This window comes from Spinacia oleracea, chromosome 5 (genome assembly GCF_020520425.1).
Source record: "Spinacia oleracea cultivar Varoflay chromosome 5, BTI_SOV_V1, whole genome shotgun sequence".
Classification (NCBI taxonomy): domain Eukaryota; kingdom Viridiplantae; phylum Streptophyta; class Magnoliopsida; order Caryophyllales; family Amaranthaceae; genus Spinacia; species Spinacia oleracea.
In genome coordinates this window covers 20,510,554-20,652,391 of record NC_079491.1, presented here as the reverse complement: position 1 = coordinate 20,652,391, position 141,838 = coordinate 20,510,554, and the positions used below count along the sequence as shown (strand labels likewise).

Genomic DNA, 141,838 nt, shown 5'->3' with positions numbered 1-141,838 from the left:
ACAATAAATTTATTGTACACCAAGATAACTTTTATGCAGTTTTTCGTAACTTTAACCTATTTTTCTGTAACTTTTATATTATAAAATTAAAAAGTTGATAGATAAACATTTTAAAGGGTTAAATGATTAATTTATACATTATTAGTGATTTTGAAGAAATAATTTTTTATTCAAATGAAAAATTTATCATTAAAAAATAGATAACTTTTACATATATAAATGTAACTTTAAAGCATTTTAAGTCAACTTTTACTTCGGTGTACAATATTTATTGTACACCCATTGTAAATAAGAATTTGTGATTATAAAAATAAGCACGACATTTATAGACACCCAAAATAAAAAGCAGGCCCTATGAACGGAGGGAGTATCTGTAGGACCGTATGACAGTAGTGTTCTTTGGATTTTTTTTTGGTTGAAGGTTGGTTTTTAAGAATCTAAGCTGACATGAATTAGGAATTTTCCAGTACTATGTTATGAAACCCTAGCCGTCTTCTCCTATTGTTTCCTCACTCTCATCAATACAACCGTTTCACCAATTGTTCGAGATCCAGTAAATAAAAAATCCAGCAGGTCAATTTCTTGCCTTCATTTGTTGCTCAAACTTAATTCCCTTATTTAAACTTAAAATCTAATATTCTTATTTGCTAAAAAAAATTGTTCGACTTAGAACCAATTTTTTTCAGTTTAGTCTTGTTTTGTTGGGGTTAGGTTGAGCTCGTAGTTTGACGGGGTTTTGTGAATTATGTTAAATTTATTCTGTTTGAAATTGTTTTGGGTTTTCAATTTTCTTTCATGCTCTGCTAAGTGCTAACTGCTTTTTGACGAATTTCAGCTGTCATTGTGTGTGCTATTTGATTTTTGGCTATCCCCAGAACCGTCAAAGGGTTATGGCCAATTGTTAAGGAATATTATTGTTATTAGGAAATACGGAGTATATGTTTATGGTAACTTTTGTGTAAGACCGCCTTACCGAAAATACCACTTCGATTGTTTAATTAATTGGTTTCATTTCTTAACTAATTAGTTTTAGGTCTTAACTTATTAATTTTATTGTTTAACTAATTGATTTTAGTGTTTAACTAATTGATTTTATTCTTTAACTGATATGACACCAGTGGTCTTTTGTGTAAAGCCCTACTTAAAAGTTTGTAATATGTTTATGGTAGTATTTCATTAGGATAGTTTAGTTCTAGATTTTCTATTCCTAGCTAATTTCGTATGTTGGTTGTAGAGGTTGCCTAATATGCAACTTTACGGTATGTGTTATTCTGGACTAGGGTTATCTGTTTTGGGCCTATTTTCTGGGCTTTTCCGCATCTGTCTGGAGAGTACTATATAAACTCTCTAGGTCATAACCTATCTTCCTGTGGACGTACGTTAAATTCTGTGTGTTCTTTATTACGTTCTTTATTCTTTCTTTGCATCCGTTATAACAGCTATATATTCTGGTCGATCAATAAGAATAACTCAAGATTTGCATATTCAATATAGTTTACATGGTATCGGAGCAAGCAAATTTCATTAATCATGACTGGCGAAGAAACGCCTCCACCAACCCCACGAAAAATTCAGCCAGATTCACCTTTTTTTCTTGGCTCGCAAGACCGTCCCGGAGATTTTATAACACCAAACCGCCTTCGTAATGACAATTACAATGACTGGTCTGTTGATATACAGACGGCACTTGAAGCACGCCGCAAGTTTGAGTTTCTTGACGGCACAATCACCGGGCCAACACCCCCTTTCACTCAGTCCGACTGGACTACCATCAACACAATGCTTGTTTCGTGGATCACAAACACCATTCATCCAGAGGTAAAATCTAATCTGTCTAAATTTCGTGATGCTAAACAATTGTGGGATCACCTTAAGCAACGTTTTGCCCAAACTAATGGCCCAAGAATACAACAATTGAAATCTTCTATTGCCAAGTGTGAACAAACCAAGACAATGTCAGTATCTACCTACTATGGAAAATTACACACTTTGTGGGAAGAACTTGACAATTATGAGCCCATTATTTCTTGTTCATGTTGTAAATCATGTACTGCTGGTAGTATACACGAAGCTAGGCGAGAGCAATCAAAGCTTCATCAATTTTTAATGGGATTATATTCTGATTATTATGCTACTCTGTGCACTAACATTCTTTCACAAGACCCATTGCCTACTCTTGACCGTGCTTACCAACTGGTGACTCAAGATGAGCAAGTTCGCAAAGCTAAGCAGGAGTCCGAAGAAAAGCCAATCGAGGCTCTTGGCTTTCACGTCCGAAGAAGCCAACCATCGGAGGCGAAGAGGAGGATTTTATTTCGAGTAGTGCTCAACTATACGAATAAGAAGCATTCAGTTGATATTTCTGGTTGTTCTCACAGTGAGTTGCTGAGTTTGGATATAAACACTGGTGAACTATCAAAAACTCCCTCTACATTGTTAGACGATGGTGGAATTGGTTCTATTTTATCAATCGGATCAGTAATTTATATTATTGGCAAGCCACAAAGCGGAATTGATCCCTCAGATTACTCCGACTATATCCCTGCCGAGAACGAGGTAGTTCAGATTCACGAGGGTTTGTCTTATTTTGATTTGACCAAGACTGATATAGGTTGGAAGAAAGCCCCTCCTCTTTTTAACGATGGTATATATCCTTATAATTGTGTTACAATTTGTGGTAAGATTTATGTTTTTAGAAGTTCTAAATGGCCGTGTTTCGCCGAGGTTTTTGATCCTAAGCTCAACACATGGGAACCTTTGTCAAAACCACCATCGTTTACTGGCAAATATGAACTTTGCCCTCCGATCTTAACTGATCATGTCAATGGTCGTATCCTTATTCAGTACGACCAAGCTGACGCTTCTTCAATTTATTCATACACTCCAGCTGATGCTAGTTGGGAGTGCCTTGTTGATGATTTTGATGGGGACTGGTTTGGCCCCATGGTTTTTGTTGATGGGGTTATCTATTCTTATGACCGTAAATCCAGGCCTATGATCCAGGCCTATGATTTAGACCGGAAACAAGTGTTGAATGTTGTCTTGACCCCAGAGTTGGATGACTACTCAGTGTATCATTTTCATGTTTTTCACGATTTGGGTGATGGCTTCATGTGCCTCACTAGCTACTTCCACAATCTTGCTGATCCTCCAGATGTTAAATCTCATACCGTTGTTGTTGCTGTCCAATTCAAAGTCCAGCGCAACACAGGCAGTGGTCAGGTGTTTGTCACTCCAGTTTCTTTCCAGAGTACTCCTTTGGATTCATGCTACCTAATTTTTGGCCAGCTTGCAGTCTAGCCTGTATAGGTAATTATTTACTGTTTTCTTCTATAAATCTCCTTTGCTCAACTAATATAATCTGTTTGCCCCTGTTTCAAATTGAGCTGATAGCACTTTTTAATGGTTAGTGCTAAAATTGATTGTTTAATTGCTGATAAATTGGTTCCCTTTAAGGAATTTAATTTTCCACTAGTTTAACGCGCAAATCCTCCGTTGTCCTGTTTTACAAAAAAAATCTGGTCATGCTTGGTTACGGGTTTGGTCGGTTCAGGTCGGATTTTCGGATCGGGTCAGTTTTTGACATTGGTAGACGCAAACATGTAGCCTTTTCGCCAAAATCAGTTTCCATAACACGTCCTTGTTTTATAACAATCATTTATCCAGCTCCCTCCAAAATGAAATTATTAAATAAAGGCAATCAATCAACCTCTTATCCTCAAACCAAAAGCATAATCTTACAAACCAAATGGACAAACTCCAACCATTACTTTTGAAACAATTGATATACTTATAAGTGGGGGGCCGTGGGGCACTTGGCATCTTGTCTATTGCTGCAGCAAATAGCCAATCTCTAAAACATGGTCAAGCACTATAGTCAGTTTGGCACATAACAATGACCAAATTCCTACAATTAAATTTACAGTTGAGAGAAATATTGAAGATGTATGATCAAGAGTACTTGGATTTTGTACTAGTTCCTTCTGGATTAGTAATCCTTGTGATATATCATGTATGGCTTGTGTTTGCCATTATTCGCCGTCCTCTTAAAACTGTTGTTGGCCTTAATGCGGTTATCCGACACCAATGGGTTCACCATATGATGAAGGTTTGTTCCTTTCTCTTCTTCCTTCAATTATTTGTTAGTCTGGTTTATTTTCTAATTTTATCCATTTATTTTATGATAACCCCATTGAAATCTTGCAAAATTGGACTATGTTGAGTTATCTTGCTTAAAATATAGCATACTGTTTGTTTTTTTGATGCAAAAAAGCTAGCCTCTGTAGATTTTGTGTCATTTTTAATTCTGTTTTACAAGTTTCTTCGATTTGGCTAGCCGGAGGGGGTTCGTACCTGTGACCTATTAAACACAGTCACTTAGACTTAACCATTAGGCCAAAAACTCCTTGACTGAAAGTGTTGAATATACTTGATACTAGTCCAACTTTTCAAGTGTGATACCCAGGCATGCACTCAGGCAGATTTAGGAAAATTTTGCATGTTTTGGTCGAACATGAAGTTCATAGATGTCACCGCAACACTGTGTCATACCCTTGTCCAAGTATCGAGTACACGATACAAGTACTTAAAATGAAATGTAGAGTCAGAGTAACTATACAAGTAGGCTAACCTAAAAACATTTGTGTTTAGGATCCAGGGAAGAATGGTGTTTTGGCTATACAAACAATACGGAACAACCTAATGGCGGCAACACTATTAGCAACAATAGCAATAACTCTGAGTTCCCTGATAAGTGCTATTGTGAGCAGCTCAAGTAATCTGATATTTACAATACACACAACCAAGTATTTATCAGTTCTAATATGCTTCCTTGTAGCATTCTTCTGCAATGTGCAGACTATCAGATACTTTGCCCATGTTAGTTTCCTTATTAATGTACGACCATCATGCGACGAGCTAGGGAGAGAAGAGTTTATTGAATATGTCTCCCAACAGTTGAACCGTGGCAGCTTGTTTTGGTCACTGGGATTGAGAGCTTTCTACTTTTCTTTCCCCCTTCTGCTCTGGATATTCGGCGCTATTACAATGTTGGCTTGTAGCTGCTTGTTGGTAATTTTGCTCTATTTCTTGGATACTGCTACCTCTTCTCCAAGTTATCTTCACAGTTGCAAGGTCAACAATGACACCAACAACACTGATATTGAATCAACATGTCACTCAATGTAAGTACTACTGTAACCATCTGATTATAGTATCAGCATCTTACCCCAGTCCTCGCGATGATAAAATATAATACACGGGAAATGAATGAGATATCGAGTACATAGTGGTGGGATTTACATATGTTGTTTACTTTCTGTATTCGAATTCAACTCTGTAGCGATCTGAATCACATAATTAGGGTCTTAAACAACTACCAATACAATATATGCAGTTAGCTGATGCTAATGGAACTGTTTCTGAATGTCACGTTTATGAAATTCTCTTTAATATTGATCATTTTTTATTATGTTTTTGGCAAAAAATTTAGGCTTTTGTTTACTCCATGTGTACATTTAATACTTCAAAGACAAACCTTAGGTTGTATTTTTCTACAATCGGCTGAATAATTTCAGTGAAAAACTCAAGGTTAATACTATAAATTCTTGACTGTAACTTATTTATATATGGTTTCAGGGGAAATGGCGAGTCAGGGGACTCGAGCCTACATCGTCCTCTACTGTAAAACGTGCAGAAGCACCAAGCTTCATTCTACTTCTGCATGCTATTAGTGAATCAGTTATGATCTGAATTCAAGCTCATAGAAGTTAAGGGCTTACCAACCTTGTGAAGCAGAGACTTTAAAGGAGTAGAACACGTAATTCGCCGGTTTAACTAAGTAGTTTTCACGATTTTCCCACACTAATTGTGTTATGTCAACTTGTTTACATGCTCCATAGATGTAATCAAGTCAATTACGTATGAAAATCATGACTTCTCATGAATAATGATCAGCACATAATTAGGTCATAATGTCATATCGATGTTTAATTTCTCCTTAATCTTGCTTTAGGAATTGAACAAAACTCATTTTATTTACCATTAGCTGCTTCATCTTTTCTTAGTTTGATTGTTCAACAATGCAAATAGATCCTAAATTTTGAAGGAAAAATATTTATCTCATCCAAAGTCCAACTTAACTTGGTTAATGTAATGATACGGGGTTCTATACACGTCGTTGAAATGCCTAACTCCTGTATCATTATATTTATAATTAACCTAAACAAACCAAAATGACTAGTACAAATGTACTATGGCAATCAAGGGCCAAAGCACAAGGATTAAGGGAACACCGGTACACACCAATTAAATTTGTCAAAGCTGTCTAGATGAGGGTCAAGTATTGGCAATGATCGAATCACAAAAAACATGCATAAAACCACTTCACATTGATACAATTCTAATTTCCTAAACTAACTAGAACCCTCAACCCTCGATATACCATAACTTTAACCCAAGTTTTAACCAAAGATGATCGATAATCAATTGAAGGCCCTTTGATCACACCTTATTATCATCAATCTAATTCAACCCCTACACATTTAACCCCTCTAATCCCCCCATGATTACATGCTTTCACAAAATCCCAAATTTTTAACTACTTACTAATCATGGAAATAGGCATAATGTAGAAATTAATAACTAAAAAACCATGATTAAAAAAGCATGATAAGAAAGCAATTAAAGCAGCCTGATTATATCGCTATTAAATAGGATGAGAGAAGAGGGAGAAGAGAGTAAGAAATATTGGACCACCAAAACACAGCTCAGCGAAGCCCATGGGGCGCTCGCTCCGTCAATTCGGAACTTTCTTGCCCAAAATTACGAGAATTCGGAGCTTTCGCTTCAAATGCTAGGTGAATTCAACCCTAAATTGCGATTTAATCGCCCAATTTCTTGTGAATTCAGCCCTAAATTGGGGTTTTGATAGCCCAATTTCTTGTGAATTTCGACCCAATTTTCCAAGCAGTCGGTTCGCCCGCTCTAATTTCCCCTGCTTTCTCTGTTTAGTGCGTGGAAGTGCAGGGAACTGCTATGGTGGCTTCGCTGTGTGAAATAGTGAGATGCAATGGAGTTCAGAGTTTCTGATGGCTGCTGTTGTGATTTTCTTCGACATGCAAAGCTTTGTGGTGTTAATGAGAAGGTGCGTAGTTGGCGGGGAAGCGGCGCTGCTAGCCTGCTAGGCAGCGCGCGTTTGTCACGCGTGGGGGATGAGACGAAATGAGTGGCTGTTCGCAGTCATCGCAGGCTCGCAGCTGCTTGTTGCAGTGGTGTGGTGTGGGGAAATGTTGACAATTATAAAGTCAAAGTCAACTTTTCATATTGACTTTCCTTGACCAAGAATTTTAACTTGAGTTTAACATTAAACGCATGTCTAGCTTCTCAAACAAGAACCTACAGGGCTACAAGAACACAATAAAAAACGGAGGGAGGGTTGAAATAAGACGAGAACAATATATGAGAATTTATTGATTATAGAATGCTATAAACTACTCCGTATTAATATAAAGGTAAAAGTGTAGAAAATTTAATACGTAGTAGAAAATGAAGTTCATTAAAGTATAAATTGGCATAAGAGCAATGCAAATAGTGTTAAAGAATGCCCAAGTAGAACCCTAAAAAGACGTTCCAAAAAATCTATGATCATGTAACCAAATTTTTACTTTGATGCTAAAAAACCAAATCCTAAAAATATATTTGCATTATTCTCATACATCTCAAACTAGCTTTTGAACTTGGACGATATTCCAACGTAATATTTTCAAAATGAGCTAGTCTTGGGTTACTAACTTTATTTTAAAATTTAAAGGAACATGATGTTTTCATACTCCCTTTTCATTATTTTTCCTTAGTTCACTGTGCTAAATAAACTGTACGAAACTTCTATAATGAGAATTTTTTATTAATTTTTTTGTACAATGACGGACCTCCATTTTATTATCTCACTTCAACCTTTAAAATCAGTTCCTGTACATATTTATTTCGTAAATTCTTTTTCTCTTGTTATGCAATTGATATAAAATTCTTTTCCGCTTTCTCTATCCTTCTCATTCACAATCACAACATATAAGTACAATACAAAAATAGGAAAGCGTGTCCTAATAATAATCTCCTAACAATAATCTGCTAATTTCTCCTTAAATATCTCCTAAAATAATGTACATAATATATCACAAAATCTCCTAATTATGGTAAAATATATATCTCGTAACACCCTACTCAATTTGGAGCGTGTAAATTCCGAACGCCCAACTTGTCCAAAAAAAAACTCGAACTTCGACTTTCCCAACGCCTTTGTAAATATGTCTGCCAACTGATCCTTCGTAGACACATATGATGTGTCAATTAAACCCTCTACGATCGCATCTCTAATAAAATGACAATCGACTTCTATTTGTTTAGTTCGCTCATGAAAAACAGGATTTTGTGCAATATACAAAGTCGACTGACTGTCACAATATAGTCTCATCCCCTTTTGGTGCTGACATCCTAAATCCCCAAGCAATTTCTTTAACCACTTCAACTCACAAGTAATAGACGCCATCGAACGATATTCTGCTTCCGTCCACGATCGTGACACTGTTCGTTGCTTCTTGGTTTCCAGGATATAGGGTATAACCAAGTAGCACAAACCATCCACTCAGCGACCTTCGTATCAACGGGCAACTAGCCAAATCCAAGTCACACCACCCCTCCAAACTCAACTCACTATCTGCTCTCAACAATATACCTTGACCCGGATTCTTCTTCAAATATCGAACAAGTCGTAATGCATCCTCCCAATGTTCTTCCTGTGGATTTTGCATAAACTGAGACAAAATGTGAACTGAATAAGCCAAATCTGGTCAAGTCACACCAAGATGGATAAGACGACCCACTAACCGCCTACAAATCTCTGCATTCTCGAGCAATTTTCCACTATCCAATGCCAATTTGTGATTTTGCTCCATGGAAGTTCCGCAGGCGTTAACCCCAACAATCTCGTCTCAGATATTACATCCAACGCATACTTTCGTTGGCACATAAAAATTCCCTCCTTACTTCGCGCCACCTCCAGCCCAAGGAAGTACCTTAATGTTCCTAGGTCCTTCATCTTAAAGAATTTTCCAAGAAAATCCTTAAATATTTCCAAAGCCACTTTATCATTTCCGACAATAACATATCGTCCACATAAACAAGAACATTGATCTGGATTTTACCCTAAGATAATGTAAACAAAGAATAATCAAAATATGACTGTTTGAAGCAATAACTCTTCAATGTCGTCGTCCGTTTACCAAACCAACACCTAGGGGCTTGCTTCAAGCCGTATAACGAATTTTTCATTCTGCACACCATATTTTTGTGGGCTATTTTTGTCAAAACCTAGAGGTGTCCTCATGTAAACTTCCTCTTCCAGATAGCTGTGCAAAAATGCATTGTCAACATCCATTTGATGAACTTCCCAATTCCTGATTGCTGCAACTGCGAAGAATGTTCGAACTGTCACCATCTTAGTCACGGAAGCAAAAGTCTCATTATAGTCAATAGTTCAATACCCTCTATCTGATTATTTCCAAATATCACAAGTCTCGCTTTCAGTCTCTTTAAATTCTCTTTCTCATCTCTTTTCTCCGTATATATCCACAGGCTGCCTAGAACTTTCTTCTCGGGAGGCAACTCTTGCAATACCCAAGTTCCTTGATCTTCTAATGCTCGAATTTCTTCTGCCATGGCTTTTCTCCAGCCTTCATGTTTTACTGCTTCTCTAAAAGTTTTAGGTGGATTTCCTGCACTATTAGCTGCTATATATTTTTTTCTCACTTCTCTAAAGGTATTTCACATAAGGAACACCAAAATGACAAATATCTCAATATTAAGGGGTCAGTTTGGTTGATTGTGGGAAGTAGCTAAAGCTTCGTAGGAAGAAATTTTCCTTATGTATAAGCATTTTCTAAGAAGTGGATGATATTGTTTGGTTAAACATGGGAAGTATACTTCCCATATTTTTTCATATCAACCAAACATCACCTAAACCAATAAACTACAGTGTCCTCATTTTCGACTGACGAAAAGGTTGTATCCGACTATCCGTTTTATTTATTTATTTCCAAAGTCCTTGAACGAAAAGGTTGAATTCATTGTTTAGTTATTAAACTTATATAGTACGTACCCATGTGATGCATAATTTACAATCTAAATATAAAATTATATGAATTTTAATTTATAGTGATAGACATTTTATCATCAAAATAGAGCTTATAGATATTCTTCTAATTAAAATTAATGATGGATAAATTATATTTGTTATTTCCACATCCGGCGTCTTATTTATTTAAAAGAAAAATAAATAAAAATAAGCGTAAATAGACAAAATTATTTTCATCCCGTTTCACCATCTGTGTCAAGCATAAAATTAATATTGTGTACATATGTATATAGATAGACAAAGATATATTAAAGCAATAAACTATTCGATCCGTAATTTAGTCAAATCATAGACTCACTGATCCAAACTTGTCCCAAACCTGAGACTTATCCGATCCGAACATGACTCGTACCCGCAGTATACCAGTTCAAACTGTACATGAATAATTACCAAACTCTACCCGGACCAAATTAAATCGGTACAAGACCCTTTAAAACTCAAACTAGTTCAAACCAGGGGCGGACCCCAGAGGGGTCCAAAGGGACCCCATGATAAAATATTGAGGTAATTAGTTACACTTGAAATAGTTAATTAACACATATAAAATTAACTTACAATAATGATAATGAAATACCTTTGGTATAAAGGTTGCTTGATTAATATTTTACAATTAAATATAATTTTTTTTAATCTTTTACTTGTCATTTGTTGATCCTCTAAAATCTTCATTTTGTTTTGTTTTTTCCTTTCCCTTTGTAAGTCATTTTAATTATCACTTTTTATTTTGTTGTTTCTATAATAATTCATGATTTTACTTTACAAAAACACAAAAAATAGTAGTCATATTTTTTCTTCAAAAAGAATTTATAATTTCCATAAGATATTCTTATGTTAATGTATTCTTATACTCCACTTTTATAGCCTTATAGTTGGATTTTACTTTGAACTTTTTTGAGGTCTAATTAATTATTTCGTATATAGATTTATAATAATGCCCCACAAGCGTTTGAGAATGATGTTCCCATTTTTTTGTTTTTAATTAGTGTCCTTGTGCTATTTGTTCAGTGACAATTATTGTAATAAAGTCAATCTCCTTCAAAGTATAAAAAAACTGGTTTTTTTCCATTTTATATTGAAATCGCACCAGGTTATTGTTGTAATTTGGACTATTGTTATGAAATCCAAAATTAAAGTTTATAAAGTCTCCACATATTTTATTATGGCTTTTATAATATTTTGACTATTTACCTTTCAACTTTATCCCACCTAAAGAAAAGCAAATTATAATTTTTTTTGAACTCCCATATATAAATTCCTAGATCTGCCCCTGGTTCAAACCAAACTCGAGATTATCCAAGCTGAAATTATTCAAACCAAAATCGACTCGAATTCGATACAGTAAATAACCCGACTTCATGCAAAATCAAAGTTACCTGAACAGATCTGAATCTACCCACGTAAAAACACTGAACCGATGTTATCAGATTTTGACCATAATCCGAACCATTTAAAACCAACCAAAATACGAAAAACCCACAGTTACCCTCTGGGTAACTCTAGTAATGTTACCCTGGGCTGTGGTTGGCTATTAAAATCCTAGTCATATCACAGTCAGCTTACTCCTATCCAACTCAGCACCAAATTTTTGAAACCCCATTTTGAATTTGAAATTCAAAGTATTGAATTAACTTTTACCTTTTTATTTTCTGTGGTAAATTTCGTTATTTCCAATGTTCACCATTTTCATTGAAAGTTTGCAGATGAGAATGAAAAGCACTGCTGTTCTTGCTTATGGTTTTTGATTATTTTTCAATCCTCGTTTCTGTGCGGCTATTTTTGTTTTTGCAGTTCTTGGAATTTCTTTCAGATGTAGTTTTTTTTTGTTATTTATGAAATTTCGATGATATCGAAGTTATTAAAAAAAAAATGTATATAATTCATATATTTTCTGGAACGAAAGATTGTAAGCAATCGATTAATTTGTTTGTTTTATGGAATTAATAAAAAAAAGACTAAATTTTTTTTGAAGACGATGAACTGTTTTGGAACAGATCAAAAAAAAGGGGGGGGGGGGGAGGAGGGTTGAACTTCTGCTGTTTACAAGAATCGAACCCGCGTCTATCGTGATAGCAATGCTTTATTATAGGTGTAAGTGTGTAACCAGTGTGACAAGAGGGCGAACCCATTGCTATGTAGTTGTCAAAAATTTATTTGACCTGTATATCTGTATATAATTCATATATTTTCTGGAATGAAAGATGGTTAATAATCGATTAATTTGTTTGGTGTATGGAATTAATAAAAAAAAAAGACTAAATGTTTTTTGAAGACGTTGAATTGTTTTGGAACAGATCCAAAAAAAGAGGTTGGGGGGGGGGGGAGTGTTTTACTTTTGCTGTTTACAAGAATCGAACCCGCGTCTATCGTGATATCAATGCTTTAGTATAGGTGTAAGTGTGTAACCAGTGTGACATGAGGGCGAACCCATTGCTATGTAGTTGTCAAAAATGTATTTGACCTTTATATCTATAGTATAATAGCAATAATACAAGTCCAAATATGTTATAATTAATGTTTATACATTTATGAATTTAATTTCATCCAAAGTTAAATATTTTTGTTACACTTGAAGTGTGTTATTTAATTCTGCAATACAACTCCAATTATGTTGTAAATAAAGTATATGTAGGTATAAAATAAACTTCATCCAGAATTTAATAAATTTTCTGGGCTAATATTTAAGCACCAAATGTGTAACACAAAATGAAGTATGTCACCAAAAGACCAATTTCCCATAGAACAACAGACTACATCTACCTGTACCTTTGCCCAACAAACTAAAGGCAGCCATATGATCAAAAAGTTATACATTGGCTACAAGCCATACTTGTGTGTAGCACCAATACACCAAAATACAAAATAATGTTCAACTAGCACCAATACAAAATAATGTTCAAGTACCACCAATACACCAAAAGTTGTACTCTAGTTAGTATTAGTAGAGAAACTAATACAATTAGTAGTTAATTTTGTACCTTTAGACATATATACCTTGGTGAAGTTCTTCATAGTTTCCCAAAATCCAAATCAAGAAATTCATCAAGAGTAATATCCGGACCACCAAAAAGTTCTTGAATCGTGAAACTAGGTTCTACCATCGCATCGATCCAAGTTGTGTCATCTTGGTTTGGATCACCCATTAGATCATCTATATCACTTACCATTTGAACTAGACTTGAGGTGTTGTTGTTGTTGTCGTTTTGCCTACCCTGGACTAGTTCTTCAATCGTGAATGCATCCTCCATTTGCACATCTGCCGTAGTGGTTTGTTCTTGGTTTGTGAAACCCTTTAGCAGTTCTTCGATGTTGAAAGTAGGCACTAGTAGAAAAAACCCCTGTTGCAGCCCCCTTGTTGCAGCGTACATGTATAAATACGCTTCAACAACCAGTCGGTCAACGCGGGTCAAACCCTTTAAAGGGTTATCGCAGCGTACATTTTAGTTGTTCGCAGCAAATGTGTTTGTTGCAGCGTACAAAATAAAAGCCCGCAGCAACAACCCGACTTTATTGCAGCGTACATGTTATTGCCCGCTGCAACAAGTCCGCGTTTCAAAATTTTTTACTTTCCTAGGTTGCAACAAACCGCGCTCAAACCAGCGGGCTCAAACGTACGTTGTTCCTTCTCTTCTAGCTCCAAGCTTTTTCCCTTAAACAAATATCCAAGAAGCCGTCGAACTCAGCCCTGCGTCGCCGTCGAACCCAAGCGTTGCTCAGCCCTGCGTCGCTGTCTTCGCCGGTGTGTGGTGTTCTCGCCTCATCTCCCCCATCCCGTTCAATTCTCGCGCGGCCTGTCACTGAAAGATATATTCTTGGTCGGCCGGGGGTTCAGCATCTCCCCGTCGCGTCGTGGTTCCGGTGGTTGCTCGGCATCGTGGTTCCGGCGGTTTCGGTATGGTGTGTTCAATTTCTATTTTCGTTTTTTATTTTCGTTTTCAGATTAGGGTTCAATTTTAGTTTTTGATTTTCGTTTTCAGATTAGGGTTCAATTTTAGGTTTATGATTGAAAAAATCACATAGTTTTGAGTTCGATGATTTATGGGTTTCTTAGGGTTTGTTCAAATGATGTTTATGGGTTTTTAATCATTCATTACTTCATACAAAATCTTGATTTGTGCGAAATGTTGGATATTTAGGGTTTAGTTTAAGAATAGTATTGGAATTTTGGATGTTTTTGTTGTTTACGCTTGTGAAATGATGGAGAAGTTTTGAGTGGTCAAATGAGGGCTCTACAAGATTATAAGAAGGTGATTGTGTTTGAGTATAGTTTGTGTGAGTTGTTGACTTCTTTGTATGTTGCTATATTGGTATATAATTAACAAGTTTAATGTTCCGACTCTTCTGAGTATCTTAACATGCTTTTGAAGTCCTTGAGCTCGGGTAAATATTAATCATCTGCCATTTAGTTGTATGAACTGAGAATGGTTTGTTTTTAATTTATGTATATCCATATGCCCTGTACCAGTTTCACTTTCAATTAGGAGATGAGATGTTCCAACCTCTTTGCCTGCAGAATTTTGAATGAAATAGTTTCACTCATCTTTGTGCATCCATTGAATAGGAAACTGTTATACCACAATCGACAAATTCAGGAGCTAGGCTCCTCTTTTCTGATGTATTAAAGCATCATTGTCAGAACGCGGTTACACACTCTCCTAAAAGACGGAGAACAAGGATGCCAAAGAAGGATTTAGAAACCGGAAATTTCGAGAATCTGATAGTGGAAGTGACTCAAGGGTTAAGTCCAAACATTGGAGAAAACACAAGCTTCATTCAGAACAATTTACAAGGCAAATATCTTTCTGGTTCAGATGCCGCTCAACCTGATATCCCGTTGTCTGCTGTACAGGTATGATTCAGGTGTTTAAGAAGATTTCCTACACTAGCAGAATAATTTGAATTCCCTCGCCTTATTTGCTGCATTTTTCTAGGTTTGCAGCAAGTTACATTTTAATTGCCGCATTTAAGCAGTAATGTCTATGTCTATGTTGCTGTTACTTTACCCTGAATATGAAATATGGAGAATACATTAAATAATTTCCTGTATGAACTTTTGTTGCTAATATGGAACTTGTATCCCTTATATTTCAGCATTCAGAAGCAGTGAAGCTGAAAATGCAGTCTGCTGTAGAAAGAGAAGGAACTCCTGGTGATGCTGTCAATTTGCAAACTGTCGAGAATATATCACAGGGAGATGCTGATATAGATATGGAAATAGATGATACCAACAGCATAGAAGATACAATCTTTGCAATGAACAATCATAAAGACCAATCATCCACAAAGACCACAAGCTTAACTCTGACGGAGCTGGCTCAACAGATGGCTGTTGATGATGATGATGATGACATTGTGAACTCTGTATGTGATAGCAGTCATGTCTTCGTTGGGGGTTATAAGGTAAAATCTGAAGACTCGGGCCTCCTCGGCTCTATTCTTTCCAAGCATGGGGATATTGCTGATAACTGCAATTTCAAAACACCATCAGTTCGTTCTCTGTTCATACAACATGTATGTGACATTGTTCAAACTTTGAAGAAGACTAGTATTGCATTCATCACTACGAGTGAGCTTGAAAAGATGGTAGCTGGCCTTAGTGATATTGAAGGAGCATGTATAGAAGTTGGATGGCTCAAAGAGAGGCTCGTTGAGATTTACGAAGCAAAGAAAGCTATCCCTATGCTTGGGCCATCATCCGAATTGAGAAAGACTCAAACTGAACGGAAATTCAAGATTCAGTGTACAAAAGCACTTGTGGAAGAGTACAAGAGAGAGATTGTTATTAGAGAGGAAGAACTTCGCAATTTAGAGGAAAAGTTGCGCATGGCTGAGAGTGTACTTTCTGTTGACGAAGAGGAGGCTACGACAGCAGAAATGGTGATTGGTGAGTACAAGGACAAGTTGAGGCGCATTGTGGAGTTAGGCTCCTTGCATTGTGGTCTAGTATGATTGTTACTTTCGACAAACAGTCACATTCGGGGTGAGTGACTTCTCTTAAAGTTTTATTTTTCTATTTTCCTTCTTCCTCTCTGAAATTTGGGTGGTTGCTCCTATTTGAACGTGTCATTGGTGATTTATTTGTATTATCTGGTGCTTGGAAACGTACGGTTATGTTTGTGTTTCTATTGTTGCCATTCAGAATCTTGGTTGCATTAAATTCTGTTCCTGTTTGTTAATGGCTTCAATAGGAACTATCTGCCATATGTTTGTGATAAAAAGATTATTACCGGATCAAAATGTCCATATGTTTGTTCTGTTTCCAGTGGATTTGAAGTGTCAGTGGATTTTAGGATAAAATAAGGCATTTTCGATCCCAACTTTAAAATATGCTTTATATGCTTAGTTTTGACTTTCTAGAACTCATTCCAATCCATTTATGCATATTTAAGGCTCATTGTGTCGTTATAGGTCATATTTAGGCTAAAGTGCCATTTTCGCTCCCAACTTTGAACTTAAGAACCTAATGACTCATTTTAAACTTATTATATGATTAATATGTTTATTTTTAAGTTTCTAAGACTTATTCTAATCTGTTTATGCACATTTAATGCTTGTTTGATAGTTATAGGTCATATTTAGGCTAAAATGAGGCATTTTCGCTCCTAACTTTAAAATAAAGAACCTAAACACTCATTTTAAACTTAATACATGTTTAATATGCATAATTTTAACTTTATAAGACTCGTTCCAATCTATTTATGCACCTTTAAGGCTCATTAGGTCGTTGTAGGTCATATTTAGGCTAAAATGACATTTTCGCTCCCAACTATGAACTAAAGAACCTAAGGACTCATTTTAAACCTACTAAATGTTTTATATTCTAGTTTTAACTTTCTAGGACTTATTCCAATCCATTTATGCACATTTAAGGCTCATTGTGTCGTTATAGGTCATATTTAGGCTAAAATGACATTTTCGCTCCCAACTTTGAACTTAAGAACCTAATGACTCATTTTAAACTTATTATATGATAAATATGCTTAGTTTAAGTTTCTAAGACTTATTCTAATCTATTTATGCACATTTAATGTTTGTTTTATCGTTATAGGTCATATTTAGGCTAAAATGAGGCATTTGCGCTCCTAACTTTGAACTAAAGAACCTAAGGACTCATTTTAAACTTATTACATGATTAATATGCTTAGTTTTAAGTTTCTAAGACTTATTCTAACTACTTATACACATTTAAGGCTTGTTTGGTCGTTATAGGTCATATTTAGGCTAAAATGACATTTTCGCTCCCAACTATGAACCAAAGAACCTAAGGACTCATTTTAAACTTACTAAATGTTTTATATGCTTATTTTTAACTTTCTAGTACTCATTCCTATCCATTTATGCACATTTAAGGCTCATTGTGTCGTTATAGGTCATATTTAGGCTAAAATGACATTTTCGCTCCCAACTTTGAACTTAAGAACCTAATGACTCATTTTAAACTTATTATATGATAAATATGCTTAGTTTAAGTTTCTAAGACTTATTCTAATCTGTTTATGCACATTTAATGCTTGTTTGATAGTTATAGGTCATATTTAGGCTAAAATGAGGCATTTTCGCTCCTAACTTTAAAATAAAGAACCTAAGCACGCATTTTAAACTTAATACATGTTTAATATGCATAATTTTAACTTTATAAGACTCGTTCCAATCCATTTATGCATATTTAAGGCTCATTGTGTCGTTTTAGGTCATATTTAGGCTAAAATGACATTTTCGCTCCCAACTTTGAACTTAAGAACCTAAGGACTCATTTTTAAATTATTATATGATTAATAAGCTTAGTTTTGAGTTTCTAGGACTTATTCTAATCTACTTATACCCATTTAATGCTTGTTTGATCGTTATAGGTCATATCTAGGCTAAAATAAGGCATTTTCGCTCCCAACTTTAAAATAAAGAACCTAAGGACTCATTTAAAACTTATTACATGTTTAATATGCATAATTTTAACGATCTAAGACTCGTTCCAATCTATTTATGCACCTATAGGCTCATTGGGTCGTTATAGGTCATATTTAGGCTAAAATGACATTTTCGCTCCCAACTTTGAACTAAAGAACCTAAGGACTCATTTTAGACTATTAGGACATTGTCATTAGTTTCTTGAATGTTAAAATGTGATATTTAATTTGTATTTAATCTAATGTTTAATTTAAATTTCTGTTTTTGTAAAGGTCTACACTCCGAGGATTGCGCCTTATGCGAGGAATTTGATGTGGTTCGTGAGCAATGGGCTAAGTTTTTTACCAACAAGTATTTATTATTGGCTTTAGCGCGCTTGATCGAGTTGGTTTAGTTGTTATAGAATAAATTTTATATTAAAATGTATGTTTATGTTGAAATTGGAACATACATTTAAATGTAATATGTGCACTTTGGTTTTGGGATATATAGTATACAAAACTCCAGTTGTTGTTTTTATATTTGTTATACAGGTTGCGTTATTCTATTATTGTTTTGACAGGTTTCTATATTTGGTGCAAGGCACTCTAGGTATCCCTAAACAAAATTAGAATTTTCCCGCCAAAAGTGCTTTTTTGCAGCGTACATATATGTTGTACGCTGCAACAAGGGAAAAAATTTTCGCAAAAATTCAGACTTGTTGCAGCGTACAAATAAATGTACGCTGCAAAAAATTGAGTAATTCAGACTTGTTGCAGCGTACAAATAAATGTACGCTGCAAAAAGTTGAGTCTTTTGCAGCGTACATATATATGTACGCTGCAACAAGTCCAAAATTTTGCCAATTTTTTGGCACTTGTTGCAGCGTACATCTAAAAGCCCGCTGCAACAAATCACTTTTTGCAGCGAACATTGTACGCTGCAACAAGTTCAGACTTGTTGCAGGCCCCCCAGTTGCAGCATACGATGTACGCTGCAACAGGGGTCTAAAAGCCCGCTGCAATAAGGGTTTTTTCTACTAGTGAGGGTCGATGCCTGCAAAGTTTGTTGCATTGGTTTCACTAGCATTGATGTTCTGACCACAATTCGAGTTGCTAGGATCACTTCCTTGTACTTGGTTAACATACACACTAGGACAGTTGTGTGTGTTTTGGTTATCAAACTTGTTGTCCCATTCACTCTTGTCATATGGAGCCCCGTATTCTGCTCCATTTTTTGGCCCCGGACCACTTTTTTCATACACTTTGCAAAGCACGTATGAGTTATCTACCACACACATTTCTTGTATCATGTATTCGGTTAAGTTGAATTCTTTCATAACCCAATTAGTACGTTCTCCTTTTGGTGCCACCCCTATGTGGTAGATGAACGTTTTAAGATCACCAACATGATATTGCTTATGAGTAAGTGTGGTTACCCTGCCCGTTTCTTTCCAATACCCGTTTTTTAGAGTCTTCCTAGGGGTCTTACCATTATCTTGCATTACTCTCGGGCAAAAGAAATACCAAATACGGTCTTTAGAATGTAGGTATGACAATGATGGTAATTCCCAAGGCGAGTGATCATAAATGTTTACGTCATTTATGCATTTCGGACCCATGTTTTGGCCCAAACATTTCTTCGGTAAATAGAACATAATTAACTCTTCTTTCGTCGGGTTAAATCGGAAACCCGGTGGCAGCTGTCAATGAAAATATTTGACAAATCATTGTTTAGTTAATATCACTACTACATCTAAAATATCACCATATTGTTTACTTCTCCCCCACTTTAAATGTGAACCAAAAGTAGTATGTTTTTTTTGTTTTACCCCTTTCCCCTTTTGTGTGCATGCTTAGGTTGGTAAACTAGCAAATTCCTCAAAGAATTTAATGTTATTATTATGACTTGTACATTGTCATCCAATTAATTTATAAAACAAACTAAGGAAGAATACCAAATTGTATTAAGATTATGATCTCAATTATCTCAATTAAAACCCTCATATTTGTACTGTTTGTCGATTAATTTTATCAACCACACTATATAATCAACTAATCAAAGGTCATTACATGGTAAAATCAAACCCCCAATTTGAATTAAGTACCTAATTCAGCTGAATTCCCAAAATATTTTAGATTTATGAATGTTACATCTAAGAATAAACCTACCCAAACAAAATTCAGTCGAAAAATCCATGGAAAATACTTCGAATTACGCAAAAATAAGGGCATAGAACTTGGAAACTCAACATCAATTCAAAAGAAACATACAATTAACCCCAAGAGTGTAACTTACAAAGGTAGATCAGTTATGTCAAAGTGAATTGAGCTAGTTTCATACCTTTTCCAACAAAGAAATTGGGTCTACCTCCACCGTGCCGTCGTCTTTTCCGTTCTTCCCCTGATCTTCAACATTGTGAACCTCGTATCCCAAGTCAGACTCCATTTTTTTTTCAAATTTTGAAGGTTTTTTTTGGTTTTGGGTGGAGTAATGTGGAAGATTGTGAAGGGATGGAGTGTTTTTGTAGAGGAGAGATTTGGGGGAAGTGATTTGACACGCTGAACTTGGGAAGTGTTTAGGTTGTAGTGTTGGTTGTGTAAGAGTCTTTTTTGACTTTTTGGGACCTCTTTCCTCTATTCCAACCTTCATTAATATATCTTATATGTTCTTTAATTATAATGTTTTAATTTTATTATTATACGATGTTGTCGTTAATTCAAGTTGTATTTTAAATAATCAACATGCGTGTATTTATGTAAAACGTAACAAATCTAGTAAAGGTATTTTGTGACATTGAAAAGCGCAAATGGTAAAGGTAATTATTATGTCTCCTAGGCATATGTAATGAAAGGTAAAAAAAAATAAAGGATAAAAAGAAATTATTAAAATGAAAACTCAATTGAACTTTGAAATTAAACATTTAAAATTCGTACATGGTACGTACATTAGTCAAAACTTAGTCGAGATAATGAGTAACAAAATGGAGAACATGAAACAAATGGTATAAAATAATTTCTCCTTTTTTGCTTCAACAATTTGATTCACCATGTTCATATTATTCCCTTCAAAGCTTGTGACCGTACACTTCAGCAACCTATTCTCCATTTTTTGGTTTTCGTTTTCTATTGTAAGGCGCATGATCTCTTCCCGGAGGTTGTAGTTGTCATCTTGTAACATTTGCACTATGTTATTGTTTATTTCATTTTCCCAATAGAAGAAACCGCAAGTATCATCCTGATTCAAATAAATAAATTACAAATGTGCGTTATTTTGAAACTATACACTGAATCACTAATTACGTACCTTCCAAGTCGGGCACGAGTAAAATCTTTGTCCCGCATTTTTAGTGTGTTTGCACACTTGCAGTTTTGCTGGATAACCGTGATGGCATCTAACTTGAGACCGAGTTTTACAAGGACTACTTCTAATTGAACTTGATGATTTTGGTGCTCCATCCTCAACAACCATGACTTGTAATTTTTGTTGGAATAGTGTATTGTGTTTTTGTTAAAAATGGGCTGAAATGATTCCAATTTATAGTGCTCTTATTCAAAATATATTACCGTTGTGTTTTTGAGTATTCTTGGACTTTTTGTTTTAAATTCATATACTCCCTTAATTGTCACACATAATTTCCACACAAAAAAAAAAAAACGAGTATGTAATTGGCATACAATATTTGTCCCAAAAATAAAACGAAACAAATAAGAAGTAAACACGATTATTACACTTGTACAACTATAAAAATGTAGAACCAGTGAATTAAATGAAGTCTCATTACTAAATGAAATAAAGATTAAGTGACCAACTTGTTGCGCTATGATCACACATCTCCGTAGGTGAATTGTTCATCCACTTCACCAAAACCATATTCACCATTTGGTCCTTGGTCGTATTTCAGGAGTCTGTTGACATTGTGTTGGTCCCACATCCGTAGGCGACACGCAGTTGGTATTATATTGAGGTTTACGCTTGAGCATGCCAATCTATCGATGTATATTATCTGAAAAATGTTACACAGATTAGTAATTTAGATTGAAAATATTTGCAAGGAAAAAGTTGGTTAATAATCACTTACAAGTAGCAGTAGGGTGCATCCCCCGTAACCCTCTTCCGGTGTATTTAGGTGCTGGCCACAAGTCACTAGCCAATCTAACAAGTACTTTGCCCAATTACAATGACTCGCCTTTGTCGCATATTCTAAAACGTTTGCATGAAGCGGGCTAATCCAACCACATTCCCTCATGGGACACAGAATTGTTCCTAGTGCATATAGCAGGAATTGGGTTTTGAATTTTTGTTCGTTTGGGTCACCTTGAATAATCTGTGAATACACCTCCGACTCCTTGATTGCACCATAATATTTATTTTTCTTCTCCTGCCTTTTGTTGTGGTAATCAACACACATTTCCGATCTTGTAGGATTGATCAGATGTTCACCGGATTTCAAACCTAGTACCCAACAAACCATTTCCTCATCTAATTTAACCTTGTAATTGTCCCTTATCTTTAGTTCTAATGTTTCAGGATCAAACTTTGAAGTAATCCAAAAACCGAACTTTGGTTCAATGTTAATTACCCTCATGTGTAGTAATTCCTCGAAACCCATATCCACAACCCACTCTCTTTGGTAAGTTGTTAACTTTGCTACGAGTTTTGCAAATTGATTAACACCACAACTCATTCCAAGCTTCTGTTAGAATATAAAATCATGTACTTAGATCTCCATAACCCAAATTTATTTGTGTACTAAAAAAAAAAAAAAAAAAAAAAACGATTCCTCAGTTTGCCACTAAATTAAAATTAAACATTGTAGGTAACCAAAATTAATTCTGCATAACATTTTATGAAATACTAAACATTGCAGATAACCAAGAATAAAATTGCATAACAAATTTTTGTGCACAAAATAAAAAAGGAAACAAAAAAATTACCTTTTTTTTTGGGCTGGTATGAACAACAGGAACCAACATCTTCCTCTTGGCCATTGTTAGATCTTGTCCTAAGTCATCTGTGGGCTGGATAATTACTTGGACCATCCCAATACCCTGTATCAGTTCGTCGAAATGCTCTGCGTCTGCTACCACAGTTCCTTCCTTTTTAAATTTTTTTAGATCTGGAACAACCCAGATCTTGAATCGTTCGTATCCCAGTGCGTTAACTAAAAAAATCAAATAATTGTATTCAAGTTTAGATTTAGGAATGATATACATCTCATTATGGCCTTTTTCGTAACTTCGGATTGGATGGAAAACGAATTTGCCCCGATGCCAGATGCTGAGGAAAACGTAGTTATACTTCCGTTGTTTGCTGCAATTTTTCGGAGATTTTAGTGAACAAGAAATCAATTTAATTGAGCAACCAACAAAAAATGACAATGAAATAAAACTGAAGATCTTACCTCAAATTTGCAGCGACTTTTTCCATTTTTTTGGGTTTAGATTGCGAAAGTTAGGGTTTTCTATGAAAAAAATTGGGGGAAAAGTGCTACCGGTTTTTCTGGAAATTTCTTTGTTGATGGTGATGTTTTCAAAGACAAATTGAGTAACTCACAAAAGTAGATAATAGTAAAAATAATTTTTTGTACAAAAGATTCCCAAAACAGACAGGGGCTGTGATTCGAATCGATGCTCGGGTTCACCTGGAACCGGTTTGAAAGGTTTAACCAAGTGAGTAATTCATCACTCTGAGTGAGATACGTATAATGATACAAATTAAAGAAACTTTTAACAATAAACATTCCATTAATTAATAAAAGTACAATACAGTAACTGCTGTAGAACAATTAAAAAACAACACTGGATTTTAAATAATATCCAACATTAATTATTTAAAAAACAACATTCAGATCAACTAATCAGTTTCATCAGTTAAATCGATCACAACAATTTTTTTCTGTTTCCCTGCTCTTAATGCGTACGTATCTTCCGTTATCGGCTCACGTTTAATAAGTCTGTCGTCCGCCTTCGCCACAGCAACGACTCGTTCGCCTTTTGTGTTTGGCTCGATATCTTGCCACGAAAAATTCTCTAAAAGATATGAATCCCGTTCCTCCATAAAGACTTCGCTAACATTTGGTGCGTAGTATAGTTCGCTAAGCATTTTGGAAATCTCCGAAGGACCTAAACGTTTCACCAACAGGCGCATAAACCTCCTCCAATCAATTCTAAATTGTTCTTGTTTTAGTTCAACTTCCATATATTTGGACCATTTCCGTGTTGGTGGTACATCTGATACACAACAAAAATGAGCAATGAGATCCAATGTTACGTAAGTTTTTTTGTAAACGAACTTCAAGTCATGTAAGTGAACTTGAACAGTGATTAATTTACCTTTACCGCAAACCTTAATCGGGTTGTTTGCACCTTGTGCGGATGCCTTCATTCCCTTTGATGCTTGTTTCCTTGTGCTCACCATATTGCGAAATAGTGTGGATAGATGAGTTGTTTAACTGTATGAGTTATGGATGTATTTGATGAATGGAAACCATGGTAGTTGTAATTAGTATATATAGCATTGATGTTGGCGGGAAAGTATGTCAATGTATAGTTACACAACAATTTATTTTTGCTTGTACAATGTTTTGTTAATCTGGTTTTAATTATTAATGGTATTTAAAAAATAATATCGAAATATATTATTTGCATGTATTGGATTTGTCGTTAATGTTTTTGTTTTATCTCAGAATTTCTAATACTCTATATTGTGTTTCCCGCCAAGTACATTGTTGGGCGGTGGGACTGACCAATACAGTGACAACTTAGGTGGAATAGGCTTTTATTACTAGTGTTAAAAGTGATATTAGGTGGAGTTTCTGATTCATTAAATTACAACGGATATTGTCTGTATAAAGTATAATTTTGTGGTTGTATCTATATTTATTTCGTTATTATAAATAATTCCACGTGTTATTTATGTTATAACGTTAAATTATAAGTTCTTATAGTTTAATACAAGGTTGGATTTGGCCACATACTACGCTATTGCGTGAATATCCAAGTTTCTTATCTGTTATAACTGTATGTCCATGATAATTTAAACACAATTACTAGACGATACGATAATAGTATGTTCTGGCTAACAAATTAGTGACCTCGTACACAATAATTAGCTATGTAATAGAGTCCAGTGATCCATGAATTGTTTTAGTTGCTAACAAATTGGTGAGCACGTTGACACATAACGCAAAACCCTAGTGGAATTATCGTGGGAAGTTATGTATGCGGGTTGCTAACTCCGCCAGTTAAGCGTTACTTTGTGACCTCGTACACAATAATTTGTGACCTCGTACACAATAATTAGCTAAGTTCTAGTGATATTGTGGTTTATAGTTACACATCATACGTTGAAAGTATTTAATAGCGATATATGCGGGTTGCTAACTCCGCCAGTTAAGCGTTACGTCATGCGTTGAAAGTATGTAATAGAATCCAGTGATCCGTGAATTGTTTTAGTTGCTAACAAATTGGTGAGCACGTTGACACATAACGCAAAACCATTGTGGAATGTTACCCGTGGGAAGTTACGTATGCGGGTAACTAACTCCGCCAGTTAAGCGTTACTTCATGCGTTGAAAGTATGTAGTAGAATCCAATGATCCGTGAATTGTTTTAGTTGCTATCAAAATGGTGAGCACGTTGACACATAACGCAAAACCCATGTGTCACATAATTTGTTAAAGCTGTTAACTAATTGGTGTGCACGTGGACGCCTAACGAATACCGTAGGGTCCTAATTTTCGTGCTTTATGTTTGTGTTAACAAATTTGCGACTTATTTCATTCAATCACAAACCATATTAGATTTCTAGGTTGACCATGCTACTTTGTTGGTGACTAGTGTTCGTTTTTCCTTGGCCCGTATTGCAATTTAATTTGATCTGTATGTGCAAAGCTGTATCCATAACTAAATAGTGGTAAAAACACACCTTTATTAGATAACTTCCCATAACTCCCTTTATAATAAATGGTCTTAATTAATAAATGTTGTATAATAATTTTTTATTTCGGTTGCCTTGAAGAACAAGGTCAACGTTTTTTAATTTTAATTTGGGTCGCCTTGAAGAACAAGGCTAACTATCTTTTAACTTTTTTTATTTCCGGTGTTAAATAATAAACAATAGGGGTACTATAAAAACTGATTTTTTTTTTGTCTCTTTTTTTCCCTTTTCTCTCTCTTCTACATGAACTGAATTTCTCTGCTTCAAACCCCAAACTACTATCAATCTACTCAATCAGGTAACATTTTCGAATTGTTTTTACAACCAATTAATTATAGTTATTTAATTTGGTTTTTAATTGTTTCGGATCTGTATAAAATCTTCACATTTCATTATACCCAAAATTATAATTTAAGATGTTTTAATTCCAAAAATAATGTTCATTGTTAGTTAATGTGTAGGGAAGAAGATCCTGGAACATCAAATTTTGAGTCTGTACTTGAAACTTGCGTTGATATTCTGTCTAGTTTGTCCGACATGGAGGAGTCCCCGGTTACCGCCGGTACGAATGTGTCCGAGTTGGTGGGGTCAGACCCAACAACCGAAGCTGGTACAACAACTGGACCAGACCCAACAGCCCAGCCAAACCCAACAACCCAAGCTGTTACAAACCAAGACGATGCATCTCAACTTGACCCTAAAATTCCAGAAGTCGGCATCACCCAAGGTAGCCGGAAAACTAGAGAAGAAGGCACCACCCAGCATCGCCGGAAAACCCGTTCCGATTCGGTGAAACAGACGAATAAGACAAACGTAGAGCAAACAGGCGAACGGTCGGAAAAGTCAAATGAGGTATTGCACATTTCCTGATAATCTTTATACATTATTGTGCAATGAAGGTAGTTTTTTTACTGTGAATTAGAAAAATTGTTAACAAATAATGTATGAATCTATATTAGGATATATCTCCATTACTTAGTGGAATTGAGGACAATCAGGGTACAAGTGGGTCTACTATTTTTGAAATCCCACCCCCCCAAGCTCAAATGGTATGCTTTAACTTTAATATGTTGTTAGTTATAACCCCCCAAGCTCAAATGGCATGCTTTAAATTTTATATAGCTGGTAATTAATTCAAATTTCTACAATATAGGACGAAATTTGGGACACTCTAAACCGAACGACCGATATCCCCCAGGTTGCACAACTTGTACATGTTAATTGAATTTTTTGTCTTACCAATTCATTTGTACTAAAATCAATTTAAGTAATTTAAGCCCCAACGAGGGAGTCGTCGTAATGGACTACCTAGAAGCCGCAAGCGAGGGAGGCCACCAATGACCGATGAACAAAGGGCTGCTAAACCCAAACCAATCGGGAGATGGATTGAAGGTGGGCCTGGTAGGCCTCCTAGGGGGAAGGGGGAGAGCAAAGCTAAGCCACAGGTAAGTTCACATATATCAATTAGAGTGCTTTGATTTTGTGTATGTATTAGATGTAGAGAAAATTGACATTAGTCCGGCGTAATTATTTGTTTCACAGCACACCGCATTGAGAGCGTATCCGGGTCTGGTGTTTGATTTGGTCAGTAACTGTTGTGATATTAGGAAAAATTGGATTGAAGCTGCTGGTTTTGGGTCCGTGTTAGACTTGAAAATTACGAAGGTAGATAGGTATTTCATGACTTGGTTAGAAAGTAAGTGGGATTGGAAAGCACAAACGTTGCATATTAGAGATGATTATCACATTGTCATAGACGAGGAGATGATAGGTTGGATTACTGGGCTACCTATGGGCCATTTAGAATTTGATAAAATGAGATTCGATGACCCTGAGCTAATTCAGTTAGAGGACATGTACGACCAAAACTTTGGGATTGATTACACTGAGCTATTCAACAGGGCAGTACTGGAAGTCGATAATCAACACGTCTTTTTAAGGCATTTTATACTACTGACTTTCGGTAGTCTCTTCTGCATGAATAGATACAACTTTGTTACGCCAAAGTTGTTGCACATTCTTAAGGACGAATGTATAAAAAACCCTCATGATTGGAATTGGTGTGGCTTCGTATACGATTGGATGGTTGGTCGTGGGAAGGAGACTGGAAGAGCTTCTCCCTTTGTTTTGTTGGTAAGGGTTTTATTATTAGTCCGCTTTGAATGTTGAATTTTTTAAATAATACATAATATACCCAACTCACATGTCAATTATCAGATTGCATATCTAGATAGAATAAATTACCCGAAAACAATCAAAGGATGGAAGATGGATTCACCCAGACTCGGTGCTTGGCAGACCAAAGAGGTAAATGCCTTAATATCAAGAGACACCGGACCAGATGGATCTTACGGTCACGCACCGGTAACACACTTCTTCTACAAACTTATACCTTTATAAATTACTCCAAAATGAAGGAGTTACTTAACATTGATGTGTGTGTGTTTAAGGTTGTTCGTGATGTCGTGTACGGGAAACCTTACCCAATTGGAAATTTGTCCGAGCTACCACCATGGCTAAAAAGAAGAGTTGAAGTGAAGGGAGGTCCAGCAGCCCGACCACCAACAGAGGTTCTGAAAACAAATTTACGTCCAAAACGACGGAGGCAGCCTTCCCGGATGGAGGTCAGTGCACAAACATTTGTTATGCGTCACGTAATATATAACATGTGTCCTATATTTGGAAATATACTGACGCTAATAAAATTGTAGGGTGGCAAGTCGACAGATGGTGGTGTGGACAAGGGAGATGACGGAGAGCCCGATGAAAACAATGGAGATGACAGAGAATCCGATGAGGAGAAGAGGAACGATGGAGAGTCCGATGAAGACAGTGATGAACACACACAGTCCGATGATGATCTAAGACACAAAGGGCATAAGAAAGTTTTGACAAGGATTGACCCAACACAACAAAAGGTGTCAGAACAATTACTCGCTGCGAACAAATTTAGGGACCAGGTTCTGTATCGAGACGGTGTAATTGAGCTCACTAGAGGAATGCTTTACGACGCTTTCAAAAGGAAAGGAAGAATAACAATGGAGGTACATGAATTTTTAATTTTTTTTTCTAGTACTAAACTTATTATCATACTAATTGAGTTGTATATCAATACTTTAGATTATGTCTGCATGGTGTTCTTTTCTCAACGGCGAAATAATTCAAATGCATGGCCTTAACAATTACGTGCTACATCCAGACTACTTGGTAACTCTAGTAATTGTTGTTCCATAATACAAACTGGTGTCTAGAGCTTCAGTTGTAGCTAACAATTTTTTATTTGCAGAGTCACTTGATGGAGTCAGAAGACATGTCGGCAGACTACGTGGAAACACTATCAATGATGGGAAATAGGATCAAATATGACATGAACAAGGGCATTGATTTGGATGTAGTGAGAAAGGTAAATCTTACGATAGTATTCAGGATCCGATGAGTATAATTGTTAATCTTTTGTAAACTAATTTTAGAGGGGTTCACCTGCGCAGACATATGCTCCTATCGCGTTTAAAGGTCGGTGGATGGTGATTAGGATAACTAGGGAAATTCCTAAACTGAGCCCTGCTCGTACAGACATGTGTTTTTTGCACACCGTTGTGAACAAAATTGTAAGTGATTTCCAAACTAAATAATCTTACACATTAACACGTAGATAATATTATACTGAATCAAGCGTTATTGCAGGGCCCGATTTTTAGCGACCTGGAACCAATTCATGGATCAAATGTCTTGACCTTTGATAAAGCGTTTAAGAGTAGTGTCTTATATGAAAAGGATCCAATAACTGAAAAATGTTCAGAAGATCGAGGGTTATTGTGTATGATTTTTTTGTTGTTGTCGTGTGAAGATGCTTGGAAATGGATGGAGGTATGTTAATTTGTCTTCAATTTTTTTAAGGTTATTATGTAAACATCTTGTTATTCAAAAACATCCTCTGAGGATAATAACAATATCATAATCTGCGTGTAGTGTTATCAAAAGAATGAGATGGACGCCCGGAAATACATCCTCGGACGACTAATCGGCAGCTCCGTCAACGACATAGGCATGGATGAGGTCCTGAACACAATCACCCAAAACGTTGGTTCATTATGAATAAGACCACTTTTTGTATACTTGTTTGAGTGTATTTTGGAATTATGTTTACTTATTTTGGATGGTTTATTTGTGGTATTTTTATTAACGACCGATCATTTTCAACGTATGTATTTATTTATAACAACGTCAGCACTCCTACAATGAATACATTTCGAACATTTTTTGACTAACGCAGCAGGAATATTCATGGATACACTTTAAAATTACATAATTTACTCATCTCGGACTCCCTTCTCTGTTATTTTAAACCTACAAGCATCTAACTCGAGCGTAGGAGATAACAAAACACTACACAATCTATCAGACGTTTGAGTGACGGGATTAAGTGCTTTGGATAAAAACAACCTTGTTGCAATATTTCGAGTCCATCCTTTCCCCAAAGCGGGCCGAACCTTCCGACCAGATGACATCATAAAGTTTGTAGACGAATCACGGTCGCTTGGAAACACATCAACAACATTATTAACAACGATAACAGCAACATTGTATGTAGAGGCGATGGAATGTAAGCCGTATCCAATGGCACGTAATAATTGTGTTCGTGAGTCTAACCCCTCAACCGTGTTCTCAAAATGGCTAGCACAAATACTAGCGATTGAGTCTATAACAACTAAACGGATATGCCTGCATGTGTTATGTGAATACTTAATCAGTTTTACAACCCAATCAAGAACATCAGGTAATTCATGCGGGGATTCCACTTGCTTGGTTGTTATATGATCACAAGGGTTATCAATTTGATTTATGGGAGATTGTAAAATGTGGGGCATTATACCTGTTAAACGACGAATAGGAAATGGACCAATTGAGTGGATATAAATGGAAGCTCCAAACATTCCACCCAAAGACGGAGGTAATTGACATACAATACTGGTTTGCAGGCAAAGTTAAGTTTTACCGGTTGCATTCTCCCCACACAACTCAGTCACTTCTCCAACACTTACACCGCCTTGCATAATTCTGTCAATGGCGTTGCACCTAGTTGCAATTTTCTGTACAATTGTTTTTTCATTTGAAACTGCTTTTGACATTTCTCTGCTTTAATTTGATTTACTTGAGTAATATTATGTTTATAAAAACCTATATATACAAATAAGGTGTAAACAGAATAAAATGTAGAGTCCACGAGATAATTAATTACTTGTAGAAATCATGTCCCCAATTCAACATAGGTGCACAACACCATGACCATGAATTTCAAAATTATCTATAATTACTTAGTATGAACCAATGTGTTACATACTTTAGTTCAACTAACGTGTGAACGAAATAAATGAATTAATATTCTAACTGCATTAATTTTGTTACATTTAATTATATAAAACATATATATATTATTGTTTGTATTCAAAGGGGAATTTCATTAATTAACGTTGTATAAACAGGTGAGGATATTAAGCAGACCACAATATATGTACATTAAACCACCAGTAAGAGCAATGGCTTCGGCCTCACGTCACAATGGTTACTGCATTATTATAGAGCAACGCTACCCCTTTGGTCTGAGGTTCGACACTTGATACGCGCAATATGAACATATTATTCAACAGCTCCCATTCCCCCCGTTTTTTTTTGGTTTTTGAAATGGACCAACATTAATTTTGGACAGAAAATTAGATAAACAACACTGGATTTTTCAACACAATATACCACTTCTGGAAATATTTTGTTAATACAAGTCTTACACGCTAATGACAAAAAGTTTGATTTCCTTAAATTACATCCATGCATGCAACATTTTGGATTAACTTGAATATGTAAAAGTAGACTGCCCGAGTTTAATGCAAAGCAAACATCAATGAATATATTCCCACATCCCACAAAATCTAAAGCAAATACAACATAAGAACAACTACATTGTAAGTCGACCGCCGAGTCGTGTACGCCATTCATATGTATTGTAATCGAAAGTCTGAGATATATCTTCACATAAATTTATTTGCGAACTTTCGGGAATGTCGTCAAACACAGGTCCATTGTAGTAAGGATGTACGCGTTCATCGTTGACGTTGTTTGCATGTTCTTGCCTAGCCCGGTAGCTAGGAATATGCCCATACATGGAGCCGATAAGTTCCTACAATGAGAGTAAACCTTATTAAATTTTAATAGTTCAAATAATAACCTAATAAAATAATTATAAAACAACTTAAAAGTACCTCATTGGCTGCAATCTCGGCGTGCGTACATGCTTGTTTCTTCTTAGATTTGTCGTAAATTGAACAAGGTCCTTTCTTTTCCCTACCAACATGCCTCTTATCAACAGGGGTTTTAATCACATCATCTTGAACGGGTTGAACTGTCCTTTTTAAAGCACGCTCATTACACTCTCTTGGCCTTAACCTACGACGACCAAACACATTACGTGCTTCAGGATCCCACCACACAATAGACGTATCTCCTTGGTCACCCGTTTTACGTATCCCCACCGCATCCTCCATTTTTAGCCTAACAATATTAGTAGCTTCCGTATACAGCTTGTATGCAACGTCATTATGCATGGCCAATTCTTTCAAATAATTGTGCCTTAAAGATAGCTCTTTAGCTTTTGCTAGCCGTCTTGATTCCTCCGGATCATAGTATGAAACCCTCAAGCTCTCATAAGACCTAACTTGCTTCCTCCATCTATCTAGTATATATTTCTCAGGTATAAATTGAAAATCCTCCACATCCATGGCTTTGAGTATATGCCTACATAGAATACCTCTAAATTCAAACAACTGACATGAACAACTTACCTCTCCTATAACCTTATCTACTTTAACGGTGTAGCTTTTGAACCGTTTCCTCCAATGAGGGGAGGTCAGTTTCTCATCAGCTCTATACAACATAAGTGATCCTATTGCATCAATTTTGGTAACATTTGTGTGGGTTAAACCTTTACGCTCACGCACGATATCAGCAAACATTTCGTTGGTGTAAACCTTATGGAAAACGTACTCAGCTAACACACTCTTGTCAACATCAATTTGAGGAGGCTTATCTACACAATCAAAATTATCCTCCTTTTCTTCCTCTGCCTTTATATTCATACAAAACTCATAGTTTTTAATGAACTGCAGCAATCCACATTCTAGGTCTACTTGAGTTTTGAAGTAACGATTCATACCTTCACTTCGCTGTGTTGATGACATTCCGGCCCAAAATCTACCTCTATTGTAGGCTGGAGCCCATTGTTGACGGTTATCGTAAGCATCCAGCATCCAGCCCTTACGTTGATTATATGTGTCCATCACAAGACACCAAGCCTCATCAAACTCCTCAGGATCGAGCATATCATGAACGGCCGTTCTAATAAGTGTATCAATGCTTTTCCATTCAGCAAGTTTGCCAAGGTTCCGAGAGGCATTCTGTAGCATGTGCCACAAACAAAGACGGTGTGGAACACCTGGGAAAACTAGGCTAATTGCCTTACCTATTGCCTTGTCTTGGTCGGTTAAAATGCCCTTTGGAGGCTTTCCCATGCACTTCAACCATTCCTCAAAAACCCAAACAAAAGTTTCAGTATCTTCATGTGATATTAAAGCGGCGGCGAATACAATTGATTTCCCGTGGTGGTTGACGCCAACAAAAGGGGCAAACGGCATACGATACCTGCTTGATTGAAATTATTTAATAATATTACATATAATCATCATGAACTGTGTACTACCACGTAACCAATTATCTACGACATGCTAATACAAATGAACAAATTTTTAATTAACGTTAGTGATGATCAGCATGCAAACCAACATGCATAAATATATTAAAATAAAATACACTAAACACATACATATATAACCCTAATAAGTAACAACAACTAAACCAACACAATAACCATTATGACATCCTAATATATTTCAAAAAATAATAATAATTGACTTAATTAATAAAAGTACGATATACATTTACGTACCTATTGCTAGAGAAGGTGGTGTCGAAACTAATCACATCCCCGAAGTATTTGCAAGTTCCTCTGCTACGCGCATCAGACCAGAATGCGTTCTTTAAAATACCGTCTTCATCTCGTTGCATAGAACTATAAAAATCGCTATTCAATTCTCGTTGTGATTTGAAATACTTTTCAAGACTAGCAGCATCTCCTTCCTCAAACATTGTTTTACGACGTTCAACAGCTATGGCATTTCTAACATCCCTTTTGTTGAACGTAATATTATCAAAACCACCTTTTTCAATCAGTTGAGTGCCAAAGTTTCTACTAACGCTCACACCCCCCCTTTCATTTATCATTATCCTATCGAAGGTAGCTCCATCAATGCTACGGTAATTAACCATCATTCGACTACATTCGGGGCTTAGAGGGTGATTATGCACCAAATGACAATTAACAACTATAAACTCTCCATTTTTACATGAACCATAAACAAAGACTTTGCAACCTGTAACATTAGACCCCTCGCTTTTTTTAACACCTCCCTTCTTGCATTTTAATCTTATTCGTTGCATCATATGCGCCTTAGCCTCAAGTTCTCCTATACCTTTCTTACTTACACCCTTATCCTTATACTCTTTCTTTATCTCATCACTACTCACAAACATCTCAAAACCTTCGTTGTAAGCATAGCGGTGACAAAATTCACTAAATTCAAAACCGGAGTCAAAACGCATTCCTTCTTTAGGGGGGTTCGGCGTAGTAAAATTGACAACAGTACCATCGTCGGCCTCTGGTTCACCATTTAGGTCTATACTAACCATTTCACTGTAAAATACATAAATAATTAACACTAGTTCAAGATTATTTAATATTCATACATATTAAATTAAATCATCGGCCATTTAATTTATAAAAAAGTATTGCAAATTTAATGATTATTAAACCTACATACACATTAAATAAAGTACACTTGTATTACATACAAAATTTAATAAAATAATTAATTGTTGCACATATTAACAGTCACATTGTTTTCTCCGCCATTCCAAATCAAACGCATTAAACCAGATTTATAGGATATACAGACAATCTGATAAACTATAAATAAACATAATCGATAATAAAGTATTTCATAAACTACAAGAAAAAACACAAAAAGACATACCAAAGAATCGATTTTAATTGTTCTATTTTAAAGAATTATATCACAGTGAAAATTGATAAGGTATTAGAAATCAAATGGAGTTTCAACAAAATTTACCTCTTTCCAGAAATGTCAGGTTGAATTCTTATTTTTTTTTTTTTTTTTAAGGAATAGGTTACAAAATTTGGGCGGGATTTTTTTTGGGAGAGAATTGGGCGGTAACTTGCGCGCTGCTGAGTGCAAGAATGGCGGAAAGCCTTAAAAATTTTCCCCCTTAAAACAGAAGTTTCCCCCCTAAAACCTAATATTTCAAGCTGACATGTCCTTACCTGATTGCAGGGTAAGTCCAGTCAGGTTACCCCCAGGGTAACTGTATCATCTCCCACCAAAATACGAACCGATGAGCCAATTTAACAACTCTACTTGAGTCTAGCCTGCTTAAGCCCAGGTATATATCACCGAGTTGAGCATCAATCAACGAGCAATCTTGTCCCGTCTGACTAGGTTGTTGTTTTACGCGTTTACACTATTGCATGAATAGCGCCACTGGATCCATTTGATAGCTCACGTGGAGATTACGTTCAGGCATTGGCCAGTAAAAGTCCAGCTCGTAGTAGTAGTAGTAGTACATGCATTCGCGTTGATCTAGTATTGATATTTGCGCTTTACATGTCATCATCTGACTTCTCAATCTATGATCCATCGAATGAATTATATACACAGCCATTTATTTATACTTTTTTATTTCTTAAAAAAACTCGCTATTCGTACTATCACTTCTCAAATCTCTATATCACGCTTTCCCTGGCTTTTGCTTTCAGGATTTCACAATATTTACTTTATAACTTCTATGCATTTCATGTTTTAAATTTAAAAGAGAGTGCAGATTCAATTAGTAGAACGTAACCATCTCATTTTCAATCATCATTTACATTACTAATTAGCAGCTATGGAGTATGAACCATTTCTTTTGGGATATAATGCTAACATGACTAGCTATGACTGTTGTTTAACATTCAAATTGCTCTGAAATATTACTCCCTCTGTATTTTAAAAGAGATACACTTTCCTTTTTTTGACATGTTTTGATCTTCATTTCCAATTATATTAACATTAATCTCTCGTCTTCAGGAGGTAAAATTTCGATTAATTAATATAACAGTCAAAAAAACTTTCTCTCTCATGGGGTGTAGCGCACGATAAGGTACTGTGCTTATCCTGCACCACGTCCACCGATGGGAAGGAGGAAGAAGACTACACGAGCTGTTTCGCCGGGAACGACGGGAACTACGGGAACCTCTTCGTCGGTAATCGCCAGTCAGACTGATGATACGCCGGAAAACTTAGAGAACACGCAAGATCTAACTTACGCAATGGTGGAGGAATTGCTGGTTGAACCTGAATCAATTGCTGACCCAAAATTGGTGCATCCTAGTGCTGGACCAGTATCAATTCGTCTTCAGGAGGTAATTCGTGAATACCAATCTTTACATTCTGCTGGAAAATCGAGTGGTGTGCTTGTTGTGGCTGAAAAGGATGGGGGTCAGTCATCATCTGCTCGTATTGTTAGTAGACGATTGCAGATGGGGGGAGGGGGTGAGAATGGGACTCCTAAACCAACTGAAACTTGGGCTAATAAGGTGAAGGGTAGCTCTATTGCCTCAAAAGGGAAAGCACTATCGTTTGTCGCCCCTGTATGTACTGATGGGAAAGTAATTGCTTGCTTGCAACAGTCTGAACTTAATAGATGCAATGCCCTGTGGTCTAATGCTGTAGTGATGTTTGTTATTGGTGAGACACCCACAATTGCTTCTGTAATGAGGTTTATCACAAAAGAATGGAATCATGTAGCTATGCCTAAGGTTTTTCTACATGTTGAAGGATATTTTGTGCTGAAATTTGGATCTGTAGAGGATAGGGATGCTGTGTTGTTTGCAGGGCCACACTTCTTCTATGGGAAGCCTACTATTCTCAAGCAGTGGTCTCCCAGTTTTCGTTTTCATGAGGAAGTGTTGAAAGTCATTCCTCTGTGGATTAAGTTCCCAAACACGCCTTTGAACTGTTGGGGAGAAGACTCTCTCAGTAGATTGAGTAGTGTGGTTGGGGTGCCTTTGTATGCAGATGAGTGCACCTCTCAGCAGCTTAGAATTTCCTTTGCTAGAGTGCTTGTTGAGGTAGATGTAACTAGACCATTGCCTACCAGTATTACTGTAGCAGATCCCTCAGGACAAGAATTTGAACAAGCAATAGATTATGAGTGGAAACCAGAATATTGTAAGAAGTGTTGTATGGTGGGGCATAACTGCAACGTGAAAGTGTTCAAAGCAGCTGCTCCTGTTAAAAAGGTGATTAAGAAATGGGTACCAAAACCGGTACAAAAGCCACAGGTTGTTGAAGATCACCTTACTCCTGTGGGTAACAATGTGGAAGATCATGAAACAACAGAATGGAGAGTGGATGCTAGGAGAACTAAACATAGGGAGGAGAGACCTGTGTTAAAGGGTACTCCAGTGCAGAACTCTTTTAGTCTGCTATCTATGGAGCAACAGGATGAGAACATAACTGGAGTTGAGGAGGAGAATGAAGGGGGGGTATCTGATTTTACCAACCACCCAGGATGATTGTCTGTGCTTGGAATATAAGGGGTCTTAATGATCCTAATAAAACAAGAACTTTGAAGCAGTTCTTAAGTAAGAATAATGTAGATGTGATAGTAGTTTTGGAGACTAGAGTAAAGGATAAGAATAAAGACAAAGTTCAGCAAAAAATAGGGAAGGCTTGGACTTGGCATTGTAACTCTGCTTGTAACCCTAGAGGCAGAATTTGGGTGGGCTGGAACATGGTGAATGGGTCAGTATTGGTTCATACTACTCATGAGCAGTTCATCCATGGGGAGATCATGGATAGTAAGGGAGTGTTTGTGTGTTTTTTTTACAGCTGTTTATGGCTTACATACAGTAGAAACAAGGAGAGGTTTGTGGGCTTCCTTAACAGGGATTGCTGCAAGTGTTAGTAATGCCCCCTGGTTGATTATAGGTGACTTTAATGCTGTGTTGAATACCCAGGATAGGATTGGTGGTGCTGCTGTTAGTAGATATGAAACTCATGATTTTGAAGAATTCATAGCTAATACAGGTGTGAGTGAACTTAGGAGTTCTGGACATTTTTTCTCATGGAGCAACAAGGGGTTAGGTGATGCTAGGGTGGCCAGTAGGATTGACAGAGCACTAGGGAATGGATGTTGGATGCTTCAATTTGGTCACATTGCAGTGGAATATGGTAATACTTCAATTTCATATCACTCTCCTCTGTTGGTACAGTTTGGGAATGATCACACAGGGGGAGGTAGACCATTCAAGTTCTTTGATTTCTTGGCTAATCATTCTTAATTTCAGACTGTTGTCACTCTTGATTGGAATAGACCTATACAGGGCAATCCACTTAGTTGCATCTGGTTCAAGTTAAAAAGGCTTAAAAGTAAGCTAAAGCAATTGCACAAAGAGGAATTTGCTGGGATTGATATGAGAATTCAGCAAGCTCAGGTATCTCTTGATAGTGTTCAGGCACAATCGGTGGATGATCCATCAGATATCTTGTTGCAAGTTGAAGAGAAAAGGTGCACAAAGGACCTCATCAAGTGGCTCTCTGTTGAGGAGTCATCTCTTAAGCAAAAATCTAGAATTAACTGGTTGTCTAATGGTGATTCTAACTCTAGATTCTTCTTTGCTTCTGTGAAACAAAGAAGAAATACCAACAGAATTTCATTGCTGTATAATGATCAAGGGCTTAAGTTGACTGATCCTGATGATATCACTAGAGAAATACAAAATTTCTATAATAAGCTGTTAGGGAATGCTGCCAGTAGTATCCATACAGCTAATATTCCTATTTTGAGATCAGGTCCTAGGCTGTCTACTGAAGCTGCAATGTCTTTGGTTAGACCAGTCACCCATGGTGAAATTGATGATGCTTTAAATATCATTGATGATAGCAAGGCTCCAGGCCTTGATGGTTTTAATGCTGTGTTCTTTAAAAAGGCTTGGCATATTATCAAAACAGATGTGTATAGAGCTGTTCAGTTCTTTTTTCAAAGCAAGCAGATGTATTTGGGTGTGAACTGCACCTCAATCACCTTAGTTCCTAAAGTGATTAATGCTTCTCATGTGAAGGATTTTCGCCCAATTGCATGCTGCACTTTGGTGTACAAAATCATCTCAAAGGTGCTTACTGCTAGATTGCAAAGGGTAGTGGCTGAAGTGGTTAGTGAATGCCAATCTGGTTTCATTCCTGGAAGGTATATTGCTGACAACATTTTACTTGCTACTGAACTTATTAAAGGGTATGGCAGAGCTCATATATCACCAAGGTGTGTGCTTAAAATAGATTTGAAAAAAGCATATGATTCAATAGAATGGGGGTTTCTGGAAACTGTGTTACATGAGTTGGGATTCCCTTCTCTTTTTGTCCAGTGGGTAATGGCTTGCATTACTACTGTTTCATATTCAGTTTTGATAAATGAATTCCCTAGTAAACCCTTTCCTGCTAAGAAAGGGTTAAGACAAGGAGACCCTTTGTCTCCTTTTCTATTTGCCATTGGAATGGAATACTTAACTAGGTGTATGACTCAATTGAAGGCTGTGCCAGATTTTAATTTTCACCCCAGATGTGAGAAATTGAACATTTCTCACATGATGTTTGCTGATGATCTGTTGTTATTTGCAAGGGCTGACAAAATTTCAGTTCAGTTGTTGTTGGAAGCTTTTCAGAAATTCTCTTCTGTGTCTGGTTTGGAGGCCAACATGGGAAAGAGTAATATATATTTTGGAGGTGTTACTGCTGCTGAGAAAGCTCACATTTTGGAACAGGTTCACAATCCTGAAGGAGTTCTTCCTTTTAGATACCTGGGGGTCCCCCTCTCCTCCAAGAAATTGAATTATCATTAGTGCAAGCCTCTTGTGGAGAAGATTCTGGCTAGAGCTAAAGTGTGGTCTGCTAAGTTTCTTTCTTATGCAGGAAGATTGCTTCTCATAAAAACAATACTTTTTGGGATGCAAACCTTCTGGTGCCAGATATTTATACTTCTAAAGAAAATAGTGAAGGAAGTTGAGGCTTATTGCAGGGTTTTCTTGTGGACTGGTGATACAAGTTGTTCCAAAAAAGCTCTGGTAGCTTGGGAGAGGATGTATTTGCCTAAGTCTGCTGGAGGGTGGAATATAAAGAACATTGCCATGTGGAACAAAGTAGCCATTGGGAAGCTGTTGTGGGCTCTTGCTCATAAAAAAGACAAGCTGTGGGTTCGATGGGTGGACTGTTACTATATGAAAGGGAGGGATCCTTTAGTATGCCCTATCCCTAACTCCTGTTCTTGGTCAATGAAGAAGATCCTGGGTGCAAGAGAACTGATTCAGCAAATTGGTGGGTGGAATAATGTTAATGCGAAAGGGAAGTACTCAATTGGGCTAGTGTATAGGAAGCTGCAGGGGGATCACCCTAAAATTTCATGGAAAAGGGTCTTGTGCAATAACAGGGCCAGTCCTAGAAGCATATTTATAACTTGGCTGGCTGGATTGAATAGGCTATACACTGCAGATAGAATTCAAGTTTGGGGGATCCCATGTGCTGATTTGTGTGTGTTATGCAAAGCAAAGAAGGAAACAGTTGAGCATCTGTTTTTTGATTGCAGCTTCTCTGCTGCAATTTGGCAAGCAATTTTGAGGCATTTAGGTCTTAATGGAGGTGGTTATGGTTTCTCTAGGGAGTTGGTGATTGCTGCAAAGAAGGGTAGGAAAACTGGGAACATTGCAAAGTTGTATGTGATGTGCTTTGCTGAAACTGTATACAACATCTGGCTTGCTAGAAATGCTGTCATTTTCAAGAAAGCAGTCAAGTCTAGTTCTTGTATTATAAGAGAAATCCTGTTTAGAGTGTCATGTAGATGCTCAGAAGAGCTTAGAGATAAGCTAGTGCAGTTGTAGGGCTGGTTTAGGCCTTCTGTGTTTTCTGTTGGTGCTGGTGTTTTGGAGGTCTGGTCCTCTTTGTAACATTTGAGCTTTTGCTCTCTGCTTTGGTTATTAATATACTGTTAATTGCCAAAAAAAAAAAAAAAAACATTAATCTCTTCCTTGTGGTCCCCATACTTACTCACATCATCTTTTTACTACTCCCTCCGTCCCAAAATTATAGTCTTGTTTTCTAAGTCTGGCGTCCCAAAATTATAGTCATATTTCTAATTTTGGCTATTAAGGCCCCCACTTTTTCATGTACTATATTAATTAAAAATGTATTGAAAACCCCACCCATGTACTATATTTCACTTTCCTATATACTCCCTCCGTATTTATTTAAGGGATACACTTACCTTTTCCGGCCGTATTTATTTAAGAGATACACTTGCCATATTTAGTAACTTATCAACCCCACCATCTAATTAAATAATACTTCTAATTTACCTTATGACCCACCATCCTATTAAACAAATAATTTTTGAAACCCACCCCCACCTCCCACCCCTCAAAATGACATGGTCCCCACTTAATTACTTATTAAAATATCTACCCAATCCCACTTGCTTTATTATTTTATTTCATTCAATTTTTCTTCTTAATACCCGTGCCCTACCAAGTGTATCTCTTAAATAAATACGGAGGGAGTACTATATTCTCTCTCACATGTACTTTATTCCATTTTTTCATATAACTCAATTATATATCATTTGTACTTTATTTCACTTTTTCATGTACTATATTTCATTTTTCTTAAAATTCGTGTTTTTGGTCAAACGAGACTATGATTATGGGACGGAGGGAGTATAATAACTAATTTACCCACTACCCTACTTTCATCTTATTTTAATAAATTCAACTCACCCTCCTAAAACTATGTGCTGGTCAAGGTGTATTTTTTTTTTAAAATATGGGGGGAGTAGTATAAATAAAATTTTAGAAAATCATCTAAAATGTTGTAATACTTTGTCGTTCTCTTCCACTTGTAATGTTTTGTCTTTCACACTTGTTAATGCATATCTTTGACCATTAATATTTTCTAATTGTGTACGTAGTAAAAGTTACAAAAAGTTGAATTGTGAAAATATAAATCGAGATGAATCTAACAAGAACTCACATGTTTTATGCTTTAGTTTACGTATAAATCATCATCGCCGGTCAGGGAGAACATATGAATAGTGCAAAAGTCAAAACGTTGCAACTGAAAGAGAACGAAGAACTATAATCTATACCTAGTATTTAAAAAGGATAACCATTGATTATTATATGACAAGTGTTACCTCCATCTTATTGATTATTATATGACAAGTGTCACCTCCATCTTTCATCCATAATTTTTTTATTTTTCAATTTTCCCTTTTGTGGTTGTTATAAGAAGTACTTATTTTACAGCTTCAACACTTCTTTCACTCTATCTTGCTCATTAAACATCAATTCACCATTTAATTTATACATTCGATCATTCAACCTCTTCCACTCTGTTCTCCGCTTTAACACTCATAATTCACCATCTAATTTATACGGAATACATTTTTTCAACTTTCAAATTTCACCTCTATATAAATCATATATTCGCACTAAAATCGCAAACCCTCAATAAAATTAGCACTTAAAAGACGGCTTAATAACCACTATATAAGTACCCGTTCATTGAACGGGCTCAAATGCTAGTTGGTAATAATAAGTTAATTAGATCGAGTTCTTTTAATATGCCCTTCTCCCTTCCTTCTTCTACCTCTTTTTCTATAATGTTTTAAACTTTTTTTAGTCTTGTTTAGTAGAACTTAGATCTAATGTGAACTTAAACGAAAAATTATGTAAACTTATTGGTCCTGAGCTATCTGATCTACTTATTATCCACTAAGATATATGTTTTTGAATTTACGAACCATAAAATTATTTTATTTGAACTTATTAGTAGCTATGTAGTAGCTTTTAACTTGTGTTATATGAACTTATTTATTAGTCTTAAAATAAGTAAACATAAGACAAGGAGACTTGAGTATTACTAATTCGCCATAAACTTTTACTTTCTGAACGTACTAGACACAAAATAAATGAAAAATAAGGGGTGTATAACAACCTGTATATAAATTCGTCTGTTCGATAAAAGATGTTGCAATTTTCTTAATATCCAATTTCAATGTACAACTTTGATCAATAATAAGTTTAGTTCCATACAGGTAACATAATGAAACATTTATATTATTAAAACACACATTAAAGCAAACTCAACAAGATCCATCATGTAACTTAACAAAATTTCTTGTATGTTCAAGGTGTACAATAAATTTACTGTACACCAACCTAACTTTTATCCAGTTTTCTCTAACTTTTATCCAGTTTTCTCCAACTTTTATATTATTAAAAGAAAAAGTTGATAGATAAACATTTTAAAGTGTTAAATGATTAATTTTATACATTATTAGTAATTTTGAAGAAATATTTTTTATTAAATTGAAAATTTTTATCATTAAAAATTAGATAACTTTTACATATATAAGGGTAACTTTTAATCATCTTACGTTAACTTTAACTTCGGTGTACAATATTTATCGTACACCCCATGTAAATAAGAATTTGTGATAACTTAAATAGTAAACATAAACATTTTTATGAAATGGAAGGAATATATGAGTATACAAAACTGTTTAATTTTTGAATATGTATTTGTAGACGCTCACCAACATAGAGTTAGGTCAAGTGGTAAGCAACATTATTCCACTTAAGGAAGACCTCGGATTTGAGCATACGAGGATTTGAGCACCGTCGTATGCTTAGCTCCTATGAACCAAGTGTGCTATATGCGTACTTGTAGAAGCTCTAAATTGAATGTAACAATTTAAAGATTCGATATTCAAATTAGCATACAATTACTTTTAATTGAGTGTATGTAGAATTAACGGTCTACCCCTGATGCCTCCCTTCTCAAAACACCACTTGTTTATTCCCTCTACCACACAACTTAAAAGGTGAACCCGGTTGTATCTAGTTCTACGTAACACATTTTTACGGTTTAAAAGTATATATTTCTGATTTAAAATCACATTTTGCAGTTTAATAGGACAATTTTACAATGTAAAAGCACATACATTTGATTTTCACAAAAAATCTTTTTATTTTAGCACATTCATTAGAAACTTATTACTATATTATTTTAAAAAGGATGTGTTTTTGTTTTGTTTTTGTAAACGTGCTTTTAATTAATAAGTATGCGCTTTTTAACAATAAAAATGTGTTTTTTAAATGATTAAAAATATAAAATGATCCGGTTGGATATAAAACTACATATAACCGGGTGTACTTTCTACCAATTGGACCATTGCCATATGTATTAGACTATTAGTGTATTACATAACCGATCCACTTTTAAAAAAATTGGTGGCACAAGCCGAGCATGATTATAAGAGCAAGATCCATTGAACTTTGCTTCATTATTACTTCCGTATCAACACCGGGTTTACCATTACTTAACCCAAACACGATAAAAGAAAAAATTTACACCATTAAGACAGCTCTTTCTTCAACTTGTAAGCAACAAACATTTTTTCCTATAAACAAAAAAAGTCTCGACTATTAAGGACTTAATTTAATGTCCTAAAAAGTAGTCCGTAGTCTAGTTTTCTTGGTATTTTCCCCAGGCCATCTATATTCTATACCACATTGGCACATTCTAATCAATATATATAGTCAAACTAGTTATTAATCAAATTAAGTCGATAAATATTAGCTCACAAGGGAAGGGAAACATCTTCTAAGTTCTAAGCTAAAATTAACAAGCACAAGAATGGAGCCACCATTGGCAAACATGGTGGGCTTTCAGTCCCAACCTAGCGCAAACTATGCGGAATCAGTGGAATCCTCTCCTAAGTCGTCCACCCAACAAGCAGATTGGGATGAGCCGCTACCACCAGTACCCGGGGCGAAACTTCGACTAATGTGCAGCTATGGAGGCCACATTATCCCCCGCCCACACGATAAGAATCTATTTTACGTAGGAGGAGAGACTCGAATCGTAGTAGCCGAAAGAAACTCATCCCTCTCTGATCTTACGAGTCGTCTTTCTCATACTCTACTCGACGGTAGAAAGTTCACCCTAAAGTATCAACTCCCGAATGAGGAGTTAGATTCATTGATTTCTGTAAGCAGTGATGAAGATCTGGATAACATGGTGGAAGAGTATGATCGTATTGCTGCTAATAATGATTCATTTTTGAAGCCGGCTTCAAGCAGGGTTCGTTTGTTCTTGTTTTTGGCTAAGCCGGAAACGGCTCAGACCATGGGAGCCTTGATGGATGAAGCGCAGTCTGAAACTTGGTTTGTGGATGCTCTCAATGGAGCTGATTTGTTGTCTAGAGGGTTATCTGATTCAGCTGCCGCTGTTGGTGATTTGTTAAGACTTGATAGTGATCCTGGTATGCAACAACTTCCACCTGGGTGCACTCATATTCCTGCACAACCAAAAGTCTTTGCCCAAGTAAGATCCTCTATTTGCGCTGCTACAACTTTATCTTATTATTACATAATCTAATCAACTACTATTACCAGCATAAATATCAAAGGGAATTAATTGACTTCTTTATTCACATTTGTTTTCTGTTACTTCTTCTATTCCTTTACATATTTCTTTATTAGTAACTAAGGTTATATGTGTTGGGAATTGAAGCACAATAATACACTTGTTAGCAATGGCAGATGTTTACCGGAGTACTTTGAGTACTCTTTTCAATATTCATGATTTATGATATAAGGGATGCTGGTGAGTTTTGTTCACTACTCCGTATAATTAGTTGGATGTGGATTTGAAACGAACAAAAAAGAAGAATAAAAAAATAATTGGTTCATGGAAACAAAGGTAAATGTGTCAAATAAATAGAGATAGCTAAATCATGCGAGTCAACTAGTCAAGTACTCATCAATGGCAATTTAGATTATGCACTCGGTTGTGATTTGTAATGTGGACTCATTGAATATGGGAAGAATTTCATTGTAAGCGTCCATAAGTACGTAGAACACTTTACAATATGTTTTTTGAATTTGAACTATATATTAGTTTACCTTATTTTGTTGTGATTTGAACTATGTTCATTTAAAAATAGGGTACCTAATGAACATTGTTCATCCGAGTACCTAAATCACATGCATATTGCTCGCCAATGGTTTTGAGAATTTCATATCAGTAAGAGAAAACAGTAAATATTGCTCTATTGTATGATTGAGTATATTGGTATTCCATTTTTTTGATACTGATTATAATTTTCGATTTTCTTTTTAATATATTTTCCTTGAGAAAGGATGTACACTCCATACAATCTGTAATGTCAGACTCGCCAATGGTTGAGAACACATCATCCTTCGACTCATCAACCTCATCTCCATCCATGGCTCACTTGCCTCCGATTCGTGTCCGAATAGAAGAGATGAGCGATGGAAATACTAGGTTGCAGGAAGAAATGAAGGGAAGAGGAGCATTAGAAGATCACTTTTCATCACAACTCAGAGTTACTCCACCTCCAATTCCTACTTCAGCACCAACTTATGCTGCAGTTGTTAATCCTATAATAATGAATAACAACGACGAGAGGTTGTCGGATCACGGGGCGTCAAGGAAGCCACCACTGCCTCTTCCAATGCCACAGAGAATGAGTGACGGTTTCAATTTGCTATCCCCAAATGACTCAAAGTATGCTGCTGCTGGCTTTAACCTGCCATCCCCTGATTCTGTTAACAGGTACTACTTCATCAGATCAGTCCTGTTTCAATTGTTAATGCGCAACTATGACCACTACTGTTTTTAATTCATTCACCTCAAGTACCCATGTCGGATTTCTTTTTTGCAGTGACAGTAGCATAGCTTCGGGAATTTCTCTCACCTAACAACCGTTCCATCATGATCTAGCTCAAGTTACCAGCTCCAACGAGACCAAACCTCCAACTAATAACCAAGAACAAAGATCAGACAACCGCACTCCCTCACCTCAAAATCAAAACCATCAACTTCAACAACCACAAGACCCTACCAATCAATACATGTATCCTCCACAACAACATGATCAACAGCAACAGCAACAACAACAGCAACAACAACTGCAACAGCAACAGCAACAGCAACAGCAACAGCAACAGCAACAGCAACACCAGTTCATCCAAGAAAACATGCATTACATCCCACAACTGCCACCATCATATCGGCCAGTCTACGCGCCACAACAACCAATCCACCCTCAACTAGATCATCAGCAATACCCAATGTATTATCTACCTGTCAACCAAACTCAGCCTTACAATGTTGCTCAACCGCGGGCAATGGTTCAGCCTTCGTCAGTGGCTCATGCTCAACCACCTGTCTACGCCACCAGAGCGGCTGTTGCACAAACAAATAACCAGTTTCAACAATACCTTGGTTACAATGCAGTTGTTCAGCCAATCAACGGGGGTCCGGGGAATTATGGCCATTACGATTACGCTCATAATCAGGTATATTATACAGGACAACTTGCTGCTGCTGCTGCACCGGTGAATACTTCTCAATATCAAAGCATAACACCCGCTCAAGCGGCTATGATTGCTGAAGCTTCTTTGCAGTTACCTAAAACAGCTGACTGTGCTAAGCAACCCCCAACATCATAATGTATTTTTCCAATTCTGCTATATTTGTAGGATAATATGTCACAATATAATCAACTATATGTAATGCCCTAATATATCTTGTATTCTTTTTTTTTTTTGAAGGTAATGTGTCTTGTATTCTAAGAACAAATAATTATTTCAGTTTATATGATTAGCATCTTATACGTAACTTTATCAAATATGTTTATCTCCAAATTATCTTAAAATAAAAACGTAAAACTCCGTTCAATCACTATTAGTTTCGGGTTTTAGTTTTTATGATTTTGAAAGTCATATGTTTTATAATGAAAATCATGATCTAAAAACAATAATATCTATAGTCAAATTTATCAAAATCGTGATTCTACTTTAAATCGGAAGTGTCTTGTGTGGACATGTTCCACGATAATATTAACGTGGAATCAAAGCTAATAATATTGATCCCAAACAACCCTTTTTACATATATAGTGTCAAAGAACAACTTATTGATAACAGACATATACATACATATGAATATTCCACATCATCAACAGTCACATGTAGAATTGTGTATGGCTTTTTATATATTAGTTTTGTCTTTTCTGTCTTTGTGTTGATCCTAGGAAGATATATCATATATAGCCGTTATTTTGTTGATTTGTACAACATGTCCTAGTTAGAATAGACAGCTCCTGTACATAAAGAAGAGAGGAGAAGAGCCGCAGCTTTGTAAGACACAATACACACAGAAATAGGATACAAAAGAAAACTGGTTCATTTGAACCCAGAAACCCAACCCAGTGAGTTCTTGTTTTTCTACATGGTTTCAGAGCAAGGTTGAGATATTTTTCGTCGAAGAAGAAATACAAGGGCTCACACAATTCTGAACCTAAGAAAGCTTAAAGCTTATCAAAACCAGAACAAGAAAAATGACTGAAACAAACTCAAACACAAATCTTAACCCCTACAAAGATCCTCTTTTTATTGCTGTAAATGAGAATGCAACAACATCTTTGGGAAGCATACTTCTTGATGGAAACAACTTCATGAACTGGAGCAGAAGCATTAGAATTGCTCTTGGTGCAAAGAACAAGCTTGTATTCCTTAAAGGAAAGCATCCAAAGCCCACTGAAGGAGCAGATGAAATGCAGAAATGGACTAGGTATGACTATATGGTGAGATCTTGGTTACTAGACACGATGAAGCCTGAAATTGCAAGTAGCTTGGTGATTATGCCATCCACCAAAAGACTTCGGGAAGAGATAGTTGAGAGGTATGGACAGACAAGTGCACCTCAACTATTTCAACCGAAGAAAGATCTATGGTTCGTTGAACAAAATAATATGAGTGTGAGTGAATATTATTGCAAGTTGAAGGATCTTTGGATTGCACAATATTTGTCAAAATCCGACTACATGCTGCCAAGTGTTGTATTATAAGTGTTTTCAAGGCTAAAATGAAGAACAAGAAAGTAAGACTTACGGAACTTGTTGTGCCGTGGTAACCAAACCACTGCCTTGAAAACGAGATTCGGTGCAACCGGGGTGCACAATTGTATTCACCGATTCGTTCCCTAAGGTTTACACAACTCTCAACACACAGTGACACTCTTGGGTGTGAGATGGAGTTACTAGAACTTATGCCCAAAAGAGAGGAAGAAAAGGAGATGATAAGAGAATGTTTTTTCTGTAAACAACACAAAGAATGAAGCATGTATTTATAGGATTAGTGGAGGATATCAAACAGCCCAAAGAAATCAAAGGACTCAAAGGAATCCAATGATCTTAATCATGACAATTAACATATGAAAATGAAGAGTTGAAACCCCCTTAATCAATAAGGAGTTAAACTCACTTAACTCACCATAATCAGAAAGGTTAACAACCCTTAAACCATACTTAATAAGGCTGCCAAAAAAGGAATCCCAAGGAAGCAAAACTAACGTCCAAAAAACGTCTTTTTACGTCTTTTTGCATTTCGCCCGATCCACCGCCCGATCGGGCGCCCACCGCCCTGTCGGGCGAATTACTCGCCCATTTTTTCTTTGGACGCGCGCCCGATCGGGCGCAATTCGCCCGATGACCATCGGGCGGACTACTTTTTTAAAGCTTTACTTCCAACACCAAGCATGGAAGGCTTCTTGCAGGTCGGCGCTCATTCATAAGGTTCATGGCATGTTGTGCATTTCCGGATTTGTGAGTTTCTCTGAACAAAGTCAAAATTCAAAGGCGACTCCAATCTAGTACAAAAAAAAAAAAGACAAGTCATCCTATCCTAATCAAACTACCCCTATACATATCGAGAGAACGTTTACATGCAAAAATGATGTGAATTTTCACCCCCTCACATTATTATTTTAAACATTGTACAATTTGTCTAATCAAAGTTATATATTCAAATAAATATACTGATACAACTATTATTTATAAACAAATGAGGACTTGCTAAATTCCAAGGCCCTCTGTATCCTAAAAAAATACAAAAAAAATAAAAAATTATAGCTACAATATATTTTCATATGACTTTAAATTAAAGAAATTTGTACAAGACATTATTAAAGATATCTTGAGACAAAATCTGGTAGGCTTTTTCACTTGGATGAAAAGAATCCCAGAAAACGTATTTTCCAGCATCGGAGCAACTTAATTTATCATCCACAATGCACAGATAACTCATCTCCACATAGCCAGTTCCACAACATGCCTTTGATGATTCAGTCATCCCTGTCAATCCAAAAACTTTCATTTTGTCAATCAACACCTCATAAAAGTTACAACTTTATCCGTCCTTTACTTAGCTTGCAAGAGCTTCCAAACCGTCCAAAACTACTTGTAAGTTGCAACACTTGTGTGAAGAAAATGATTTAACTATTTATTTATTGTTTCTCTCACTTACTTTGGCACCATGACTTTATTTATTAAGAATACTTTCTTTAAAAAAAAAATCTCATTCGCAGCCTCCAAAAAACAATGATCTACTTCTCACTAACTATAATAAAATTCAAAAAACAATGATCTACTTCTCACTAACTATAATAAAATTCAAAAAACAATGATCTACTTCTCACTAACTATAATAAAATATTACTCCATCTGTATTTATTTAAGGGATACACTTGCCTTTTCCGGCCGTATTTATTTAAGAGATACACTTGTCATTTTTAGTAACTTATCAACCGCACCATCAAATTAAAATAATTCCTCCATTTTTTAATAATTGCACCATCTTGGTTTTAGCACTATTCACATGTTCTTATATAGTTATTTTTTGTGATTTATAGGTAAAGAAAAATATATTCATGTGGGATCTTGTTAGATTTGTCTCGAAATATACTTTTAAATTATCAAATTTTTATAATTTTTTAAAATGAATAATGATAGATATTAGTGGTTAAAATAGTGCATTGGCAAGCGTGAAATCCCAGATGGTGCAATTAAAAAAAAATCTATCTACCTCCCACCCCTTCAAATGACATGGTCCCTACTTATTTTACATATTAAAATATTTACCCAACCCCACTTATTTTATTACTTTATTTCATTCAATTCTTTTTCTTAATACCCGTGTCCGGTCAAATATATCTCTTAAATAAATACAGATGGAGTATTATTTTCGTTTCTAAATTATCTTGAAGTGTTTTCATTTTAGGTATTTCAAAAATTTCCTATTTAGAATCTTTTCCATTTTTAGTAAACTTTTTACCAAAATATACTCATAATTTTTACGGATTTTTCATGAAATACCCCCGAATTATGGCGTAATTCACCAAATGCCCCTCGACTTTCAGAAATTCACCAAATGCCCCTCACAAATGACTTAATACCCAAAATACCCTTACTAATGACGCGCCGTTAGTCCTCCGTTAGCCTAATTTTTAAATTCACCAAATACCCCTATTTTATTACTTATTTCATATAATACCCCTATTCTGAAACTTAATTCACCAAATACACATAACTTAAAATTACCCATTTTGATGCTCAGCGGCTAGTTTTTATGTTTGAAAATTAGCCGTTGCTTATTGTTTGCTTATAAAAACCCCTTTTCTGACTATTTATTGTAGTTTTTCTATTGTTTTGTTAATTTCATATCATTTTTGTCATGAGTTTTCTTTCAAAATCATCATCCACACCAATGAATCCACATATGTAAGAGTCCCAAACAATTTCTAATATTATGGGAGGAAATTTCCATCTGAGGCTCCGATACAACACTCAGTAAGTTTCAATTATGATCCAATAAGTTCAGGCCTCATCCAGTAAAGACAATGCACTTTAGCTGAGCAAAAGGCCAAAAAACCCCATTTTCAAAGGGATCTTATGTAAGTGAAGCTGAAGTAATTCAATCTAAAGCTAACACCTTAATTTTCTTATTGTCCGAATGGTAAAGAAACTAAGAAATCAAGTTCAATAACACATACATTTTTATCACAACCTCGATTTCAACTTGGATTCATGATGTGAAAATCTTGAGTTTGGAGGCAAATCTTTGTGCCAAGATTCATGTTTTTTCACTGGTTCATGAGCTTTGGAACATACCTTAGTTTCATTTTTTTTTCTTGTTCCCTCAAATCCAAAAATAGACATTTGTCCATAAATCTGACCATGTCAATAGGACCTAGCTCAAAAGAAAAGTGGGAAAACCTTTATGCCTCGACTGTAAGGTTGAGAGAAAGTTAGGAGATTGAAGAAAGATGTTTGGAGGCAGTAGAGACAGGAGACAAAAGGGAGTTAACGTTAAATATGTGGCATGGAAGCAATAGAAGCCGAGGTAGCTGGAACATATGCGTTAGAATAAAATTAATAAGAGCTTTATTTTTAATCTGTTTGCATATGTTAAAGATATTTCCCATATTGAAAAAGGAATACCTTCCGATTGCGTGGTAAATATAATTAATTGGTCACGTAAAGAATAAGGTACAAAAGAAGTAGCTATTTTCTTGAAGAGTTGCGACGTTTTGAGGTGTTTTTAGGAGTGTTTTCTGTTTTAGTACGTGTTGTACCGGAGTTTCAGATTGAGTGTTGTATCAGATATTCGGATGTCAAATTTTCTCCCATGATAACAAAATTTATTTGGGACTCTTACATATGTGGACTCATTGGGTGTGGATGATGATTTTGAAAGAAAACTCATGACAAAAATGATATGAAATTAACAAAATAATAGGAAAACTACAATAAACCGTCAGAAAAAGAGTATTTATAAGCAAACAATAAGCAACGGCTAATTTTCAAACACAAAAACTAGCCGTTGAGCATCAAAATGAGTAATTTTAAGTTATTGGTATTTGGTGAATTAAGTTTCTGAATAAGAGTATTTGGTGAAATAAGTATTAAAATAGGGGTATTTGGTGAATTTGAAAATTAGGTTAACGGAGGACTAACGGCGCATCATTAGTAAGGGTATTTTGGGTATTAAGTCATTTGTGAGGGGCATTTGGTGAATTTCTGAAAGTCGAGGGGCATTTGGTGAATTACGCTAAAATTCGGGGGTATTTCATGAAAAATCCGTAATTTTTAAGATCTCTTGCTTGTCCCTATTTATTCCCCTAAAATGGCCCACCATCATTGTTATATTTCTCTTTTTTACCCTCTCCCGCCCATCTACATTATTTACTCTACTACTCTGTATAAAATAAAATAAATAAAAACATTATTTACTCTATCTCCTAGTGTTGCAAGTGGATTTTTATATTATTTAATTTCTCTCTCCTAATGCAAGTGGACATTAACATTATTTAATTGTTTCTCTCTCCTATCGTAAGTAAGACACTAATCCATATGTTTCAAATTATCGTTTTTGTTTGGAAAAAAACACGACAAACATGTGTAAGAATAAAAACGATTATTGGGAGTACTTTTATTTGGAAGGGGAGAAAATAAATTGTTGTATAAGGAAAAAGTACAATAAAAAGTTGATGTGGGGATGGTTGGGTTGTTTGTTTTTGTAAAGGGAGAAATTAAATTGTTGATTAATGAAAAATTAAACCAAAAAGTGGATGCGGGTTGGTTAGGTTGAAAAATACATGACTAAAAATAGAAACGGGAACAACAAAAGAAGTCTCAATTATATGAGACGGGGGAGAAACGTTTTTCTTAAAAATCACCAAATACTCCAAATAGGAATATCAATAAGAAACAAAGGGAGTACCATACTAAACCATATGTCCCAAATTACTTCCCCGGGTTGATTAGGCACGCTTGCCAATGCAAAACTTTGACTACTATGGAGTAATATATTCAACTACATATTCGAAAAACTTATAAAATATTAATATTTTAAAAATATATATTAAAATGAAGCCAACAATATATTATATACTCCCTCCGTCCCTTAATACTCGCACCGCTTTCCTTTTCGAGTCGTCCCTTAATACTTGCACCACTTCTATAAATGGAAATCTTCACCAATATTATATTATTTCACATTTACTTACTACCCCACCTACACCCCTACTCCCTACAAAAAATCATTTAAAAATCCACACTCACACTCACCACTCCCACCTCTTACACATTTCCTACTAACTATATTAAAAAAATACCCACTGTCAACTAATTCAAGTGTCTTAAACTCCGCACCGGTCAAACCGGTTCGAGTATTAAGGGACGGAGGGAGTACTAACATATGGTTAAAGTGAATTATGTATAAATCAATTATTTTGCATAAAATCTTTTACTAGTCAAAGTGGTGCAACTAATTTGATCCAAGGCAATAGAGAGAACTACGTACTATTGTACTAGTGTATCAAATATTTCAAAATAATTATCGTAATTTAACATTCTAAAAGTAAAGCCATATTCAAAAGTATACATTTAAATACACAGCTCTTTATACTTCGTAGTTGATTTATTTTTGTTTTTCTCACTTTTAATGATTAAAACATAGAAATTTTTGGTAATAACTACCCTAAAAACATACCTATTTATCACTAACTACCTTACGAAAGTGAATTTGTTATTTACTAACTTAAAATATGTTTTTTTTTGTTGGATACACTATCGATCACTTTGACGATTTTCTCATTTTATAACTAAAATACCTCTTTCGTGTTTAACCGTTTTAATTGATTCAAAAATCATTCTTCTTCTTTTTGTATAAGGATAGATAAATTGATAAAGTGGTGCATGTATTTTTAAGGTATACTAAGCCCTAAACCCTAAAAAAGATTTTAGTTTTTGATATAATATAAAGAATGAAAAAAATTAAACTTACCAAACTGTGAAGGTGTTTGAATCATTTGGAGAATAATGTAATAAGGGTCAGAAAAATAGAGTTGGATGGCAGGCAATTGTGTACTAAGTAAATCCAACATGGCCTTCAATTTAGCATTATATTCAAGGGCAACATTGTTGTAGTATTCATTGCACTTAGTAATTGCCTTAAAATGTATAGTCCTCTCTAATGGTAAGCAACCCATGGGAGGAAGCCCTGCCAACGTAATTTTACGAGCTCCAAGACTGTAAATCTCCTCAACAAAATTCTTGGCGATACTTACAAGATGATCCTCGTACTCTTGGACTGTGTATTTAATCTTGAGTGTAGGCCGTAAGAAGTAGCTTTCTAGAAAGTCATTCGTTCCCATACTCATTATGTATACTGCTCTGCTAAGTATATCGTTTGCTTTGTCTACCCCAATATAGTCTCGTAGTTTTTGTTGATACTCCTTGTAATATTCGATTTCCTTTGTTAGTGGTATCACATTCTGTTACGTTGAGTAATTAAACCATCTCATAAGTAAATTTAAGTAGAACCCTTTTTTGTATAAGCATGAACCAAATAGTAAGACTAAAAAAACTGTCATAATAGTTAAGAGTTAAGACTCGAGGCTTGTGCACAATATTCTTCGTTCCATATTTCTAATTTTACCAAAATAAAAATAAACCAACAAAAAATACAAATTGAGTATAAATTAAAGCATAACGAACAAAATACAAGGGAGAGAGTACATGTACATTATTTCACAATTTTACTTTTAGCTAACAATCAAGAACCTAATTTAACACCAATTGTCTGTTGGTTCAGTGGTGATTGGGGCTGAACTTGGTAGGGAGAACTCGTGTTCGATCCCCCGCAACAACAATTGGGAGGGGACTGGAACCTATCCACCCAGAACTCGCCCCGAATCCGGATTAACCCTAAGGATGAACCGGGTGTTAACACCAAAAAAGAACCTAATTTAACAAGGGACTGGGAGAACATGTTGATATCATCCTTACTCGAGCGTAACTACATTTTTTTCTCGATCACTGCATTTATTTTGAAATTTATAACTTTCGCCTTTTTTATTTGCATAGTACTATTTAGGAGACACACATTGAGAAGTTTCTTAAAATGCGAAATATTGATGTCTATCTTGTTTTTCTAACTTAATATATACTTCCTCCGTTTCTTTTAGTTGCAACTTTGCTTTTCACGTTTGCCATTGTATAATTTTAACAATTAACGAAAATGATAAAGGTCGCAACATGCGACCTTTAAGCCGTGTCACAATGATGATATGACATGCTTATATGTCATGATTTAAATTAGAAACTAAAATATTTAACTTATATAACCTATTATACATGTTAAAAAAAAAAAGTAGGAAAATCTTAATATTCTAATTTGTTTTCTTTATATCGAATATTTTATTTATATATTTTCATTTTATTTATATATTTTCATAGTAAAAATATTGCATTGATAGTAAAAATATTCTGATGACGCAGCCTACGTGCCCATATGTACCAATTAAACTCCAACACGTAAGATTGCGACAAATATTGTTGCAGCTTGCGACCTTTATCATCAACAATTAATATCTTTAGTTATCGTTAAATAAAAATTATAAAAGAACTGATATACGAAATACACTTAAGACGAATCTAACAAGATACTCCGTATATGTTTTTCCTAAAGTATAGATCATAAAAAATAACAAAGTAGATTATTTAAATAGTGCAAAAAGCAAAGTGTTGTAACTATTTTGAAACTGAGGAAGTATATTCTATATTCCTATACATATTTTTTATTTTTAATATCTCGAATTATGTATAAGTAAAAATTCTAAAAAATTTATATTTAAAAACCATATGAAGTATATCAATACAAATCACATAAGATACCACATGACCATAATTTTCTAACGTATGAATCACAAAAGACTAAATTAATATTCAGTGTAAATAGGGTAAAAATTAAAATGATGTGATATTTAAAAAACGTAAGTATAAAAGAAACTTACAAAGACAGCAGTAGTAGTATTATCATAACCGGTACCCGCAGAAGCAAAATTGACTCCAGTAACAAAATCACTCATATTAAAACTAGTGTCCAAATACGCCGGCAAAGTTTTATTGAGCCCTAAGTATTCAGAGAAGAAATCTGATGCCACTCGGCCGTTACAAAATCGACCTGTGGGGCGGCCACCTTCAAAGTCTCGACCATAAGGCGCAAAGTTGCTCTTTAGTATTGTATTTAGCCCATTGTTATTCCCGGTGTCGACGGTCGAGTCACCAAATACAATCAATGCCGGAATCTTACTACCGGCTACCGGGGAAATTTGTTTTAGGAGTAATTGTAGGAGGATAAAATAAAAGAACAAGGAAGAGACGTAAGAAACCATTGACCGGCAATTCGATGATTGATGAAAAAGTTTGACTTTGTTCTTTTCACCTTGTCTTTATTGCGAAAGTAACTAGAGCAAAAAATAGATAAATAAGATCAGATCAGACCGGATGAAAGAGATTTCTATTTAAAGTGTGATCAATCGCTGAATGCTCCAAAACACCAAAATTTTATATAAGATCAATCTGCCAATAAAAAAATAACATTATTAGATCGTTCCATCTAGATCTCACAAAACATTAATGTTTCAATTCTAAATTTTTATTTAATTAATCGACTATTAATAATGGTCCGCGGTTCTACAAGAAAGTTTAAGTATTGTTCAATAATAGCTCTATTCCTTCGAGAATAGTAACATTATTAAAGTTCCAAGTTTCTTTTTCTTTCTTTTCCTTCGATCTTCCTTTATCAACTTCAAAGTTGATGTTGTACTCACTACCTAGGTAAAAATACGGCACTTAAAAGTTTAATATTTGTCAAAACAAAAGTATGGAGTTAATTGTAGGAGATTAAAGATATCTTGATTTTACGAATTTTTTTCATATTTTAAATTGAAGTTCCAGAATTCAATTTTGTATGGGATTACTTTATATTAGAGTTAAGCTTGGATGCACCCATGAATGACTAAGTATTTCACACAATTTTTTTTATACAAAAATTATGCTCCATATATCCTAACGTAGAAATTGGTAGGAATATGGACTAATGAAGCAATTGCAATCTATTTTTAGGAATGTAGGTAGCTAGTAATTGACAACTTTTAACAACCTAGGTAGTAATTGACAAACTCCCTAACAACCTAGGTAGTGATTGACAAACACATTAACAACCTAGGTAGTAATTGATAAATTTTCCCAGTGAATTGTATATATTGTTAAATATCTTGTTTTTACAATTCTAATCATGAAATATCAAAAATATTTTGTCAAGGACCATGTTCCTGTGAGAACCAAGTATATAATGAGAATGAAAATCAATTTCGCCCCTTAAAAGTATAGTCAAAAGAACATAAACATAAATCATATTGACTGAAAAGTATATAACCAAATATGCAATTTCTTATACTTCATACTTTTAACTTTTAGGGAAGAAAACGAATTAATTGCCATAAAACATCATCATTGACGTCTTACATTTCAATCTCTTTTATTAAAATATGATTTTGGTTAAGTTTACGTTAAATTAATACGTAAACTAACCAAAACTAGTAAATGAAATAAAAGAAAAACTAGTCAAAGTAAATGAAATTGGCCAAATGAAATTAAGAACCAGTTTGAAAAGTTGCATAATTACGAAAATGCCACTAATGACATGAGAATCATTTGGATCATCCGATTTTGATGATCTAAGGGCTGAAATTGGTTTTTAATTCTTATTAGGGTGTGGTTCTCACCGGATCCTAATTCATTTTTTTAATGCATGGATTCAAGAGAAGTAATTAGCATCAAGGCTAAAGGAAACTTACGTGTATCAGCGCGATCGATGTCAAGCTTTGGAGAATCGTGGTGGAATTTTGGAATGAAGTTTGTTTTAAAATTTTATATTTGTATGATTTAGTTTTTTTTTACTCATATTACATTTATATAGGAGTGGCAACATTTACTTTTCCATATTTAGTTTGAGTCCTATTTCGGAATATTATTTGAAAAAATTAGCTGGGATATAATATTGGTGATTGTTTGCGTGATTGATTCATAAAATAACTGTCAGTGACAAATTGTTTGACATTTTTGTCAACAAGGTTTTATCACTTTCTTTTTATTGTTTTTTCTGTTTTACTATATTGCTTTCCTGTTTTTAATTACTCACCTCAAATTAGTTTTCCGTAGCTTTTTATTTATTGCAATTGTATTATTTCAATTATCATTGAGGATTCTACAGTTAATGATATTAGAAATTCCCTTATAAAATAGAGATTTGTACATCGTTACTAATCGTCTTCTCAACAATATAATTTTCAACGGAAAAAAATCACGAATAATAGAACGAAAACTACCGAACTCTTTTTCACACGGGTACTCTATAATTACCAAAGTAAGATGTACAAAACATCATTTTAAAACATCCAACACAAAAGCCAAATGAAATTATGAAACAACCGATCTAACCATCCAAACGACACAGCGGACAGCCCATCACCAAGCGATTCAAGCCAATGAGTGTTGTATGTTTTGCCTGTCTTCTTTCTCTGAATCTCCGCCTTTGGCGCGAGGAAACCATGGACCATTTGTTCATCCCTCATTCGGACAATGCATGGACAATAGAAGGTCTGAAACCCAGTAACTAAGACAGTTCATGGTATTGCACTAACTCACTAAATCCAAACAACATCGTTTTCCCTTTCCTTTTCACTACCAATCAAAACCTCTGTTGCATTTATAACACCACAAACAAATAAAATGTGCTAAAAAAAAATCTTCTGCAACTTCCACCTTTCTAATTACAGTAACAATGGTGGTGGTTGCAACAATCTCTCAACTGTCCCTACAATTCCCACCAAAACATACCCAATTCAAACCCATTTACCCACCAAAACCCAGGTCCCAAGTTTTCTGTTGCTTGTCAATTGACCCTCCAACACTTGAATCTTCCAATGTAGAGGAGAGAAAGGGGAAGCAATTAAGAGTTGTTTTTGCCGCCGGCGGAGCTGGGGGGCAGATATTCCCTGCTGTAGCAATTGCAGATGAGATCAGGATTATAAACCCAGATGCACAAATTCTATTTATTGGTACTGATGCAGGGATGGAGAGCACGGCGGTGCCGGCTTCCGGATACGAATTTTCCGCCATACCCGCCACCCCATTAAGCCGGCCGATTTTATCTGTAAACAATTTGAGTATTCCTTTGAAATGGGTGAAGTCAATGGCTGCAAGTTGGAAGATAATGAAAGATTTCAAACCCGAAATTGTGGTTGGAACTGGGGGTTATGTGTCTTTCCCAATTTGCCTAATTGCTGCTATTAAAGGGTTGAGAATGGTGATCCAAGAACAAAGCTCCATTCCTGGGTTGGCCAATTGGTTTCTTTCCCTTGTTGCTGATTTAGTTTTTGTAGCTTATAATTCATCTGTTGACCGGTTTCCTACTGACAAGAAGAAGATTGTGGTGAGTGGGAATCCGGTTAGGTTGTTAATAAAGAAGTTTGTGTCAAAAGCCGTGGCAAGGACGTATTTTTTCCCTAGGTTGGCTAAGGTATCAGAATCGGAGGCGGTGGTGCTGCTGGTGCTTGGGGGATCCTTTGGGGCTAATTCTATGAACATTGCTCTATTCAATATTTATTTTCAGATGTTGGAGCAGCGGCCAAATTTGCATATAATTTGGGAGACTGGTGTTGAATCATTCAATGAGATGGAGAGCCTTGTTCGAAACCATCCTCGATTGGTATTGGCACCGTGAGTTTTCGATTCCCATTCCATTTTAACTCACCATTATAGCTGTTCCAATGTTCCATTGATGTTTATTTATGAGAAAGCTATTGTCATACTGTACTAAGTTGCTAACTAGCTGAGTAGTTTTACTCCTCTTCAATTGCTTCATATAACTATAGATAATCCTAGCCTATGTTGATTTACAAATTACAATTTGTCAAGATAAATCCGCAGGCTACATGCCAAGCTTGTACACCAAATGCATAAGATTTTGGTTCCTTGGAGAGGATATTTTGGCACTGCTGTCCCACAAGTGTCCTATCTTCACCATAGATAATAAGTCATTGTTACGTTAGGTTAGAGCATCTTTGCTCGTGTTCCAATTCACTGTTATCCTGTAAAGAAATTCATATAATAACTAATAAGTGGTGACTAGAGAATAACCTATCCCAGAAGCAAGTTTATTCCCTCAGCTCTTGAATACTTGATTAATTTTAACAATGTCCTTTTTAGCTGTTTTGAAATGAAATGATTGTCACATTCCTTTTGGGGTTTGTGGTTGTCAGTTGTCACCCTTCCTCTCCTTATCACATGGGCCTCATCAAAATGTGTGATAATCCCCTATGTTATAGAATGAAGGGAGTATATGTTTTATCTTTTATTCAGTACCCAATTCTGTTCCTGGAAGTCAATGTTGTTGATCCAAATCTTTTCTTTGGTTTACAGGCCTGCTTCAACTGTCAATTTTGTACTTGACTTTTTGTGTTGATTTTGAACACGAAATCATTATCCGTAAACCTCTTTTGTCTGTTTCAGATATATATATATGCTTGCGTGTGTGTCTCAAAACTTTTACTATCATCTTTAGGATCAGTAAAGTCCATCTGATTGTTCTTTTTTTTTCCCGTACATGATCTGAACATAATTTTCGTTTTTTATAAGGTTTTTGCGTTCTATGGACATGGGATATGGAGCTGCAGATCTTATTGTTTCTAGGGCTGGATCGATGACTTGTACTGAACTACTAGTTACAGGGAAACCTGCCATCCTGGTAACAACCTTTGCTTCCTTTATGGTCTCTTCAATTTTTGAATTGCTAAAAGCATGTCAGATAGCTAGCGTGTACTAGTCTTTTTAGAGGAACTCAAACATGTTTTTGTTGTTACGATTCTCATGACATCAGATAGAACAAATCCAGGAGAACAGTGCAGCTAGTGTCAATAAAACAAATAATAGCACCAAATTTCATACTTCGTATTAGCAGCATGTTTGTGGATGTCGGGAAAGACGATGGAACATGACATGGATGAAACAAATGGGAAGGGGGAGGGTGGAAGGTAGTTCACAATCTAGTCTTTGGATATTTTAGTAGGGGGGAGAGAAGAGGATAGGGTGTGTATTAGATTGGGATTCTGAAGTTGCCTATAATGTTGACCACTAGATGGGTAGGAATAGAATTGAAATCGTGACATTTGTTAGGTCCTTAGGAGGCTTACAGTACAATGGGAACACTATTCATAGGATGCAATTCATTTAGTTGCACTCATACTCTGAAAGTTAAAAAATTATTGTAAGTGTGTTGTTTTCTTCTTCCAGTTGGCTGTATGAAATTAGAGCAAGTCTCCATCTTGCTTCTAACAAACTAGTATTAGAGCCACGTTAAAGAACACAACAACAAAAATAATGCACTAGCTTCCCAATATCCAAGTCTCACAACATAAATACATGATGATTTGGGTGTCTTAGATGAGAAGTTGAAAACTATCCTAGGTGCACATGGAGTTTGTTAGGAAGGTTATACTCAACCTGACAGCGAGGATACAATGAACCAAACTGAAAAAGAAGCTTTAGAAAATGAGAGGAAAAAGGACCAAAGTGCACTTACGAAGTTATGATCACCATCAAGGTTTTGGATGATGATATGTTTGAGAAATTCGGTATGCAACTAGTTCTAAACTAGCATGGGACTTTAAAAAATTCTTTTGAAGAAGTAAGTAGAGTAACTAAGGTTCGTCTTCAAACTCTAAGAGGAGAGTTTGAAAATTTTGAGACGATGGATAAAGAATCCATCAAACCGTAAGAGGAGAGTTTGAAAAACTTGAGATGTTGGATAAAGGATCCATCTGAGATTACTTCATAGGAGTTATGGTACGTTGTAAATCAAATCAAGAGGCTTAGGGTATTAGTACGAGATTCTTGCGCAGTTGAAAAATTTCTACATTCCCTTAACCATGTAATGGATGTTGTCGAAGAATAAATTAAGGAATTAGTTTCCATGACCAAGTCTTTTTAGAGATAAATGTTTCAATCACATGGTAAAGGCATCCCGCTTTAATGCGGAAGTGACCAAGGAGGGAGATATAACCAAAACTCCCAAAACAATTATATAGGTGAAACATGTACCAGAGGTCCTGGAAAATGTAGGCTAATGTTGATGCTACAATTGTGGAAAATATGGCCATTTTGCATGGGAATGTTATGCAAAAAGGGTATAAGAAGAAACAGAACATATAGAAGATAAGAAAGATAGAAACGAAGCGACCATGTTGTAGCTCTTAATGTGGATGACAAGACACAAGAGAGATGGTAAATTTACAGAGTATCTCAACTACGGACCAAGCAACCATAACTCCATAAGATCATCCACATAAACGCAATCAATCTGACAAAAGGCAGTATTTAACTTTTGGGTTTGTATTTCCCGAGAATCAAGGTAAACAGCCTTTCAGATTCTTCAAAATGTAGTACTCTTCTCCAAATTTCATGAGGTTGTGCAGAACATCAAATTCAGATTTAGGTATGTCTACTATAACTCAAAAAATGAAGAAATTGAAAGGTGCAACTGAAGAAGCTAAGCTAGGAGGTTCCAATGAAATGCAATGCAGCCAGGCCTTACAGAAGTTGACTAGTATACAAGAAGAACTCATCTACTAATAGAAGATCAGAGATATGCTAGTGATGAATACAGGAGTGTGCATACTAAGTATGTCTCTTGCTCGAGCCGAATAGTGACATGGCTCAAAGAAAAGAGAAGAAAACTCTCATAGTTTACACCGAAGTACTAAAATAAGGGTCCACAAAAAGATCCATTCTACTTTGGATGATGTAGGATTATGCATTATTGATAATTTGATATTGATGGTGTTATTGCTGCTTTTTTACAGTTATATTCACAGTTTCTTGGCATTTGCCAGAATGATTTGATCTAAGGTGAATGCTAGGGTTATTGATACAGACATAAACTGTCTGAGCACCATAGTCAGTAATTGAAGCGTGATTTCACTGTTGGCGATATTAATACAATGATTTTCTCCATTTCAAATGCTAAATACTTGTTATGGATGGTTTAAAGAGTTTTTACAATAAGCAACCATGGTAGGTGTTGAAAACCAATGTTACCCACATGTGAGTTGTCCCACATTGGAGAACGAAGAGAGAAAATACCAATTTATAAGCTTGAGGATTTACTCCCACTATTGCCAATTGGTTTTAGTGTGGAACTTTCATTGGGCTTATAAGTGGACCGAACTCTCCTCCTTATTGGGTTGCCTAGACCCATTCCCAAATTTTTTTATTACAAGGACACACATGTGAGGGGGAGTGTAAGAGTGTTGAAACCCAATGTTACCTACATGTGAGTTGTCCCACATTGGAAAAAGAGGAGAAAAAATACCAACTTATAAACTTGAGGACTCTCACAAACTCTCCTCCTCCTTATTGGGTTGTCCAGATCCATTTCATATTCTCTAAAATTTAACAATAGGAGATTTGTCCATGTATCTCTCAAGTTGTCTTTCTTAAGCAAAGATACCTTGCTTAAGGAGACACTTTCATTATCCTGGTTTCCAAGGTTAAATGTCTAGCTTTTTTAGGGATTTGGATTTAATTCCATACCATGTACTTTCTTTTGTAAGCTTATCACCCAAATTTTATGTGAAAGATTGACAGCCTTATTAAATTGCTCCTAACTAGGGTGATTTTTTTTTCTTCTGGCAGATATGTTCTGCATAATGTCATGATTTTTCGATATTTTTTTGACATTTTAAAGGTCGACTTAAGGAAGGCATATGCTGTTGTTGTACGGTGTTCTTGTTTTTTCTTTTTGAGGTTTTCTTGGTTACCCCTCTCAGTTGGTGCGAATGTTGATGGCACGTGTAACGTCCCTATAATTCTATCCCCTGTCAATAACTCCTTATGGTTTCCTTACATCCAAAAGAGGTCTAAGATACAGTGACCCCATTTCTCCTTGTTATATGTTCTCTCATGGAATACTTAGCTGGAGTTAATGAATTATGTGGGTGAAAAGGGTCAATTTATCTTCCACCCTAGATGCTCAAGTCTCAAGCTTGACCATTAAAGCTTTGCAGATGGCCTACTTACGCTTTGTTCTCTTCTCCAAAAATAAAGTAATCTGGTTTGAATTTAAAGGTCTGAATCTTTCTGGTCTAGTTTGATTTAATTATTCTAGGTCTAATTGAACTTTGACCATATGTTTATGCTAATTTTTAAGATAAAATAATATCACGAGAAATTCTGTTAAATTTGTCTCAATGTGTCTTTTCTAAAATATCTATTTCACCGTTTTTACAAGTTCGAAATTAGTTTAAACACTTTCCTTTTTCACAAGGCCCAAATTAGTTTGAACTCTTCATTTTTTTTGGCATGGTCCCACAAGCTTTATTATATTTTACTCCCCATTTTCGATTCAATATCTCCTTCCACACTACTTTTTCATCAAAATAACTAATACGAAGTATAAAATTACCCCGCTAATTCACATCATCTATTTTTCTATTCTAATATAAGCCAACCAGTACTTATCTCCTAAAACTATGTGAATTGATAAGTGTTCAAGTAAATGCGGACGGAGGGAGTAATAAGTTAGCCGAAATAAGAAGACCTTGTCTGATTTCATCTGATTCTAACAAGAATAAGTCGGAACATCCTAAAATATGGTGAAGAGAACATGGCCATATGTTCTGTAAGGGGGAGTATATATCTGCTCCCTTAATAATGGTTAGAACTTTTCTCTTCTACCACTGGCTTGCAAGCCAGCCATGCTAAGTCAGGTAATTACTGTACAGTTGTGCAACAGTGCAAGATGATGAGGTGGGAAGAAGTTCTGAGGCTGCTGTTTTCAGGTAGGAACTCTACCATTTAGGAATGTTGGTATTCCCATCAATTCCACCAAAACTTTAAAGCAGCTGGCAGTGAGCAGATAATTGTGAAAATGGTGTGAAAATCAAGATATGAAGTTTCAGAAACCTGCCTTTTGCAGGCAGGAATGCAGTTGTGGAACTCTTGATCTTTTCTTTTGTCTGAGCTGCGTAACAGTTCTGAACCTGGGTATTGCTTCGGAGAAAGTTGGACAGCCTAAGATATTAGGTGACCTGGGTGTTAGGAATATCATGATATAGAAAGATAAAGACTGGTAGGGGTATGCAACGTCACAATCTAAGTGCAGCTTGGAAATGTTTTTTTAATTAAAAGGATGAGATTTAAGAAGGGTTTATGACACAGCAGTGGCATTTGGTTCCTAAATTGTCTAATATATGAATTCTGTAGTGTGGAACAGGGTATCTATATTTTATAGTTTGGTTGACAGTTAATGAGAGGCTGCGAACCAGGGAGAAAGTGAAATATTAAGGGTCTGCAATCTGCACAAGACACACAAACACTTGTTCTGGGAATGTGTCGCATGACTGCTTTGAAGCATGGGTGGGAGTTAGGCTCCCTGATTAAGTCTCCCTCAACCTCTACACTAGGTCAGGAGGTGTTATACAGGCACCAAGTTTAGAAGAACAGAGACTTTTGCTACCTTGGAACTTCGAAACAGTGGCATATAATGTTTGGTAGATCAGAAACGGAGCAATTTAGTATCATAAAGCAGTGAAACCAGAAGTAACTTTACCGAATATACTATATTGTGAAGACTAGAATAGAGAGTATTCATGAACAGAATTTGAGCAGAAGATAAAGAATGGTTTAGGTCATTGTGATGTTAGTATGTTACAACAAAGTGATGTAACTAGTTGATCGAGTTCTGATAATCCTGTCATGGTTAACTGTTAGCGTTACGGGGTTCTTCCTAGAAGGTATCCCTAAGACCAAACAATTTTAGCCTTTTAGGTGAATTGTTTTTATTTTATTGCAATAGTATCTTCTCATTTATCATTAACTGAAAAATTAAACTAAAAACTTAAGAGATTCCAGACTTCCAGTAGCGATTAGCTGCAGCTCAGATTGTTCACCTGGCTTTTCGTCTATGTGTTTTACAAATTAGGAATGACATATTGACATGAATGCGTTTGTATGCAATGTACCGAAAACTTCTGCCATAATCACCTCTCTCGTACCCAATTGGTAAATAAAAGCATAGTCTCTTTCAGTATACAAATTGGATATTTTGTTTTTCTGCTGAATCTGTAGAACTTTTATACTTATTATTTATAGGTGCTGTAGTTTCTTTTATTAACTTTTGTCAAAAATTTCTTCTGAGAGTGTCTTTGGTTTATACCGACAAGTGTTTTGGCTACATTGGCCCTCATTATTTCTGTATGAGTCTATATATCTTTAAGTGACTCTTATCAAACAATTTGCAGATCCCATCTCCAAATGATGCAGAAGGACATCAATTTCAAAATGCATCTTTAATGGCAGATTTAGCTGGTTCAAGAATTCTAACTGAAGATGAACTTGACTCAACAACGCTACGAAATGCGATCACGGACATTATTGGTATGCACATTTCCTACAGATTTTTTAAAAACTGCTATAACTGTGCTATTATACAAGCAACATTAAGATATGACTTATATCCCCCCCCCCCCTCCCCCAAATAAAATACGAAGTTACTGCATTGTCCCTCGGCCATAGTAAGAGTAAGGGTTTGTTTGTTTCAACTTTTTTTTAAAACTTATTTCAGCATAAGATCAGTTCGGATAAGTTCAGCAAAATTAAGTTTTTTTCAGACAATCTAACACACAAGTTCAGATAAGTCCAGATACTTTAATTTCAGTCAAATTCAGTTGAACCAAACAGAGCCTAAGACTTGAAAATTCTGTTTATGCATTCTTATAAGACTGTTACCTTTCCGAAAGTGACAATTTTTTCACATTTCTCCATGACATCACCTTTAGAAGCTTCTTGTTTTGAAATTGGTAACAGATATTTTAACTAAGTTTCCAAAGAGATTGAGAATAATCAGTTGCATGGACACCATGTCCGTTGTCTGTTTGTGTGTGTGTGTGGGGGGGGGGGGGGTGATTTGTTGGTTGGCTGGTTGGGTAAGCAATATGGACTATTGCGAAGGCGTCATTATCATCATTACTCCATTGCCTCAAAGAGGCTCCCACAAAAAACGGGGTAAGGGGGGGTCGGACGTACGCAACCTTACCCCTGCAATTGCAGAGAGGTTGTTTCCAATTGACCCAGAAGCGATAACGGGACGACAACGGAACGACCATCTTCTACTTCATGGAAAGGAAGCGAAGAAGTTTTAAGAGCCATTTTGATTTAGTCCATTACATCCCACAGCCAAACGAAAAAATGAATCTTTTGGCTCCATCGGAAATGGACGAACCATTGCGAAGGCGTAAATGCCAAAAAATCAACCATTAAGTTCCTAGGTCGTTTTCAGAGCAAAGCTAAGTAAGTGACTAGATCAAGCAAGGAAACCCAAAATAAAAGGTACAAAAGCACCAAAAGTACATGAAAGCCAAGCATATATTCATTCTCTGCTGAAATCTTTCTTGGCCAGTAAGTCAGCCTCACAGTTTTGCTCTCTGACAACATTTCCATTCTTAAGCAGCCCGTCGAGCCTGCGATTACTGTTGAAGATGTTGTCAGCTAGAACCAATGTGAGCTAGATGATTTGTGTCTAGTTCAAAAACATCACAATCAAAAGCTAGAAGTAGAACCTTATCATCTTAGTCAAGGCCTGTCAGTAGTATAAGGTTTTAAACTAGACACAAATCTTCTTGACAACAGGAAAGTTGAAAGACTAGCCAAATCTTCTCTAAATCTAAAGGCCATGGCAGGCTTCAGGGGAAAGTAGGCAACCATCCTATATACTGTATATTTCTCCCGAATACCAGTTAATGTCTGCTGCGAGGAAGATCAGATTGTTATTAAGTTGTTTTAGAGAATTAGGCTATATGTTTTGAGTGTTGTATGAGGATGTAAGCAGGTGTGTTGTAATTATGCACCATGGAGACACTTGAGACTGTAATGACTACAATTCTGGAATCAAATCTTCTTCATCACATAGTCTAACCTTTCTTTTATTTTAAGAAAGATATAAAAGCATCTGATGATTTTTTAAGAAGCCAACTATTCACTCTTCTTCTCTTTTTAAAAATTATAATCAAGTGTTTACTAGAAATACCATCTATGTTTTTGCGATGAGCTAGGTGTTTATTTTCCCTCCACCACCCCCAAACTTAAGATAAAAGCCTGTTGTGCAGCCTAGGCTAATGTCAATGGATGTGAATTGACATTAAAACAGCAAGCTGGTTTGTAATGTAAGTGTGCAGTTTATACTGAGTATATATGAGAAACGTAATGCTGTGTGGAGGGAAGAATTTGTCAACTTATGAAGTGGGCACCAGATAGTAAGATATTACGAAATACCAGAAATGTAACGAACACTAAAATTCTTTGTGGTTGGATAATCTAAAATATTTTTCTCATGAATATAGTTATGGACTGATAATGTATCCTGTGACAATTGGAAAAATTAACATGAATAATCCCAACTTTCACCCGTCTTCTCAAAATAATCCAAACTTTGGATTATAATATTCCCAACTTTTGAGGGGACTTTCTCAAAATAAGCCAAACTATTTTTTTTCTTGCCTCACTAATCCATTTTAGGTCTATAATATGTTGAAATTAATAGTTTGGATTATTGTGAGAAGGTACCCCTAAAGTTGGGATCATTCTAAAATAATTCAAAGTTGGGATCATTTTGAGAAGATTGGTGAAAATTGGGATTATTCATGTCAATTTTTCCTGTGAAAATTTAACCTTATATAACAATGTTCCTGTGGATGAAACAAAGTCGTAGTGCCTTCCTTTTGCCATGTAAGTGCAAGGTTATAGGGAGAAAGGAAATAGGAAATTTAGAGAAAAATAGGTAGACCGTAGACCGTAGACAGCAGGGCATTGACCCTGTGATAACTTCTTTATGGCTGTTAATGTGCTTTTTGGAGCAAGGTTTTCATCCATACACAACGAGGATGCAGGCAGTTTTGAAACAGACAATGTCATACTGGATTAACGTTTTTGCTGGAAAATAGCTACGGGAATGTATAACAGAAACATGATCTGTAATGTCAAACATAATGTCCGAATACAGTTGTCCATGGACAAGCTAAAAGCTGAAACAAAGAAACTTGGGCATTTCGAGATGCTAGATTGTTTTCAACTTAGTGTCATCTGTTAGTACATTATGGTATGTTATACAAGTTAAACAAGTGCTTCAAATGTCGAAGCAAACTGCAGAGTTCGATAACAAAGTCCTTTAAGTAAATGAAACCCTTCTAGTTTATTTTCCTGAAATTTTATCATGTTTTACAAAGAAGTTGGTGTATTCTGCCATTCTGGTACTATGTTTGAAGTTGTACTACATTCTACCGTCAATGTTATTGAATAATGTCACAGATTGGAATCATTTGTCAATACTCAGTAGTCTTTGAACAAAACCCTGAGGATGTTCAGCCACACACTCACACCCAGGGGTAAGAGTAAGGCCAATTGTCTCAGACTTGGCTTCTAATGTATGAAAGCTACATATGACAAGTATATTTTTGTCTGTTTGGGTTTAAGCAGAGTTAATGTGATGAATTACATAAACTTGATCAATTACATAAAATTTTAGTTGCAATTTCTCCTCCTTTATCAACTACTTTTGCTTTTGGTTTTTAGCTTTTTATGATTTATTTTGTTGTTTGGGGAACTCATTTGCTTCCTAAGATTGAAACAAGAAACACGAGTAGAAATCTCAAAATTTTCCATAGTGTTTCTTGAATTGTGCTTATTGGTTATACTGAAGGTTTGTAATCTGGAATATGATTGCAGATAATGATGTGCTCATGTCAGCAATGTCAGATAGAGCATTACAGGCCGCAAAGCCAAATGCTGGTGAAGAGATTGCTGAGCGTGTGATTGCTTTGGTTGAATCATCATCTGTGAAAGCATGAGAAAACCACACTTAGGCTACAACAGAAACCGGGTAACATTACGCTCTTGGCAAAGTCATGCGCGAGTATCAGTGCTTTTGGCAAATTCTGTCCACATATGAAGTTGCGTATAGGATGGACACGAAATGAAGCAGGGCATTTCTTTCCTGTGGCGTTTAACTCGACTACAGGATACATGCTTCAGACCACTGTTACTTCAGCAGCTACTTTGAAAGACAATCCCTGTGATAGAAAAATAGAGAAAAAGAGGGTTGTGCATAAGACATTTTACCTCTATACTCCTATGAATTTACCAGTCAGTTGAAATAAATATCAGCCCATTTTCAAAAGAGTTGGTCCCATTTGTTCCTCTCCTGTCCATAATTTTAGAAAAGAAGAGAAAGAATGGGAGGGAAGGCATGGAACGCTTCGAGGTGATGAGTAACTCGTTGGTCCAACGTCTAAAATTACCCCTGAAAGAACATACCAATCTTTTTAAATAGTCAAATCGGCACCAACCAACCAGACAACCATGACCAAGGTGCGCTCAACAACACAACATAAAGCCGGTGCACTTTGCATCACCAAATATGGGCAGCGGGAAGTCGTACATTATGTTGGAGCTACAATATATATTTTATTTCATTTATCTTTATTTTTTTAATTCCCGTGTAATCACCCCCTCAAGGCTCAAGTGACCTTCTTCACCTTCTTTGAAATCATCTAAAAATTGGAGCAACAAAAAAGGTGTATGTCCAAATACCACTCCCCATAAAACGTCACGAGTCCACAAATGTTGCAGACGTAGAAAATTCAAAGGCGCGTTTTTAATCCATCTTATATTGTACTAAAAGATAAGTCGATATATCATTATATATATTGTTAAAAAAAAGTCGGTACAATTCTTAGATAAATTTATACAATCAATAGACTTAAATTTAATACGTTACTAAATTCCAGCAATTTATAATGACATCATCTGAAAATGTATACCGAAGTATTATGCAATTTTTATGTCGTGTGAAGTCGTGCAACTAAAATGCTTCAAAAATTCCAAAAGCCAAATTTATATACTTCTCGCATGTAATCTGAGCATTGGTAGGGCCAACATGCAGGTTGTCCGACCCCGATATAGAATGGGCACAATCTCCTTGCAAGCACATCGCAACACAAAAGATAATCCGATATGCCATAGCTTCTCAAGTTCTCATCGATATTATTTTAAAAACTTGGCACGGACATGACGGACCGATCCTCGTACGTAGGCACACTTATTACCAGTTAACAAAAACTATTAAATTAATAAAGGGGTTGTTCGTCTGGCACGACACGTGGGTTGGGTCGTGCACACACAAATTTCTTAGCTCGTTTCAGCATGACACATTAAGGCACGAGGCACGTTGGCCTACACAACCTGACACATCCTAACTTTACAATCATACAATATACTAAAATGTTGTTTGGGTAGTTTGCTCGAGGTGAAGTCCGAGATAGTCTATAAAAGTTTTCGCATGCACAAGAAAGGACGATGAGCTACCCTATATACAAGCCCCAAGACAAAATTGCGAGCTTGATCGAGAGCTCGGAAGTAAACTCCTTGTTTCATGGCTTGTTCAGAAGTGGTATGGTACGTTAGGTCTAGCCTTGGATGGATGTTACTTTGTTTTTTCCCGCTATTTACTTATTGTAGTTCAAAAGAAAAGTAAAGAATATTCTAAAATTTACAATTATATATTTTTAATCTATAATTAACAATATTAATAGTCAAAGATTTACATTAACAAGCGTAAAGGTGAATCTTTTTAGATAAAAAAGTATTTTTTTTTTTTTTATAACCACACGTCATAAATATTTACTCCCTCCGTTTCTTTTTGTTTGTTACGTTTGAACTTTTGCACGTTCATTAACGTATAATAAATATTCTTTTTCTTTTTTATTAAAAAAATAAACTCAAGTAAAACCCCAATCCACTAATCATTAAAACAACCAATAAGATTATTTTATTTATAAAATGAACTAATAATGGAAAAGTACAAAGATTGCTAACTTAAAATACTTGGGAAATTGTAAAAAAATTTAATGAGTTGAAAAATTTAGACCAATTAAAATTAAAAGATGACACAAAAAATGATAGTATAATAAGTTTATAAGAGGAAATATTCTCTCACGTAACAAACATTGTGAAACGCCTAAAAAGAAATACGTAACAAACAAAAAGAAATGGAGGGAGTATTTATTTTTATAATGATACTTGTTTGTATTTATTTTTCCATTTATAACGGTCCTACATTTATGTTTTTCAAGCATGCACGACAGTGTATAATCAAACTGTTTGCATAACAGTAGTAATTTTGAACCGCACTAAACCAACCACCTCGTCATTATCTCTCTCTGTTCAATCCCACGACCATTCCCATTTCCATCACCAACAGTTGGCAACTGCAAAGTCGCCACCCCTGACCACCACCATCTCCACCACTTCCAACACCTGCTAGCTCCCATCACCACCCCCTACAAAATTAAAAATTAAAAATTAAAAACTAAAAATTATAATCTAAAAACAATTAAAAGCACATATTCCTTGCCTTTGCTTACAAATACACCTGAACAGGAAGAAGTAGAAGTATAATTAGTAAGGATTTATCCAGTAATTTTTGAATATTCTTTACTTAACTTTTCTGGCGTGCCTTTCTCTTCGAATAGCAACCCAATAAAGTCCTCCAAAAGGCCCCTTTCATGTCTTTCTCTCCTTAGCTTCTTCTACCATGAATTCTCCCTTTTCTGTAAGTTTCTCTTTCTGTATATTCAAACTTCAAGCTTTCCATTTCTGGGTTTTTTAGAATTTTTTTTTGCGAACTGCTGTTTGTTTAGTATAACTTTTTTTTAAGTGTAATTAATTAAGCTGAAGTTTGCTAATAATTTCTCTCCGTTTATCGTTATTGGGTTTTGTTTTCTGAACTGTGCTGCATTTTTTTGAGAAAAACAGCCAGTATTTTTCCAAAATAAATATATCAATTGATTTTTGAAATTCAATTTACAATATTTTTTTTAAAGGATTTCTTGCCTGATTGCAGTTATTAATGTTTAATTGATATTTGATACTAACGCCTTTTTCCTTGTCAGATTTCTGCGTTCTCAGACTCAAAGAACCGCTTGTATTTGTACAGAATTTTCATTGGATTGTCTCTAATTTGCTTCACTTATTTCATTGGAAGTGCTTTAATTGCGGAGGATTATAAAGAAGTTAGTATCTTTATCCCATATAGTATTTGATCTGAATTATATGTCAAGTTTTTTTTAGCAACATATCATTGTGATCTTGTATGAAGTCATCAAAGTTATTAAGTCATCTTTTCGACTTGGAAGGGATAGTAATCAACTAATTGTAGTACGGAGTATAATATTATGTTGTTTGAAGTTTAGTAGATACCACAGGGGTAGCACAACCCCGTGGGTAGGCCGGGTTGCGTATGGCGCCTATGTAAACGGGGCGTCATTTGGGTGGAGTGGAAATATGTTTAGCTAAAACTTCTGCTAATGTAAAGAACTTGATTAGTTGTAGACTTGATTGAAATGGTAGTAAACTCGTTAGGTTTTTGTATGTTCAACTGAATAGAGGACAATTTTCTGAGATATTTGGTACAATGACTATTCATAGACATAAAAAGGTTGTGGAATAATGAATATTAGCTGAGTTTGAAATGAATAGTTTGAAAGAATGGAAATGGTGGAATATTTGCTCTACATGCAATGCTTAAATTTTTTCTGGGGGTTTTGGAGGGTTGGAAATTTCTGGTTGAAACTGTTATTGTTTTGCTGCGCTCACATGTGTTAGGAGGTTATGTTGTTTTGGCTTATCCCCCCAAAATTTATGGCTTGTTCTTCTTTGTGAAAAGTCTTACAAGTTGTATGGAAAATATATTTATTTCTTAAGCAATGAAAAGTTTGAAGTAGGATTCTTTGAGAAGAATTTCTATAGGTATAAATTCCCATTGCTCCTTTATAGAGCTTGTCTCTCATAGGGAACTTTCAGGGTGAATATATTTGGGGTAAAGATTATGAAGTTTATGCCTTCTAGTATGTGTACAAGAATTAAACCGAGGGAGAACCTTTCATCCTAAAAAGTAAAAACTGTACTATTAAGTTACAAAAATTGGCATGTTCCACTTTGTCAATTTAATAAATGCTTAATCCAGTACCTAAACCTAGATATGTTCGTATTTGTTCCAGAATTTAATGGAAAAGCTCTTACTTTCCCCCTCAACTAAATAGCGCCAGCAAGTGACTTAAAATGGAAGTAGGCGGGACCTGGTTTGTCTTTGCTTAGTTAAGCCGGTGAATCTGTTACTCATTGACTTGCCTGTTCCAAGCGGAATGTTGAGCAATATGGGTTGGTAAAGTCCTGCCTGAAACAAAATGGCAAACCCCCTGTCATCTCACTCATCTGACTTGAGTCTGATGTCATTAGTTGACCCTGTATCTTGACCGTTCTTGTAAAATACTGCTCGCTCAGTGAAATATACTAATACAGTCAGAATAATCAAAAATGAAATTCAAGTTAGCGGTTCTACTTGTAGTCTATGATGTGATGTTTTAATTGTCTCTTATAGACTTCAGTTTTGTGTTTCGGCAAAGACCGTTGATTTAACTGCTGAATGATATATTGCTGGAATTTCCATTTTGTAATTATTTTGTTTTAGCTTTTGTGATTCAATCGTAATGGTTAAGTCACTTGTTGCAGAAAATATCTAAATGGCCAATGGAAATGATGGGCACTGAACATAGTCCAAAATCTAATTTCTGCAGGGTTAGTTGGTTGAGTGTTTAACTTTTAGCATGTTGAATCTTTTAAAATATTTGTTATTGATCTATTTCCCTTTTTAGAATCAATGTAGGCCTCCAGGTAGTGAGTCTTTGCCTGAGGGAATTATTGTCCGAACATCCAACTTCGAATTGCGACCCTTATGGGATTCTTCCTTAGCCAAGGTATGCAGCAACGCTGTTATGCTTGTGTAACTATCTCTTTTCTGCTATAACTTAAGTCTAATTTCTTTCAGTATGACCTAAGAAAACAATGGTATCCGATGTATAATCGGAACTTTGTATTTAGGCACAAAAGAACATGGCGAAAGATGTTATAACCAACGCGTGCCACGAAGAATTAGGAACAAACCAGACAAGTGTTTGTGAGGAAACTTATATTTCCTCCCCTCAAATAATATTTTATTATTAAGTTCCTGCAAAATAACACAATAACCCTTTTTGATGATTCCTTTCACCAATTGTATTTTCCCTCTTTTACGTAGGCCTAAACTCCTTTTGTAGGCTAAACTAAAAAGAAACCCTCGTCTACTAGAATTATGCTTACTCCTCAAGCCTAAAAGATTCTAGAGATTGTTACATACCGAAATACTACTAGTTTCCTAGTTGCAATTTACATTAACCTAGGATGTAAAGTAATTAACAAATCTTCCAGAGCCTTTGTGAATGAAACATCAAGTTGTCTTGATTTTCCTAAGCTACTTGCTTTCCCCACATGATTTCCTATGAAGCTCAAAGCTTCTAGGTAACAATCATGTAATATTCTAAAGCTATATTTCTTCGTAATGTTTTTGCATGTTGACGGATAGTCTGATTTTGACTCCAATCTCCAATTCAAGTCCTCTTCGGTTTAATTAAGTCCGTTTATTTCCTAACAAAAAAGATATATAAAAGCATTAAGTATGAAATGAAGGGCCATTCCAGAACTTTTCTACTATTGAGTCCCTTGATGTCCAAGAATTATTTGCTACTATTGAGTCGCATATTGTCTGTGTGTGAAATGAATTTAAGACAATATTTAATTGCACTAAAGATATCATCCTATACTATCTGAGCTTTCAGCTGTTTAACGAGTTGAACTTCAACATATGATTATTTCAGGAGAAGCTGAAACCTTCTTTGAATTTGTTGGCAATTGCAGTGGGAGTAAAGCAAAAGGAGATAGTAAATAAAACTGTTGAGAAGGTAAATGCTTATGATCTGCTTCTGTATTGATGTTTTATTGTTACTAGCCATCCGTTGGGCTTATCTTTGATGCCTTTAATACACTTCCAGTTTCTTTCCAACGACTTTGTCATAATGCTCTTTCATTATGATGGCATTGTGGATGAATGGAGTGATCTAAGGTGGAATAATCGTGTGATACATGTGTCTGCTAAGAACCAAACAAAATGGTAACTTTTAATCTATAAACTTCTTCTGTCAGTGTATACTGTGTTCAGGGGGTTTGAAATGAGCCTCCATTTGCACATATTTTTGTCAATGCAGGTGGTTTGCCAAGCGTTTTTTGCATCCAGATATAGTGGCAGAGTATGACTATATTTTCCTTTGGGATGAGGATCTTGACGTAGAAAACTTCAATCCACAAAGGTAAAGCTTCTGCTTATTGTTTCTGATATTTCCTGCCTGTTCTTTGTTGTAGATGCAGGGAAAATAATAAACAGAGAAATATCAGCCAGTAGTTGCTTTATACCTGGATTCAGTTTGTTTTGTTTCTGTAACAAGTGGCAAATATTAGTTCTAGTTATTAAGATATTAGGTAAATAAGTTTTTGCAAACTTGTTTGCAGGTACATCAACATTATTAGAAGTGAAGGACTTGAGATATCACAACCAGCACTTGATCCTGTTAAATCAGTGGTTCATCACCCTATTACTGCTCGCAGGAAGAATGAAATACTGCACAGGTAGGCTATATACCATATTGAAGAAAAGGTCTTGTTATCATCAATCTGACCAGTATAAAGTTTAATTAATAATATGTCTGCTTACCTCTGTTCCTCCCATTAGTGCATTCCTCTTTTATTCTTTACAACTTCTATGTTATTCTTTTTTGCAACGATGGTTTACCTTATCATGCCCCAAAAAAACCACCTCACTTTGTTGAGTCACAAGTCATTAATTGGCACCAATGAGGTCTTGTCCTAGTGTCACACTTAGAGGATCTGTGTATGATAGGTCTTAGGTTCGAATCCCCCTCCCTCCATTGTAATTTGCATTGTCATTGTGGCTCATCCGCAGCAAAAAAAAAAAAATGAGTCATTATTTTACCCAATTTCATGGTTTTGCCACTTGTTGCCCCACTTTTCCATTTTCTCTCCTGCTGCCTGAATTTTGTGCAAATATTAATTTCCAAGAATATTAAAGGAAATAAGGAATGTAGGTAGTACAAATTGAAATAATTGATTGATTTCTCTTCAGATTTTTGTAGTAGAAACTTCTTTAAAAAATTGAAATAATTGATTAATTTCTCTTCAGAGTAATACGTTTTATATCCACAACTTTGTAAAGTTCTTTTGCAAGCTTATGATTCTTGATAGAAAATAGTTACTAGTGTAATTCCCAAGCCTCCTTTCCTCAAAATACAATTCTAAAGGCCATTAAGGAGAACTGTAAAAGAATTTTTGGTGAGGTGGTTGGGCATGTTGTCGGCAGTCCACTCCGAATTCTTTCTTTTTCAAGTGATGCTGAAAATAAGCTGGTAATTTAAAGGGTAGTCTCTCTTTATCCAAATCCACGAAATAAAATAAACCGTTGTGCCTTTCATCAAACAATTATGTATGAAAGGGGATTTTTCCACTGCAGAATTCAATCACAATGATATATCCAATTCATTAAACCGTTTTGCTCAATTCATTAAAATTTTCATCTTGTTTTCTTTGACATATCCAAATTAGTGTCAAACTTAGAGCTTTGCCTCATTGAGGTCTTGTTGGTTTCGTGCTATCTTTTGATGGAATGATTTGGTGAAATTGATGTTGGAAGTTGGAACCCCTGAAAAGAAAAGTCAGGGGTGAGATATCTGTGCTCCTGCTCCATGCCTCCAACTTCACCACCTCCATCACCTATACCCATCCTCGCTGACACCACTACCCCTGTTACATCATGTCCCTGAAATCAGAGCCAACACCATTCAAAGTTCATGTAGACATCAAGTAGGAATTAATACAGCATAATGAGGTTCAAAGTCTGCACTGATTTGAATAAAATTAAGTAGAAATAAAGGTAAAAAGTAAAATTGGAAATTAAAGAGATATAAAACTAAGGAGAATAGACGGAAAATAACGAAAAAGGGAATTGAAAAGTATGCGCATAATCCTGCGACAAAAGCAAGTTTAAATGTCATTTTGTTTTTGTAGATGTTAAATATGTTGGCATCGTTGCCAACTTTTACATCAATGTGGCACATGGGTGCTAACTTTTACACTGTAAATTACTCCATAGATCCAAAGAACATATTTAATATGATGCTCATCCTGCTCTTGTAAGAACATCCAATTCAAAATAATGAACATACAGTTTCCAAATAAAAGAACATATCTCATCTTCAGTCCTTTAAGCATTATTTCGATTAACAGAACATGTAGATGTTAAATATGGATATGCAGTGTTAAGTGTTGTTAAAATGAATATGGAAGTAGAACAAGAAATAATTTCTATATTCTATATAATTAAAAATGGAATAGAGATGTGAAAGACATTTGTTGTTAAAACTAATTCGTGATTGGATGAACATGTTTTAATAAAAGCGTGTAACCTATTGGATTAAATCAATGCTTTTAAGTGTAGGAGACTAGGATCTAAGTTTTGCCGCTTCCTTTTCTGGGTGTGTATGCAATCAATATGTTTAATGTTTCCCTCTTTCTTGAGCAGGAGATTTTACAAATCTAAAGGCAGTGGATTGTGTGATGAAAACAGCACAACTCCTCCGTGCACTGGGTAAGCATATAGGATTATGCAATTTTGCCTGCATGAATGCAGCTTTGCTTGTGGTGCTCTGTGGAAGATGTACTGCTATTTCATTATGGATGATGAATTGCCAATGTTTTCCACTAAATATTGTTATTTGGGATTATTTACGCAGGTGGGTGGAAATGATGGCACCAGCCTTCTCAAAAGCAGCCTGGCAATGTGTATGGTACATGATCCAGGTACATACACTTTCCTCTAGAAATGTGAAACCTGCTTTCCGTTGTTGGCATCAATCTTGATACAATGTATAACAAATTAACAAATATGTTTAACGGGAACATATAAATATAGGTATGCAAGAAAAAGAGAAAAAAACATGTTATCGGTGCTTTCAGATGCATAGTACTCTTTTGCGTACATTGTTCTTCTCATGCACTGCTCATATTTATGATTTACAACATAAAAATGACATGATAATATCTTTCGGTGGCAGGGTTGTTTTAATGCCCTATTTGGTTTATTCTGGTAAGTGGTAATGAACTAATTAGTAAAAATTTCCATGCAGAATGATCTGATTCATGCTTGGGGTTTGGATAGACAGATGGGTTATTGTGCACAGGTGACTTATGATATTCTCTTTCACCTTCTTCTATTTTGGCTGTTGTTTTACCTTCAGCTACTGCTAATTTCATGGTTGAAACCTTTCTGATTACATTTGGTACATTTCAGGGTGATAGAGTGAAAAATGTTGGTGTGGTGAATTCTGAATACATCGTTCATCTTGGACTTCCAACACTTGGTGTCCTGGACAAAAACAAGGTGGGTACTCCTTTTTGTTTTTTGTTTGTACTAGTAAGAAGGTATTATTGCTACTCATAAGCAGAACACTTTATAATCTGAAGGAACTGTTCCTCATATCAAGAATGAGATGGACTGAATATTATTATGCAAGATAGAGTGGCTAGCCGACAAAGCTCATAAAAGGGGGGGGGGGGGGTGTGTTAAATTTCAGAGAAATATGAAATGGGTCTGGGCAACCCAATAAGGAGGAGAGTTCGGTCCACTTATAAGAAGCCCAATGGAGGTTCCACGCTAAAACCAATTGGCAATAGTGGGAGTGATTCCACAAGCTTGTGGTACTTTCTCTCATCTTTCTCCAAAGTGGGACAACTCACATGTGGACAACATAGGGTTTCAACACGGGGGAGGGTTTCCAGAGAGAGGAAAGAGCCTCTCTCTAGAAACCACTGTTAAGTGTTGACAGTTTGGTAGGTGTGGCTTCGTCCAAAGCCAAGCAACAAATAAGCTCGGCAAATGCTATTGTTCTGAAAAATCACAGTTTTAGGGATTTCAACCATTTGAGCCCAGAAGACATGCATGCTCCAAAGGACTGAGTTTACACCTGTAACCTCCCAGCAAAAGTGCTGTTTCTTGATCTTTGCTGTCAGCCTATCATTCAATTTATCACAATCAGCACCAGTGTCTATGGTGGCAAAACTGGGCATCCCTAGATAGCTGAAAGGAAAGCACGCTAAGAATAAATCAGAGATACCAGCTATTGTTTTAGTAATCTAGAAAGAAGGCCACAACAATGCATAGCTGACTTGGAAGCATTAGCCTGTAACCCATAATTTCCTCAAGAACTTCAGACAGCTCAGTATGAGACAAGCAGAATTTTACTCCCCTTTTCAATAGAAAAGTAGATCATCTGCAAAACCCATATGATTTACAGGATTTGGTGAACCCTAATTGTTTTACTGTGAATTTCGCCGATATACTATGGTAGTTGTACATTTTGTTTGTTCTTGTCTTATTTCCCCTGCTTTTTCCCACAACTAGTAAGTTTTATTGTGAATTCCGCCGATATACTATGGTAGTTGTGCATTTTGTTTGTTCTTGTCTTATTTCCCACAACTAGTAGTGAAATATCTTGTTTCTAGAATTAGTACTACAATTTCTTCTGCAAGCCGCATGTTAAGGTTCTTTTCCATTAACCACATGCACCCTTCTGACAAACATTTGATCTTTTTTATTTGCAGGAATCATCTGAGCAACTAAGAGTAGACAATAGACCAGCTGTAAGTTCTGTCATGTGCTCTGAACTTGTCATTCTTTGAAGCAAATAATGGATTCTGTTAAATTGTATGCCAATTACGTCCAAGTACAGAGCATTATGAACGACAAAATGACGGTTGTGCAAAGTGAACTAAAAAACGAGAATTAAAAATAAAATTTGAGGAAGTCTTGTAAAAGAGGGCTAAACGGAGAACTCCATTGATGTCATTTTCTAAGTTTGAGTCTCACTGTGACATTAGGTGTCTTATTAATAGTACTGCAGCTTTTCAAGGAGATACGGAAAAGGGTTTCCCCGAGATTGTTCTCTGATGTCTATCGTAAATTCATAACACAGAGATTGTTCATGAAATTGTAGGTCAGGAGACAGTCATTCATTGAAATGCAGAAGTTCAGTCAAAGATGGAGTGATGCAGTGAATAACTCCAAATGTTGGATTGATATGTACAAACAAACTGATCAACACAGAAACTGATGAGTCAATTTTGGGTTACATACTGGTCATACAATGACACAAAGCAATACAAATCCACAAACTTATACATATCGTTGTGCAGAAGAATCGAACATTTCATGACACTCATGATGCGAGATGGTACATTTTTGTATTGCGCCATCCTTTCTTTAGTTGTGCTTTTTTCTGTACATATAAATGTCTCAGCCATGTATATTAGAACTTAGATGGTCCGCGATAGCATCTGGCATCTGGCATCTGGCATCTGGCATGTATCTAGATATTCCCTATTGTAAGCCAAGCTTGTTATGATTCTTTATGGAATTCAAAGATGTAATCCACGTTCATATGAAAGAGAGATTGTTTTTTGTTACTTTAGAGTTAAGACCAAGGTAAGGTTTTCCCTTTTTGTGCACTGTTGTAAAGCCAACACTGTCTCAAAGCTAAGTGATGAAGATAAGGAATCATCTTCGCGTAAAAAAGAAACATTATTGCAGATGAGTCAGAATGGCAATGAAGCTTGGCAGTTCAGAACAACGCACAGAATAACGCTAACCGAGTCGCCCAGCCAAGCTCAGAAAAAGAGGCTGCATTCAACTCCACAATGTTTACTAATGTGTTATTCATGTCAATTCATGTCCTGCTATTTTCTGGTTAGATTCAAGTCTAGTTATCAAGTTGGGGTTAACTTTTCTCAACTCCACAATATTTGCTATTAAATACTATATGTACTTATTCGACCTTTTAATACTGTTTTACTGTATTAATTTAATAACAATAATAGCACCATATCAAAGTTTCTTAATTGTTGATCATACAATTCAAAGTTGCATAAACCTTCCTGGAAAAGTGAGAAGAAGTAGAAAAATGACAATCAGTAGCTCCAAAGCGCACAAATTGCTTAATTATTGATCACAACACTTCAAACATGAAACAGATGCTTAAAGCTTCTTGCACAACTGGGAAGTAGATTCTGAATCTGAATTTATCTACTTGAAGAAAGAGTTCATCCAAGCAACTGATGAAGACTCTGAATAAAGCTACTGATGTAAGAATCCTCCAAACCTTCCTTTAAAATGAATTCTCTCCATTTAGCATGGTTGACCTTCACTTCTTTCCCAATTTCACTATCTTCATCCATCACCATGGAGACCGCCTTATTCACCGCCTCCTTAGTGAACACACCATTATCCTCTCTTGGCTCAACTTCGACACCTATCTTCAACTCTAAACTCATCTGCCTCGCATTTATGAACTGATCGACAGCTTGAGGCATCAGCACCACTTGACATTGACTTGCCATAGCTTCAGATAGAGATCCTACACCACAATGAGTTATAAAACATCCCAATGAAGGATGTTGCAAGATCAGTTGTTGTTGCACCCAACCTCCATCAACGATTCCCCTTTCTTTTATTCTGTCCGCAAATCCTTCTGGCAAAGCCGACTCTACAGTTTCGTAGTCCTTGGGAGGTTTCAAGGCCGCCAAAAATGGCCTACCTGCAAGGGAATTTATGGATCAGATCACACCAGACCAGAAAAGCAAAAAACACTAGAAACTAGAAAAATTAGACAAGATCAGATGAAAAGAACAACGCCTAAGTATATTGCATACTTAAAGGTCACTAATATTTAACATCTATAAGAAATATACTACATACTCGCAGCGTATGCCATTTTGATTCTTACACGGTTGATTTCTATTACACGGTTGATAAGTGGTTGTTTGATTATCAATTGTTATTTATTGAAAAGGTAGATGTAATGGGAGTTAGTGTGGTATTTTTTTAATTGAACGAGGGGGTGTGGGGACAAAAAAAGTTAGTGGAAAAATATAGACAATATAATAATTGTGGGGTAATTCCTAATTTATAAGTGTACCAAGTACTACGTAATATTGAACGGTCGAAAAAAGAAAGTGTAACAAGGAACGTGGGACGGAGAGAGGAAATAATAAATAATAAATAATAAAAATAATAATTAACAACAAAAATAAATAATGAATAATAATAAATAAATAAATAAATAAATAATAATAATTTTTTTTTTGTTAGTATTAATATTATTATTTATTATTTTTTTTTTAATTTTTTTTGTTTATTGTTTTTGTTTATTGTTTATTGTTTATTGTTTATTGTTTATTGTTTATTGTTTATTGTTTATTGTTTATTGTTTATTATTATTATTTATTATTTATTATTTATTATTTATTATTTATTATTTATTATTTATTATTTATTATTTATTATTTATTATTTATTATTTATTATTTATTATTTATTATTTATTATTTATTATTTATTATTTATTATTTATTATTTATTATTTATTATTTATTATTTATTATTTATTATTTATTATTTATTATTTATTATTTATTATTTATTATTTATTATTTATTATTATTATTAATTATTTATTATTTATTATTTATTATTTATTATTTATTATTTATTATTTATTATTTATTATTTATTATTTATTATTTATTATTTATTATTTATTATTTATTATTTATTATTTATTATTTATTATTTATTATTTATTATTTATTATTTATTATTTATTATTTATTTTTTATTATTTATTTTTTATTATTTTATTAAACCATGTTCTAAAATTATTCAACCATGTTCTAAATTTTCAAATTCATGTTCTAAATTTATTCAAGCATGTTCTAAATTTATTCAAGCATGTTCTAAATTTATTCAACGATGTTCTAAATTTGTTCAACGATGTTCTAAATTTATTCAAGCATGTTCTAAATGTATTCAACAATGTTCTAAATTTAGAACATGAGAACCTAGTCAACATATATATATATAATAAATAATAAATTTATTTATTCAAGTAAATTTTCAAACTCATGTTCTAAATTTATTCAAGTATGTTCTAAATTTATTCAACGATGTTCTAAATTTGTTCAACGATGTTCTAAATTTATTCAAGCATGTACTAAATGCATTCAACAATGTTCTAAATTTAGAACATGAGAACTTAGTCAACACATATACATATATACATGTTCTTAAAAATCAAACTCATGTTCTAAATTAATTCAAGCATGTTCTAAAATTATTAAACATGTTATAAATTTATTCAATCATGTTCTAAATTTATTCAAGTATGTTCTAAATTTATTCAAACATGTTCTAACTTTATTCAAGCATAATCTGACTTTATTCAAGCTTTCAGCATGTTCTAACTTTATTCAACCGTATTTCAAAATTAATTCAAGCATGTTCTAAAATTATTAAACATGTTATAAATTTATTCAAACATGTTCTCAAATTATTCAAGCATGTTCAAACTTTATTCAAGCATGTTCTAACTTTATTCAAGCATGTTCTAACTTTATTATAATCTGACTTTATTCAAGCATGTTCTAACTTTATTCAAATATGTTCTAAATTTATTCAAGCTTTCAGCATGTTCTAACTTTATTCAACCGTATTTCAAAATTAATTCAAGCATGTTCTAAAATTATTAAACATGTTATAAATTTATTCAAACATGTTCTAAAATTATTCAAGCATGTTCAATAAATTTATAACATGTTATAACATTTTAGAACGTGGTTTAATAAATTTATAACATGTTTAATAATTTTAGAACATGCTTGTATTAATTTAGAACACGAGTTTGAAATTCTAGAACATGTACATAGGTATATGCGTTGACTAGGTTCTCATTTCTAAATTTAGAACATTGTTGAATAAATTTAGAACATGCTTAAATAAATTTAGAACATTGTTCAACAAATTTAAAACATCGTTGAATAAATTTAGAACATGTTTGAATAAATTAGAACATGAGCTTGAAAATTATAACATGTTTAATAATTTTAGAACATGCTTGAATTAATTTAGAACATGCTTGATTGGATTTATAACATGCTTGAATAAATTTAGAACATGGTTGAATAAATTTATAAAATGTTTAATAAATGTTAGAACATGCTTGAATTAATTTAGAACATGAGCTTGAAATTTCAGAACATGTATATATGTATATGTGTTGACTAGGTTCTATGTTCTAAATTTAGAACATTGTTGGACAAATTTAGAACATGTTTGAATAAAATTTGAACATGGTTGAATAAATTTATAACATGAGCTTGAAAATTTAGAACATGGTTGAATAAAATTAGAACATGCTTGAATAAATTTAGAACGTGGTTGGATAAATTTAGAATATGGTTAAACAAGTTTAGAACATCGTTGAATAAATTTAGAACACGAGCTTGAAAATTTAGAACATTTATATATGTATATGTGTTGACTTGTTCTAAATTTAGAACATGGTTGAATAAAATTAGAACATGCATGCATAAATTTAGAACATAGTTGAACAAATTAAGAAAATTGTCGAATAAATTTAGAACATGCATGCATAAATTTAGAACATCGTCGAACAAATTTAGAACATCGTCGAATAAATTTAGAACATGAGCTTGAAAATTTAGAACATGGTTGAATAAATTTAGAACATGATTGAATAATTTTAGAACATGGTTGAACAAAGTTAGAATATTTTTGAATAATTTTAGAATATGGTTAACAAAATTTAGAACATGCTTGAATAAATTTAGAACATTGAGAGTGTAAAAGTGTTCTTACCGTAAGAAGTGTTCTTACATAAGGGAGATGTTCTTACCGGATCCCATACCTGTCTTTTATAATGAGAACATCAGATATTGCAATACTTGTCACAGGGTTATACTATAATGGTCTTCCTTTACGACATTTAGAATGCCACCGTCAAACTTCTTAACAATATAAAATTTCGTAGTAAATGAAAACTGCAAGACAACTAAAGTATTTAATAATTTATATCTAAAAAAAATATAATAATACAATAGAGATTTTTTCTTATTTACCACATTTTAAGTTTCATGTTTTTTTGTTTATCACCTTATAAAATGCAATTTCATATTTACCTCCTTAATGATATGATTGTCAGATTCACAATAAGATTTGTCTTTTATTTTCTAGTATCAACTTCAACTTTTAATTTTTCATATGATTCACCCCTTGATCATCTATAGTATCTTAACCTTCTCTTTTTCTTAACTTCGTAACTACACCTTAAAATAAGTAAATGAACAAACATTTTTTTCATCCAATTCTTTTCCTTTTTAAAAAAAAAACACGAGTCTAAGATGATCACGAAAAAAAAAAAAAAAAAATCGTAATTAACTTGCAACTAGCTTCTCTTCTTCTTTTAATCTTTTTTTTTCTTTGTTTCAGATTTGAGAAAGCTTGAATCAAATTTTGCCACACGTTTATCTTCCTCTTTTATCTTTTGTAAATGAATTTCATGTTTCATCTTCTTTGACATGGTACATTTGCTTCTCATATCTTGTTGGACAAGAATTTGAAGTTATTTCATAATGAGAACGAGCTTCCTCGTTTTCTTTGATTTTCATAACTATTGTTGCAATTTCAATCATAGAAAGTTATAAAGATAGAATTTTTTTGAGGGAATTAGGAGGATAAACTTAAGTAAGATAAATAGACTTAGGTAAATGAAATTATCAACAAAATAAACTTAATAATCGTCCATATTTGACCGGTACAGAGTTTTAGGCAATTTTATTGAATTATTAATTTATTAGGTGGTAGTTGGTAGTATGGTACTTTTTTTTAAATATATTTAGTGGAAATGTGTCAAATAAAGGGGTGAGGGTTGAGGTTGGTTAAATATTTTAATGTTCTTTTAGGAAATGGCAATATATGCGGGTCCATGTTAATTAATAAAGGTATATAATTTATAGAAATTGGGCGAGTATTAAGAAACATCTTTATAAGAAAAGCGGGACAAGTATTAAGGGATGGAGAGAGTATAAACTAAGTATTAGTTTTCTATGCATGCGATGTACGTGTTCTTGTAATTTAAAAATGTACATACATTAGTATATTAATTGGTTTATTATTAAAAGTAAAAACAAATTAAAAGTAAAAGATTTTTATATTACAACATAAAAGGGATTAAGGGAATCAATATAAAAGTTTTTTTTTGTTATCGGGAATAAACATTAATTTCCCGTTCTGTTTCGAAATAATAGGGATACTTTGACTTTTTACACTATTCACAAATTTCAATTTGACTATCATTTGTGATTTGTGGCTAAGAAAAAATATAGTCGTGTGAGGTTTTGTTTGATTCGTCTCGATATTTACTTTCGATATATCAACTTTTTATAACTTTTACGAATATAAAAAGAGATATTAACGTTCAAACATTTATATTGACCAACGTGAAAAGGTAAATTGTCTCAATTATTTTGAAACGGAGAGAGTTTTATCAAAATCACAAATATTAAAACTAACTAGAAACAATATCAATAAAAATAACAAGAGATAATAATCATTTAAGTATTATTGTGCATGCATTTTTATATTACAAGCATGCATCGCGTGCATATAAATCTAGTATCTTTCCCTTAAAAAAAAAAAAACATCTAGTCTAGCTCTATTAAGTCAACTCGTGTAAAGTTTTGAGTGCATCTAATTAAGATACCTAAAAGGCTCGTAGTTTTATAATTTTCTCTAAATTGGGTTTCCTACATGTTTTTCAAACTTTTAAAATGCATACCTTGAATTTAGATCTACTTCATCTGTCCCTTTTAATTCTTTATGTTTGTATCATTTACGTAAATTTTAGCATAATAAAAAAAGAGCTTTTATTGTTTTAATTTCTCGTTAATTAAATGGGACGATGATAAAGATCGCAAGTTGCGACAACATTTAATTGTCGCAATCTTACGTGTCGCAGTTTAATTGGTACATATAAGCGCCACGTAGGCTACGCGTCATCATAATATTTTTACTATTAATTCAATATTTCTACTACGAAAATATGTAAATAAGGTAGGCGATATAAAAAAGGGAAAAAATTAGAATATTAAGATTTTCCTACCTTTTTTTATAACATGTATAATAAAAAATGTAAGTTAAATATTTTAATTTCCAATTTAAATCATGACACATAAGCCTGCCACGTCATCATTGTGACACGGCTTAAAGGTCGCATGTTGCGACCTTTATCATTTTCGAATTAAATGAGGGAAGGGGAGGGGAGTGATTTTTTACGGAGTGGTACAAATTAAATAATACGGAGTAAAGATTCATGTTTTCTCATTAATTAAATGAGGGGAGGGGGGAGTGAAGGGTTTGAAAAGGATGAAGTAAATTCAATGTGGGTATTTTATTAAATTTGGGTAATTTAGTCATTATAAGAATTATATCTACACCCTTTCTTTTTTTATGCAATCAGGTCTATGTTTTGTGGAGATTGTTGACCCCAAAAAAAGTTATCAAAGCATTTCCAACAGTTTACGGAACAATCTACAATTTAAAATATAAAGAAACAATTCCCAAATCCTTCCCTATTGTAAGATCACCAAAGCGATGAAAATCTATAATATAAAAAGAAAATGGTAATTTAATATCAAGAAGTCAATAATCCATAAAAGTGTTTCATTGTTCAACATTAAACTAACAAGAGGAACAACCAAGTTGGTCAAATAAGAAAGAACCCTGACTCACGAAATAAAAACCAGAAAGACATGTTTATCAAATGGATTTGGGGGAGACGTGTATGTTACATTAGAAGGGTGATAAAAGAAAATATCGGTTGAGAAACGAGATAATTAGGAGGAAAGTATAGGTTACAAGGTTAAACCTATTGAGAATAAGATGGAGAAAGAGGGATGCATATAATCACGATTAAACTAACGGATATTTCATGAAATACTCCCGAGTTTTGCCTTAATTCACCAAATGCCCATCAAGTTCCAATAATTCACCAAATACCCCTCACAAATGACTTATTACCCCAAATACCCCTCCATGACGTCATCATCCTCAATTAACTCAATTACCATCTAATTAACCCACTCATTTACCCATTTTTCCTAATTAACCCATTTTTTCCTAATTAACTCATCTTCTTCCTCTGACTTCTTCCGCCACCACCCCTTCTTCGTCTCCCTTCTTCCGCCACCACATCGCCCCCGTTTTCTCCCTCCTCGACCCCATCACCGCCGCCACCACCTCGTCCCCATTTACCATTTGTCGCCCCTCACCTTTTCCTCCTCCCTCACGTCCACCCTCCCTACATTACCACCACCGCCGCCACTCATCATCATCATCTGATCTCATCCGACAACACCTACACCACCAGCCTCCTCCGACAACATCACGTACACCAAAATCGACGCCGGATCTCCTCCTCCAACAACACCAACACCACCAGCCTCCTCCGACAACACCACACCAAAATCGACGCCGGATCTCCTCCTCCGACTACACCAACACCACCAGCCTCCTCCGACAACACCACACCAAAATCGACGGCGGAAGAATCAAAAAGAACAATCGTCGCCGTCGTCAAATCCAGAACCACAAAAAGCAACCGAAATCGACGGCGGAAGAATTGAAGAGAACAACCCACATGAACGAAGTTGGGTTCTCTTTCCTCCATCAATCCCAAACTCAATTTCCTCAACAAAAAACACCTGTTTTCGCATAAACCCCCTTTCATTTTCATCAAAATTAGCCATGTTCTTCACCCAATTCTTCAATGCTCGATTTTGGGTATTATTATTCTTCACCCGATTTGTTGTATGTTGGGTTTGCAATTGATGTGTGAATTATCCGTAAATGGAAGAAGGAAGGAGGGAGAGAGAAAGATCTGGGAAGGTCAGGGAAGAAAGAAGGTGGTGAGGAGAGAGAGTGAAGAAAGGGGTAGCCATGGAAATCCTTGAGGTGGGTGGTGGGTTAATGGAATAAGGAAGGGGAGTGAGAAAAGAAAAAGAAATGGGTGACTTAATGGGTTAATGGGTGGGTTAATATGTTAATGGGTGGGTTAATGGGTTAATGAGTGAGTTAATTAGGAGGTTAATTAGGGATTATGTGAGTAATTAGATCGTAATTGGTTGATTATGAGGATGATGACGTCATGGAGGGGTATTTGGGGTATCAAGTCATTTGTGAGGGGTATTTGGTGAATTATTGGAACTTGATGGGCATTTGGTGAATTAAGGCAAAACTCGGGGATATTTCATGAAATATCCGTTAAACTAATGTGTTAGCAAATATGTCATTCAAACCGTTACAATTTTTATGAACAGTTTTTAATAAAGTAGTTTGTAATTGGTTTAGATTTGAAAATTGAGATATTTGTATATTTCTAAAAGTCAAATAAATCAAAGGACGAGATTGGTATTGTGAAAGTCAAATAAATCAAAACACAAGATTGTTTTGTAAAAAAAATGAAGGGTTGAGATTTAAAATATTAGAATGATGGGACGGAGGCAGTGGGTCGTTTTTTCGAATATCAGATATGTATAACAATATAAATATCAAGAAAGTATCATACTATCATTCATGTTAGAAAAATATCATTCTGTAAAAAAAAAAAAAAGAAGTACCATTTTTGTTTTAAAAAGTACTCCCTCCGTCCCGGAATACTCGACCCGGTTTGACCGGCACAGAGTTTAAGGGACTTGAATTGACTTATTTAATTTAATAGGTAGTAGTTGATAGTGGGGTATTATTTTAATGTAGTTAGTGGGAAATGTGTAAAGGGGTGGGGTTGGGGGAGAGTAGGGGTTGAATTTTTAATTATTTTTTGTATGGAGTGGGGGGTAGGTGGGTTAATAGGGGTGGAGTGAGAAATAATATAATATTGTTAGAATATTTCCATTTTTAGAAACAGGTCAAGTATTAAGGGACGGCCCGATAAGGAAAACAGGTCAAGTATTCCGGGACGGAGGGAGTACCATTCAATTTTCGTCCTTTTTCCTATTTTGTCTTTTCCTATGATATGCATTTACAAGCAAATATCAGATATCCGGAAATACTTCCTCGTAACTTATACTTGAGTTATAAACCGATGCAGATCATATTTGGTGGATCGGAAATGTAATAGATATTAAAGAAAATAAAATGAATGAATATGTAAACACAACACACCTGTGAGCTCTAGGCCAAGAAGTAGGTCCTGAAATTGGTTAAGTTGAAGAATACATTCACTTCCAAGTGCACAATATATGACAGTAGCAGCACCAAAACCTTGTAGCCATCCATGGAGTTTGTCATCGAGTATAGAAGATGGCGTTTTAGGGACAACAGGTCCTGCAAGGAGCACAGGCTTCCCTAAAATATTCTCAACATATTCACTATATTCCGCTTCCATCTCTTTACAGGTCTTGGCTCCGATAGCATCGCATTCTTGGAAAGATATGCTAAACATCTCCAACAACGTTTTACCTTTTAGTCCGAATGCCTTTTTACTTATACTAGCCATCACCTTGGCTTCATGAGCTCGCCGTCGAAAAACTTCCGGCGACGGTAGGGTCAATGGAGGGTCAACGGAATTATACTGGGTTGCCTTAATGTACGCGGCAAAACCAGCATATCTTGCTATGTATCCAGTGATGTAATGAACCGATTTGAACCCGTGTTTTCGACCCAACTCAGGGATCCAATACGCAAAATCATAAAACACCAAGTCGGGTTTTAGAAGAGCTAGATGGGATTCGATAGTATCACGAGTCATGTCCATGGCAGTCATGATAAGGGGCGCGGATGAGACGGACGCATCGTTGGTCGTCTCGGCCCCGAGAGGGAGCCCATCGACGTGCGGGACGTCGATGGGGACGTAAGTAAGGTGGTCGGGGTAGTGGTTGTGAGAAGCTAGTTTTGAACTTGTTTTAGTTGGGAGAAAGTAGGAGACCTTGTGACCTCTTTCGGCGAGTTTGTTGGCTAAGCGGAGGAAAGATGTAAGGTGGCCAAGGGCAAACCATGGGTAAAATGCTATATTCAAAACAGAGGACTCTGCGTTGTTGTTAGACATTTTCATTGCTACTCCGTACAAAAAAAAATCATTTTTAACACTTTCCAAGCTTTTAATTAGCGCCTACATACTACTCCTTCCCTATTTATTTATATTAGGGATATACTTGGTCGGACACGGGTATTAAGAAGAATAATTGAATCAAATAAAGTAATAAAATAAGTGGGGTTGGATAGATATTTTAATAAGTAAAATAAGTAGGGACCATGTTATTTTAGGGGGTGTGGGTGTGGGTGGAGGTGGAGGTGGGGTGTAGATAGATTATTTAATTAGATGGTGAGGTTGATAAGTTGCTAAAAATGACAAGTGTATCTCTTAAATAAATACTGTATCCCTTAAATAAATATAGAGGGAATAAAGAACTATAAATAGTTGCAATATTTAAATACTTCCTCTAGAAAAAAACATAGTCGTGTGGAGTCTTATTAGATTCGTCTCAATAAATATTTTTTAAATATCAACATTTTACTTTTTTTTCTTTTTCAAAATTGGAGATATTAATGTTTGGAATTGTGCATTGACAAACGTGTTTAAATAATTGTGTCATTTAAAAAAGAACGGAAGAAGTATTTTTCAATCCATTTTTCAAATCTCGTTTATTTTGACTTATGAAACCTGATAATATATTTACGTGAAGGAGAAAATAAATAGTGTTTAGTTTTGATTTCGTTTCCTATAAATTTGGGATTGTTGGGTTTGTTAACCACGTTGTCCCACGTGGGCCAATTTAACGAAGATTAATATGTTCAAATATTTTAATTAAAGTGGTTAGTGGTTCAGTTTCGTTGTGCCGCCCACGGTATCTTTATTGTGGCCATTAGAAATCCCTTCAAATTTAATATATAGCGATAATGAAGTCGATAATCAGTCCAAATTACAAATGACTAAATGGTCCTCGTCTAAGGCGACTTTCGAAAACGATGTGTATGAATCAGGCCCGGTCCTGATATTTTGAGGGCCCTAGGCAAAATAAGGGATTTGGGCCCTTCCAAAATAATACGTCTTTAACTGAAATACTTTCTCCGTTTCAGAAATATCGCACCATGGTTGACTTTTACTCATCTAACCTTTACTTTGACTCATAATATCTCACATCGTATTCAAGTAAAAATTATAAAAAATTAATTTTTAGAAAATATATATCGATACAAATCTAACATAATCCCACATGACTAAAATTCCTTACGTACTGTTCCGGTGTTGAAGTGGATGAAACAATGGGCTTCGAATGAAGGCCCTTTTTGTGTGTGTTGAAGATCTTGCTAGCTTGAATGTGTTGTATCCAAATCAACCTGCACAATAAACAAGTTACTAGCCTCGGGGGTGTTTACGAGGAAAGCCCCTCCGATGCCTAAGTAAGAACAATGCTCGGATTCTAGAGAGAGAAGTTCTCTAGAAGAGTAGTCTTAAGGCGTGAAATGGACGTACCTTGGTAAGTGAGCCATGACGGCTTATTTATAGTGTTTGTACAATAAATGCCCTTAGGTCATTTATTGCAAGCGGGCCTTGGGCCTTGATTGGCGGCTGAATAGCCTTTTGGACTGTAGTGGGTTTGATGTTGTTGCTGTGAGCCTTTGGGCTTTGAACTTAATGGCCCAATTGGTATTCAATTGGGAGCCCAAACACGTACGAATCACAACAAATGGTCAAACTCGTAGTGTGAATAGTGTAAAAAACAAATGGTGCGATATTTCCGGAACAGAGGAAGTAATATTTTTCTTTTTTGTGAAATCCATTATATTGTTGAATTCAAATCAATAAAAACTTACTATATCTCCTTTGCATGATCCTAGAATTTCAAAATTCGGCTCTAGTCGATTTCTTGAAATATTTCAATAAAATAACTACTCACTTAATTACAAGATGATTAATATGCGTAAAGATATATTTTTTGAAAATAAATGTTCATTTTGAGCATATAAAAATATCAGTTAATTTTGTCTTCATTAAAATGCTTATCTATTTTAAAACTTATAAACCCATAGTCCATCAAATAAGCATTTTTTTGCTCACATATAATATCAATTAGAACTGAGTACTAAAAGTTTAATACTACGTACATAAACTCAACATAAAACACAAAAATAAAAATATTGACAAAGTTTAAAAAGAAAAGAGTTAGTAAGGGGAGTTGAACCTAGGCCTCTAGTAGATATCAAAACTTTAGAACCTACTTTCTACCAATGAGCCAAGGAAATAACATGTGTATTTAATGTGTTGTTTATTACTAGTACTAAATTATTGGATAGACAATTATTTAGGGCCCCTTTCCACCTTGGGCCCTAGGCGGTCGCACCCCTCGCCTAGCCCCTAGGGCCGGGCCTGGTATGAATATCTAGCCACAAAAACACAAGAAAGGTGTTCCCATGATATCATATTATCATGGCCTCGTGCAATAAAATTGGTCAACCTAAGATCATTTAGGGAGGCATAGGCTTGCGAAAAATAACAACAGTTGTCTCTGCTTTCCTAGCTGAGGAAGTCCAAATACATGTCTGGCATGTATTGGCAAATACATGCCAACCCCCCAAAAAAAATATAAATGTAATTGTGAAATAATTTTGGGGGGAAATGGAAAACGGAATAGTGAAATTGTAAAACGGGATGGTGATTTGGCATTGCTGAGTTGGCAATCATTAAACCCCCTATCTTTTAGTTCTTCTTTCTTACTGAGTGTTGGGTTCCAAATCTTCGAACACCATTTTCGAACACCACCAATTGTTCGAACTCCATTTTCGAACACCACCATAATTCATCCGAAAAAAAAAAACCAAACCCATTTTTTTCTTCTTGTTCTCCTATTTTTCTTCATCCACGTTTGTTGAGATATTATTTGGGGGTTGCTCCATAATGTTAATTTCGGAAATGGAGGGCATTAGTGATGAAATTAGTGACGAAATTGGTGACGAAAATGGTGACGAAAATGGTGAAGGTAGTCGCGAGGTTGAAGGAGAAGAGGAAGAAGAAGACTTCATATGGAGGTATGAACCACAATCCTCCTCCGACGAAGAGGTATGAATCTAGATCTGTTCTATAAATTATCCAATTGATTTTTCATGGAAATGAAACTCATATGTTTCTGGAAATGGCATTCAATGGCACTTCACTCCAATTTTTGATGTTTTATGGATTTTGTAGCAATCATGTGTTAGGGATTTGTGAAATCTGATTGTTTTTCGTAATTTGAAATTTATTGCGATTGGTTAATGTGTTGATTGGTATTAATCTATTGGTTTGTTGGTATGAATTTATTGATTTACTGAATTTGTTGATTGTTGAATTAATCATTAAAATGAATGATTGAATGCATTAATTAATCATTAAAATTAATACTGAACTTGGAAATGATGCTAATTAATGATGTAAGATTATAAATTTGATGGTAATTAATAATAATGTAAGATTTCCAAAAAGATTATAAAGGATGATTTTTTTTAGCATGATATTGGTGTGTGTTCTGGTTTGGAATTGTTTGGAATTGGTTGGTTGAGATTGGTAATTGTGATGGGGGTTGGCTTTGAATGTAATTGTAGGAGGGTGGTGAGGATTGTTTCACAACCCCAAAAAAGCGAATGGTAGTAACTGCCTACGGGGAAGAGGAGGAAGTTCTTGAATTGAAGGTTGGTATGGTGTTTCGTTGTTGGGAGGAGATTGAAGAACAGTTTAGGGGGTATGCCAAACAAAAGGGTTTTGGTATTGCCCGTCGTTGTGGTACGGTGAAATCTGTGGTTGGTTCTGATAAAGAGAAAGGAATGGGGAAAGAGAAGCGTAATTGTTTGTGGACTTGTGAGTGCTATGGTGTGCCGGAAAGAAGGCGCAAGGCATCCGATTCACTCCATGAAGTAATTGGGAGTGGGGTACGCAAGTCTAAGAAATGTCAATGTCCCGTATATGTATTTGCAAGTGTAAATAAGTTAGGAGAGTGGGTGATACGTAGAGCAGTAATGGTTCATGAAAATCATCACCCCACCCCTAGTAAGTATAGGATTATTGCTTATAACCGGAAGAAGTTTTTAAGGGAAAATCCTCATGTGTTGAGACAAGCGAATGTATGTTCGCAATCTGGTATGTCTGTAGCTCAAACTTATAACTTAATGGCGGTGCAACGGAATGGTAGAGGTAGAATGCCTTTCCTACGGAAGGATCTTAATGAAGTGGTTGCGAAGGTGAGGCAGGCAAGGACAAGTGGTGGTGATGCGAGGGCAATGTATGACTATTTTAAGAAGATGAAAGCAGATAATTCTGATTTTTTTCACGTGTACCGGCAAGATGCAAAAGGGATGTTGCAGGATGCTTTATGGGTTGATGCTCGTAGTAGAGCTGCTTATGAGGAGTTTGGTGATGTTGTCTGCTTTGATAGTACGTACTTGACCAATAAATATAAAATGCCGTTTGCGAACTTTGTTGGTGTAAATCATCATGGTCAGAGCATATTACTTGGATGTGCGCTTGTTTCGCATGAAAATAGTGACACATTTGAGTGGATTTTCGGCAATTGGTTAGAATGTATGGGTGGTAAAGCCCCAATTGGGATATTGACTGATCAAGATCCCACGATGAGGAGGGCTTTGAGAACAACCATGAGCAATACATGTCATAGGTGGTGCATATGGCACATTCTTCAGAAGTTTAGTAGGAAGCTTGGAACGCATGTAGAGTACCCCGATTTAAAGGTAGACCTGGAGCGGGCAATATATGATAGTCTAACATGTGATGAGTTCGAATTAAATTGGGAAACAGTGATGGAGAGGTACCAGGTTGATGATGATTGGCTTGAAGGTACATTCTCCGTCTGTGAATTATATATATATTTTGGAGATGAATTGTATATTTAATGTGAAAAAAATAATCTAAACTGATGCACACCACCACTGATCTGTGCACACACCTGATCAGTGCACCTGATCAGTGCACCTGATCAGTGCACCTGATCAGTGCACCTGATCAATGTACCTGATCAGTGGATTAGTGTACCTGATCAGTGCACCTGATCAGTGCACCTGATCAGTGTACCTGATCAGTGCACCTGATCAGTGTACCTGATAAATGCACCTGATCAGTGTACCTGATCAGTGTACCTGATCTGTGTACCTGATCAGTGTTCCTGATCAATGTTCCTGATCAGTGCTCTGATCAGTTTACCTGATCAGTGATCCTGATCTGTGGTTATGATCTGTGCAACTGATCAGTTACCTGAGTTGTTGGTGAAATTCATCTGATCAGGGTTGTATGCGGAAAGGAACATGTGGGTTCCTGCGTATTTGAAGCATTTATTTTGGGCTGGCATGAAGACGACCCAACGAGTTGAAAGTATAAACAGTTTTTTTGATCAATTTGTACACAAGCATACTCATTTGTATGAGTTTGTTGAGGCTTACTGTGAAGCAATGGAGGCAAGGGCAAATGAAGAAACTATGGCCGATACGAGCACTGTGAGAAATCTAAGGCAAATTGTCACCTGTTTCCCAGCCGAGGAACTTTTCCAGAAATTATACACGGACGCCAAATTTCATGAGGTCCAAAGAGAGTGTAGTAGGGTACTGTATGTGCGGTGTTTGAGCAAGAAAATGTTGGATGAGTCTGTTGAAGAGTACGAGCTTGAGGATAGGGTTTGGATAAAGCCTAAACACGCAAGGAAGGAGATTGTTACGAAGCATAAGACGAAGTTTGTTGCAACGTATAATTACGTTACCAAGGAAGCATCTTGTGATTGTAAGCACTTTGAATGTCACGGTATAATGTGTAGGCATATGATATTGGTTTATGACTTGAATAACCAAACTGGAATTCCTGGCAAGTACATACTTCGTCGTTGGCGGAAAGATGTTGAAAGGAAGCATACGAAGGTTAGGGTGATGTACCACGACCCATTGAAGACAGAAGTTGTGTGTAGGTTAGAATTATTAATTTACTAAAACAATTATTATTTTATTAAAGCTGATATACCTCATAATGTGTACATGTAGTCAATGTGTATCTGTTGTTCACATATAATGTTTAATATTGACAGGTACGATAAGCTAATGGTGTTGTTTGAGCCTTTACCTTCAAGGGCAGCTACCTACAAAGAGTCGATGGATGTTGTTGTTGAAATATCTCACTTGTTGGCAATGCGTTTGGATGAGAAGATTGCAATGCTTGACAGGAAAAGGAAAAATGAGGATGTTGTAGTTGGTACCCCGTCATCTGTGTGTTTGGAGAAAGGTGGTACGAAATTGACCCCCTTATCCGTTGTCCAGTTACAACCTATTGGGGTACGACGTACGATGGTGTTTGATTTCCCACAAACGAATGAGGATGAAGGAAGTTGTGCCGGTGGTGGTGTATCGGGAAGCGTTGGAGGTTTATCTAGCAGCTTTGCTCGGGGTTTATCAGGAAGCTTCAATGATAGAATAGATGCAATGGATGCAATTGCAGCTGGTTTAACAGGTGGCTTTGATCATGATGATGATGATGTTGGTGGCAGTCCTAGCCTTGAAAGCATAGATGTGGGCCTACATGGGGTCCAAGCAAATGGCAATGAGGTTTTTCCTTTGTTAGATCCTCCAATACCTCCAAGACCGGCCCACAAGACTACTAGTTACCGGTATAGGTCATGTACCGAGCGTCTGAAGCGGCCAATTACCCAAGAACAACTAATGAACAGAGAGACTCTAACTCCTAGCTCAACCAATGATGTTGGTCCTTCTTCTCCTTGTCCTCCATGTCCTCCTCCATGTCCTCCTCCATGTCCCCCTCCTTGTCCTCCATGTCCTCCTCCTCCAGCTCAACCAAAGGCTGCACCGAGGAAGGCAGCGGCACCGAGGAAGACAGCGGCGCCAAGGAAGCCTGCGGCACCGAGGAAGCCACGGAAGAGCAAGAAGGTTGATGAGAAACAACTTATAGTGCATCCGCAGCAACAACTTATAGTGCATCCGCAGCAACAACAACCGCAACAAAACTTCGTGCATCCCCAGCCACCCCAACAGGTAATTTACAAAGCTTTCATTATACAAGTTCATCTTTCGTCTGAAATATAGTTTAAGCTAGTTAATTAAGCTAGTTATAGTTTAAGAAATAGAAATAGAACCATTTACGCTAGTTAATTAAGTAAAATAGAAGAATTAAACAATTAAGCTAGTTAATTAAGTAAAATAGAACCAGTTGGAAATTAAGTATATTAGTAAACTAGAACCAGAAGATTTGGTTTTGGTAGTTGGAAATTAAGTCTCTGATTTGGTTTTGGCAGTTGGTCTGTTAGTCTGTTTTCACTGTTAGTCTGTTTTGATTTGGAAATTAAGCTTTCTGATTTGATTTGATTTGGTTTTGGCAGTTGGATCTTTATTTTCAGAAATTAAGTCTATTAGTCTGTTTCAGTTGGAAATTAAGTGGACAAGTTGGATCTTTATTTTCACTGTTGTTTTCAGGAATTTGTACAAAGTGTTGGTGGTATACAAATGTTGGATGGTTCCTTTAGGTACTATGCCCGGCCTGTTTCAGCTCCCGGATGTGTATATCAACAACAACGAGCATATGTTGGAGATGGATATATTGATGGCTACATAGACCCGTCTGGGGACCATGTCACGTTTGGTTCTCCTCAATCGGGGCATTCTCAAATGGTGCATCCTCAAATGGGCCATCCTTGTCAAATGGGCCATCCTACTCAAATAGGTCATCCTTCTCAAATTGTCCATCCTTCTGAAGTGAGCCATCCTTCTCAAATGGGCCATCTGATCCCTGTTATAAACTCGTACCATCCTGGGTCGTCATCTTGTCATCAAGGGTGTTCCTCCGTAGGTCAGTTTCGTCCACTAAACAACATCAACAACAACACTGCTATTGTTTATAATAACCATTTTCATTCGTTTACGCAAAATGGAAGTGTTTCTATGTAACCTGTTTCAGGCAACGATGGTGGTTCAAAGGCGACGATGGTGGTTCCTAGATTTATACAAAATATCTTGTTGGGAGGAAATGGGGAAGGTTAAGGACTTGTAATTCATTCAATTGGAATAGTTGTTGTGTTTGTGATTTACTCAATTGGAATAGTTGTTGTGTTTGTGAATTAATTTTCCTTTGTTTGTGGGAGACTTTAAACATTTGATTTGGTACATTTTTACATTATCCTTATCCTAGTGCATAGTTTCAAAGGCCCATATTCAAAATAGGCCCATATTCAAAATAGGCCTATATTCAAAATTGTAGTATTCAAACATACCTTGTTTTTTTATTAGGAAGCATTCAAAATAGGCCTAATGGTACTATCCGATCCAAAATGGCACTCATTTACATAAAAATGGTATTCATTTACATAAAAATGAAATTATATTGCATGGCCCATAAAAATGGCCCATAAAAATGATACTCATTTGCATGAAAATGGTATTCGTTTACATAAAAGTGGTACACAGTTACAAAAAATGGTATTCATTTACATAAAAATGATACTCCTGTTACAAAAGTGGTACTCATTTAAAGGTCTTATTCAAGATATAACTTCTAAAATATCATCAAAAATTCTAATTTCTAAAATATTTTATGAATACTTAAGTACTTTAATTTTATGAAATATTTAAGTACTTTATTTTATGAAATATTTAAGTAGTTTAATTGTTCCATCACATCGAGTATTGTTATCGAATCGTATATCGACATCATAAGAAATCATTAGAATGATTTTTAAGCCGAAGATTTCATAGGCCGAATTTGAAATCGAATAATATATCATCCTTATTCAAATAACCATTTACCTTATGTCACTCTCGATTCATCGTATCATGAATCGCAATTCATACCTTTGATGGAATCGAATCTTAGAATCGTAATTCATAATTCATAGTAGAATGAATCATAGTAAATCAATCAATTCATTAAACCATGAATCCAATCATCCTTAATCATCCTTAATCATCCTTATTCAAATGATTAACCATGAATCTTACGTGAACCATATATCACTCTTAACCATTTTCCAAATTGAAGTGGTGTTAAAATGAACATATGTGGTATTCAAATAGGTTAAAAGGGTATTCAGTTATATAAAGTGGTGTTAAAATGAACATATGTGGTAGTTACTTCATTAATAATGGTATTAAATTATCTTTATTATGGGATTCTTTAATATTCTTTGAAAAGTTATAAATAAAATCCATTTCAATTGTAATTGGATTGATTATTAAACCATGAATTTTATAGATTAAACTATGATTCCTGATTAAGTCCAATTATTCCATTAAATCGAGTCACTAACCATGAATCATAAATCGAATCATTAAATCGAGTCACTAACCCTTATTAAAATGATTTAAAGGGAACCATGTTCGCTTGAGTAACCATGTTTGAATCATTCGTGAAATCGAATCATAATCGAATCATTAATTCATCGAATCATAATCAAATCATTATTCGAATGATGTGAAATCGAATCATAATCAAATCTTTATTTATAAAAGTATCGAATCGTATATCGAATCATTAGAATGATTTTTTATTCATATGCCGGAACCATGTTCGCTTGAGTAACCATGTTTGAATCATTCGTGAAATCGAATCATAATCGAATCATTAATTCATCGAATCATAATCAAATCATTATTCGAATGATGTGAAATCGAATCATAATCAAATCATTATTTATAAGTAAAAGTATCGAATCGTATATCGAATCATTAGAATGATTTTTGATTCATATGCCGAATTAGAAATCGAATAATCTATCAACCTTAGGGTCAACCTTATTCAAATAATTAACCATTTTATCTTATATCACTCTTAAGTATATTTTTTAACTATAAATTCAAAATTAAAAATCTTAACTCTAACTTCAAAATTGACAATATTACCAATTCCTAAAATGGTATTTAATAATTTAAAAATGACATTGATTTCTGAAAAATGGTTTAACATACATCTAGAATGGTATTATATTGTCAAAAATGGTATCAGTCATCCCAAAAAATGGCATTAAAAAAAAGAATAAAATTTTACACCATGTAACCCTAAACCCCAAACCCCAAACCCTAAACCCCAAACCCTAAACCCCATTAAGTAATTGAAACATTAAACATTAAACCATTAAACCCCAAATCGAATTAATTAATCAAAACATTAAACCATGAATCCAATCATCCTTATTCACATAATTACCGAATATCCTAGTTCAATATGGAATGGAATTGAATCATCAATCATTCACCTTATTAAACTCTACATTTGAATCATTAATTTGAATTCATCGTAGAATCGAATCGTGAATCATAATTCATCATTTTATACGAATCATTATCCATGATTTAACTCTCACCTATAATTACACACCCTAAATTTAAAATTAACCATATATCACTCTTAACCATTTTCCAAATTTAATTCAAAATACATAAAAATGGTATTCAAATAGGTAAAAGTGGTATTCATTTATAAAAAGAGTGGCACTGTGTTGTCAAAAGTGGTGTTATGTTTAAAGAAAGTGGTAGTTACTTTAATAAGGTTGGTATTAAGATATCTATAATGGTATTAAGTTATCTTTGAAAAGTTATGTTTTATAATTAAAATCATAATATAGCAATTGTAATTGGATTGATTATTAAGTATTCACCATATTTTATTGATTAAACTATGATTCCTAATTATTCCATTAAATCGAGTCATTAACCATCAAATTGAATAACCATCATTCTATTCTTAAGTCGATTCTTCAAATGGAATCATACGTCGAATCACCCATATTCAAATGATTTAGAGGGAACCATGTTCGCTTGAGTAACCATAAGTCTTATGTGAATCGTAAATTTGAATCATTCATGAAATTGAATCATAATCGAATCATTATGTGAAATCGTTATGTGAAATTGAATCATAATCAAATCATTATTCAAAATTCTCACAATTATAATTATAAATCATAAATCGAATCATCCAAAAAATACTTATTCAAATAAACAACCATGAATCTTATATGAATCATAAATCGAATCGTTAAAGCATATCCTTAATTTCAAACAATATTTACACTCTTAATTATAGAAATTAATCCTAATTTCAAAATTAAACCATACTTTACTTCACTCTAATCATTTTCTAAAATTAAACCATACTTCACTCTAACCATTTATATATGGTATTGTTTTATGAAAAATGGTATTACTTTATAAATAGTGTGCCACTATTTTCTCCAATATGGTACATAGTCATCAAAAATGGTTTTATTAATAGAACAATGGTGTTCTTTGTTACAAAAATGGTACTCATTGCAATTCATTTACATTGAATGGTACTCATTATTTAAAAATGGTATTCGTGTTATATAAATTGGTATTTAAGTGTATGATTATGGTGTTAAGGGTACAAAATTGGTACTGTTTTTTGAAAAAAATGGTGCGAATATGGTCATACTTTGCATATAATTTGGGCCATATTTTGCATAGACTTTGGGCCATATTTTGCATATAACTTGGAAATATGCATCCTGCAAAAAAATACACCCTGAAGCCTGAAATATTCATCCTGCAATATTATCCATGATCACAAATTTTTGTCCATGATCACAAAGTCTTCCAACAACAATATTATCCATGATCACAAAGTCTTCCAACAACATACATCCTAAATATTCAACCAACTACCAAATTTACAAATTAATAACAATTTATCCAACAACTATGATCACAAAATTATCCAACACCCACATTATCCTGCAAATTATAAATACTATGAATCATCCAAGAACCAGTTTAGGGCAAACCATCACTACCCCCCCTTATCCTAGCTCGAGGCAGCATTGCTTCAAGCATGGCGTAACTGACGTCATTGTATTCCGACAGCAAGTCGTCAAGCATTAACGTCGTTCTTAATTTCACCAAATCATGCTACAAAATCAGGAAAAATGTAAGTCCTACTACTATGTTGGACCACACAAAATCTTGAAGTTGAAGTTGAGAAAATTATACTTACCACTTCATATTGTGCCACGAACCGAGGCGCACATGCCTTCATGCAGCTTAACATTATAACCCCGCACGACTTACTACAACACATTTACACATTTTTAAGTCAAACAAATAATAAACTTTACAGGCACGATTAAGAATACAAATAAACCACATATATACTTACTTGTCCACATTGCCTGCTATGTTGATGACCTCAGTACACCAATTGCTCATTGTCCTTGCCTGGTATCCAGGTACATTCACCTCGAACATGGTGTCCATTGCATTAACCTGGTACGAGTATACCAACATTCACATTTTTAACTCCTCAACAAACTCCTACAAATTTATGAAAATCAGTACAAAGTCAAGTCCTCAACATTTACCAGATCATTAAGGTTATCGGCATGTTTCTCCGCTGGGTTTTTTAAGATCGAATCAATCAATCTTATTGCCTTCCCCTTAATGTCAAAACAAACACCCCACTAATGTTCTTTGACCAGTACGGGGACAAAAACCTGTACCACAGGTGTCCCGTTATAACTGCTTCACTTAAAAATTAAGCACGCATATATTAAACCAAAAAACATACCGTCGCTAGAGAAGTAAACGGGATGTTTTTCAGAACCTTGCCGTACTTGGTGCCTATGATGTAGTTGGAGTCTCTGGGTTCCAATACCCTTAACTTTGAACCAAGAAAAACAACAATCAGATAATACAAACCAACATAGATGAGAAAGAAAAATAAAGTTAACCCGACAATACTTACGGCAAAATCAGGAGTCAGCAATATCCTTTCACTCTTTCCAACGAACTCCTTCACCCTCCACACCTTAGTGTACAGAAAGGAAGCCATCAGAACATACCCGGTACTCACACATTGGCTCGCCATCAATGTGTGGTAACAATCCCTTTGATCAGCCACCCCACCATCACAGCTAATCATCTCTGGTCCCGGGCTATATACAATTCATTTACAATTAGAGCCACATTCAATAAGTATAAATACACGTAAACGATTTATTTAAATATTCATACCAGGTGGGGATGTTCCTTGATGACCGCCAAGATTGGATGAATACAAGGACACGGTTTGCAAACGATGTAATTCTCTGTGGATTCGTAGACAATTCATACACAACAGAAGACAACGCAGGCTTAGTCACTCTCTTGGGACTGGAGTAATTGCTGGCTCGTTCTCTTTTTCTTTCTCTTTTCCCTTATCTACAATTGTCACTTGCTCAACATTTGTCACTTGCTCAACTTTCTGGTGGAACGGCTGCGGTGGAACGGCTGCGGCGTCTGATTTCTTTGAAGATCCAGTTGTTGAGTCTAGCATCTCCTCAGACGAAAGTTGATTAGCTAGCTTCACACACGAAGCTGCCACCATTCCAACCATCCCAACAGGACCTTCCTCGACCTGAACAGGTGCCGCAGCAGTCGAGAGACCGTTCGAAACAGCAGCTGAAACACCGCCACCCCCACCACCAATGTTATAGTGGAACGAACCAGAATCGCCTGCTGAGTAACCCCCACCAGCATTGTTCTTTCCACCTGATCCTCCTGAACCTCCTGATCCTCCTGAATTCTTTCCACTTGCAAATGCATTAAAGCCGATCGGCGCTCGAGCAGCAGCATCGTAGCCTTGACGAGGAGCGTTCTCATACCCAGGAGGACCTAGACCTAGACCTACACTTACATCATCACCACCCCCTCTTCCCATACCCCCAGGAAAACCAAAAGGCCCTCTTCCAATTCCCATACCACCAGGCCCTCTTCCCATTCCCATACTCGTACCAACACCGTAATCACCTCTGCCAACAAACCGCCTAGTGCCGAACCCACTAGTGCCAACCAACCCACCAGTGCCAACCAACCCACCACGAGGCCCAACCCAACCACTGCCAGCACTGCCAGTAAACCCCCCAGTGCCAACCAAACTACCACCCCACCCACTGCCATCACCAACACCCATACCACTACCGCTCGCTAACCATTCCCTCTCGGACACAACATTCACAATCATACGCTCCAACTCGGGTTTGAACAACTCAAGTACCTGCACAAACCAAACATGGTGCACCAAAACAACTCAACATTGCACACATCCAAAACAATCATACGCTCGGGTTTGCACATAAATTACACTAACCCTAACCAACAATAACACAAAAATTCAACCTAAAGTAGTTTCCTGATTTGCACATAAATTACCTGATGCGCCAGTTCTTGTACAGCGGCACTATCTCTACTTAAATTTCCTAAGAGGGAAACACCAGCGTTTCCCCCTGCATTGCCAACATCTGCCCTACTAGGATCAGTTTCCGTGCCCTTGCCGGTCAACGGCTCATCTACAATATCAATCCGCCGGTCAACTTCCTTGTTTGTCAGCCCACTAACACTGTTTCTCACTTCACCATCATACACCACCTTCTTTGACTGCAAATACATAAGTACCTCGTTAATTACAACGTAACTAAATTTTTTTCAATCAAACATCCACCAATTTTGTATTACCTTGGATCTACCATAGTCGTATCTTTTTCTCTTGTCTCTCTTGATTGCTTTTTTCACTTCCAGGTTCCCCTAAACCTTCAATCTAGGTAAAGGTTCTACATCAACGGGGGTTCCCGCCAAGCGATCAAGGTAAAAAATCTGCAAATTTAGTCAAACAAGTATTATAACTAGATTTGCAATTATATAAAATCAAATAAATAAATTAAAATGTGACACAAATCTTACCATTAAGGCCACAACACAGCCACCGCATCCACGAGCATAACCATCATCGTAAAAACTCTTCAAAAACACTTCCACACGTTCCATCAGCCTATTATAAGTCCACGTGCACCAATCGTACTCCTCTGCCACACCACCCAACGAAACAACAACCATCAATTTGTGTGACAGGTTGGTGCACATGGCTGTAGGGCAAAGTAAGTGGCCCACTACCACAGCCAAGAATGCATTCCTAAATGCTAGCTTCTCACCAGGGGTACTTAGAGGTATAACCTCCCCCGCTGAATCTTTCTCCCCCTCCACAACTTTGGCTACCTTCGCCAACAACACCATATCCTTCGAAGGATCAGCAACTCCAGTACCGTACATCTTAAATAGCTTAATGGCAGGACGTACCATTTTCTTATCCTTCCAATCAATTGCCACAGGTGCAGGAACATCCTTCGTTCCCATTGGCAGCCCAAAAATCCTTTGAACATGTTGCGGGGTAAACCGGAACACATTCCCATCCCCAAACTCTACATGCCCCTCAACATCTACCCTGGTCATCAACCAGTAACAGAATCTCCTGTCCAACTTCCCCAACTTCATTTCCAACAACCCCGAGAAACCCATTTTCTCTACTTCTTCCCGTCTTGAATCATCCAGTTTCTTGATTAACTTGACGAACGACTCGACCCGGCAAATAATTTTAGGGGCCTGATTAAGAAATATTTAAAAAAAAATACATATAACTTTTATAACTTATATAACTTTTATAATACATTACTAAAGAAATTCTAATACTCAAATGTTAAATCTAACATAAATAACACAATTTACCTTTTCACAAGTTCGTAAATGCGTCAAGACAACACGATTACGTGCCTTGACAATCTCCCCGGCACTCTTGTTCTTTTTCTTCGAAACCTGAAAATATATTACGCAAACCTGTTAAAGCTTATTTAACATAATACTAAATTGATTTAAATTTATATTTTTATTGCAAATAATACTTATTTAATTTAAAACAATAATTTAGTATTACTTAAAATACTAAAATTTACCTTCTTCGAGGCCTTCTTCGAGGACTTCTTCCTCTTTCTCTTTCTTGGCTCTTCCTCCTCCGAAGAAGAAGATGAAGACGAGGAATCACCTTCTGACCCTTCCGTGGATGACGCAGAAGGTGAAGCAGAGCACTCCTCAGAGGAGGACTCCTCGGAGGAGGACTCCTCTTCACTACATTCCTCCTCACTGCATTGTACGCCATCTAGATCTTCACTTGCCTCCTGGTACACCATCTTCTGCCTCTTCTTCTTCCTACTACCACTTGCACTAGGTTTCACAACATGCTTCTTCGGAGGGGTTCTCCCAGCTTTCTTTGAACCACCCCCTTTCTTCGTCATCTTTGAATTCCCCATACTAACTTCTACACAAAATTAAACCAGGAATGTCAAACTAACACAACTAATACCAGGACACTCAAACTACACAAACTAGATTAACATCGATTAACATTCAACTAACATCGACAAACAAGAAGCGGGGGTAGGGGTTCCCTAACACTTTCACAACAATGGCAACAACCCTTACAAGCTTGTTGCAAATACCATGCATTCAATCAAATCAACGAACCGGTTTTCGACTACCCAAACACCAATCAAAATACAAGATAAAAAGTCATGAATTGCAAATATCATACATCGATACATCACAACTAGCAGACCCATCCACCACCACCACCACCACCACCACCACCTCCACCTCCACCATCACAACAAGGCATGCCACCACCTTGTTCTAAAAAAATCAATCAGAATTTCATTATAAACAAAGTTATTACCAATTTCTATTTCGATGAATTGCAAATACCAATACCAAATTATTGGACAAATAACCTAACACTATTTCCCATTTAACCAAGAAATTGAAACTACTTCAACCATTTAAACATAATTATGAAACCAACTCAAACAATTAATTTAATCAAGGGAAATTAATTTAAGATGGGGGGGGGGGGTTATCCAGCAATTTATCACATTCACTTTATCATCATTATCACATGAAAGCAATTCACAACTGAAATCAACAATTCCATTCTCGCATTAAATACGGAAAATTAGTGCGAATTTATGCAAACATTTGCTCAAGGATTTATGCAAAAATCGTATCATGTCCAAATCTATAAACAATTGACAATAATTTTAAATTTATAAACAAAAACCCTAATTAATTTCAATTTTAGGGTTTATACCTCGAAAATTTGGGGCTTTTTCACGAACAGAATTTCGTCCAACTTCCGAGTGCTTCTTGCGAGAACTTGAGTGACTAGAACTTCAGTGCTACTTGCGAGAAAAAAACCCAACAAATCTTGAGTGATTGTTTTTGGAAATTCGAATTCGATTTTTTGGTTTACCACAAAACTCGATCAAGGAGAGAGAGATAGTGAGATTGGAAGATGAGAGGAAACAAGTAAGGAGTGAGGAGTCAGCAGTTGAAGCCCGTTACGGAGTCCACGCAAGCAAACGGATTTAATTTCAAATGGCGCGCGAAAGTACCAAATTTCCCATGGCATGTATTTGCAAATACATGCATGGCTGCGATTTTGACGCCCTCTTCCTAGCTAAGTTAGGCTTGAAAATCATTTCTAATCACAATGATTTATGGGTTCTTTCAATCCATTCCAAATATCTAAGACTAAGGATTCTTCGATCTGGGAAAAAAAAATCTTTCAAATTAGAACTCTCATTCACAAAGGACTTAGATGAAAAAAGGTGCAACGTCTAATGTCATTTACTGACTTGATAAATGGTGTTTTCGACCAACCTTGTCGCATATCTGAACTTGGATACATATGTTACCAAAATCTAAATCTTACAGTCAATCATTTCACCAAAGACAATCGAATTTGGGACATTCAGACCCTCTCCTTGATTATTCCACCATTTGTTGTGCAAACTATTAAAGGTATCCTATTACCAGGAAATGATTTACTAGATGAACTATATTGGAGTTTCACTAGTAATGGTAAGTTCACCGTTAAATCTGCTATATGGTTAGCTCATAATTTTTGTTCTCCCTCCAAGTGGGAATTTTCCAGGATAAGGAACTAGATATTACCCCGAAATTTTTTAAAAAAGAATCTGGCAATTGTTGCATAATAGCCTCCCAACTCGGGATATTTATCTTATCGACATATTGACATCCTTAATTGTTGCCCTTTTTGTGCTACTCCAAACGAAACACGAGATCATTTATTTTTTTCATTGCCCATAGCTAGAGAATATTGGGATGCGGAGATTTCAATTCTTGGCTTGGAACTCATCTGCAATCTTCTTTTGTTATTACACTTTTCCGTGAACTCCGACATAATGTTAACCTCCCGACCAGGAAGATAATCACATCCATTTGGAGTATTTGAAAAACTCGTAACGCTTACATTTTTAGACAGTCTCCTGTGTCAACAATGGGAATTTACACTAGAGATTTTAGAATTTTTACGGAATGAATACGCTCACATGTCTAGATTCGTTGAATGATATCAGTCATCACGACGCTCTGGTGAATCCTTCATGTACCACATATTCGCGTCGCATGGACACCTCATACTCCCGGTATTTTCAAAATTAATTTTGATGGGTCAGTTCGTAGCAACTCATGAACAACATAAGTTGTTATTAGGGATCACCTAGGTAATATATTAGTAGAACCTACAATCCTGGAACTTTGTCTCCTCTTTTTATTGAAGTTATGGCTCTTTGCAATGGCGCGGCCTTCTATTAGCAATTGAACATAATATTTTCCATGCATGTTTTGTTGAAGGTAACAACTTATCTATACAATTATTAAATCTCAAATGCAAGGAATGCCACCTCACAGTGATTTGGCAAGGGAAATGACGATGTGCCATATCATGCGCGCGCACACATGCATTACTCAATTTTATATCACAAAAAATGTTAGTATTAATGTTCGAACCCATGACCTCTTATTCATTATGTAAAGTTATAACCATCTATACAATGATATAATGTATGACTTAAAGTAATGAAAAAAGACAAAAGTCATTCTTATAAATATTAAAACTTTAATGCCCAATATATATTTGAATAACAACCTATTACAAAAAATTTACTTTATCCTTTCTTAATTACTCAAATCATACATATAAAAAAAAGTTAATTGTTACACTACTTTTTAGATAATCAATTGTGTGTTTTTCCAAATATATACATTTTTTGTTATTCAATTTATAATAATTGATACTTTAAGAAATTTCTTATGTTTGTCGTGCAAATAAGCTTGGCGCACAAGCCAAATGCACAGCTAGCCATACGCGTTGGCCAGCAGGCTGAGCGATGGCGCTGGGCCTTGTGCCTGGTGTTGCGCTTACTTTGCGGGTTGGCTCGTCGAGCGATGGGCCATCACTCGTGCGTTGACTCGTCGCTCGTTTTGTGTTTCCAATGGTGTTTGTTGTGTTGTTTCTGGTGTGAGTATGGTTTCAGTAAGCTGTGGGGGTGCAGTTTTTGGTGTCTTCTTCTTTTTTGGGGGTAATTTTCTTCCTTGGATTAGGCTTGGAAGGTTGCTTAGGAGGGGGGAGTCTTGTGTTTGTGGTTGTGGCTGAGAAACCTCATGAAACACTTCATCAACATCCTCTCTGCTATAGATCCCCATATACTCAATTCCATCATCCTCACAATTCACCATTGGAACCTCCATAGCAACTGTGTAGCTTAGTTGTTTTTCCTCCATTTCTCTCCTTAAACTCTCCTTTTCCTCCTCTTCCCTCCTCTGTTATTTTGCCTCTCTTTGCATCCTTAAAAGCTCTTTCAGTCTCTCCCTAAACTTTCTTTCTTCCTCCTTCCTTTGCCTCTCCATCATAGCTACAGCTGACCTAAAAACTACCCCTTGATAATCTGATTCCTCTACCCACATTTTTACTATGTTCTTCCACCCCCACGTTCTCATCATTACACTATTATCTACCAATTCTACCCTGCCACTAGGTGAGTTAGTATAAAACCTAAATTTATCAGGCAAAAATACATTTTTCTTAGACGATTCCTCAAATATATCCAAAAATATGTCCATCAACTGACATATATCAATGTCCACAACTCTCACATCAAAATCATGAGACTTATAGTGTAGCAACAACCAAATAGAGACATCCTAACACACACAAAATCATCACGAAAAAACTTAAATTTTCATTACCAAATTGACATGCAAGACATCAAACAACTAATTCATATTTTATTTCATGAAAACGCAAACAAACAAGTCATCTCCAACGTCAAATTTCCAGAAACCTAAACCCTAAAATTTGCGCAACAGAAGTTTGAAAAATAAAAAAAATAATAAATAGTGCGCTTGTCATTACATACCTTACATGATGCACGAGTAACCTAAGAACGCGAAATTCACACTTGAACTCGAGCTTCTGCAATTTCCTTGCGCAATTCGCCCAAAACCCCCTTCTGGGAGTTCGCTTGAGGTTGAAAACCCAGAAAACAACTTCTTCCGCACAATGGACAACAAAATTCTGAAGCTTTTTGGGTGATTGAAGAATGCAGTTATGGTGGATGAATGAGGAAGAACATGGGAGAGAGAGAGAGGGGCAGTTTAGGAGTCACGTTTTTTAAACTGTAGAAAGCAAGGAAGTGTGTAGGGAAGGGTTATGGCGCCCAAAAGAAAAATAAGGGCAAAATAGTAAAGTCATTCTAACGTCGACTTAACGTCTGTTACATGTAAGAATATTTTGGGTATTAAGTTATTTGTGAGAGGCATTTGGTGCATTTTCGAAATTCGAGGGGCATTTGGTGAATTATGCCAAAACTCAGGGGTATTTCATGAAAAACCCGTTTTATGAATGTTTATGTGTAGTACTTGAAAATAAATAAATTAATATGCAACAAAAGTTAGTTATGATGTTTAATTGTTTAATTATGCATGTGAGGGAGGAATGCTAAAGAATTTGTACCAAGTAAGATAAAAAGGAGACATAAACATTAAATAAGTAGTGGTCTCATGCCAAAAGAACAAGTGTTGCAAGTATTTAGAAACGTCTTAAAGAGACAAATATTGAAGTATTCATAATAGAGGGAGTATATTTTTAAGATATATCTCTACTCTCATGGTCCTCACTCTTAATTATATTAATTATTTTCCATCTCTAACATGGTCTCTACACTCTCTACAAATATGGAAACTTCATCCTAAATCATACTACGTACATTACGTTCCAATAATCAACGTTAACACGAAAGCCTTGAACCACATCACTTGGTCAGTTGGTCCTATCCAAAATGAAATATCAAGGGCCCACAAATACAAGTCCCTGAAGACAGAATGCTTTTGACGTATTTTAGTAACCGGAGAAACAAATAATAATCCGCCAAAAAAGAAATCAAACTGTTTTTTAACGCAAAAATTGTAATCAAAATGATTTCAAATTTAAATATGAACACTATTAAACAGGATATCTGTTTGCCGATTTGGGGTAATCAAACGCCTAGGAAATGGATCCAAACAAGACGACATCGTTTCAGGGCGATGAAACTGAGAGCAGCCGTGGTAGAGAAGCCGGAGAACTGTACGGCCGACGAGCTTCATTATGTAACAGTGCCTAACACAGATTGGCGACTTGCGCTGTGGCGTTACCTTCCATCTTCCAATGTCTCTTTCTTTTTTTCCCTTTCTTCTTTCTTTTATAGTCTATTCTTCTTTTAACTATTTAGGAATATACGAATAAAATCACGCGTAAATTGTAGTTTGTTGCTAATGTTAATGTAAGTGATGGGAATATGCGATGCAGGCAGTAAATGCCAGGAATCATCCTCTGTTATTGTTGTCTGGCGTCGGGACTAATGCTATTGGATATGATCTCTCTCCTCAAGTCAGTTTTCTCACCTTTGTAATTTTATTGTTTTTTTTACAATTGTTCCAACTTTCCACTAAAAGGAAGCCAATAGGTTTGTGTAAGGTAAAACTTGTTAGGGGTACTCACTCTTATTTTGGTATTTTTATGCCCACGGCCCACGGGTGGTCCTCTCACATAGAAAATAAAGGATACACGACTACACGGTGTATCCGGGTAACATTTTAGATGCGGAGTAGGTAAGGGTCGATAAGTTAAAATAAATAAATAAGAGTTTTCTAGTGTAAAGAACAAAAGATATTACAAAGATTTTGTATGATTGTGTATTAGAATTAGGATATGGTTAAGAAAGACTTATTTGATTAAGAGTTCAAGCAATTTTCTGTGTACAAAACTACAACTGTAAGTTGTAACGTGTACATGGTGCAAGGTACGATCGGTTGTTGTACAATGAGATCCTCATCTTTCATCTTTCAACTTTAACTATAGTTTGTAAATTTGGGTACATAGTTCTCCTTTCTCTGGTTGCAATCACTACTGTTTTACGGAGTACTTTTTGAATTTGGATACATGATTTGGTAGGCAGTGAAGTACTAAATTGTGGTAACGATAATAGAATTTGCATTGTAAATTTGCAACGAAAGATATAAAAATGTCTATGTTAATGCTAATCCACCTCGAAGTTTAGTTTTCTTCATAAATCTCATTACCATTCATTACTCCTTGTGCGATGGTATTAGGCAGGAATGAAAATCTATGAAGAAAAACATAAGTTTGGGATGAGATTGCATCGCCATGGACATTATGATGTTACTTTCCTTGCCAAATTACAGTAGGTTCATTTCCAATTTCCGCCATTTATTACCAACTACCAAACTGGGCTTACTCTAGTTTTGTAAATTTGGATGCATAATACTCCATGATTCTTCTGTTTTCTGTGTTCTGCTTTCTGAATCACCACTTCATTATTCCTGCTTTCTCTACATAATCTGGGTTTTTAAGAGTTAATAGCTAGCTAAGAGCCTTAACTGATGCATTGGGATGATTGCAGACCTCATTTGCACGTCATATGTCAAGAGAAGGATTTGACACATGGATTCTTGAAGTTCGGGGTGCTGGATTCAGTATGAGAGGACTAGAATCCTTTCAAGGTGAGCCGCCTACCAAATTTCACTTGTATTTTCTATCATAATTTTGTCCTGCATAGGATCTTTCATTAATTGCTATATTGAACAACAGTCTAAGATCAAGGAAGAACTTGCAGGGTTATCAAAGACAGGTCAATCCCAAGTTAAGGACTCGAGTTGGAATGAGAAATTTATTCCGATGGTAGGGGATATCCAAAGGCAGCTAGACTTGTTTCTGGACAGTGAATGGGACTTTGATCAGTTGTTAAAAGAAGATCTGCCTCTAGTCGTAAGTTTTTTTTAACATCAAATCAGAGTAACAGTAAGGGGTGTCATAAAACAGTGACTGTTACATACATTATCTAAAAGAAGATGAAAGCCAGGATTCACTTTGATGGTATAACACTATAACATAAAACTGAGGAGTGAGTCCTGTAATTTCTAAAATGAACAGGTTGCAGACAGCAGTATATAGAATGAGTATTAGAAAAGTGTGTACAAGTGATTATGTGCAGAATTATTATAGGTTGCATAAATCCTTATTGCAGGTGGACTACATTAAGATGCAAAGCAACCCTCAGGATGGAAAATTGTTTGCCATTGGGCATTCTATGGGTGGTATTTTGCTGTATGCAGCTCTCTCACTGTGTGGTATGCCAACTTTCTTTCGTGTTTTGTGGTTGATCTCTCCTATGTCATAGATGGAACAATAACTAATGAGCTTTTGGTTTGAGCTGTTTCATGTTCCTATAATTACACTGTGGATTTGCATTTTCACAGTTCATTTAGAAGCTTCTTTGAGGATCATAGGGGTGACAACTTTATTTTCTTTTGCTAGGGTTTGAAGGAAGACAGTCTCCTTTTGCAGCAGTGACTACACTATCATCAGCACTTGACTATTCATCTTCAAAATCTTCTCTTGAACTACTCTTGCCTTTGGTAGGAAGACTCTTTATGATGAACTTTGTCTTTCAGTTCACTATATATAATCTATGCTAGTTTAACTATCAGATAGCTAGCTGACACAAGCCTGTGATTATGTAGGCGGATCCTGCAAAGGCTTTAAAGATCACATCGATACCTATAGGTGCACTGCTTGCCACCATGCAACCTCTCGCTTCTCGTGCTCCATTTCTACTGTCTTGGCTGAATTCGATGATATCTGCTCAGGACATGATGCTCCCGGAGATGTTTGACAAGTTTACCCTCAAGAACTTCTGTGAGTAAAGGACCTTTTTTTTGTATATATAGCGACTGTCAACACTTTTGTCAATCTGCTCCATTTCATATATAAACTTACCTTTGCTATCATTTGTTCTTCAACTTGTACTACAGGTACAGTGCCTGCCAAACTCCTCTTGCAATTAGCAACACTTTTTGAGAGCTCTGGTTTAAGGGATCGATCTGGAACATTTTATTACAAGGATCATCTTCACAAGACCAATGTCCCTATTTTGGCCCTTGCTGGTGATCGAGACTTAATCTGTCCTCCTGAAGCTGTTTACGGTATAACATACAGTACTTCTTAGTTCTTACTCGTACCACATGTTTGAATCTCTTGTAGTATAATGCTTTTATGAGTTTATCCCTATAAATGAATTTACACGCTATTTCAATATGATGTAACAGAAACAATCAAGGTGATCCCTGAGGATAAAATTACATTCAAAGTGTTTGGAGAAGTTGGCGGTCCGCATTATGCTCACTATGATTTAGTGGGAGGCCGTTTTGTAAGCTTCTTTCTAGTTCTGTCCTATCATCTTTTACAGTTACTTAGTGAATGGCGGCTGTTTACTTATACCAGTTGTAATCTGCTGCTAGGCTGCCAAGAAGGTTTGTCCATGTATCATCCATTTTCTCAGTGCTCATGACAAACTTGATAGATGATCTTTTGCGGGCTGAGGACTGTCACGCAATCTTGTTCTTGGATACAAACTTACAGGATATCATCAAAAGGGCTTGGAATCCTGCAAAAAATTTACTTATTTGTACAGGGTTACATGGAAATAGATACAGGATTTTATTATTTCATCTTCTGTATATACATACATATGCACATTATTTGACATCCTTGATACTAGAAGGAAAACAACTACAGTACATAAAAAGAATCCTTCTGCATTAAACAACTTCATGAATCATTAGCATCCATCAGTGATTTCATGGCACCTTATTCCCCATAAGTGCACTTAAACATGGGGAAAATGAATAAGTTGCAAGAGAATCTAGAGGAGAAAATTCGAATTGGATTCAGTTTGGATAAACTCAGTAACATTCAGACGGTGAGTCACTAAGTTTAATAACAAGTCTTCTATCGTCAATTTGCTTAATAGTTAAACCATCAATCGGTTTTAATCATTACTTAAAGAATCCACTCCCAACATCATACCAGCATTAGCAAATGCAACTTCAGACTCCAGTACCCAAAATGAGATCAAACATAATTTTTTTTAAAAAGAAAACATATATGGAGCAAAACAGCGAATTTTTATATGTGGAACAAATAACAGGAAACAAAACTCTCTACTGCGGCTCATGAATCCTTCAGCAGGGAAGATAAAATAAATGAGAAAAACCCTATTTGATAAATTTTTCCCACTTTGCTGAAGTGGGAAACCAAGCTTCAGAACAGCCAACACACTCACATCACAGCAATGAACACACTACCCTACTATGTAATGGCCATCAAATTTAAATCTATACAAATGGGGAAAAATATCAATAATCACAGGACAGAACCCACTCGAAATCCTAAAGAGAAGATGCTTCAGCTTTACAAACAGGGCAAGCATTTTTCCGAACAAGCCACTGCTTAATGCAATGCAAGTGATAATCATGTCCACATTCCAGTTTCCCCACCTCCTCATCCGCTTCATACTCTTCCTGCAAAATTTATAACAAATACCACTCGCAACTTTAGGTTATATTCTTGTTTAAGATTATTATTTAAGCTTAATACTTCATAAATAGATTGGGTCCAGATGCTAACCTGACAAATGCTGCATTTTCCTTCTATCTCAGCTGATATGCGGGGTTGTGACGCAAGTTCATTTATGACAGAGAGCTTAGTTTTCCTGAGACATCTGCCAATCTGATCATCTCGCAGTCCGGTATTCACATGCCCAATACTATCACCAAGTTCGAGCAATTCCTGTTTGGACCATCAGAAAGAAATGCAGCATACATAAGCAAAATTCACAACGTAACCACATTTCTGCCAAATATGTTGATAGAAAATTATCACAAGGGTATGAGAAATGATAGCCATACTTCATATGTCATATTATCAACATCTAGTCTCAAATCCCGGTATCTATCAGCACCACCCGATCTTCTTCCCGACAGCAGACCATTTTGGAACATTAAGATCTGTGTCCAAAGCATACATATAAGTTAGTTTTGTTGACCCATTCATTCAACACAGTCTAGGACGTATAACGTACCGCAATACAATTATTTAACAAGCAGCACAGGAATAATTGGGGGACTCAGTAGTCAGCACAACGCCACACAGGAAACTATGGCAACATGCTACTTCAGATTGAACGCTACTTGAATACAATTTTTTTTTTTAAAATTACTAAAGAGCTACTTGGCTCTGGACTAATGTGGGAAGAGAATAGGTTCACTGGAGCCTCATCAATGTTAGTTCTGTAAAACAAACTGCTCTTGATATAGGCTGATTATAAAATTGCAAATCAGCAAGCAAGAAAAACATAGTTATCTCTATGCAATAAAAACGATTATTCTTAATTGACATTCTTAACAGCCTAAAATTGGTTTTGAGGGGGAAAATGAAGAGAAAAAAAGCAAGCCCTTCCGTAAACAATCTTTTAAAAAAATTACAAGCCAAATATTATCATTTACTCTGTATATTGGAAATATGTTCTTCCAAGAGGAAAACTTAAGTATATTTTTTGTTTATCAATCTATTTCTGAATTCTTTGTATCTAAAGCCCGGATCCAGGGAAGTTTACAACAGGCTATTTATCATAGCACATCCAATATCCATACATCAAACAGCTTTTAAGTCAGCTCTAAAAGCTGCAACACGTAAAATACCAAGTACCAACAAGGAGCTGTTCGGAAATCCATCTTGACAGCATTTCATTAAGTTGGGACAAGAAAAATTACTATTGTTTTTCAGCAAATTTGTGATGGAGATGAAAACTAGCTTAAGTTTTGATGAATTTCTCTTCAAAAGTCAAAACAACCCACTATTTTTAATATACTCTGTGCCAATGTTATGAGCTGACTTCATTGGGACAATAATGAGAGATATGGATTCTAGGATGGCATCCTTTAGACCTTTACATCCAAGTATCCTATAACAATATTGGAGTTTGTTTAATCAAGTAACTAAGAAGAAAAACCAAGGTTCCTTTCTTAATTTTCACCATGTTACCTTCAATAATATCTCTAACTGTTTCAAACAACATTTAAATATAATTAATGAAGAGCTCCATATAATCATCTAGGAAAAGACAGATATGAGACGGCTTATGTGCATAACAAAACCCTGAAGTTAAAAGACTTAAGGTTATGCTGAAAGCCTGAAACAAGAACTAAAAATATTTTAGAATCTATGCTGCGTTTTTTATTTAACATTATTTATTTTTGCAGGAGTGTTTTAATCTATTTGTTAAACAGAGATTGAACATACAGAGAACAGTTTGTAAACTCCATTTTTGAACAGTTTGTAAACAGATATCGAATATTTTAGCCTCATTTTTAGCTAACTACGCTTAGATAATGCATCCATAACTTTTTTATTTTTCACACATTGGTTTAACTTTTCATGGAGCTACCCACAAAAGTCACACTTCCAATATGTTCTATAAGTAGCAGGTACGCTTCTGTGACCTCTATGAATACCCAACCCTATGAGGACGTTATCAACACTGCCTTACAAATCATTACTTAACCCCTACAGGGATGGTCTAAAGTAGCAACATAAATTCACGAGCAAGCTACTAAACATAATTAATTGTTTCCTCAAACAAAACAGAATCATTAGAGATTTAGAGATATAAAGAAATAAGGGCACTAGGAAAAGGATGTGGTTATCAAGGTTGAGAACAGAAGTAAAGTCAAACCCACTTTACCTACATTCAGGCACTAGAATCCCCAATTGGAATTGTAAATTCCAATAATTTAATTCATTTCTAAATACAAATAATACGAAGTACGTTTTACTTTTGCAGTAAAATAATTCCTAAAATAATCTCAATTTAAACCAAAAGTATTTCCTTTATATCATGGCAAAAGCTACAATCCTAAAAGTACCTACCTTCAGGCACTAGAATCCCCAATTGGAATTGCAAATTCCAATAATTTAAACCCATTTCTAAATACAAATAATACGAAGAACGTTTCGCTTTTGCAGTTAAATAATTCCTAAAATAATCTCAATTTTAACCAAAAAGTATTTCCTTTGACTATATCATGGCAAAAGTTACAATCCTAATAGTACCTTGTAAGAAAATATGCAAATTTTTTTTTTTTTTTTGAGGGAATACATATCTGGGTATGAATTGATTATTCTAAGCAAGCCTTTACTTTCATCAAATGTAGTCTATTATCTTAAAACAAAGTCGCAACTGAGCTGATTGTTTACCTTCAAGCCCAAGAAGAATGAGTGATTTATGGCTGTAGTATCATATGATCTAGTTGTACCAAACAAATCCTGTGAAGCGGACTATAGGTTGGGGTCTAACAATGATACAATGGGACACCCTATAGGTTGTTTGTTTAAATTAGAAGCCAGATATTGGTGAAACATTACTTTACACCTAATATAAATAAATGTGACATCTATTTTCTCATGAATAAATTGTTATAAAAAAAGCAGGACACTAATGTAATAATGAAATAGATGCCACGCAAGAAATATATACTATGATTAGGGGACAAACCATACCTAAAAGCCGAAAACATCATCAAGTAAAAGTCACTTGACAAACAAATAAATGGGCACTTTCAAATCCATTCCTAGATTGCTAAGCAAAGTTTTTCCTTGCATAAAGGTTAAACTACGATAGTGCAAGATGTAATTGAAATGTCAAAAACCAAATTTGTACAAGCATGATATTAACAAACCTCTGCTAACCCCTCGGGGGTTCGACTACGCATATGATGGTAGTACTGGGCTTCAAATACATCTGGTCCAAAAGAGGGAACATCAAAGGCAGAATCCAGGCCTGGGGCAGCAAAATGCTCAGTGTTCACTCTCTGTCTAGAATTATAGGAGGCACGCTGCAAGTCGACAAGGATACAACAAATTAATGACAGATTATAGTCAAACGATACTGGCAAACGATAGAAGCTGACAGGAAAGACAGAAATACAACTCAAAAGAATAACAAATACGGTGTTTTAAAAGAATTCACAAGAAATGTTGACCAAAATCTAAACAAAACTTCAATGGAAAAAGAACCATGACAGTAACAGTAGTTTAAGTAAAATGATGTCTAAACTAAACAAGTAAACAATACGGACTAACACAGGTTGACGCGTGATTTTGTCGTGCATTCTAACATTAATACGACTTTAAATAATACTTGTATATTTGATGGTTGTACACTTGTCCTTGGCCCTTAGTGCTAAACCGTTAGTTTAATCCAATACCGTTAGTTTAATCCAATCAGTTGAGACAAAGAGATGAAGCTATGAATTAAGCCACCTAACAAAATTGATGGGAAAACTGCAGAATGTCTGAGCATTAGTGAAATTAAATGAAGGATAAACTATGCGCTCAACATCCAACCCATATGATAATATTTTCTACTACATAGAATATGCTTTCCCAGACAAAAGGCAGCACAATACTTAAGGTATAAAGTTGGAAGAATCCCCAGATTTTTCAATATTTTTATGGCCATAGCTTCATCTAATCCAAGAAATTCAAACAAATGACGTACACATATAAAGTTTTAAAATTAATTTAATGAACGAAGTTTCAAAATATTTAATGTAGGTGATTATAAAATCACACGTCGATTGGAGTAACTAATGATTTATGGTTTCTACTCTTGAATACTTAATTCTTGCGGCTACATATATCATTTTCCATAATTAAATACCGGGTATCATTCAAGAATGTGGGCTCAAATCCAACAAAAACGATGCATAAATAAAAACTAGGAGTAACACCTGCAGAAATTCCCCATTAATTTTAGAATCCCAATTCACAAATATGCACCAATAAAAACCCAAAAAGGAAATTTAAATCCCAAATAAAAAGGAAATTAATTCAGAAATTGAAAATAAAATAAAATAAAATAAAAAGAACCTCTCTATGATGAAGTTTATCAAGATCAATTTTGCCTCTGTTGTTGTGACCAGAAGACAGAGGACGAACGCAATCAACAGAAGCAGCAGCAGAAGCATCACCACACCATAAATCTTGAACACCAACTGACCCAATTGGGTCATCCATCAACACACTTTGCAATTGTTGCGCATTCTTATTCTTATTCTTGTTCTTCTTCTTTCTAGAACTGGAACTCGAACCCGCAACATTGTTATGCTTGTTTTTATGTTGCCTGTTGTTTGTTTGATTGCTTTCCCAATCGGCGGACGACCTAATAACAGCCGGGACGGTAACCTCGGGGCGAGCGGCGCACCCGAAGCCGCGTAAACCGGGGTTTTTGAAGTGTTTTTTGGGGGTGATTTTGGTGTTTTCATGATTGTTGGTGAAAGTGGAGAGGAGGAGGGAAGAAATGGTGGATTTGCAGCGAGTGGATTGAATAATTGAAGGCATTTGTGGGTGTTTTGGATCTGAAGATGATGATGAACGTTGGTTTCTGGGTTTGCGGCATTTGAGATGGTCTGCAATTGTGGAGTTTGAATAGTCTGATGAAATTGCTGCCATTGATGATTGTAGAGAGAGAAAGAGAGGGGAAAGGTGGGGGGTGTTGCTTTATTTAGGGAGGAAATGGAATATGGATGGATTGAGTGGGAGGGAATTTAGGAGAAATTTGTAAACTTACATATTTTGTTATTATTGGATAATTTCATGTTAATGGTGTAAATTAATGAATTTAATCGTCATTTCTGTACTCCGTATGACTATAGCCTTTAGGACAGTATCCAGTAGGAGTAGAACTGTAGCATGTACTAGCGCAATTTATAAGGTGGACCATGGTGCACCTTAAGAACATTAGTATATAATTAAAAGAACATCCGTTTACGTAAAAAGAACATGGACATATATATTTTTATACTCCCTCCGTCCCTTAATACTCGCACCGCTTTCCTTTTCGGATCGTCCCTTAATACTTGCACCACTTCTATAAATAGAAATCTTTATTAATATTATATTATTTCTCACACTTACCTACTACCCCACCTACACCCTACTCCTTACAAAATATCATTTAAAAATCCACACCCCCCCCCACTCACTACTCCCCACCTATTACACATTTCTCACTAACTATATTAAAAAATACCCCACTATCAACTAACACCTATTAAATTATTAAGTCAATTCAAATGTCTTAAACTACGCACCGGTCAAACCGATGCGAGTATTAAGGGACGGAGGGAGTATTTTTAATAAATTGTGATTTTTTATAACAAAAAAGTAAAAAAAAATTATATTGCATGTTCTTTTGTCGTAGTGTCATGTTCTTTTGTTTATGCACATGTGTTCTTTTGGTGCACATGGTGCACCATGCTCTATGTGCACCATGGTCCATAGTCCACGGATAGATGTACTAGTGTACTAATACGTTACTCCCTTCGTCTCTTTTTTTTTCTTTACATTTGATATTTTTCACACGTTTTAACGATTAATTATTTTGTATCGGGATTCCTCATTTTTTTTATCTAAATAAGATAAATTACGTTTATTTATAATATTTTCACTTTTATCAAAATTCTGATATTGAGAAATGAGAAAATTTTGATGTCCCAATGGAAAAGTGTGAGAGATTAAATGACTCAATGAATTTAATTGGTTAAAATAATAATTGGACACAAATTTTGATATAATACTAAGTCATTTATGTGATAATATAAAAGAAAAGGTAAAGAACATTTTGAAATACCCAAAAAGGAAAACGTAAAGAACAAAAAGAGACGGAGAGAGTAGTATATTTGTATTTTACTCTACCACTAATATGGTACTTCCTCCGTCTCTTAATATTTGCATCGGTTTGACCGGTGCGTATTTTAAGACACTTAAATTGACTTATTAATTTAATGGGTGGTTGTTGGTATTGGAGTATTTTTTTTATATAGTTAGTAGAAGATGTGTAAGGGTAGTGGGGGAGTGAATTTTTAAATGATATTTTGTAGGGAGTGGGTTAGTAGGTAAGTGTGAGAAATAATATAATATTGGTAAAAAATCAATTTATAGAAGCGGTGCAAGTATTAAGAGACGGCCCGAAAAGAAAAACAGGCGAATATTAAGGGACGGAGGGAGTATATATTTGTATTGTACGATAATGAAGTTTACCTACTCCGTAATACGGAGTAATAAGTACTTTCTACGGAGTATGTTTATATCACTTTGACTTTTTACGCCCAAGTATATATATACTGTTAGGCTGTTAAAATGGGCATGCCATTTTAACCCAAAAGCCAATAAAACCAACAAAGCCCAATATCACTTATAAGGCCTCAAAGGCCCAACAAAGCATTGTATATACCCCTCAAGGGGCAAGGTAAAAGAGGTCATTCTCTGACCCTAGAGAAGCAACCCTACTCTCTCTCCCCCCTAAACACTATCATTTTATACATCAATTGTACTGACTTGAGCGTCCGAGGCTACGCCTCGTGGACCCCCCTGGCCCGGAGTTCATCTTGCAGGCACCGTACTTGGCCGGAACTCAAGATATCAAGGACGCTTCTACCATCGTTTCAACCCCGAAACAATTTGGCGTCGTCCGTGGGGAGACGAGTACAATAACATGTGGCACATAGCCATAGCACGCATGCGCTACGGCCAAGGCAAGGCACATGGGCGCAAAGCCCATCCCTCGCCAAGGCCTTACAGCAGCAGGGCACAGCATGTGCGCCCCATGGCCGAAGCCATCGCCCGGTCGTGCCGCTGCCTACATCGCTAGGCGGGTAGCATGGAGTAGCGCGCCTGCCACGAGGCCAGCACCCACATCATCGGTGCCTTGTGCTCGTTGGGCGAGTGTGCTAGGCGATGTGGGCACGCGATCCCCCTTGCTCAGCGTGTCGCTCGTCCAGCCCTGCCTGGCTTGCTCTTCGCACCCATTGCTTCTCGCCTACGCCGACACACACAGAGCACACACAACGCACAGGTCGCAGCCCGCACACCGCGCACACATTTGCCTTGCTCGTTGTAGCAGTACCGCATGGGCGACGAGCTCCCTTGCTCGTCGTTGCATGCTTGCACCATTACAACACCCCTTTCAGATAACACTAGGTTTTCCATTGCTTCGTGCGTGCAAGTTTGTGAACGATTTTATATAATCAAAATTTTGTAATTTTCAAAATTTTATGACAAATTATAATAAATTATATTAATTTCATAAATATTTAGGCGATTAATCGAAAATTCATTAAGAAAAATAATTTCCTATTACATAAACATTAGGGGATTAAAATTAGGGTTCCTAAAATTTTAAAGATTCGAGCTTTAACAAATTATGGTGGTCTTTTAATCACTAGATCCCAATTAAATTATCAATTAATTATTAAAAATCCAATCAAATTACAAATTATTTGAAAATCCACGAATTAACTATAATTACAAATTGTTGCATAATTAACGAATTTAAATCTTGAAATTGTTAATCATATGCAGTAGGTAATTTATTAATTCAAGATTATCTAACAAGATTTGAAAATATTAATTTTAACATCATTAACAAATTATAATTTGAGTTCGAAAAACTAAAACCTCCAAAAATTCATATTTACTATGGGTGAGCAAAAAGTCAGGGTACCCTGAATCGGAACCGGAACCTGTTAGGAATCTGCGTTTCCGGGACCGGAACCTGTTGTGTAGGTTCCGGTTCCGGGTAACAAATTTAGGAACCTGTTGCAACAGGTTCCGATTCCGGTTCCCTTTCTCAATTTTTTGAAATGGGTACCCTGTACACACTAATTGTAACATGGAGTACCCAAAAAAAAAAGAATCAGGCCAAATAAAAATGTCTCATATGCCCAAAATATAAAACAAACCAAGCTAATTGTTGGAAAATATAAATACAGAATTACAACTTAAGCCCAAATTATAACAAAAAAAAAAAAATCAAAGCCCAAACCATAAAGTAGATAGTTTTTCAATAAAATATCAACAATATTAAAAAAATTAAAAAAATAGGGTACCTAGAATCGGAACCTGTTGCAACAAGTTCCGGTTCCGGTTCCTGGAATTTTAATAGGTACCTTGTTGTGCTCACCCCTAAAAGTTAGGCTTCAAATTTGGAAATTCTTGGTTCGGCCGAAAAAACTCTTTTTATTAAAATTTTAAAACGTCGTTTACATGCGAAATTCACTATAAAATCATAAGATTCCGATTAGTATTGACAAAACTGCCGAAAATCCTGCGAACATATAATTAAATAATCACATGAATTTGCAATTAATTACCACGACATTAATTCACCACTTTAATTCTTTGCAAATTTATAAAATTTAATCCATGTTAATTATAATTGATTATGCAATTAACAAGAGGCTCGTGATACCACACTTAGGTTATGAACAATCCAATGTCATGCGGAAAAACCATAAATTGCCAGAATCCAAATTATCTGCACATAGTTAATTAGCATAATTCAGATTACATACTTTGTGATGTGTGCCTTCCCTAACTGCTCCCGAACCGAACAAGAACAAGTTAGAACTTCAAACGTCGTCCCTTCGTAGAAAGTCAACTCACGCTCGGATCCGCCTTAGGTTCAACCAACTGGGATTTAATCTAAGGTTTATTAATTCGGGATCTCACTTTGTGTGATAGGAAAAAGAATGTAAAACTCGTGTGTATATTATGATGCTATACCACATATATATAGGAAAATAGGAAAAACTTTAGGAGCTAAAACCTAAGAACGAATTAGGCAGTTTTGGGAAAATTCCCAAAACTTCAAAACCCTAAGGGATGGCCGGTCACCTTGGTGCACAAGCAATGCGTTGCGGGGTTGCTATGTGCGCTGGCCAGCTGCTTGTTGTTACCGCTGCGCGTTGGGCCTTGCGGCCTGGCATGATGTGCTGTGCTTGTGGCTGGCTCGTCGAGTGATGGGCCGACCTTGCTTGTTGGCATGTCGTTCGTCGTACATCCGATTTATTTTCCGATTCCGGAATTTATTTCCGACTCGAACAATATTTCCGTTTTTGATAATATTTCCGATTCTGACAATATTTCCGATGTCGGCAATATATCCATTTCCGATAATATTTCCGATTCCGGCAAAATTTCTATTTCCAATAATATTTCCGATACGAACCATATTTCCGTTTCCGGTAATATCTTCGACTTCGATAATATTTATATTTCCTTTATGAACCATATTTCCGTTTCCGGTAATATCTCCGTATACGACAAATATTCTTTCTTTGTCTTTTGATGGTTTTTTCATCTCCAATTATAACATCCCGACAATTCTCCTTTTTAGAAAATAACCCTTTTTATAAATATAACTATGGAGAATTACCAAATTAAGTATTATCGCCCGTGTGAAAACGTAACGGCTTATTCAGAATTTTGCAGCGGAAAACATAAACTAACTTTAGGTTTATAAATTATCAATTACAGAGTTAATTCCCAAAACCAATCAACGAAAATAAAGTAAGGTAGATAGTACGACAAGTTTAAAGTCCAAATTAACAAAACCCAAATCACATAGCAAGGCAAACTAAATACAAGCTCTCTAATCTCGATCCCAATGATGCATCATCTTCAAACCTGTAGATGGCAACGCTTATTAATCCTTAGAGACTGCTCACCAAAAATGGGTCATCACAGTATCAATAAGGCATAGCCATGATCAACACACACAAACAAAGCACGTAATTAGCAAAGCTGAGTACTACATACTAAAACAATAATAATCCTAACATGATACTATTAAACATAAGCAAGGATAACCAAAACATATTGACTTGAAGACTATACTCGACTGAACTAGACCTTTGTATCATTAACATTACTTTAATTGAAATAGTCAATGGAATGAGTTGTCTACTAGAAGCCTTCACTAAGGAAGACGAGGTACGGGCGCGACTCCGTAACCCCAATGACCTGCGATATCGAGGAACGTTTGACTGAAATAGAACCGGTGATCAATCCGGCCCAGAGAAAGCCATAGGCGACCTATGACCCCAACTCCTGATTGTCCGTCACTTCAGACGTGCACAGTCTAAAGCTATTGCTACTCAGTTTCACTTTACATGATTTACAAATTAAAACTCTGTTATGACTCAACAATCACATAAGTCATACAATCAACAATTATTCACAACTGTTTTTATCTTGGAATTAAGTAAGTGATCACAAAAGTATCAATCAAGACTTATTCCAATTAATTCAACATTTCCTTTAATACTGATCAACCCCTCTATATGGGCATAAGGTTTCAACTTACTAAACAAGGTCCTCGACCCTCATAAAGTAGTGAAAAAACTAAAGGGAACAACGATCAATCGATCTGGATCAATGTGTATAAAATAATCTAGTGTTCCCAACCAACATGTTTGCATCAATCATCCATACTAACATGTTATAATTCTCATAACGAAATATATGTTCAACAAGTCCATCCAACAATATTAAACATGTAATTTCAACATAACCGAGTTCATCAACAATTTCAACATGGTTTCAACAAATAACACACATCTCCAAGCACACAGGTATGTACGTACCTTTTGTAAACAAACTGATAGGCCACTTTAACACTTTCAAAAGTCGTCTAAAGACAATTCTCCGCCTAAAACAACCAACAAATAATCCCAATGAATTTCTAATCATTCGCAACCACAATAAAGCATTCTAAATGAATCCTAAACATATTTAGAACTTTCCCCAATATGAAAACTTGAATATTTGATTTCCTAGCATAATAATTATTGAATTCGATGTTTGAAATTCATTGAAAATTTTTGCAAATATCATACTTATATTTTCAGCAATATAAACTCGTTTAAAAACTTTGCCAAGATCAAATTATCATGCTTAGAGCATAAAAATAATAGTTTTAATCATTCCTAATCATTCTTACTATAATTTAAAACCATTGAAACTTAAAATTCCCGCTTTAATTAATTCAAAATCTCGTTTTAATCAATTTGTGAAATCTGAAAATCAATAATTTAATTATGCAACGTTACAATTTGAAACTCATAAACAAGTCATAAAAGTCATAAATTTAATTCAATCCAACATAGATTAATTAATAACATATAACTAAAATTAGATTAGCTTTAGGTTTTCAAGAATTAACCAACAAGGAAGGGATGACGGAGGTGGCAGACGGTGTGAGGTGCGGCCGGCGGCGGAAGAACTGCTCGGCGGCAGTGAGAGAGTGGTTGCACGACTTGGTGGTGGCTGTGCAAAGGCCGAAGGAGGAGGAGTGCGCGAAACGAATAACATGAGAAAAAAGAAAACGAATGAGAAAAAGAAAAAGAAAAACGACTGAGCAAAGAAGAGAAGAGACTACCGTGCACTTCACGGCGGCTGTGATGGCGGCGAGGAACACTCGAGGTGGTTGTTGTGAGGAAACCAAAGCAATGGTTAAGGGAAAAAAACGACATAGAAAAGGGAAACGAAAGAGAAACGAAAGTACGAAGGAGAAGGAGAGAACAAGGAGAGAAGAGAACAAGGTTACCGGCGGCGAGAACACGGTAGAGGTCCGGCGGCTGGGCGGCAGGAGAGAAGGAGGTTTTGCTTTTTGGGTTTTTCACGTGAAGTTGAATGAGAGGAGAGGAGGGTTGTTTACGTGAAATTGGAACATGGGTTGGGATATGGGTTTACTTATTTGGGCTTTGCCAACTTGGGCTAGGACTAGAATTGAGATTGTTCGAATCCAAAAATAGTTAGGATTGTTTATCCAAATTCAATCGAACGCGTTTTCGTAATTCGAATTCTTTTCAACGTAAAATTCTAAAATTACTTTTGATTTCGTAAATCGTTAAAAATATTCGAAATGTAATAAAATAAATATACTTTAATTATATATTTATTTCTAAAATTCGTAAATTCTATTTAAATATAATTAACTATATGTTAAAATATATTAATAAAATGTATAAAATAACGGGGGATTACACCAATTGAAACCAACATCTATCATTTCCAAATATCTATAATTAGATTATTTACTAAATATATTACTCACTTAAATACTTGATCCATTCATGTACTATTCGTGTGACCCTACGGGTTCAGACAAGAGTAAGTTGTGGCATTAATAATATTAATTCCACTTGAACTGAAGCGGCATCTAGCTAGGCATTCAGATTCCTTGATCTCACTGAATAATTAACTTGCTTAATTAATACTGAATCGCATTTATTAGACTTAGCATTAAATACAAACTTGGACCAAGGGCATATTTCCTTCAAACACTAGGTAAATGATACAAGAGCTTTTAGTGCTTATCCAATAAATAACTACTACTGCTAAACAATCACTTACTAAGTAGCCTAGACTTTGTCCGCCACCAGTATATTGTCAGATCACAAGTGTAATACCTCGTATTTTTATAATATTTATAAATATATTTTATTATATTTATAAAGCATTTTACGATTTATTAGAATTTAAATAATATTTAAATGTATTTAATGTATTTTAATTAATTAGAATATTTATTATTTTAATTAATTACGAAACGAATTTAATTCTTGAGTCGGGAAATTAAATGAGTTGCAAATGATTTTTAAAGCTTCGGGTTTTAAATAAAAAGTCCAGTTCGTTTTATTAATCAAGCGCAATCCAAACGGTTTAATTTAAATCCTAAGCTAGCCCAATTCATCTAATTCCTAAGCCCAACTCAAATATCCTAAGCCTAGCCCATCAAGGGATTAGGGAGCCTATAAATAGGACTCCCCATCATTAAATAAACCCCTAAAATTTCATAAAGCCCCTTTTTGATTTCTTGCACCTCACTCCTCTCCTCTCTTTGCTCGGCACTCCGCACGCACGCACACAGCCCCGTGCCCGTGCTGTTGTGCTCTCGTGCTGCTCGGCCTCACGCCCAGCGCTGCACTCTCTCGCTCGTGCCCTCGCGCGCAGCGCCCACACCTCCCTCACTCTCTCGCTCATGCCTCGCGTGCAGCGCCCTCTCTTCCCTCGCTCTCTCGCTCGTGCCCGCGCGCACAGCGCCCAGCCACACTCTCGCCTTCTCTCGCTCTCTCCTCGCGCACAGCGCGCGCCCCTGCTGCCCTCGTCCTCGCGGACAGCGCGCGCCCCGTGCCTCGTCCCTTCGCTGCTGCGCGCACACACACGATTGCGTGTGTGTGTGTGTGTTGTTGTTGTTGTTGTTGTTGTTCGTGTTCGTTTTCCAATCTCTTTTCGCCCAATCACCCTAATTCGTGATTGTTCTGTGCTATAGGCCGGATTGGTATAATTCTCTTCTTCCTTACCTATTCTATTTAAATTCCGTATTTTAAATTATTATATTAATATTGTTTTGAGTAATTAAAATGCTGGGAACCGGTTATGAATACCGTGGTTTGAGGATTTGTGTGTTGTGATTCATTAGGTTTATTTTAATTATTAAAGGATGAATTTTCAGATTTGTTTAAAGCATGGATTTTTATAATATTAAACTAGTGTTATTGGGATTTTCAAGTTAGGGTTTTAACCTAGACCTAATGAGTCAATTGATTAGCATAATTAGGTGATGATTTTAATTATGATAATCAATCATATTTTCAGATTTGAATAAGGCTTTAAAGTGTCGATTTTTATTGATTTTAAAGGCGGAAAAAGTATGTTTTTGTACTAGGGATTGATTTTACAAATTGAGACGACTTTATTATTGAAAAACGATTGAATTCTAAAGTCTAAAGGAAGTTTTAGTTTTTATAAAGTTGCTGGAAATTTAATGAACATGGAAATAATTTAAGTTTCATTATTTTGATGATAGGAGGTGATTTCTAGTTGAGGGCTCGTTATTGCAAAGTGGCCCCTACGCTTAGGTATTCAAGGTACGTACAAGTCTAGGGCGACCACACCTTTTTGTCAATGACATTACATGATTGTTGATGATGTGAATTACATTATGTGAAATCATGTTTATTTTGGTGAACTAGCATGTGTTTTGTGATGTTGGATTTATTGAATTAATTGTTGAACAAGCATGTTGAAATTATTATGAGTATGGATTTCATTGTCAATCATGTTGTTCAATATTTATGCATGTATGGTTCAATTCACATGCAAGGGATGGATTAATTATTTGTATTCTATTGTACGGGATGTCTAGCATACTTTGAGCCATTTATTTGTACCTCGTTGTACTATTTATTTTACCACATGTGAAGGGTTAGCTCACGTAAGCCACCGCACATGTAGGGTTCAGTTGGGAATATTATGTATGAAATGAATTAGGATTTGTCGTGCAAGGGCACAACCCTCATGTTAATATGCATGATGTGGAGTCTCACTTTGGTGAGGAGGAACATGGTAGTAATATCACAAGTGTCTTGCTTGGTTGATCACAAGTCTTAAAGCATTGAAATAAGATTGTTTTGGTTGTCGTTTATTAATTGTATGTATGCATGTTGTCGAGTCTTGAGTTCGCCTTTATTAAAATATTAATAAACGTAAAGTGCAACCGGAACAAGCTTCAAAACTCTTGGAACGTATATACCTTGAGTATGAACAATGGGGGGAGTCTTGCCGGAAAGCTCGTACTCCTACTAATGATACAAGACGTTGTCTCATTTATCTTATGCGCAGGAATTCCGTCGGTATGGCCCGACACTCGGTATGGCCCGATTTTATTATTATTATATTTGGTGTTTGGTTGGCTCCCATCACCTTTTTCCCTTTGTGGATTATTCTTTTGGCCCGTTCGAAGCTTATTCTAATTAAATTGTGAGTCAAGAGTCGAGTCTTGTATCTCATGATTGTTTGATTTGTTATTATATGGCTTTTGCATGTTGATTAGTGTTTAGTGAGTGATGCATGCTTAGTTTCATTACTCTACGCTTGTAAGTACTCGCTTTTGCTGACTACGTGCTTTGTGTGTTTCCGGTCATGGCCTTTGCCTTAATGACCCTATGATGATCCATCATTTGCACTTGCATTGTTGGGGAGTAGAATAATATAGCAGGTTGGTAGATCAAGTACGATCGAAATCATGTGGCTTGGGATGATTGAGAGAGTTGCATGTTTTCGTCTTTTGAAACTATTTTCTGTAATATTTTAATTATGTTTGAAATGTTTGGATTATTTATATTTTGGGTTTTGGGCCATTATGGTTCCAAATTGTAGGAGGCCTCGATATTTTATTAATTATGGTTTTTAAAAGTTAGTTGACATTTAATTCCGCTGCGTAATTCTGGTAATAGCCTTAACCGTTATCACGGTGGCGGTAATGCTTTAGTAATTCCTTTATTTTAAGTTGGAAAATGGTTTTATAAAAGCAAGGAATTATTAGGGTGCTACAAAGTGGTATTTGCAGAGCTCTAGTTTGAGAGCTGCTTTGCATTAATTAATAGTGCAAAGTGGTAAATCCTTAAACTACAATTGCGGAACTTTAGGATTTTCGAAAATTATTTTCCAAAAGTCAAAACGCATTATTTTGAGTACTCAATATTTTAAAGGTCAAATACCAATTATTTTGGGTCGTTTGAAATAAGTTGAAAAGTTTGAATTATTATTTAATTTAATTAATTCTTCCTAATTTTTTTTATTCGAAAAAATTCGAATTAAATTCGAATTATTTTCTTAATTTCGGAAATTATTCTATTTAATTATCCGAATTATTTTAATTATTTATTTTTCTATTTATTTTATTCGAATATTTTTTTCGAAATTATATTTTAATTTTTTCGGATTTCTTTATTTTTATTTTTTAATTATCCGAAAATTATTCAGTTATTTATTTAATTAATTGATAATTTTTATTAATTTTCGATTTTAATTTAAATAATTTCAACTAAGTTAGGAGTTATTTCTTAATTAATTTCGAAAATTAATATTATTTTCAAGAGAGAAATGGGTAGATTAAGAAAGGGCATATTAGTCTAAGAATGCATTTTATGTGATTATGTGGATTATTAATTTCCATGTATATGTTCTAATCATGTTTTATCTTGCTTTATGTGATTAATTGCATCATATTTCATGTTGAGCATATATTTGTGCATTGAAATTGTATGGCTCCACGAACTATTTATTGTATCCTTTTGGGGTTGGAAATTTCTATGGAAACGCGTTAGTAAGACTTTTGAGTTGTGAATTTTCAGGAATTAAGGATGCTACCTTCTAAGTTCACCAGTTTAGGATACTTAGAGAAGATGGATAATGAGACTCCTCGCACGTATGTTCAGAAGATCGTGTTTGCTTGTGACTATTTGGCTTCGACCAAGAACATGCCCCACCTTAGGCACAAAGATATGATGGCTAGTATGATTATACATTGTTTACCCCATAAGAACCCTTACATAGACCTCAAGAATAGGTTCAGTGACATGCATTATAGTGATGGTACCCCTAATAGGTACAAATATGGGACTAGTGATGGTAGGTGGAAGTATGATTCTGAGGTTCTTGCTACTATCCTAGAGGTTGCGGAAATAACTATGAGGATGGAAAGTATTCTGCGGGTCTAGGTATGGGCTATGGAGGAATAGAAAGTGATGGTGAGGATGATATGATCCATGACGAGCAAGCTAGTGATGTTGAGGAGGATAGTGATGGTGATGTGGTAGAGATTGAGAATCCTAACCCTATAGTTCCTGAACCAACCATTGAGATATCCAGTGGATCTGAAGATGAGCTTGAAGAGAATAATGTGGTTGATAGTGAGCCACAGCAAAATCATGAGGCTATAGATGAAGACTCGGATCCGGAAGAAGACTTGGATGATCCTAATGATCAAGACTTTACTCCAGAGCAATACAAGGAAAGAAATGATCGTCGTGATGACGTTAGTCTCTAGAGAAATGTAATCCTTAGTTTTATTTTTCGTTGATTAATAAAGTGGCAAAGCTACTACTTATGGTTTTAGTTTATCATATGTTGTTCCTATGTTTTGGTTGATGACACACACACATATTGCAAACTTCCTGATTATGGTTGCTAAATGACTTTGAACAGGCATATGCCCAAGTTTCTATTAGGATAGGAACTTGAATAAACTGGTGAAGTTCCTGAGGTACACTTGGAACAGTCAATGGAGTTTCAGAGCTGGAAGTTGTATCTGTTCCAGTTTGAAGTCACAAGAGGAGCAACACAGTTACATATCAAGAGTTCCGAATATCCACAAGAACTATTACAGACTCATAGCCAAGAGTTCCTGTGTTAGCTAGAGAGGAACTCATCAATGTTCCTTGGCTGGAACGTCTGAAGCTTCTGAGTTGCAAGTTCCAGACAAAGGGAAGACATGAAGTCTAGGTAGTCCACTGTACTTAGAATTTTATGTAAATATTAATTATGCTAAATGGTATATAGAGTACTCAAGGAACTTATGATTTAATTAGGCCATTTATTTTATTGGAAGCGATTTTTATGGAAAACATTTCTTAAATAAAAACAAGTTTTGCATATTTAATATAAAATAGATTTACGTTTTATTTTATTTAAACAAAACTTATTTTCCTAAAAATTCTCCTAAGTTTTTGTAGATAAATAAAATCTGTTTTAAAGAAATGTTTTAGGGTTTGATTGAGTCAAATCACCAACTGCTTCATGGCTGAACGTGGGAAGTGGTCTTCCCCTTGTTCCTCAAGTCAAGGGACGTGGAGACCAAAGTGCTGGCAGTTAGCAGTTGAGGTTTTGAAGGGAACTAACCCTAAGGATAAACACTATAAAAGGGAAATCGTTTTTGGTTTAAAGTACACAAACATTCTGAGAGTTTTTGCTTTCCTAAAAACGTTTTGTCTAAGATTTTCTAAAACAGTTTGTGTCCTAGTTAATTCAAAGTTCCTAAGTTTCTTATATTCTCACAAAAGCATTATTAATATCTAGAGTTATCCAAACACGAATTATATTTTGTATTAGTAAGGATAGAGTTATCCTGTTTAGACTTAGAGTTTAAGTCTGAGAGAGAGAAGTTAAGGAGTTGTAATCGAAGTAGATTACTGTGAGGAACACGAGTTTGAGAGGAACTTGTGTTGGAGAGATTATTGTAATCGAGGCATTACCATAATAAAAGAATTCTCTTCTTGATTAGTATCAAGAAGTTTTCACAATTGTTGTTATTGTCTTCTCTATTCTCAGTTTCTTGATTGTTTCTTAAATTCCGCAAGAAACTTTATCAAAGATCTAATTACAATTCACCCCCCCCCTCTTGTGCGTGTTCCTACTGGAATAACAGTTGGTATCAGAGCCAGTACTCACCAAAACACAGGAAACCCTGTTTGAGTCAAGTTCCTGAAAGTATGAACTCACAAGAGAAACTGGAAGAAGGTTACTCGACACAAAGGCCACCTATGTTCAATGGCAAGTTCTACTCATACTGGAAGAATAGAATGGAGATATTCATCAAAGCTGAAAATTACCAAGTTTGGCGTGTAATTGAAGTTGGAGACTTCGAGGTAACAAAGACCAATGCTGAAAACGAGGTAGTTCCTAAACCAATGTCTGAATTTTCTAAAGAAGACTTTGATAAATATGAGATGAATGCCATGGCTGTCAAAATCTTGCATTGCGGGCTTGGACCTCATGAACACAACAGAGTCATGGGGTGCAAGAACGCAAAACAGATTTGGGAACTACTTCAAGTAACCCACGAAGGAACTAATGAAGTTAAGCGTTCCAAAATTGACCTTTTGATGTCTAAATATGAAAGATTTGAGATGCTTCCAAAAGAAACTATTCAAGAAATGTTCACTAGATTTACTAACATAACCAATGAATTAGTTTCTCTTGGTAGAATCATTCCCACAGATGAACAGGTAAGAAAAATACTAAGAAGCATGCCACAAGATGATCGCTGGAGAACAAAGGTCACTGCACTGTTTGAGACCAAGGACTTCACCAAGTTCAACATTGAACAACTTGCTGGTTCCTTGATGACACACGAACTGCATCTTGGAGCTGCTGTTCCCGAGAGCTCAAGAAATCGAGGACTTGCTCTAAAGGCTGAGGAACTCGATGAATCTGAACCAGATGAAGAAGAGGCTGCCATGCTGGTCAGAAGAATGAGAAAGCTCTATAGGAACTTCAAACCAGGAAACCAGAAAGGAAGGAACTTTGCCAAGAAAATCACTAGTTCCAAAACTGAGCAAGGTTGCTTCAAATGTGGAGAAACTGATCACCAAATTCGTGAATGCCCTCTGTGGGAGAACGACAAGACCAGAGGAAAAGGGAAGGAACAGGTCAAAGATCGCTTTAACAAGTCTACCTTCAACAGACCAAACTTCAAGAAGGCCATGATAGCTGCATGGGGCGAAGCAACAGACTCAGAAGACGATGAGGAACAACCAAATGAAGAAACTGCAAATCTCTGCCTTATGGCTAGAACAGAAGGAACTGATCAAGTTCCATCAGAAGAAGTAAGTTCCTCCACTCTTCAGTGTCTCTCAAAGTCAAAACTAATTGAACTGTTGCTAGAAACTCTAGATGATTACAAAAAGCTAAGTATATTAAAAGCACAAAGTGATAGAGCCTTGGAACTCAGTAAAGACCACATAAATTATCTGAACAATATTAGATCTGATGTCCAAGGCAGGTTCTTTGAATTACTAGATAGAAATACCTCTATTAATGAGTCATTCGAAAAAATTAGAAATGAAAACATCCTTCTACAAGTTCAACTCAGTCAATATAAGATGTTTAATTTAAGTTTAGATCCTACAAAATCCTTGGAAATCAACATGGGAATTTTTAACATCGACTTAGAAAATTTAAACAAAGATCTGATCACCACAAAGGAACAAAAAGAGAAACTGGAAAGGGAACTATCCATGGCCAGGGCACAGAGACAACCACCTAAAGTTCCTCCCAAATGGATTGAGAATGCTCAATCTAAGAGAACAGAAGGATTGGGCTTTAACCATAAAAATAGTCATAAGAAGAAGTATGTGGATCTTCCTAGTGTAAAAGTATGCTTCTCATGTGGAAGTGGAAGTCACATAAGTACTGAGTGTTCCAAGATGAAGGAACAGGATCAAAGAAACATAAATTATGTAAAACAAAAATGGGTTAAGAAGTCTGAAGTTATAGTTGAAAAGGAACTCGAGGAAACCCGAGTTCCTGTAACTAACCTTTGATCTCTTTACAGATTCTAGTGAAGGGGAACAGCTCGTGGTATCTCGACAGCGGGTGTTCCAAACACATGACAGGAGACAAATCTAAATTCCTCTCACTAGAAGCCTACAATGGAGGAACTGTGACCTTTGGAGACAACATGAAAGGAGAAATTATTGGAATTGGAAAAGTTGGAAGGTCAAGTTCCTACGCCATTGAAAATGTATTTTTAGTCGAGGGTTTGATGCACAGTCTACTAAGCATCTCTCAATTCTGTGACAAAGGAAACTCTGTAAGTTTTACTTCTGAAAACTGTCAAATCATAAACAATAACACTGGGAAGGTTATTTTGGAAGGAACTCGTAAAGGGAACACATATTCTGTGGATCTCAATACAGTTCCCAGGAACAATCTAACCTGCCTCAGTGCCTTTGAAGAAAATTCCCTACTATGGCACAGGAGGTTTGGACATGCTAGTTTCTCGCTGCTTGACAAACTAAGATCAAAGGAACTGGTTCGAGGACTCCCCTCAATCAAGTTCCTAACTGATAAAGTGTGTGATGCATGTGCAAAAGGCAAGCATGTCCGAAGTTCCTTTAAATCTAAGAAATTGGTAAGCACCACAAAACCATTGGAACTCATCCATATGGACTTATGTGGACCAATGAGAATTCAAAGCAGAAGTGGGAAAAAATATGTATTAGTTATTGTTGATGATTACTCTCGCTTTACTTGGGTCATATTTCTAACAAGCAAGGATGAAACGTTTGATGAGTTTGTTACATTTTCAAAGAAAATCCAGAAAACCACAGGTCACCAACTGATCCATATAAGATCAGATCATGGAACAGAATTTGAAAACTACAAATTCGATGAATACTGCAAGGAACAAGGTATGGACCACAATTTCTCAGCTCCCAGAACTCCACAACAAAATGGAGTTGTTGAGAGGAAAAATAGAACCCTAGAGGACATGGCAAGAACCATGCTAATAGCCAGTTCCTTACCTAGGAACTTCTGGGCTGAAGCAGTCAATACTGCTTGTTACATTATAAATAGAGTTATGATTCGAGCAATCCTAAACAAAACCCCCTATGAGCTACTAAAAGGTATAAAACCCAACATCTCTTACTTTAGAGCCTTTGGGAGCAAATGTTTTGTCCACAACAATGGAAAAAGGAACTTGGGGAAGTTTGATGAAAGAAGCGACGAGGCAGTGTTCCTAGGATATGCCTTAAATAGCAAGGCTTATAGAGTTTATAACAAAAGATCTATGTGTGTTGAGGAAAGTGTACATATAATATTTGATGAATCTAACAAAACTGACTTAGTACAGGAACAAGAATTTTTCGAGATTGGTTTATCTCGTGCTGCAGAAAATGATGAGGAGTTCCAAATAAGCAAACACACAGCAAGAGGAACTGCTCAACAAAATCAAGAAGTTCCCGTACTAGAGGAACAAGCAGAAAACCAAGAAGATCCAGAAACAACACCAGAGGAACCCCAACAGGGAACTCAGGTCATAGAAGGAACTGACGAAAATGCCACAACACCAGTAGCTCAATTTCAACCTAAACCTTGGAAGCATCTAAAGTCCCACCCAATGGAACTCATTGTGAGTGACATCAGAAAAGGAACTCAGACAAGGTCACAACTAAGGAACTTTTGCGCATTCCACGCGTTCCTCTCCATATTTGAGCCAAGAAATCACACTGAGGCTCTGGAAGATGCTGACTGGATCATTGCCATGCAAGAAGAATTAAATGAATTCAAAAGAAACAAGGTATGGCACTTGGAACCCAAACCAAAGCACCAGAAGGTGATAGGGCTAAAATGGGTGTTCCGGAACAAGAAAGATGAACATGCAACAATCATAAGGAACAAAGCAAGGTTAGTGGTCAAAGGTTATAATCAACAGGAAGGCATTGACTTTGAAGAAACATTTGCACCTGTTGCTAGATTAGAAGCCATTAGAATCTTAATTGCTTTTGCTGCTTTCATGGGTTTTAAACTTTATCAAATGGATGTTAAATGTGCTTTCTTAAACGGTTTCTTAGAGGAAGATGTTTATGTGGAACAGCCCCCTGGATTTGAAAATCCCGAATTTCCAAATCACATTTACAAATTAGATAAGGCTCTCTATGGACTAAAACAAGCCCCTAGATCTTGGTACGAGAGATTATCAAAGTTCCTCCTTCAAAATGATTTTAAAAGAGGTAGAATAGACAAAACCTTATTCTTAAAATCTAGAGGAACTGACTTGTTAGTAGTTCAAATTTATGTTGATGATATATTATTTGGAGCAACTAATGAAAATTTGTGCAAGGATTTTGCAAGCTTGATGAGCAGTGAATTTGAAATGAGTATGATGGGGGAACTCAACTTCTTCCTTGGTTTACAAATCAAGCAAACCGAGGAGGGAATCATGATACACCAACAAAAGTATGTGAAGGAACTCCTAAAGAAATATGAGCTAGAGTCAGCCAAAGTAAATCACACTCCCATGGGAACTGCTACCAGATTAGACACTGATCCAAATGGGAAAAGTGTGAATCAAACAAAATACAGAGGTATGATTGGATCTCTATTATATTTAACAGCCAGTAGACCTGACATTTCTTTTAGTGTAGGACTATGTGCAAGATTTCAATCAAATCCAAAGGAGTCCCATCTAACTGCAGTGAAAAGAATACTAAGATATCTCAAAGGAACTGATGACCTATGCCTTTACTATCCAAGAAGTGGATCCTTCGAGCTAAGAGGATATGCAGATGCTGATTATGCAGGTGACTTAGTGAATAGAAAAAGCACATCAGGTATGGTACAGTTCCTAGGTCCATGCATGGTTTCTTGGGG

At 35.7% G+C, this 141,838-nt stretch overlaps 17 protein-coding genes across 19 annotated transcripts; 7 read left to right on the top strand and 10 right to left on the bottom strand.

Annotated features, from left to right (window-relative positions):
• Positions 1-410: 410 nt before the first annotated feature.
• On the top strand, positions 411-6,064 carry LOC110797164 (uncharacterized). Of its 3 annotated transcripts, none has more exons than XM_056830426.1 (3): positions 411-573; positions 1,495-3,309; positions 4,658-4,726. In XM_056830426.1, exon 2 carries the CDS (start codon positions 1,531-1,533, stop codon positions 3,298-3,300), a length of 1,770 nt encoding a protein of 589 aa, XP_056686404.1. In that variant the 5' UTR covers positions 411-573; positions 1,495-1,530; the 3' UTR covers positions 3,301-3,309; positions 4,658-4,726. The 3 variants fall into 3 exon arrangements, with proteins under 3 accessions (XP_056686404.1, XP_056686402.1, XP_021857949.1); XM_056830424.1 differs by having other exon boundaries at positions 4,651-4,726; XM_022002257.2 differs by lacking the exons at positions 411-573; positions 1,495-3,309 and adding exons at positions 3,335-4,108; positions 5,638-6,064 and having other exon boundaries at positions 4,651-5,183.
• An 8,596-nt stretch (positions 6,065-14,660) lies between these two features.
• Positions 14,661-18,515, top strand: LOC110803036 (uncharacterized). The gene is made up of 3 exons (XM_056828565.1): positions 14,661-15,035; positions 15,278-16,166; positions 18,364-18,515. Exons 1-2 carry the CDS (start codon positions 14,862-14,864, stop codon positions 16,133-16,135), a joined length of 1,032 nt encoding a protein of 343 aa, XP_056684543.1. The 5' UTR covers positions 14,661-14,861; the 3' UTR covers positions 16,136-16,166; positions 18,364-18,515.
• A 594-nt stretch (positions 18,516-19,109) lies between these two features.
• LOC110780519 (NAC domain-containing protein 82-like) lies at positions 19,110-20,518 on the bottom strand. Its single transcript, XM_056829421.1, has 2 exons — positions 20,414-20,518; positions 19,110-19,772 (listed from the first exon to the last, which is right to left on the bottom strand). Exons 1-2 carry the CDS (start codon positions 20,516-20,518, stop codon positions 19,110-19,112), a joined length of 768 nt encoding a protein of 255 aa, XP_056685399.1.
• Positions 20,519-30,321: 9,803 nt separating this feature from the next.
• On the bottom strand, positions 30,322-31,140 carry LOC110774793 (DNA repair protein XRCC3 homolog). Its single transcript, XM_021979380.2, has 2 exons — positions 31,008-31,140; positions 30,322-30,884 (listed from the first exon to the last, which is right to left on the bottom strand). The coding sequence occupies exons 1-2, from the start codon at positions 31,138-31,140 to the stop codon at positions 30,322-30,324; spliced, it is 696 nt and encodes a 231-aa protein (XP_021835072.1).
• A 601-nt stretch (positions 31,141-31,741) lies between these two features.
• LOC130461649 (protein FAR1-RELATED SEQUENCE 5-like) lies at positions 31,742-35,175 on the bottom strand. The gene is made up of 3 exons (XM_056829808.1): positions 34,005-35,175; positions 32,266-33,700; positions 31,742-32,183 (listed from the first exon to the last, which is right to left on the bottom strand). The coding sequence occupies exons 1-3, from the start codon at positions 34,802-34,804 to the stop codon at positions 31,962-31,964; spliced, it is 2,457 nt and encodes an 818-aa protein (XP_056685786.1). The 5' UTR covers positions 34,805-35,175; the 3' UTR covers positions 31,742-31,961.
• A 9,523-nt stretch (positions 35,176-44,698) lies between these two features.
• On the top strand, positions 44,699-47,921 carry LOC110804501 (uncharacterized). The gene is made up of 3 exons (XM_056829419.1): positions 44,699-45,606; positions 46,424-46,860; positions 47,009-47,921. Exons 1-3 carry the CDS (start codon positions 44,917-44,919, stop codon positions 47,757-47,759), a joined length of 1,878 nt encoding a protein of 625 aa, XP_056685397.1. The 5' UTR covers positions 44,699-44,916; the 3' UTR covers positions 47,760-47,921.
• Positions 47,922-48,647: 726 nt separating this feature from the next.
• LOC110804493 (uncharacterized) lies at positions 48,648-49,157 on the top strand. The gene has a single exon (XM_022010087.1). The coding sequence runs from the start codon at positions 48,648-48,650 to the stop codon at positions 49,155-49,157; it is 510 nt and encodes a 169-aa protein (XP_021865779.1).
• Positions 49,158-50,046: 889 nt separating this feature from the next.
• LOC110804492 (GDSL esterase/lipase At4g26790-like) lies at positions 50,047-58,867 on the bottom strand. The gene is made up of 4 exons (XM_056828786.1): positions 58,793-58,867; positions 56,945-57,512; positions 54,934-55,423; positions 50,047-50,441 (listed from the first exon to the last, which is right to left on the bottom strand). Exons 2-4 carry the CDS (start codon positions 57,323-57,325, stop codon positions 50,248-50,250), a joined length of 1,065 nt encoding a protein of 354 aa, XP_056684764.1. The 5' UTR covers positions 57,326-57,512; positions 58,793-58,867; the 3' UTR covers positions 50,047-50,247.
• Positions 58,868-59,459: 592 nt separating this feature from the next.
• Positions 59,460-71,223, top strand: LOC110780420 (uncharacterized). Its single transcript, XM_056828330.1, has 4 exons — positions 59,460-60,716; positions 61,635-61,743; positions 67,295-67,430; positions 70,773-71,223. The coding sequence occupies exons 1-4, from the start codon at positions 59,779-59,781 to the stop codon at positions 70,892-70,894; spliced, it is 1,305 nt and encodes a 434-aa protein (XP_056684308.1). The 5' UTR covers positions 59,460-59,778; the 3' UTR covers positions 70,895-71,223.
• Positions 71,224-73,202: 1,979 nt separating this feature from the next.
• On the top strand, positions 73,203-82,510 carry LOC110804499 (uncharacterized). Its single transcript, XM_022010092.2, has 14 exons — positions 73,203-73,656; positions 73,997-74,116; positions 75,615-75,680; positions 75,758-75,859; positions 76,796-76,879; positions 76,970-77,088; positions 77,183-77,284; positions 77,484-77,600; positions 79,567-79,632; positions 79,778-79,844; positions 80,171-80,224; positions 80,335-80,424; positions 81,645-81,683; positions 82,037-82,510. Exons 1-14 carry the CDS (start codon positions 73,639-73,641, stop codon positions 82,151-82,153), a joined length of 1,161 nt encoding a protein of 386 aa, XP_021865784.1. The 5' UTR covers positions 73,203-73,638; the 3' UTR covers positions 82,154-82,510.
• Positions 82,511-82,864: 354 nt separating this feature from the next.
• LOC110804497 (cyanidin 3-O-galactoside 2''-O-xylosyltransferase FGGT1) lies at positions 82,865-93,060 on the bottom strand. The gene is made up of 2 exons (XM_022010090.2): positions 92,113-93,060; positions 82,865-83,632 (listed from the first exon to the last, which is right to left on the bottom strand). The coding sequence occupies exons 1-2, from the start codon at positions 92,999-93,001 to the stop codon at positions 83,139-83,141; spliced, it is 1,383 nt and encodes a 460-aa protein (XP_021865782.1). The 5' UTR covers positions 93,002-93,060; the 3' UTR covers positions 82,865-83,138.
• An 11,547-nt stretch (positions 93,061-104,607) lies between these two features.
• LOC130460737 (uncharacterized) lies at positions 104,608-105,193 on the bottom strand. Its single transcript, XM_056828241.1, has 3 exons — positions 105,092-105,193; positions 104,930-105,002; positions 104,608-104,844 (listed from the first exon to the last, which is right to left on the bottom strand). The coding sequence occupies exons 1-3, from the start codon at positions 105,187-105,189 to the stop codon at positions 104,710-104,712; spliced, it is 306 nt and encodes a 101-aa protein (XP_056684219.1). The 5' UTR covers positions 105,190-105,193; the 3' UTR covers positions 104,608-104,709.
• A 120-nt stretch (positions 105,194-105,313) lies between these two features.
• LOC130460794 (uncharacterized) lies at positions 105,314-105,858 on the bottom strand. The gene is made up of 3 exons (XM_056828352.1): positions 105,677-105,858; positions 105,500-105,592; positions 105,314-105,425 (listed from the first exon to the last, which is right to left on the bottom strand). Exons 1-3 carry the CDS (start codon positions 105,851-105,853, stop codon positions 105,393-105,395), a joined length of 303 nt encoding a protein of 100 aa, XP_056684330.1. The 5' UTR covers positions 105,854-105,858; the 3' UTR covers positions 105,314-105,392.
• A 211-nt stretch (positions 105,859-106,069) lies between these two features.
• Positions 106,070-106,933, bottom strand: LOC110804490 (uncharacterized). The gene has a single exon (XM_056829418.1). It carries the CDS (start codon positions 106,931-106,933, stop codon positions 106,070-106,072), a length of 864 nt encoding a protein of 287 aa, XP_056685396.1.
• A 680-nt stretch (positions 106,934-107,613) lies between these two features.
• On the bottom strand, positions 107,614-109,031 carry LOC130461347 (uncharacterized). The gene is made up of 3 exons (XM_056829417.1): positions 108,693-109,031; positions 108,469-108,555; positions 107,614-108,345 (listed from the first exon to the last, which is right to left on the bottom strand). Exons 1-3 carry the CDS (start codon positions 109,029-109,031, stop codon positions 107,614-107,616), a joined length of 1,158 nt encoding a protein of 385 aa, XP_056685395.1.
• Positions 109,032-113,860: 4,829 nt separating this feature from the next.
• Positions 113,861-117,781, top strand: LOC110804511 (uncharacterized). The gene is made up of 10 exons (XM_022010105.2): positions 113,861-114,303; positions 114,443-114,523; positions 115,557-115,656; positions 115,770-115,921; positions 116,181-116,283; positions 116,471-116,571; positions 116,677-116,851; positions 116,968-117,138; positions 117,262-117,362; positions 117,454-117,781. Exons 1-10 carry the CDS (start codon positions 114,070-114,072, stop codon positions 117,517-117,519), a joined length of 1,284 nt encoding a protein of 427 aa, XP_021865797.1. The 5' UTR covers positions 113,861-114,069; the 3' UTR covers positions 117,520-117,781.
• Positions 117,782-118,100: 319 nt separating this feature from the next.
• On the bottom strand, positions 118,101-123,607 carry LOC110804513 (uncharacterized). The gene is made up of 5 exons (XM_022010106.2): positions 122,924-123,607; positions 121,732-121,887; positions 118,903-119,001; positions 118,622-118,783; positions 118,101-118,515 (listed from the first exon to the last, which is right to left on the bottom strand). The coding sequence occupies exons 1-5, from the start codon at positions 123,503-123,505 to the stop codon at positions 118,384-118,386; spliced, it is 1,131 nt and encodes a 376-aa protein (XP_021865798.1). The 5' UTR covers positions 123,506-123,607; the 3' UTR covers positions 118,101-118,383.
• Between the last annotated feature and the right edge of the window lie 18,231 nt (positions 123,608-141,838).

Coding starts and splice junctions, on each gene's coding strand:
- LOC110797164 (XM_056830426.1), top strand. CDS start 1,531: ATGACTGGCGAAGAAACGCCTCCACCAACCCCACGAAAAATTCAGCCA.
- LOC110803036 (XM_056828565.1), top strand. CDS start 14,862: ATGCCAAAGAAGGATTTAGAAACCGGAAATTTCGAGAATCTGATAGTG. Junction 15,036..15,277: donor TCCCGTTGTCTGCTGTACAG/GTATGATTCAGG, acceptor CTTATATTTCAG/CATTCAGAAGCAGTGAAGCT.
- LOC110780519 (XM_056829421.1), bottom strand. CDS start 20,518: ATGGAGTCTGACTTGGGATACGAGGTTCACAATGTTGAAGATCAGGGG. Junction 19,773..20,413: donor CAATTTCTTTGTTGGAAAAG/GTATGAAACTAG, acceptor TTTCATTGACAG/CTGCCACCGGGTTTCCGATT.
- LOC110774793 (XM_021979380.2), bottom strand. CDS start 31,140: ATGTCAAAAGCAGTTTCAAATGAAAAAACAATTGTACAGAAAATTGCA. Junction 30,885..31,007: donor GTGTGGGGAGAATGCAACCG/GTAAAACTTAAC, acceptor GTCGTTTAACAG/GTATAATGCCCCACATTTTA.
- LOC130461649 (XM_056829808.1), bottom strand. CDS start 34,804: ATGGTTAGTATAGACCTAAATGGTGAACCAGAGGCCGACGATGGTACT. Junction 33,701..34,004: donor ACCACCTTCTCTAGCAATAG/GTACGTAAATGT, acceptor TCAATCAAGCAG/GTATCGTATGCCGTTTGCCC. Junction 32,184..32,265: donor CCGAGATTGCAGCCAATGAG/GTACTTTTAAGT, acceptor CTCTCATTGTAG/GAACTTATCGGCTCCATGTA.
- LOC110804501 (XM_056829419.1), top strand. CDS start 44,917: ATGGAGCCACCATTGGCAAACATGGTGGGCTTTCAGTCCCAACCTAGC. Junction 45,607..46,423: donor AACCAAAAGTCTTTGCCCAA/GTAAGATCCTCT, acceptor TCCTTGAGAAAG/GATGTACACTCCATACAATC. Junction 46,861..47,008: donor TCCCCTGATTCTGTTAACAG/GTACTACTTCAT, acceptor TCTCACCTAACA/ACCGTTCCATCATGATCTAG.
- LOC110804493 (XM_022010087.1), top strand. CDS start 48,648: ATGACTGAAACAAACTCAAACACAAATCTTAACCCCTACAAAGATCCT.
- LOC110804492 (XM_056828786.1), bottom strand. CDS start 57,325: ATGGTTTCTTACGTCTCTTCCTTGTTCTTTTATTTTATCCTCCTACAA. Junction 55,424..56,944: donor ATACTACTACTGCTGTCTTT/GTAAGTTTCTTT, acceptor TCAACGTAACAG/AATGTGATACCACTAACAAA. Junction 50,442..54,933: donor TCAAACACCTTCACAGTTTG/GTAAGTTTAATT, acceptor TTGGATTGACAG/GGATGACTGAATCATCAAAG.
- LOC110780420 (XM_056828330.1), top strand. CDS start 59,779: ATGGTGGTGGTTGCAACAATCTCTCAACTGTCCCTACAATTCCCACCA. Junction 60,717..61,634: donor CCTCGATTGGTATTGGCACC/GTGAGTTTTCGA, acceptor GTTTTTTATAAG/GTTTTTGCGTTCTATGGACA. Junction 67,431..70,772: donor TGCGATCACGGACATTATTG/GTATGCACATTT, acceptor ATATGATTGCAG/ATAATGATGTGCTCATGTCA.
- LOC110804499 (XM_022010092.2), top strand. Junction 79,633..79,777: donor ACAACTCCTCCGTGCACTGG/GTAAGCATATAG, acceptor TTATTTACGCAG/GTGGGTGGAAATGATGGCAC. Junction 80,425..81,644: donor GTGTCCTGGACAAAAACAAG/GTGGGTACTCCT, acceptor TTTTATTTGCAG/GAATCATCTGAGCAACTAAG.
- LOC110804497 (XM_022010090.2), bottom strand. CDS start 93,001: ATGAAAATGTCTAACAACAACGCAGAGTCCTCTGTTTTGAATATAGCA. Junction 83,633..92,112: donor TCTTGGCCTAGAGCTCACAG/GTGTGTTGTGTT, acceptor ATTCCCTTGCAG/GTAGGCCATTTTTGGCGGCC.
- LOC130460737 (XM_056828241.1), bottom strand. CDS start 105,189: ATGGACACCATGTTCGAGGTGAATGTACCTGGATACCAGGCAAGGACA. Junction 105,003..105,091: donor ATAGCAGGCAATGTGGACAA/GTAAGTATATAT, acceptor AATGTGTTGTAG/TAAGTCGTGCGGGGTTATAA. Junction 104,845..104,929: donor TCGTGGCACAATATGAAGTG/GTAAGTATAATT, acceptor CTGATTTTGTAG/CATGATTTGGTGAAATTAAG.
- LOC130460794 (XM_056828352.1), bottom strand. CDS start 105,853: ATGATTAGCTGTGATGGTGGGGTGGCTGATCAAAGGGATTGTTACCAC. Junction 105,593..105,676: donor TGCTGACTCCTGATTTTGCC/GTAAGTATTGTC, acceptor CTTGGTTCAAAG/TTAAGGGTATTGGAACCCAG. Junction 105,426..105,499: donor CGTTTACTTCTCTAGCGACG/GTATGTTTTTTG, acceptor CCTGTGGTACAG/GTTTTTGTCCCCGTACTGGT.
- LOC110804490 (XM_056829418.1), bottom strand. CDS start 106,933: ATGATTGTGAATGTTGTGTCCGAGAGGGAATGGTTAGCGAGCGGTAGT.
- LOC130461347 (XM_056829417.1), bottom strand. CDS start 109,031: ATGACGAAGAAAGGGGGTGGTTCAAAGAAAGCTGGGAGAACCCCTCCG. Junction 108,556..108,692: donor CGAAGAAGGCCTCGAAGAAG/GTAAATTTTAGT, acceptor ATATATTTTCAG/GTTTCGAAGAAAAAGAACAA. Junction 108,346..108,468: donor ATTTACGAACTTGTGAAAAG/GTAAATTGTGTT, acceptor TTTCTTAATCAG/GCCCCTAAAATTATTTGCCG.
- LOC110804511 (XM_022010105.2), top strand. CDS start 114,070: ATGATTTCAAATTTAAATATGAACACTATTAAACAGGATATCTGTTTG. Junction 116,852..116,967: donor GTTTACCCTCAAGAACTTCT/GTGAGTAAAGGA, acceptor CTTGTACTACAG/GTACAGTGCCTGCCAAACTC. Junction 117,139..117,261: donor TCCTCCTGAAGCTGTTTACG/GTATAACATACA, acceptor ATGATGTAACAG/AAACAATCAAGGTGATCCCT.
- LOC110804513 (XM_022010106.2), bottom strand. CDS start 123,505: ATGGCAGCAATTTCATCAGACTATTCAAACTCCACAATTGCAGACCAT. Junction 121,888..122,923: donor ATAAACTTCATCATAGAGAG/GTTCTTTTTATT, acceptor GTCGACTTGCAG/CGTGCCTCCTATAATTCTAG. Junction 118,784..118,902: donor TTGATAATATGACATATGAA/GTATGGCTATCA, acceptor TGGTCCAAACAG/GAATTGCTCGAACTTGGTGA.